General features: G+C 42.9%; 1 protein-coding gene across 2 annotated transcripts; it reads right to left on the bottom strand.

Moving 5' to 3' along the window:
- Window positions 1–20,594: 20,594 nt before the first annotated feature.
- On the bottom strand, window positions 20,595–80,614 carry MAP3K7CL (MAP3K7 C-terminal like). 2 transcript variants are annotated; one of them, XM_054974059.1, is made up of 5 exons: window positions 80,294–80,614; window positions 61,281–61,389; window positions 57,996–58,057; window positions 30,613–30,728; window positions 20,595–23,057 (listed from the first exon to the last, which is right to left on the bottom strand). In XM_054974059.1, exons 2-5 carry the CDS (start codon window positions 61,348–61,350, stop codon window positions 22,877–22,879), a joined length of 429 nt encoding a protein of 142 aa, XP_054830034.1. In that variant the 5' UTR covers window positions 61,351–61,389; window positions 80,294–80,614; the 3' UTR covers window positions 20,595–22,876. The 2 variants fall into 2 exon arrangements, with proteins under 2 accessions (XP_054830034.1, XP_054830035.1); XM_054974060.1 differs by having other exon boundaries at window positions 80,282–80,614.
- Window positions 80,615–141,533: the final 60,919 nt, after the last annotated feature.

The following is a 141,533-nucleotide window of genomic DNA, read 5'->3' on the forward strand; positions in this document are numbered from 1 at the left end:
TAAAAATCCACTTGCTCCCCACAGCTTTCTTATTTCTAGGGAGTTCAGTGAGCGTCCGTGTGTTGTTCTTGTACATGGAATTTAACTCTGTTCTTGCAGCTTGCTTCCATTCCTGCTCATGAGCGGGTGGCAAGCTTGAGATGTCTGTCCAAGATCTGGGCTCCAGTTCTTCCTCAGCCCTAATAATCAGATTTAACTTTGGGGCCAGGATACCTTTGTTGGAGCGTTCTGACCGTCTCAGCATCTGCTGTGTGGCTTTTTTGGGTTCCCTCTGCTCTTCAGGCACTGTTTGTACATTTGGTAAAATGTCTTCACTTTCCCCCTCTGGTTCAGGCACTGCTTGTTGGACAGCTTCATCTGTCAGGATTACATCCGGATTACCTGATTCCCTCTCTTCTCTTGTGTCTTGGACATTGGGAATGGCAGGATATTGGAGCTGCATCTTGGCTTTGTCTGGAGTTACCCTCTCTGAACCAGGAGGTTCTGCGTTCTCTTTGAAATGAACTGATCTACTTACTATCACTTCCTTGGTCTGAAGATTCAGGATTTTGTAACCCTTGAAGCTGGTAGTGTAACCTATGAATATGCCAGCCACTGCTCTTTCATCTAGCTTGTGCCTATTTTCTTTTGAAACATGTGCCTAAGCTCTGCATCTAAAGACTCTTAAGTGCTCAACTGATGGCTTATAGCCAAACCAAAGTTGGTATGGTGTAACACCTGTGGCCTTAGTGGGTAGCCTATTTTGTGTGTAATTAGTTGTAAGGGCAGCCTTGCCTCAAAAGGTGTGTGGTAGGTGTGAACTTTTAATCATGCATCTCACTGCATCCAGTAAATAGCGATTCTTCCTTTCAGCTATGCCATTTTGTTCTGGACATCTGGGTGAACGATGCCTTGGTCTCTCAGGAACTGTTGGAGCTCATTGGACATGTATTCACCTCCGTTGTCTGAGCCTAGGACCTCTGGCTTTCTTCCAAATCTATTGGACACCATTGCTATGTGTTCTTTGAGCCTGCAAAATACGTGAGACTTTTCCTTTAAGAGATAGCAAACGTTATACCTACTAAAATCATCTATAAAATTCAGAATGTATCTGTTTCCTCCCACTGTGGTTGGGAGTGGTCCACATAAGTCTGTGTGAACCAGCTGGATTGGGACATTTGTCTTCTCCTGGCTTCTCTTTGGGAAACACTAAAACACAAGAGGGGAAACTGCAGACAAAGCAACAGGAAAAAGATCAAAGATCTCCTGCAGGGCTATAGCAGTATCATTCTTAATGTGCACCATGCAGAGGCAATTAATTCACAAAATTCAAAAATATATCTTTATACTGATAAAGTGCAAGGTGCATACAATACATTAAGTGATAACTCAATGTACAGTTCACATCCCGCAATAATTCTGCAAAACAATTTATAAAATCCTGAAGACAGATCACATCTATGAGGAGTACTCATCTATTACTCAAAGGAAATGAGGCTGGAAGGTCCACAACAATTCCACAAATATAATTGTCCTCTCTCAAATGGTCCTTTTCACTTCTCTGTTTGTAGGTGTGATATTGCAACTCTCGGGTGGGAGGCAGCAGAAGGACCGTCCAGCCGAAAATGAGGAGGGGTCTGCAGCTCCTGAGAATCGCTCGACAGGGGGCTAGCTGCTCTCCTGTTTCGGCAACCTTTCTCAAGAGCATTCAGAACAGCAAAATTCTCTGTCTCCCGTAAATCAGTCGGCAACTTTCTACAGTACTGACCACAATGGGCTACCCAGATATAGTCAAGAAGCACATTGCTTTGAAATTCAGCAACATACAATACATGTATTTCTAGCTTTTCTTTGGAAGTGTCTTGTGGAAGAGAATGCTGATAGTTCCACATCTGATGGCAAGGATTTTGTGTGAGTCAGATAGTTTTAACTTGATGGGCTGTTCTAAGTCCTTTAATTCTTTGAAGAACTCTTTAGAGTGAAAGACTGATACAGATACTCCACTGTCTAATACTATGGTATTTGCATTTGTAACTGACTGAATTCAGACTAAACTTCTTTTGCTGATCTGTCTTGCATTTAAAATTACTTGCTTTCATGTTAGAAGAGGGAGGGGGAGCTCCCATTGCTCTGGGGGAAGAGCAGTCGATTTACTTATGGCCTATACCCCCACAATTGTAACATGTTAATTGTTTTGCCTTTGGAGCGGTTGCAAATAAGTTTTGCCCTGTCTCATACTGGGTTGCTGTAGTGAACCTTTGTTTACTTAAGATCCAGAGGAGTTAGCCGTGTTAGTCTGTAGTAGCAAAATCAAAAAGAGTCCAGTAGCACCTTTAAGTCTAACCAACTTTATTGTAGCATAAGCTTTTGAGAATCATGGTTCTCTTCGTCAGATGCATCTGACGAAGAGAACTGTGGTTCTCGAAAGCTTATGCTACAATAAAGTTGGTTAGTCTTAAAGGTGCTACTGGACTCTTTTTGATTTTGTTTACTTAAGGATTCTCTCTTTCTGGCCAATGTAGTCCCATTAGGATGCTTGCCAATTTGATCGTTTGAGAAATGTCTTTCTCCAGGGCTGGAGGTGGCAACTTATGTTTTTGCTCTTAGGGAGACTTTATGAACAAACTGGTCAGGCAATTCTTGTAAATTTGAGTTTAAAGCTTTACATCTTGCAATGTCGTTTTCAATTTATATGACTGCTTCTCGAAAATTTAATTTCCCCTCATTTCAAGTTGGGAAATTACTGGCAGAAACGTGTGGTCTAGAGATTTTAAAAAAGCTACAACCTTGGCAGGATCATCTTTTTCTTCCCCTGCTTGGGCATACTGAAAGAACAGGTCCTGTAGTTTTCTCACATGACTTTTAAAGCATTGTCTGTCTGAATATCTTAACGCTTGCAATTTATCTTGCAAAAGTGACCTGGTTGCCCAATCATATCTCACATGCTCTTTAAGTATAAGGTCATACATCTGCTTAGCTGTTTCACAGTCCTGAATCAATTCTAGATAACTGATAGAGACAGAACTTACAATGACTGCTTGTGCTACATCGTCTTTCTGGTTCCACTTCACTCTCTTGTCGCCCTCAGTTGGTGGGCCTTCTGTGAAGTGTTTCTCCAGGTGCTTTTTCTTGAGATTATTTTCCATTCAGCAAAGTTACTGTCCTCAAGAACAAAGACATGTGTGTCTTGATCCTTTATAGTAGCAGTCATTATGCGTTATACTTTCTTTTTCTCTCTCCACAATTTTGAGGTTCTACTTGGTTAGATAGTCCGATAGTATATTCTGATAATTAACTTGGTGAGTTAGAGAACCAATAACTTTATTTATCTAAAGAAATACATTCATTTAAGTTTAGTGGAGAGAAAGAAGTAGTAACTGATCTAACTAGCTAGGATGGCTTTAGATAGAAAGTAGGCCATCTGTCTCAGGAGGAGACACCATGCTGCCTCTCCTGGTGCATGCAGGGAAGAAGAGAGGGAGGAGGGGGAGAGAAGGGAAGGAAGTTCCACTGGCAGGAAGGAGACTGAAAGCAGCCTATCTAACTAACTATGGTTGTTGCCTTTCTTCTTCTCTGCTGGCAGTCCTGTTATTGACGTTTTAAATATAGGGTTTTTGTGTCTGCAGGGTTTCCAAGGATTCTAGTAGTTTACATTCATTTAATAAGGATCAACATTTTTTTTACTTCCAGGTTTTTTATGTTGATGTTCCAAATATTTTATTCTGTCCAATATCTTTCTAGTCTGCTCTTTCCTCTGTTTGTTTAACTGTGCTGTAAGAAATATAATTTGGCCTCTTAATACTGTCTTAAGGCATCCCATTTTATATGGTGATATATCCTTTGTGTCATTATTTATTAGATATTGAAGAATAAATTGCTCTGTTGCTTTACTAGTGCTATCTTTATACAAGATAGGTTTTTGTCTAAAGTCCAGTGTTTTGTTGGTAAATCTTCTAGGCCAATTAGAAATTTACAGCTTGTCCAAGTGTGGTCCGACCAGACTATATTGCCTATTTGTGGGTTTACACACAAACAGATTTTGCGATATTAGTATGAAGTCGATTCTGGTATGGACATCATGCCTAGCAGAATAATACATAAAGTCTTTTTCTTGCTCATGCAATTGTCTCCAAATGTCAATCAGTTGGTATTTGTTTAAGATCTTCCCTAAACGAGTTTTGTGTTTTTTGTGGGAGATTTGTTTGCTGTCAGAATGAGATCTATCTAAGGAATGGTTTATTATACAATTAAAGTCTCCTCCGATTATTAATTCACCTTTTTGAAATAATGTTAGATTCATTAAGTTCTCATCTATGAAATTTAATTGGTTAGAATTTGGAGCATAAACAGATGCAAGTGTAATAGGTTGTTCTTCAAGTAGATCTTTGATAAACAAGTATTTCTACCTGCAGAGTCCCGATGTATTGCCTTCAAATTAAAGTTGGTGTTTTTAGAAATAAGTATGGAGACCCCTTGTGACTCCATCTGTGTTAGGCTTGAAGTAAGGGTTGGGTCTTGCATTGATGATAATGGCCCTTTTCGCACTTACAGTTTAAACCGCCATTTATGAGCATTCGCCCCGATCGCAGTGGCTTCGGCATTGCACCTGTTCATTTCACACTGTCCACTGCAATTTCGATTTGGTGTCTGTGCTTCATTTCAAAACCTCGGTGCAATTTTGGGCTTTTGGGGCCTTGCAATTCACGTCACACTTTTTTAAAAAAAATTGAGCATGCATAGTAACGTTGCAATGTTGGAACCCTTCCCCCTTTTTGCTGATTGGGCTGTCCCCTGCCCACTGGAGAGGCAATTGGTGGCAGAGTTCTGGGGGAAAATATGTACCACTCTCATTTTTTAAAATCAAGCCAGGAAAGGGTTAAAATGCTGCCGATTCATCTCCTCCCAGGAAGCAGAGGCTTGTTTCCAAAGGGCTGTGCAAAATGCTTGGGTTTTTCCCCCCTCTTTGGCAAAGTCTGAAACATGCCTGGGAGGGAGGGGAAAGCAGCCATTTAATCCTTTCCTGGCTTTTAAAGCCAGGAAGAAAGTGCAGGAACATTACAACGTTGCAACCCATTCTTGTCTTTTAAAAAAAAAAGAATGTGTGTGCATACCCTAAGGGAGGAAGGAGAAAGCAGCTATTTAACACTTTCCTTGCTTTTAAAGCTAGCAGGGAATTAGCAGCAAGCTTAGGAATCATTCCTGGCTTTTGAAAAAAAATAAAAGAGCATGCATACCGGGAGGAAGGAAACCAACGAAGAAGCAGCCTTATGACCCTCAGCTCGCTTTACTAAAAAAAATGGTGGACAAGGAGTTCAGAGAGCTGAGGAGGGTGGGAGTGGTTAATTCTGCACAAACCAATCAGCTCCCAGGGAAAAGGAGAGGGGGGGAGAGAAGCAAAAAGGGGGCAAAAGTGTTCACATTAGCAAAATGCGGGCCAGCTGCCAGTCGGCAGCGAACTTAAAAAAACATCGGGGTATGTCCGCAGGGGGAAAAATCGGGGATACAGCGGACAAAAAGCGGGACTGCATCCCATGACTGCTTTTAAGAGTGAAAACCTTGCAAACATGGGATGTGGAACAGGTACAAACGCGCTCTAAAAACCGAGTGCGAAATGTACCAATGTTAGAGAAGTAGCTTTCACCCCATCTTCCATTTTGAGCTCCTCGTCTGCTGCGTTCTCCAACTTTGTTAGTGTGTGCAAGTGCAGGGAAAACTCCTGAAGATTTTTTGCCGCTTTTGGCTGTTGCTTCTTCTTTTCAGCAAACTGCCCATAATTTGTGAGTTCCCAAATGGTTGTGGCATTTTTATTTAAGAAGGTAGGGTGGGGAGGGATGGAGCTTTGGCACTAAGTGTCCATCTCCACCTGTGCTGACACCGCCGCCACCCCCCCCCAAGAGATTGGTTTTGAAGAATTAATATGATTAACGATCTACTGCTCTCTGCCAGATTTCACACTGATGATGCATCTCATCTGGTGTTAGGACAGAAAGTCATTGATCTTTGTAACTTACAGAAGTGGATGAAAGATGCTTTTTATCAGATTGTATTACACAGCAAGAGGAATTGTATCACAGCAGTTATGTTCCTGTACTGTCTATAGAGCAGAGACAGAAACAGATATCATGTACTGAAACATGGCCATATAACATTTATGCTTAATAAGTACTGCCCTGACCTGGATAGCCCAGGAGAGCCTGATCATATTAGATCTCAGAAGCGAAGCAGGTTCAGCCTTGCTTAGTAATGGGATGGGAGTCCTCCAATGAAGACCTGGGTTGCAGAGGCAGCCAATGGCAAAACACCTCTGTTAGTTTCTTGCCATGAAAACCTCACCAAGGGTCACCATGAGTCAACTATGACTTAAGGGCAAGTTTTTAAATAAGTACTAAGTTTTTAATAAGTAATAAGTACTATTAAGTTTTATAGTAACTTCCCCAATTATTTGAAAATATAGCATGCAAGATCCAGTCCTAGTAAAAAAAAAAAACACCCACTTTAAAATACAGGTTATTAGTTGTAATATTCCAGTGACTTAAAAAAAATAACGTAAGCAGAAGAGTAGCCAAAATAACATTCAGAATGTGTGGAGGAGTATTGTATCATCTGTCCCTAGGACTGAAAGTGAGCATTTACCATTTTTAAAACTCCAGACATTGTCATCTGTATGTTGATTGGTTGAGCCAGGACAGCTGGCTCACACTTGGCAGTAGCAGTTCACCCACCCCGAAAGAGGAAAGGACTGTGGGCTGCAAAGGGCTGCTGGCTCACCGGGGTAGCCCTGGCAGGGGAAGGTGGCCAGCAAACCATCAGTCCCCCATGATTTTCCCCAGTGGTTTTAGTGGCTAATCTGCCCCTGCTCACCAGAGAGAAAACCACTAGCTGAACATGTTATGCTGGAGTCTTCAAGACGCAAAAGAATGTAAGAACTCGCTTGACCAGAAGGAACCTTGATATGGAGGTTAGAGAAAGGAAAACTGGCAATTTGAAATAAATTGTGGGGGAGAATAGCAGAGGGGTTGCCATCTCCCTTAGTATACCTGACACTAAAGAAAGTGTGTGAAAATGTATTTGTATAACAAATGCCCATGTAAATAGTCATATTGTCCTTTTAAATATGTAACTCTTATACATATTTTTAAATATTTGGTTCTAGTTATTCCTTGATCTCAGTGTCTTTCTGTTGTTGCCCTAGTATAAACACAAGCTTTCAGGGTATAAATAAAAGTGTGTTTTGTTTTACCTTTAAGGGTAAATTGTGGCATCGGGGGAAAAATGTAATATATAGAATACAGAAGACCCCATTCTCCTCGTAGTGGTGGTATGGGCAAATGGTGGGACAAGTAAAACTATTTTTTTAAAAAAACCAAATCCTCACTTGCCAAAAGGACATACAGCAAGGCTCATTAAAGAGTTTTGAATTCATTGTCAGAGCTTTCTGATGTAAACAAGCGCATTGATTAGATGTCATTATTTTCCTTCTCAGTTGTCTTTGAGGCAACGGGAATTTATGGGAAGTTTCTTTTTCAGTAAAAGAGCAGGGAAATAGCTTATCTTTATTTCCAAAGTATAACTTTCAACTTTCTTTCAAACTTTGCTGGCTTTAGACACATATTAATGAGGCCTCTTAAAATAGGAAAGTACGTCAATAGATGAAATGTTACAAATGCTTAAGATCAAACTGAAATAGTCATTTTGTTTGTTCAGCTGCACATATCACGGCTGGTCTGAGCTCACTGCATATCTTGTGTATTTATAAGCCACTCCACTTAAAACTACTTATCTCTCCTAGCCATGTGTTTCTTAATGCCTCAGAGGAATAGCCTTTCCCAACCCAAACGAAGTCTGATTTTGATCAGTGCCCCAACAGTATAAACAAAGTTGTTGAATCCCTCATACGGCATTAAAGAGAACAAAGCAAGCTAGATATCCTTAATGGTCCCCTTTCTTTTTCCTCTTTCTTTCCCATTTCCTTCATATGAGCATCTTGGAGAATGAAATAATTGGATTCAGACTACCATGCCTTTCAACTTCCTAATAAGAAACAAGGAAAAATATTACAACTATTAAAATATTACAAGCGGGGAATCTGCAAGGACTTGTGGGTGACGTCTCATGTAATCCTTCCCCACTGTTTCTTCTTTCTCTGAAAGTCCCTGGTGACAGTTAGCACCTGGTGTTATATATTGTGACTGCACAGCTTTGGCTACCACTGATGTTATTTGTGGCATAGCCCTGATGTGATGAGAGAAGGAGAAAGAGCTGGGGGAGGGGGCTCTGATGAAAAGGTTTTCTGGATTGAATGCTGTCCTATTACTTTTACACTATGGCCTCTACTTTCATTCTGTTCAAATCCCAGCCACCACAATATCAATAAAAGGCAGACACAAGTTTTATTTACTGTCATAGTTGCCAGATAGTTTCAACTCAGTTTCCAGGCACATTCCATGTTTCTTGGCTGCACATGCGCCGAAGGCCGCAATGACATCACTTCCAGTTGAAAACTAGAAGCTGCAGGGTCTCAGTGAGGTCAAAACTGGTCCAAATTAGGGTTTCTGGTCCTCGGGTGGAGGTAGGGGATCCCCCGCTCCCAGCCTCCACCCCCCCCCTCATAGCCAGCAGGTGGAAAAGGTGAGGGAACAGGCCTCCCTGAACGAGCTCCTGGCGCAGTGTGACAACATCAGTCCCAGGAGTGACGGCATCACACAGACCCCTCCAAAGTGCTCCTATGCTTCATGGGGTTCTTTAAGAACTGGTCTGGTGCAAACTGCAGGAGTGCTTCTGGGGCCTGTGCAATTATGTTACTCCTGGAAGTGACATCACTGCGTTGCCCCAGGAGTACATGCACAAGGACGATCAGAAGGTGAGTGCCAGTTCCATCACCACCAACCCGCCCGAAGGGTAAAGGTACCTGGCAACCCTAGTCCAAATTGGTCCAAAATATAGTACTTCTGCACATATCCTAACTGAGCACAACCCTAAAACTGCATATTCACAAGTAAATTTCTTGGAGTTCAGGGGTCTTACAGCCTACTTTAGGATTGCAGACACCATCTATTTCAGTTATGTTACAGTAAGAAAGAAACATGCCTTGAATTATGTGCAGAGTGTCTCCCCTTTGCCCCCACCTCCTGTTCATACATACTCTTCTCCTTCCCCATCTAACTTTTATCCATCAGCTTCATTCAGTCCAATTTTATGCAGCAAACAATGCCTCTCTGTTTAGACATGCACCTTATCAGCCTTCTTGGGGCTCCATTTCTCACTTCCCTCGGCTGCATGATTCACTGCTTGGGGCGAAGGAGCGAGGACTGCTCTTGGGTTCTCTCAATCTCTTCTGTCCCACTTCTTCTGCATCTCTGAAGCCCAGGAATAATGTGGGGATGTAGCATAGCCATCTTGGAAGAGGGCAACAGAGTTTAAATGCTCTTTTTTGTCAAGGGAGTCTGAAACTGCCTTTGGGAAAGTTATGTGTGTGTTTGAAGATTTAATCATTATCTCATATTGGGATTTGGCAGGAGAGGGGCTTGTAATCTTAATGCTATTATACTTGACAGCAAGGTGATTTAAAACGCCTTTCCCACAGTTATTTTGACTGGACAGACAGCACACAGATAGAACAGAACAACCAGAAATTTATTTACAGAAGATGTATGTGTTATGTGCTATCAAGGCACCTCCAGCCTATGGTGACCCTATGAATGAAAGACCTCCAAAATGTCCTATCATTAACAGACTTGCTCAGATCCTGCAAACTGGAGGACATGGCTTATTTTATTGAGTCAAGCAATTTTGTTTTAGGTCTTCCTCTTTCCCTACTGCCTTCCATTTTTCCTAGCATTATTGACTTTTTCAGAGAATCTTGTCTTCTCATGATGAGACCAAAGTACAATAGCCCCAGTTTTGTTATTTTAGCTTCTAGGGAGAATTCAGGCTTGATTTGATCTAGTACCCACTTGTTTTTTGGCTGTCCATGGTATCCACAAAACTCTCCGTCAGCACCACATTTCAAATGAATCAGTTTTCTTTCTGTCAGCTTTCTTCACCATCCACATTTCACATCCATGTATAGTAATGGGGAGTACCATAGTTTGGATTATCTTCATCATGGTTCCCAGAGTGACATTTTTATCTTTAAGGATCTTTAGCTCCCTCACAGCTGCTCTTCTGAATCTCAATCTTCTGATTTCTTTATTGCAGTCTCCCTTTTGGTTGATGATTGAACCTAGGAATAGAAAATCTTGAACAATTTCAATTTCCTCATTGTCAGCTTTAAAATTGTGTAACTCCTCAGTGGTTATTACTTTTGTCTTCCTGTTGTTCAGCTGTAATCCTGCGTTGGTGTTTTCTCCATTAACCTTCTTCAGTAGTTGTTTCAAGTCTTCACTATTTTCTGTCAGTAACATGGTATCATCTGCATATCTCAAACTGTGAAAGTTTCTTCCACCAATTTTCATTGCACCTTCGAGATCTAATCCAGCTTTTCTTATGATATACTCTGCACAGAGGTTGAACAAGTAGGGAGATAATATGCATCCTTGTCTGACACCTTTGCCAATGGGAAACCATTCTGTTTCCCCATATTCTGTCTTGACAATAGCCTCTTGTCCAGAGTACAGGTTGGACATCAAAACAATCAGCTGTTGTGACACCCCCATTTATTTTAACACTCTCCATAGCTTTTCATGCTCCATATAGTCAAAAGCTTTGCTGTAATCTATAAAACACAGGCTGACTTTGTTCTGAAATTCCCTGGTATGTTCCATTAGTCGTCGTAAATTTGCAATGTGATCTCTGGTGTCTTTTCCTTTTCTGAATCCAGCTTGAACATCTGGCATTTCTTGTTCCATATATGTTAAGAGTCTTTGCTGTAGAATTTTGAGCATTACTTTGCTTGCATGGGAAATCAATGCAATAGACCGATAATAGCTGCACTCTTTGGCATCTCCCCCTTTTTTGGAATTGAAATGTAGACTGAGCGTTTCCAGTCCATGGGTCATTGTTTTGTTTTCCATATTTGTTGACAAATTCTTGTTAAGATTTTGATGAACTCCCTTTCTGTAGCTTGTAATAGCTCTTTTGGTATGCCGCCTATTCCAGGTTCTTTGTTTCTCCCAATTGCTTTGGATGCAGCTTTTACTTCACTTTCTAAGATTTCTGGTTCTTCATCAAAGGATTGTTCCATCTCTTTACTACAAGAGATCCAAACCCAAAGCGGTGTCTTCTGTGATAATCTCAGTTTGTATTTATTCCAAGTTCTCAGGATTTTTCAAATCTGCACTGCCCTTTACTTTATCATACCACAAATAAGCATGCCAGCCAAATCTCAAGTCATGACCTTCCAATGTCAAGAGCCTCTAATTTCTCAGAAGCATCCATTCCTTCACATTAGAAATGTGGTGGCGTAATATGCTTTCTGGTCCAGTAAGCCTAGGCTGCCTCTCTCCTTCGCATCCTGTAGAATTTGTGAAGGCTCTTAATTTGCATGACTCTTTTTTAATTTTTATGCCTTTAATCCTTTCTTCCTGTCTAATGTCTCTATTCAAAACCTCCAACATCAAAATGAAAAGGAGCAGTGACAACGGACATCCTTGACGTGTTCCTTTTTGAATTAGTTTTCCATTAACAATAATTTTGGCATTCTGTGAAGTGTAGATTGATTTCACCCATTTTATAAAGTTCTCTCCAAAATTTATCCTTTCTAAGACTTCAAATAGGAAAATCCAGTTCAAATTGTCAAAGGCCTTTTCAGCATCCAAGAAAACTAGAGCTGCTTGTTTTTCATTTATGTTTATTCAAATATTCCACTGTATCTAATACGGTTCTGACATTATCTGCAGAGTTGGCATCTGGGTCTGTTGCACGGTCTGGTTCCTGTGTTGAGTTGGTTCATGTTTGCTTGAGAGAAGTCTTTTAAGATTGGGGGGCTGTCTGTAGGCAAGGAGAGGTCTTCCACCCAGGGCTTGTGAGAGAGAGTCATTGTTCTCCAGGATGGGCTGTACATCACTGATGATACGTTGGATAGGTTTGAGCTGGGAACTATAGGTGACAACCAGAGGTGTTCTATTGGTTCTGTTAGGTTTGTCCTGGTGTAGGCTGTGCCCAGACCCAGATGCCAACTCTGCCCTCATATCTACCCAGAAAATATGATTACAGGACCCAATGGCATCAACTACACCATCTCTGGCTCTTACAGCTGCTCATCCTCCAATGTGAAATATATCCTCATGTGTCAACAATGCCCTCTGTTCTGTACATAGAACAAATTGGCCAACCTCTGTGCAAAAGAATAAATGGACACAAATCTGACATTAAAAATGGCAATATCCAGAAACCAGTAGGGGAACACTTTAATCTATCAGGACATTCCATCAAGGATTTAAAGATCACCATAGTTCAACAGAAACATTTCAAAAGCAAAACCCAATGGGAAGCTGCTGAATTGGAATTAATATATAAATTTCAGACTTGGACTGAATAGAGACTCTGGATGGTTATCTCATTATCAGAAGTAACTGCCTTCAGGCATTCCATTCAGATTTAGCAATAGAGGGAAAGGGTCACACCCAGCCTGGATTGTGCACTCCACCTCTTTCTTGACTTTTGCAACTGATTTGCATCTACAAGGACCTCACTCCCTGCACCCTCTCCCACCTCCCCTCACCACCTATATATCTCTGGCCAGTTTCTTCATATCCTCCGTGCATCTGATGAAGAGAGCTGTGATTGTTGAAAGCTTATGAATCAATAAAGTTGGTTAGTCTTAAAGGTGTTACTGGACTTTTTTACCATCTTGCATGTGACTCTAACAATTTTTAAAAAAATATCCTGCTGCCCAAAGGGACAGCAGGGTACAGGAACAGTGTGTGCCAGCTGGAGGACTATTATGGCCTCCCATTATGTAATCATTAAGGTTAAGATTAATGTAATCATTAGGGTTAGGGTCATTCAGGTTACCCAGTGCTGTTTTTGTTTTGTTTTTTAAGTGCCAGTATTTTTATATAAGGTTGCACTGATTTCTACCAATTCCCCCCCCCCCTCAGGTACTGGTACTCAGTATGGGTGAATACTGCCACAGAAAAGCACTGGGATTACCAGCCTTAAGCCTGGAGTTCTGGAATTATAACAAACTACAGAGATGAGTTCTTCTAGAGGAAATGGCATCTTCTGAGAGTAGACTGTAAAGGATACCATATCATCTATGAAGTCCTAGAGTAACATCACATCCCTTCTATGCTGCCTCCCCAGGAACTGCTCCCAAATATCCAAGCATTTCTCAAACCAGAGTTGGCAATCTTAGCCATTGTATGTCATGCTTGTGCAGCTGTGAGCTCAAGTTTGAATTCAGAAAATTTTAGCATTTTTCTTAAGCAGGTTTCTAGTTTCCATGTTTTTTAAAAGGTGACTCATGAGTTTTCTGTTTGACAGTTCAGTATGGCAGCATACATGTAACACAATCAGGACTTCCCTATGAAAGTGCAATGTGGTGTACACAAGTTAAATGACACTAAAATCGTCAGGTGACCTTCAGCTCTCCAATGTAGATATATTTTTCATATGGCTCAAAATGCTTAAAACTTTGTCCATCCCAGTGGAAGTCACTTATGATCACTGTCACATTATGGATTGTTTACTCCGATATTCCTTACTGTTCACACTAATGATTAAATAACAATTGCCAAAATGAAACAAGGCAAATGCAAATGCCAATAGTGCAGTGGGAAAGTGAAAATGTATTGATGGAAAACTAAAAAGTCCCTGCGTGTTTTGCCATAGCTTTGTCAGGGGATCTCTAGCAGTGCAATCCTATGGAGACTTACTCCAGTCTAATCCCACTGACTTCAGTGGGTTTAGACTGGAGTAACTTTCCATAGGATTGCACTGTTAAATGTATTTATCTACAGCACTGTTGAACAACTTCACAAGCATTAGGTACTATAGTCTTCTTAAAGCTTAGTTTCAGTAGTTACAGTCAGATCTTAGAAGTGAGAGGCTAGTAGTTTTAGACTTAAGTTACTTAAAGAAGGTTCCTTCATAGATTTCACTTCACAGCTTAGGTGTTGTGACTTCAACACAGCACTCTTTTCCTTTTACTCCAGACCTAGGGTACTCCACAGAGCCAAAAACCCCTTTCCAGACACTGGGTAGGAATTATTCTACTACTACTATTACTACTACTACTACATAACCCTGTTCTCTTGGTTGAAGGATTGTCTCCTTACTACCCTAGGTCTCTGCCAACCACACGCTTCCAGTTCTACCTTGTCTGAGTGAAATTAGTGCTGGCTTTCCTACTTTCGTTAATCAATTAAAAGCTTTTCATCAACCTTAACTTGTCTCAGATAGGGCAAGTCTTTTCCTTCTTTTTTCCTCATATAGAGGATTCTCAGTTTGACCCTCCCTGGTCAGATTTCAAGCTTCAACTCCCTCCTGATAATTATGTCAGCTCCAATTTGTTACCTTCTCACTGGCCAATTACATTGAGAGGAGAGCAGCATGTCAATCAACCTCCCTTCAAGTTGTTGTTTTAGCCCTTTACCTTCCACTCTCTGAATGCAGCATTTGATAAATCTTGCATTTAAAACCCATTCCATCACAACAAGCAAGACCACCCTGACTCTGAGCCTTGAGCCAGCACATACATACAGCTCAGGCTTCTTGCCAAGCCTTCATGATACTCAAGGGAAGTGTGTTAATTCTTGTCCCCCAGCCACAGAGTCTATGAGTCAAGGGCTTCCTGTCTCAGGTCCATGAAGGCACTAAGGCCCCTGGTCCAGTTTTAGGGTTAACCACTATCTAAATGTTTCCCTAGGATGCTCAACTAAGTTGTACTGCATACCATTCAAGCAACTTGACATGTTGCTACCACCATCATGGCATTACTGAAAACCAAAGGATTTAGTGTTATAGAGTAGCGAAAAATCCTATCCCGACTTGAGCCAATCTGCCGAAGAGGGAAAAATTCCTACTTGACCCCCAAATGGGCAACCAGCTAGGGTTGCCAGGTGGCCTCCCCAAAGAGACCAGACCGGGTCCTGGCACTCACCTTAATTTTTTTCCTCCCAAGTCCATTGCTGATGCTGGGGCTGACAGATGCAGGAGGCGAGCAGGAGTGCCATGGAGGCTGTCCAAGAGCCTGGGTTGGCTGGCTGCTCTTGCCAGGACTGTGCTGGAGCAGGAGGCCGGCAGGAGCACCATGGAAGTCTTCTGGCCTGGCTGGCCAATCCTGCTGGTGCCGAGCAGAAGGCCCTCACCTGTGCAATGGAGTGGGGGTGAGGTGTCTGATATTTGATGAACATTTTCCCCAGACAGTCCCCCCAAATACCAAACTGTCCAGGTAAATACCAGACATCTGGCAACCCTACGACCAGCTTGTATCCAGTCTGAAATGAAGGGAGGAAGGGGGAGTGTCTCCCCCATAAACAGTCAAAAAGAGAAAGAGGTAGGGTAGACCCCAGCCCTATTTGGCTTCCACCCCACCCCCACCCCCACCTTTGTTACAAAGAAGGCAGCATCATGACCTCTAGCTCTCCATTTTGCCTGCTGCAGAAAAACACACTCCTTCTGAGGGCTTCTTTAAGTCGAGGCACAAGAACAGTCTTGCATATGATCAAGTAGTTATTTGGACAGCAGTTTTTTTCCCGAGAGCTGCTCTGTGCCTTTAACATCTGCACCTCTGTAAGAACTTTAACAGGCACACTTCCATAAGTGCAAATATGCACCTGTTGAATAGCTGCCTCTGTGATGCAGAGCTTCTGTAGGGAGTGGGTACATGGTAAACTCCAGTAGTAATTATTGTAAAACATGTTGAAGGGGAGGGTGGAATAAAAGGAGAATCTTCATAAACACTCTTATGCCACTTCACCATTCACTCCTGAATAATTTTGTAACTGTAATCCTCATTCCTCATTCCTGGGAATCCAGGGGAAACAAAAGTTGCCACTATAGGAAAATTAAAATATTCTTACAATGCTAATATTGCCTAATATTTCAAACGGTATAACATTGATAGTTTCCTATGATGGATTTATCTCTATGCAATGGGGGGAGGAATATTTTAAGTTAACCTTCATAATGTTTAGTGAAACCATTATGTTTAATAAAAAATTTTGAGAGAAAGATGATCTGATCCCAGTATTGTAAAAATATCTAGTAGGCAGATTGTGGCTGATCTTTAAGTTTAAAAAAAAAATTGCTCTTTGAAAGGTTCTGTGTGTGTGTTCTAAATTTTGTTGACACTCTTTATTTGTTCATTACTCAAATAGTTCCTTCACTACAGCGAATAAAAAGTCTTCTTAGAGCAATCACTAACTTGTGAATTTTGAGAAGTTAGTTTTGACTGATTATCCTGTGTGGGTGTTACAATCCTACACAGCCAGCTGAATTTAGGTTGCCAACCTCCAGTTGGGGCCCAGAGTTCTCCTGGAATTACAAGTGATCTCCAGAGTACAGAAATCAGTTCCCTTGGAGGATATAACAGTATTGGAGGGTAAACTTTATGGCATCAGATCCTGGCTCAACTTCCTCCCCTCCCCAAACTCCACTTTTCTCATGGTCTGCTCCCAAATCTCTAGGAACTTCCCAACCCAGGCTGGCAACCCTAAGCTAAATGCGCAACTACTTTTGGGCTTGGCTAGCAACACAGTGTCATAATGTCCAAAGGGAGAGTTCTTTGGTAACTTCAGTATGCAGCCTTTTCCTTCAGATGGTACATAGCCTGGATGGGAGGTTGCATTGGCATTCACATAGTTGCTTGGCATGATGAGGATGATCTTCCTTTTGAGCCTCAGTTTAAATGAGAAAACAGCCTGAAACAGTCCAGAGGTCTATTGGGCTTTTTTGGGAAATCCATGAGTGCTACATGGAACACTTGGGTTTCCCCAAATAACATCCTCCAGGGTCTGTTTAAGGTTGGGGAAATGGTATCAAGGTGTGTGTGTGTGCATGCGTCCCCACATGCACCTGGTCCTAATGGGGAACCATGCATGTGGGAACAGAGACCCCACAACTTGTGTGATTGTGGTTGTCTGACACAGGGTAGGGACCTGGACCCAACCTGAGTACTCCATAATGTATATAGAGCTAGTATGGTGTAATTGTTAGAGTGTCAGACTAGGGTCTGGGAGAACCAAGTTTGAATCCCTTCCTCCTCCACACTGTAGTCTTCCTACCTACAGCAACCCTGAGTCAGAAAGGACTGCTGGGGGAGAGGAAAGATATACAGTCCTTGCATACATGGACCACAGGATCCAACTCTATGGCTTCCTAGCTGGTTTACTGGAATCACAGAGTTGCATTGTAAATGCAGGAACTGTAAGTACAATCCAGGCAATATTAAATATATTTAGGATTTACTGATTTCAAACTTCATTAAGGTTTAAAAATAGTTAACTTTGGATTACACCCAAATGCGTTTAAGTTTCACTACCACAGTCATTTTCATGTTGAATATAATTTCATAAGAACTGGATATTTCTGGAGCCTTTTGACTTTGGTTATTGAGGAACAAGAGCTCTTCCTATAAGATGTCTTTCGTTTTACTTATGAGAAGTTGTAAGTTTTACTTCTTCTCAAACATACTGGATCTTCCTCAACAATCATAATGTGGTAAATGAACCCATTCTCTAGGTCATAATGCACAACTATTTTATGAACAATTAGGTCTTTATTTTTAAACACTACTCTTTCATTAGAGGTGTGGAAGAGAAATTCTTCCTTAGAAAGATAAGACCATCCAAAGACACACTTTAAACCAAACTGGCTGTCTGTATGTGACAAAAATATAAATGTGGAGCAACAAGGAATTCAATATATACTCAGTGAATATGAAGCGCAATGGTCACAGATTCTATGGTGCTGCTACATTAGGCTGAAACCCTATGAACCTAGGAGTAAGCCCCAATGAATAAAGTGGAGATTGCTTCTGAATAAACAAGCACAAGACTGCACTATAAGTCTCATATTGCATAAACAGCAAAGAGCCATGGCCCTCTTGAAAGATTTATTTATTGGCTATAGCTCATTTTATCAGATTCTTGAAGTGGATTCTCTAATGTGGATAGACTTTGATGTGCCTTGCTGTTTGCCTTTGCTTGAAGCATTTTTTATCCCAGCCCAACTCTGATATTGTAACTCAACAAGGATGGGGAAATTGCTTCAAACACCAGAGGAAGATGCATGATGAGCCAGGATGAGTCTCCTTGGACTTCCGTGCTCTGGTTTGGTTTAAAAATAAATCGACTGATCAATAATGGTGTGTGTGTGTGTGGGGGGGGGGTAGTTGTGAATTTCCTGTATTATGCAGAGGGTTGGACTAGATGACCCTAGAGGTTCCCTCTAACCCTATGATTCAATGATTCTATGAATAACTTGTTGGCATAGAAATGGGAGGGGTTGCCTGTCTTTTTCCTCCTCCTTCCTTCTTTAGCCAATGCCTAACTACCCTCAATGTTCCAGTGTACTTGAAAGCAATGAATGTGTTTAATGCTCATTTATCTGTGGGTTTTTCATTTGTTTATTCTTTTTGAATATACAGACAATGGCCTTTTCTGCATGGTCAGTCCTTATTTTCTTGGCAGTCAATCCACAAGCACTGGAATCTGTTTGGATAAAGCTCTTCTGCACATCTACTGCATTTTAACAGTGGTGGAGTCAGTTTATTTCTTCCTCACATGCTATAAATAATCAGCAAGGGTGCTGCCCTTCTACTGCATTTTAACAGTGGTGGAGTCAGTTTATTTCTTCCTCACATGCTATAAATAATCAGCAAGGGTGCTGGCATCATAGCGCCCCTTCCCCTTTTTATTTTAAGTGCTTGCTTAAGCCCCTCCACAGGACTTCTATCATTTTTTTTAAATGTCAATGTCACAATGTTATAACAATCTAATGTTGCAATAATAAATGCAGCAGGTTCTCTGAATTTGCAGCTTTCATTTTTTTAAAGTAAGTCCCCTTCCGTTGCAGAGATATGCCTTTTTCCTTATATCTCCACAAGGGAAAGGGCTATCAACTTGCTTTTAAAAAAAATGAAAGCAGAAGGTTCAAAGAATCTGCTGCATCTATTATTGCAATGTTGTCATAACGTTATAATGACCCAACATTGTAATAATAGATGCAGCAGATTCTCTGAATCCCCGGCTTTCACTTTTAAAAAAGCAAGTCTATGAGTAGTCATATTTCATTGCCCTTCTGATAGGCATGGGATCACTAAGTTCATCATTAGATGGAGAGGCATATACAGAACAGTGGTGAAAATACAACATTAAAAAAGAGAAAAGGACATAACTGAGTCATGAAAAAGAGGCCAGAAAGATAAACAGCTTTTGTGTGTGTTGAGGTTGACCCACCCAAAGCTGAAAGCCTATACAAAACCAGTGGTTGATGGCACATCAGAGGCATTGTGAACTATGCTAACTACTTGCAGGAGAATCCGTAGTGAACCGTATTTTCTTGAACACAACATTAGAGGCTCCAGTCCAACAAAAATTAATTGTGCTTAAATCATGCTCCAATCAATGGGTTTTAAGTTAGTTTAAGATGCAATGTCTCAATGGACTTTAAGTGCAACTTCTGCTATAAAAGCAATTGTCATCATTCTACAGTAAAGCTGTAATCCTAATAATATTGTTTAATCCAGAGTTAGGACCCATTAACAAAGGAAATTCAGGTACAAACTTTTTAAAATTTGTGTTTTAATGAAAAAAATACTGTATGAATAGAAACGGAAGTATAACAAAGAGTTTCCAGCTGATTCAGAGGAACACAGTTATCAGTCAAGGAAGGGAGAAAAAATCTTTGCAGCTTATTTGTTCTTAAAGTCATATGTTGCCCAGCTATTTCACTTAGAACCATTAGTCAGGATATGGATATAGTCCTATATTTTTACAGCACAAATTTAAAAACATTACTGAGAATTAGTTTCTGTTACAAAGTCAATTCTAACTGGAGTGCCAAAATGGTGTGCCAATTGTTCTTCACTGACAATCATGGGATAGTAATTATTTACCATGCCCCCCCCCATTTTTTGAATGCCAGGAAGATAACAAATAATGTTAACATCCTGATTCTCACTATATTTGCTTAGAAATAAGCCTCCTTGATATCAATAGGCTTCATTGAAAACCAAGTATGCTCAAAATTGCTCTGAACAGATAAATATTGCTCTGAATAACCAAGACATAAATTCACGGTACTATTTGAGGAAAGGAGGGTGGAATAACACATACAGGTATTTCAAGATAGCTCTATTATTCCCCTGCAGCACCAATCCCTTTAGAAAGGATGTTGCTGGATTTTGTGGTTTAAGTTAAAAAGTAGTTTGTTTAAAAAATAAAAGATTCTTTTAGTAGTTCCCAGTGCTTGGTAGGAAGTTTTGATCATTCTTTTCCTCATTAAAATAATGAAATGAATAATAAAATTAAAATTGACACCCGTTTTTGCATATATAAGTGGAGTAAAAATGGAATAACATGTAGATAGCATTAAATGCTATAAAAGAAACAAACACAATGGGAAAAGTTTTTTAAAAAGAAAATAGACAAGACAAAAATTCTCCTAATGAATATATATATATATATATATATATATATGAAAACAAAAATAAATGAGAAATGGCATGTCTGTAGATTTCCAATTTCAGGTTATTATGATGAATGAAAATAACCACAACAAATGTTTGTAAGTTACACTGCTTTGGCCAATTTACAGCACAATTCTATGCAAAGTTAATGCAGTCTGACACAATTGAAATCAATGCTGCTGTAGCATACTGGTTAAGTAATTGGGATGCAAATCAGCACTCTGCCCTGAGCTCTGCAGGTGGCCAGTCCTCTCAGCCCCAGCTCCCCAGCTGTATTGTAGGGATAATAATAACACTATGTTCATCACTCTGAGTGGGCACTAATCTGACCAGAAGGGTGGTATATAATCACACTTGTTGTTATTATTAATGTGTTTAGACTGAAGTAAATATTTAGGACTGCACTGTCAATCTTGAATGTCCAGTCCCCCCTATATAGAGATACCTCACTGCCCATCCCTAATGAAATATCAAATGGTACCCACTGCATAAACCTCACAAATTTTAGCATTATGTAACATTAGAGTCCTAAACTGAGTTAAACCTTTCTAGATTCATTAAAGTAAATAGGTGTAACTCTGCTTAGAATTCAACTGTAAATTGCCAGAAAAGAATATACCTTCAGAATATGATATGGATACTGGCCAGCCTGCCAGTTAAGATCTGCCTCCCAATCCTACTCTCTGTGCATCCACCTTCAGAAGTAAGGCTGCTGGCCACTAAAGACAGGGCTTTTTCTGTGGTGGCACTTCGCCTTTGGAATGCCCTCCTCCTTGATGGATGTCCTTGCATGGACCCTACCATACTGTTTTTTAGGCAGCAGGTCAAAACATTTCTTTTTATCCAGGCTTTTAACTAGGTGGTTTTATCTTTTTAGCTGTTTTATGGTCTGCTTCTGGTCTGAGGTCTGTTTTATGAATATCTTTGTGCTCTTTTATGTCCTTGGATTGTTTTTAATTGCTTGTTTTGTCTTTGCAGATAAATAATTGAAGATGATTTTATGGTTATATGCTGTTTTTACTTGCAAGAAGCCTCCTGCAGTATTCAGAAGAGCTGGCATAAACATTTCCTAAATGAATAATAATATAATCAATGCCTTATGTGGATTTTCTTGATAGTATGAGTTGTTTCTCACAATACTTTTTGCATGTGGCACCTGTGTCTTTTACTACAGTAGAATGTGGTTATCTTTAGCCATACAGTCATGCACTGAGCTAGTCCAATAAAGCCAGTATTAGCCACCTCTGCAACTGACCATACTTGAAAGGCCACAATTAGGGTTGCCAGCCTCCAAGTAGTGGCTAGAGATCTGAAATTACAACTGATCTCCACACCACAGAGATCAGATCTCCTGGAGAAAATAACTGCTTTGGAGGGCGGTATGGCATTATACCCTGCCCAGGTCCTTCTCTTCTTCAAACCCCAGAGCAGTATATTTGAACAAAACCACTTTTTTCACCACACCACTGGTGGTGGTTGTTGTTGTTGTTGTTGTTGTTGTTTGAATTCATGAAAGCACAAGGAACAGTCGGCATACAGCAACTCAAAACCAAGGGTGTCCCAAAGCATAGAAAAATTTTAGTGGAATTCTGAGCACACTAAGTGTAGCACACAAGTCCTATTGATATCAGTAGGAGTTCCTCTTCCTTAGGACTAGTATTCCAGATACTTAACACGCTCATTTTCAACACAAGTGTCATTAAAGTAAGTGGAATTTACTTCCAAAGATAAATTTAAGATTGCTGTGGGATTAGATGGTACAGGGAAACTTTTTGCCTTTTCCCATTTTCTCACTGTATTAAAGTTGTATAAAACTTCATTGCCAATGTATGTTAGCAAGTGCATGGTCATCCCATCACATATATTGCCAGATAAGTGGTCTAGATTTTCTGCCATATCCTGTTTAGATTTAGAAAAGGACAGGCAGTGCCCCAGTATTCTATGTACAATGTTCCTGCTATATGCCTTAGTATGGTCTACACAGTTCATATCAGTTTCCAATGTACATGTATGTATCTTCCTAAACGGGAAAAACAAATTCTTTGGAAAAGAAATATGATCCATTAGAACAAATAATGGAAATAGATAAGGCCCCAATGATTTTACTTGAAATAAAATATCCATTATGTAACATATAAAATATCCATCATATTAAGCTAATGGCTGGCAAGTATTACATCAAATTTAGACATCTGCATATTCTGCAAGTGAAGTATTCCAGCACATTAATAGGAACCTTTGAGGGTGGGAGACAAACCACTTGCCCAACATTGAGGAGACCCCTCGATTTTTATTGCTCCAGACGGATCCATCCATTCAAAGTTATGATGATCCCTGCCTCTTCTGATACTGTATTCTAAGCTTTTCCAGCTGTTCGACACATTGTGTCTGGGCCAACTTCAGTGTCCGGTTCTCTTCTGTAAGGTCTGAATACTCCTTAGCTAGCTGAGCAGCATCCATGCTCTCTTCCTCAGTTTGATCCAGCCTAGCAATTAGCTCCTTTCTGGTAAAGAAAGAGAAAGTGAGTGTGAGGTTCCAAAGAAGTGCCACATGCAAACAGAAATATGTTTGAACTGATAAGAGAATTTACAAATTATCATAATTCCTCCATTTCTTTAATACAAATGCCGCTGGTAAAGCTTAAAAGAGCTTGGTAAAAGGATGTAAAGGGGACCTACACTGGGGCCACACACTGGGGCCACACAATTTGCAAATTTATATTTGTTTTATTTAAAACATTTCCAAGCTGCCTTTCTATCCAATTTAGGGTCCCCAAGGCAGTGAACAATAAAAACATTAAAGCAAAATTTAAATACACATAAATATATAAAAACAATTTTAAAAGAACACATACACAAACACATGAATGGAAAGCCAGGTCAATGAGAATCATATGGTACAGTCACTTTATCTGCTTATGATCAAATAAACTCAAAGAGAGATATCCTAATCCTGTCCTAGCCCCAAGCTTACTTTAGGCCAAGACTTACTAGGTATAGTTCTAGAATTCCTTTTTCAATGCTAGAGATTGGCCCTGCAACATGACAATTTTAAAAAATGCTTTAAAGCATACATGTGTGCACCTGCATATGTCTCAGCTGCAGTGACTATTAGTCTTTGGGCCTTCTCTAAGGTGTACGTAGCCTGGCTAATAATCAGTTCTGCCCAGCAGTCTGTTTTACTTAGGACTCAAACATTGCCTTGGAAATCTGTGTATAAAATGCAAATTGCCAGTCCTGCAGTGTCAGAGGCACACAGGGAAAGGGGTTTAAACACCACTTGGTTTTGCTATTCAAAACTGGGCCCCCACATTGTTATTAATGTTTTAGGGAGAAAAGGTGCGATTTTTTAAAAAAATAGGACACACCTTTTCTCCTTTAAAATGTTAATAGCAGAAGAGGTTTTGAATAGTGAACCCAGTAGCACACGAAAGGTTAAGCCCCCTCCCTTCCCTGCACTGCCCCACAAGGCAAATTGAGGCTACACAAGTCCACAGTTTGCTTATTATGGATGGGGTGAGAGGTGTGATCTTTGTGCTGCTTGTTTGTGACCTTAGACTCATAAAACAAGTATGATGAGAATGCATATATGACAAACAACTCTTGTTCCAGTCTGCTCAGACAGATTCTTTTTGACAGTACATCAAAAGTCCTATTAAAAGGAAAAAGAGAAGGAATTAAGAAGATCTATCTAGACTTTATTTTGTATTGATAATTAATTATATGTGGCTGCAACATACACACATAATACACACACACACATGTATGTGTGTATCTGTGCGTGCATGTGCGCGCGCACACACACACACAGTCAAATTATTACACACACACAGTCAAATTATTTTAGTAGAAAAAGCCATTCCTATTTTAAGTTTAAAACTCTCAGAAAACTCATTGCAGTTGCCAGGATCACTACCAGTAAAATCACCTGCAATTATCCTAAGAATGATACCAGTAGCTGGTGGCCTCTTTGCTGTTAGCTCAGGTCCTTCCTGGGAAAAGGCAAAGCTGGTATCTATGCTATGGCTTCTGGTCTTTTTGCTGATTGTATAGTAATTTCAAAATGGGCAGGAAGTAAACTCTACCCAGAATCTTCTCTAGGCTGTGATAAAACTAGAGATGAGCACAGATTTTTTTAAGTCCTAAAAATATGTTTCATCATTGCAGTTATTTTATCTATTCGTTTTCCTTATTCTGTTCTTTTTGGTTAAATTAATTTTAATTAGAAACACATTTTTCTGTGTAACTTTTCTCCCACCAAATTTGGAAGATATTTTTAGTGATGTTGCCCTCCTCTCCTAAGAAACTCTCCTGTCTGTCAGATTTCAAACAGATAAAAAGTATCCTTATTTTATAGACAATTAACCATCTCAGGGCAAAGCTACAAGTGACGAATGACACTTGAACGGCAAGTGTATTTCTCCCTGTTCACTTGCGCTCCACTCAATCCATTTGCCATTCTAGTGTCATTCATCACTTGTAGCTTGGCCCTCACTTGCAGAGTAGGTGCCAACAAATGTTACATGGATTTTTCTCTTTACCACAGATCCTCAAGTGATGTTTTAATTTAAAAATATGGGCCAAGGGAAGTGGTCTTCCTGCCATCTTATTATGTTCGGTTGGTTAATTTCAATATTTTACTCTTGGCTTGGTTCTGATACTAGAAGTCAACCAAATTGGAAGAAAAATGGTGAAATCTAGGCAACATCAGTGATGTAAGATATGAGAAGGGCAAGTTCTTTGTGTGCATGTTCCATTTTTGTTTTTAAATAGACACATACATCCAACTTTCTTCATACATGAACTGACAGACATATATAAATGAGGATCATCCCATTTTGATACAACCTTTAAAAACTGTCAGTCTCTTCTCACCCCATCACAGCATTATGGCCCTGACCCACATTTGGGTGGGACCATGACTCAATGGGAAACATCTGCTTGGCATGCAGAAAGTTCCAGTTTCAATCTCAGTTTTTTAAATAAAAGATGATATAATATGTGATGTGGAAGACCAGCTTGAGACCCCTGGAGAACCACTGCCACTCAGATTAGACAATATTGACCTTGATTGACCACTGGTCTGAGAGTAAGTCAGCTTCATGTATTCATATCCCCATATGGCTGGTTTTAAATAAAATTAAAAACATCAATGGATCTCAGCATTATTCTGATCTCCCATTTCAAGTCTCCATTCATCTCAGATCATTCTTCCTTGTGAAGAATGATCATACAGAAACACTTCCTCCATTGTGTAGTATTTAAAGTGTCGAACTAGGATTAGCGATGGGCACAAATCGAATTATGACCCAAAAAACACATGAACCAGGCTGGTTAGTGGTTTGCGAACCAGTGGTTTGTGGAAGCTCATTTCCACAAACTTCCACGAACTGGTCTACTGGTTCATTTGGGTCATAAAGGGGCAGTTTAAATGGCCATTTTCCCAGGGAAATGGCCAAATAAACTTTTCCTGTGGCTTGCAAGCAGCAGGATCCCCCCGTTGCCACCTGTCAGCTGATAGTTTAAAGGGATCTGTCACTTGCAAGCTGCAGGGCCCTTTAAACTGCCCAAACCTTGGCCCCCAACCTCCAGCCCCAGCCCCAGCTCCACACTTATCTTGCCCTGCAGCCTGCGCCGTCCTCCCCCTCCTCCCACGAGGGGCAGGAAGGCCATTTTCAGCCTCTTCCACCACCACAGCCATTTGAGGGGCAGGGAGGCTGTTTTTGGCAGCAGAGGAAGCCAAAAATGGCCTTCCCACCCCTCAAATGGCTACGGGCCCATGCAGCAGCAGAAGAGGCCAAAAACGGCCTTCCTGCCCCTCGCGAGAGGAGGGGGAGGATGCAGCGGGCCCACAGGGCAAGGTAAGTGTGGGGCAGGGGCTGGGGGTGGGGGGTGGGGGTGAGGGCTGAGGTTTGGGCAGTTTAAAGGGCCCTGCCACTTACAAGGCAGGAAAGGGACCTTTAAACTGTCAAATGCCCCTTTCTCTGCCACTGCTAAGCGGCCAGAAAGGGACATTTAAACCCCATAAACCACAAACTGGTTCATAAACTGGCCCCAGTTCGTGCCAGTTTGTTGTTCGTGGTTTGTGAAAATCCACAAACCACCTCATGGTTCAGTTTTTTTTGTGGTTCATGCCCATCTCTAACTAGGATCTGGGAGCTCCAGTTTCAAATCCCGCTTCTGTCATGGAAACTTGCAGGGTGACCTTGGGCCATCGTATGCTCTCAGCCTATCCTGCTTCACAGATTGGTTGTGAGTGAAAAATGGAGAACAGGAGAAGGATGTAAGCCACTTTGGGTCCCCAATGGTGAGAAAAGGCCAAGTATAAATGAAGTAACAATAAAAAATATTATAAAAATACTTTCCAGAAAGTTCAAGCAAAAAGCGGGGCAAGCAAGGACTGGTTTCGGAATATTCTCTATTTTTATCAATAATGTACAAGATGCAAGCTAAGTGCTCATACATTTTATGGTGATAGATTAATAGTGTGATGAACACTGATAGGTCTAGAAAAACTACAAAGATGAAGTTGCATTTCTTAATGAATTTAGTAGAAAATGTCTTTTCTACTACTACGGACACTAACACTGCTACTCATCTTAATCAACTTAGACAGGTGCCAGCATCATATACAAGAAAACAAATCAAAACCTCTTGAGCTGTGCTTATGTGAACTCTGATTAAAGTACAGAATGCTATGATACAGCGATTTCTAAAGTGGTTGCAGAGTTTTTAGTGGGTGTGCTTAAGATTCATACAAGTTTTGTATAAATATATTGACTTCTGATATTTTATGTAATTTTATAGTGACCTGTTTGCTGTCTTAGATCTTTGTATGCCATTAAAGGTATTTGAATTGAATTGAATTGAATTGAATTGAATTGAATGCTATGATTTAAGCCAGCTGTACATAAGCAACTGCTACCAAGATACTTGAAATAACAGGAGTTACTGCAGTATGACAATCCAGGGCCACACATTATAGCTCTCAGTAACAGTGGCTGTTTAATGCGCAGTTTGGCAGTGGTGCAGTTTTAGGCCTGTTGTGGTTTATTTCATGTTTTTCCTACCAAGTGTCCATAGTTCTTTCTCCCCTTTTATTATCACACCAGGCATGTGCGGTAAGTTAAACTCTGTTTTTTGACTGGTCTAGTTCAGCTGATGAATCCATTGAAAGCTAGCACTGCTTCTTTTTAAGGTACAGATAGTCATCTATATGGTTGCACTGATTCCACCAATTTCCCCCCTCAGGACTTGAGAGAGCTCACACACACACACACACACACAAGGTGCTGGTATTCAGTACCAGTGACTACCACCACCAAAAAAGCCCTGAACACTAGATTCAGGGTCCCAGGGATGAACTGGGAAGCAAAAACAGCCCTGGAAAGGGCCCTGTCCTCCAACAGGGTAGCCAGATAACTTGCTGTAGTTACTAGGGCCACTGGCTCACCACAGCAGTGACTACAAGGGCAACCATGAATGGGGCAAGGGCTGCTCCCCACCTGGCATTGGGGTGACCCTGGTGGGGGGAGTGTCCCTTTAGCCCATCAGCCCACTAGTATTCTCTCCAGTGACCTTAAATGTCAATCTATCCCTGCCAGGTCGTAATCTGACATGCTAACAACTACATACTACAATTAAGAACACATTCCTAAAGAAATTAACAGAGATATAATGCGCAAAACAATGAAAATACATCCTGAAAAGCAGAGTGAAAAATTCTGGATAGTTTCAAATAGAAATGTATATGGATGAGCGGTGTGAGCAGCAGGGTGGACGTGGAGAGTAGTTGGCATGGGGCAAGGGATCCAGGTCCTCTGGGGATGAGGGAGGTATGGTGGTGGGACCCAGGGAAGGATGAGAAGGACATGGAGATATGGTGAGGCTCGATGTCCTTCTAACCTACGTCCCATCCCGAGGCATGTTGGGTGTGGAGCTAGGAAATAGTGGCCTGCTTGATCAAGCATGTGGCCTGCTTGATGTGTAGGGGCCGAAACAATCTGGGACGTCCAAGTCCAGCCATGGAGGACACCAGGTTCACAGCCTGACTACAGGCGTCATCGTCAGCATGGACGTTGAAGTCACCCAACACCAATAGTTTTGAGTGTTCCAAGGCCCATCCAGCCGCCACCACTAGCAGATGTGGCAGGGAATCTGCTGGTGTGCTGGGCGACCGGTACACCACACAGATGGCCAAACTCTCCTCGGCACCCCACACTAGACCTACACAGTCAATGCCGGAGATCTCCGAAATGGAGAGGGGCCTGAAGGAGAAAGAGCACCCTAACCCAGATGTGGCATGAGGCATCATTGGTGGGGTAGCTCTTAGGGTCAGCCAATCAGAGGGGAGGCAGCAGGAGCTACTTACCATGCAGCACCATCCTCTTGGCAGGCCTTTTGGTGCTGCAGTTGACCCAACCTCCCACCTGAGGGGCAACACGGGAATAGCTGTTCACCAGTTGTGGCCAAGCAGGAATTTGGGGGGTGGGGAGAGTGTGTTTGTGCCTAATTGGCTGTGGTGTGACTCTTTTTTTTTTTTTTTGCCTACTCTGTGCTGTTTTGGTTAGTGGAACTTATCTAAACAGGCTTGGTAAAAGAAAAAAATCCTTTTACTGGTTAGGCCACAACTAGTTGGCAGGAATAGAGTGGGCTGCTCAGGAGAGGTACTGTTAATCAGCAAACACCTGGAGCCATGATGATGATGGGGCAGCATGTCCAGAACAGGCCATCACAGGCCATGTGGCTGGGTGGTGCTGTGAAGAAACACCTTTGGTACTGAGCATCATCTCTCAAACCTGGTAGGTGCCTTGCATCCTGTCAGGGGAGGCAGATGATGCTGGGCATCTCTTGGTACAGATCAGCTGTGCAGGCTGAGATAAACAAGGCTGGTGAAAATGCCACCTGAGTTTAGAGCGAGGGTAGACTTGCCCAGTGGGGCACCCAAGGAGGTTGCCTAGCACAGCTTACCCTTAAAATAGCCAGCTTATGTTCAAATGAGCAATGACATAGATCAGCAATTTAAATAATTAAATATATGAATATAAATAAACAACTAGCTGACCCCACAGAATCATTTGCACCATTCTTCCTCTGCCCCCCCCCCATTGTAGTGAGATTTGATTACCACTAGTTTTTCATAGATATTTTATGGATTCTTTGCTATTTGATAGCTATATCCATGACTGCTTGCTGATCTCATACTGCAGTTTCACACAGCCAAATTATCATATGATAATTTCTATTATCACATTAAAATGGGTGGTTTGACTCTATAATCTTCTGAAGATAGTTTCAGGTGGGTAGCTGTGTTGGTCTGTAGTAGAAGAGTAAGATTTGGGGCCAGTAGCACTTTAGAGACCAATTAGATTTCCAAGGTGTGAGCTTTCAAGGGAACTTTGACTCTGTATAATCTTCTGGAATACACTTACATAATTTACCAGGACAGTTTTATTAAATAAATCCCATCAGCAACCAGTTTTTAAGTATCTTTACAACTATTACCACTGTATTTTGTGGTTTGGGGATTTTAAATGTATTTATATGTTTTAATGTGTACTGAGCATTTTATTGTACCCCTCCCTGAGCTTGTTCTTGGGGAGGGTGGGCTAAAAATCAAATAAATAAATACATAAATTAGCAATTCTACTCCAGAAATTACTATCTTGATTGTCCTGTTCAGCATTTCAAATATACATTCATAAATTTGCAATGCAGATTCTTGGTTAATTGCTTGCCACTGTACAACAAAACAAAAGTTATTTAATACATGAAGTAAAAATATATGAATATAGACAAGATAACAACCTGCTATGAGTTTAATATATTTGTCCAAAAAGTCTCCTTAAACCCATAAAGCAATTCTCCCTAAATGTAGCAACTTACCTCTCCCCCTTGAAATTAAAACAGTTCCTACCCATAGTTTCCCAAGAGAAATGGGAAACTGGAAAGAACAAACTTGGAAGTAAAGTAACAAAGCTATCTCTTTTTAAAAGCCAATATTGAATTATAACAACTCCTGACAAACTGTTGGTTTTTTAGAGGAAACCGCATACTCACTTTCTTTCTTCAAGAAGAGCAATTTCCTTTTTGACTTCATAGTATTCTTCTGCTATTTGGCAGTGCTGTTTGAACACCTGCATAGATTCCTTTGAGTCATGACAAGGAGGCAGGGGCTTCACAAACAAAGGAAAAACCAGTTAACGCTATTTGAGTTCAAAGTGAATCTTGAGAAACTGAATTTTAACAGAGACACTATTTTAATAAAAATTATTTTGTTAGAAGGCTGGAATACCATTTGTATGAAAATACAAGGAGTACTTTTTTATCTGCCTGAAAAAAGTATCATGCATTTGTCATCTTTCCAGAAACTGTCATAATAATCTATGACAACTTTCAGAAATATTTATTGCAAAAAACAAATATAATATACTTTTAAAAAGTAATTCATATTACACTTTTTTATTTCATAGGACAATCAACAGGGAAATAAACTGAACAAAAATACAATGATAAAAAATATGTTGTTCCGAGATTTCACTTCATACAGTAAATGGACAGCCCCATTCTAAGATCACCAGACCAGCAGAGCGCTGATGCTGGGGTGGACATTGGTGCTAGTAGTCAACATCTGATGGCTATTATGCTGTGATAGAAATACTCTAAGAAAATATTCCAGTCTTGCAACTAATCTTTATCGTGGGCAACAAAACACGATAAAGTAGCTGTTCTGGTTTTATAGAGCAAGAATTTATTAAAATACCCTGATATGCTTATTTATGGCTAGAGAAGCATGAAAGGAAGAAATTATATAAATTTAATAATCTTGTTATTCATGACATGTTATATGTATGAGGCAAATAAAGTAATCAGTTAGCCCTTGCCACCTCTCCATTTATATCAGCCATAAGAGACAAGGGGTTTGCCCAAAACACAGGTATAAGCAGTTTCAAAAAATGGGGGAGAGAGTGTTGTGGTCATTATATAGATTTAATTGTCTCATCCTATTTGATTGCATTGACTTACACTGTGTAATCTGCCTTGAATCTCAGTGAAAAAGGAGGACTATAAATAATGTAAATAAAATAAATAATTAGTGGTATTGGAGTCATGCCTTGCGATACTATTTGCTTGACTGAAAATCTTAAAATAAAAGTCATCACCAAACATGGGGCCATCCTAACTAAGGAGCAAATAGAAGGGGATACAGAGGTTGTGGTCCCTTGGTATCAATACTTACAATTATCTCACCTTATAGGCAGCCAATTATTTGTCGACTGCTGGAAACGGGAGTTTACAGATTTTGAACGTTTATTAAAAAAAATAGAACCTCATCGTAAAGGCCTCATAGCTAGCATCTATTCTAATTTAAACTCACAGAATGATCAATCCTCATTAAGGTACCAATTGAAATGGAATACGGACTGCAGTACCCCCTTAACAGAGGAGCAATGGTCCACAATATGGTCTGGCAAGCCCCTAAATTTGAACGCAATCAACATCAAAATGTCTTCTTTTAAATTGTTGTCGAGATGGTACATGACTCCTCAATTACTACACCAAATTAATCCCAATTTAACACCGCTCTGTTGGAAAAAGTGCGGTCAAATTGGTGACTATATCCATTTGTGGTGGTCTTGCCCCAAGATCCAATCATTCTGGGACTTAATTTCAAGGAAAATTAAGGAGATTACAGATTATGAACTGCTCATGACTCCAGAATCAATTTTGCTGGGTCTTTGGGAAGACCCTGCCATACCAAAGGTGCGGAAAAATTTAATATTTATGTTACTTGCTGCTGCAAAAATGCTTCTAGCAGCACACTGGAAATCAGACAAGCTTCCGAAGCTACAACAGTGGGTTCAGAAAGTATGGGATATTTTTATTATGGAAAAAATAGCAGACCACCTTCATTCTATTGATAAACCACAGTATCAGTCATCATTCTTTACGCAATGGTTGCCCTTTTTGAATTACTTATACAATACTAATCAACTGCCTAATGCTGACATCAATACTTTTAGCTTCTTAGCTATATTATGAGAATATCTCCTCACTGTTCCCCCTTGCACTGTTTTTGTAGTCTATTACATTGGCTTTGTTATTGTTATTGACCGTTCCAAGGTTTGTTTCTTGTATTATTGTTATATGTATTTATGAATATTGTAAATTGTAAAATGAAAAATAAATAGTTAAAAAAAATAAATAAAAGTCATCAGCTGCACATTAAAAGTTGCACAAGCGAGTGAAAAATAATAGAACATAGAGCGATACTGTGAAGTTTGAACAAACGTTATTCGACGATCAGAAAGTCTTCCCTGAAGTATATTGCCTAAATGAGAGTATAGACAATGCAATGGTCATAATAAAAATAACAGAAAGTACTAGATCATGAGATAAATATAGAAAAGTGGAATGTTATATATACATTCTCTGTGAATGTATAGTTAAGAAAAAATTGTTTTTAAACGATCCATCAGTGGCACATATATCCACACAGGCTTTCTAAATTAAGTTTTAAGAGGAGTGATGACTAGAGGTGAGCACAGTCCGGAAAACAGACCAAAATTTTGCACGGTCCGGCGTGGTTCATGGTTTGCGAACACACAGTTCGTGGGACTCACCTTTTTCACGAATTTTGGTCCATTTGGGCCGGTCTGTTGGTCTGTGGTCCGTGAGTCCAGACATCCTGGCGCCGATCTATCAGTTCCCCAGGCAATGGAGATGATGTCTGCAGACCTTTTGCAGACCTTAAAAACTTAATAGGCAGCTCTGCCTGCCGAGCAGAGTGCTCCCATTCTGCTCTGTGGAGCAAGGAGCAAGAATGAATTCCCTAGGCAATGGAGGGGTGGATGTTCTGCAGCCATGGCAACACCAATCTTAGCCCTCAAAGTGTAGATAGGCAGCTCTCCCTGCCAACCAGACAGTTCTCATTCTGCTCTATGCATGCAAGAAGAAAGAATGCATTCCCTAGGCAATGGAGGGGTGGATGTTCTGCAGCCATGACAACACCAATCTTAGCCCTCAAAACCTTGATAGACAGCTCTGCCTGCCAACCAGAGAGCTCCCATTCTTCTCTATGTGAGCAAGGAGCAAGAACGAATTCCCTAGGCAATGGCTGGGAAGGTGTCTGTGTGGTGAGTGAGAGGGCTCTTCCCCCACCCTTTTCTGTTTTATTTTGCCTCATTGCAACTTTTTGGTGCTGCTAGCCAATGCAAGTCAATTGGCATTTGCGACTCCAGTATCTACTGGAAGTTTCCTGGGGGCAGCCGCTTTGGGGGTCTGCAACTCAGATGTCTGAAATGCAATCTTGACCAAACTTGGAGGGTGGCTGGAGGAGAGACTGCTAAAGATTCTCTACAAGTTTGGGCTCTCTGGGTATGAAGGGGGCAGAGCCAGGGCTGCCGGAAAGGATGGGCCATGGACTGATGAACCAGTCCGTGAACAGGGGTGGTCTGTGGAAAGTTTGTGATCCATGGTCCATGAAAATTGACAGACCACGGGCCGGTGGTCCATGGGGTTTTCCTGGTCTGTGCCCACCTCTAGTGATGACCATTAGTTTTGTTCCAAAAAAATGCAAATTTTCAATATATGTGGTGGAGATACTATAGGTCAAAAATCTACTGAACATGGTTCAAGGGGTAGAGTTTGATGTATGGGATACTGAGCTCCCAATGAACATTGCAGATTTTTAAAAATTATGATTATTGTTGAACTGCATAGACCCTGTACAAATGCCACACAGAGATATGATGTTGTTAACTATGCAGAATGTTGCAAGGATAGTTTATAGACTGTATTGGAAGAGCCAACTGTTCCCTAACCAATAAGAATAGCTATTGAAAGTATGAGACATAACAAGAATAATTAAGCTGACCTTGTTGTAACTTCTATAACAAGAATATGGAGGAAGACTGGTTACTATTAGTTTGATATTTGGAGAAAAAACCATTATAGTTTGTGCATGTTGTTGGAAAGCATGTTGTTGGAAAGAAGTTTGTTTTTAAAAGTAGATATGAATTTGTAGTAATATTTGAGAAATATTGGAATCTCTGGGTATTTTTTCTTATAGTGTATTGAGTTTATGATGTAAATAACAACAACAATAATAAAATAAAAAGAAACACTCTAAGGCAAGTTACACATAGCATAACTATCATGCTAGAGTCCACCAATCACAGAGTGGTATGCATCGGATGGCCTTGTGATTGGAACACAGGGACATTTGGACCTTGCTGGATTGTATTTTTCAAATGAGATGAGTCTTCATTGTTTGCTTCTTTCCACAATGCAAATGCTTAAATCTAACACCCACAGTAATTAAACTAGACTCTGTGAGCCTGTCAGCATCTTACACCAAAGGCTGATAAGACAAAAGGGTCTTATGATCCTGATCTGGAAGATATCCTCTCTTTTTAAGAAATTTTTGTAACATCTAGTCTGATGAAGAGTTCTGGTGAACTTGAACACTTGCCCAATGTTTGTGTCATTTTGCTTGCTTCTAATAAAAGGTATTTTATGGATTTTATTTTTTACACAGGGACACAGCCAGCTGTTGCTCACTGATAGGGCCACGATCCCTTGACATCACACCCTGGCTTCCCGCATATGTAGCACCAGAAGGCAAGAAGGAAACAGCATTTACAAAGAGCCTGGTGCCATGAATTGAAGGAGCCTTCAAGTTAATATATTTCAGAGTCATGGTTTCAAGTCCACATCTGCAGCTGAGTTCCCTTTGACCAGACAGACACACAGGGAAGGAAACATGGCTACTCCATCCACAGCATTCTCACATTCCCATAACTCACTCAACCTAGATAATTACTACAGACCACGCCAAGACTGCTCCTGCAAAGAATTTGGATCCCAGCCAGGATCAGAATTGGAAGGACCAGGTTTTTGCAATGTGGATGTAAACACCGGAGTAGCAAAAATGAACATACAACTGTTGCCTCCTCAATAACTCATTGAGAAAAGGCACTCATTTGGTAAATGGGATGCATGGGTTTAATTCCCATAAGGGGACACAACTCAGAAGGCAAAGCTCACCATTCATCCAGCAAAAGGCTAAGCAGAAGAAAAACAGAAAGCAAGGCTGGGCTGAAACTTAAGTCTCCCACACTCAGCACCAATTTTCCACTCATCCAACTGGGCAAAAAGAAACAAGACACCATCATAGCATATGAACACAGCAGCCCAGTCATCAACATATATCAGCAATATGGAGCATACCCAAGGACCCCAGTTCAACATGCACATGGGGAGAGCCCTGAGGAAGTGTATCTGGACTTTCAAAAACAGCTGTGTTTTCTCCATCAAACATCAGCATGAGAGATTGCCCATTCATAAAGATTAAACATTGGCTGCCCCACAGACTCCACATTTTGGCTGTTAAGCCACCACAAACTATTTCCCTCTTGCACTGTCTGGATTGTTTATTTAAAATGTTTAAATCTTGTCTTGTTGAGATTAAGTTTCAGTTTCTTAGCCCTCATCCAGAACTGCCTCCAGGCATTGGTTCAAGGTTTCTACAGCTTCCCTGGGATCTGCTGGAAACATGAGGTAGAGCTAAGTATCATCTGCAAAGCAGCTCCATGGGGTGGTTTATGGATGCAAAATGGTGGCACAGAGGGAGGCTACAGCTGCTTCTCCCAATATGCTGTGTCTGCAAACTGAAAGACCCAGAGTTTATTTATATTTCAATTTATAAACCGCCCATCCTCAGGGGCTCTGGGCGGTGAACAAGTTAAAATCAATAAAAACAAGAAAACAACAATACTAAAATCAACATACAATAAACAATAATGAAATAAATTAACCAGGTGCAATGGTGGGGAGAACCCCCCCACCCCAAAGGAGGGAGGCCGACATGGCACCGCCCCCTTCAACCACCGAACGCCTGGTGGAACAGCTCTGTCTTACAGGCCTGGCGGAATGATAATATGTCCCGCTGTGCCCGGGTCTCCATTGACAGAGCGTTCCACCAGGCTGGGGCCAGGACTGAAAAGGCCCTGGCCCTGGTTGAAGTGAGGCAGGCTTCCTTAGGACTGGGGACCACCAGTAAACATTTATCCGCTGATCAAAGTGGTCTCTGGGGAACATACAGGGAGAGGCGGTCCCAAAGATATGCCGGTACCAACCCGCTCAGGGCTTTAAAGGTAAGAACCAATACCTTGAACCTGATTCGGAATTCAACCGGAAGCCAGTGCAGTTGGCACAGGACAGGTGTGATATGTGACTTGTAGGATATACCAGTCAGGACCCGCGCCGCCGCATTCTGGACCAGTTGTAGTTTCTGGATCAGGCTCAGGGGTAGCCCAGCGTACAGTGAGTTACAGTAATCTAGCCTGGAGGTGACCGTTGCATGGGCCACTGTAGCCAGGTCCTGGGGCGTCAGGTTGCCAGTGGTGTCCCATCCAGGACAGGAAGCTGGATCCCAACATCTGGCAGGATCCCAACATCTAGCAGCCCCCATCCCAGCTGCAGAGTATGGCAAGGAGGCACAACACTCCCATTGCACATGTGATACAAAATTCTCATGATGTTCGATACCAAACTCAAGGGCTTTGCAATGTGTTGATAGAGTCTTAGTGTCCAAAATATTTATTCAAATCGGTCTTTCAGAAACTGATTAGGATTAGGATGAAATAAATTTAAGTGCTTTTTAAAAGTTGAATATCAATGCAATCCTAAATAGAGTTCTACCATTCTAATGCTATCGACTTCAATGAACTTGAAGGGTCTAACACTGCTTAGAATTGCACCAGTAATCACCTTTTTTTACTCTTAGGAAGACTGAATTTATATTATAGTTGCTAAAGGGAACAGTAATAAATACTGAGTGTTTAATAGATGTTAGAATGCTTTTGTCCTCCCATTGGATGTAACAGTGTTATTGGTTACTATTTAATTCAGTTTGAGTTATATCAAATAAACTTCATTCTTGTTCACTTGTAAAAAAGAAAAATGGTCTCTCTGATAAATTAACCTTAGACCTCAGTTATCAGTCACAGGTTTTTGATGGAGGTAATCTTTAACTAGAACTTTATTCCAGTACATTACTGCTGTTGGGATCCTGGTGGCCTCAAGCAGGGGAAGTTTTTATAAAGGATTTGCCCTAGGATGATGTCACAAGTCACCATAAAGTATGCCTCAGCGTCCTTTGTAATAAAGAAGTTCTAGGATGGGCAAAGAGGTGGCCTTAGTAGACATTGTGAGGTAGAAAGTGTTCATTCAAGATAGAAAGTCTGATGTTGGGAAAAAAGACACCAAAATAAATTTGCAAATCTTGTTAGATAGGTTTTGTACATTTTATATTCCATCTTGAGAGGGAAAGCCCAACTAGATGTCTTTTAAAAATCAACTTATAAGTCAAGCAAACAAAAATAACCTGGAGCTTGTGGCATGACATGGAACCTTCATCATTTAATTAGGTTGTTTTAGTAATATTTTCTGTTCCATTTATTGAACAGCAACTTAATTTAGACAATCAGTGATCTTATTTTGTCTATAACTATGTATAACACTTCTACATAGGTGTGTCTTAACTTTCTCCCAATAAAGCAACTAGCTGCTTAAAATGAAAATAAAAGACATAATTAATCTGCTGGTCAGCTGAGCACTTAGCATTCTTTATATAAAAGTAAATCTATTTCTATTCCTGTTACGTCCTTTTGGACTCCTCTATTTGTGGATAAACATGCTTGGAGTCACTGTGTGGGGAGTGGCGCAGCATATCATACTTGTGTCTCCCTCTTAAAATGGTACAATATGTTTGCCTGAATAGGATGGATAATAAAGGACAAAAGTAATTTCACCAGATGGGTGGCATGCGATATTTTAAATGTCCCCTAAAGAACAAAAAAGCTGATAATACCACTCATTATTCTGAGTTAATTTTAAGTTTGATTTCTGTTTATGTAGAATGTTAAGGAACAAACTGTTTCTTTCATTCTCACAACTACATGGAAGACTAGGCTAAGATTCAGAAAGATTAGGCTAAGATTGAGTACACTCCTATACATGTTTTGACAATAATTCAGATACTATTCTAAAATAGCATTTCTCAGACAGGGGTTCTTGGACTCCTGGGCATCTCCACGGGGCCTTCAAGGATAGATAGTGTGACTCTTTGGATCCCATCTGGAGCCCTCTCAATTTTTTATGGAATAGGAACAGGAAGTTTGTTCCTGGGGATAAAGGGACAGAATTGGCTACCATCTCTTTGGAAGGTTAGAAGCTCATAGAACAGGAGCTTCTTGTATGCTCCTAGCTTCCAGGTCACCTTACAGTACAGGCCAGAAAATATGCTGACTGGTTGCCAGGATCCAATAACTTGCGCTAATGGACTGAAAGCTTATTAACCAGTCAGGAAGTTTCTTGCTGTCTCTGGTCCGAAGTATCTTCTGATCTATAGGTGTCATTGATTAGAACTTGGATCAGAGCCTGAGTTGCAGCCTTCTAGCTACTCCCCAAAACCTGACATTATGGGCCAGCTATAAACAATATATATGTTTTAGTTCTGTTTGCTGTTAAAGAAGCAGGTGTGGTTTCCACTGTATTGTTTTGATGATGTGAGAGAATGGAGGCCTCTCCAGGACACATGCAGTTTTCATACACTTTGAAAAGGGGCTCTATAGTACATGTGGACACTGGTGAAGTAGGAAGGAAAGTCTTGGACATCCTCGAACAATTTGAAATCAACTGCTAGAATATTTCTCTTTGTAATCAGGAGGTTTTATAGTCAACTATGTATTCTTAGAATTCGTAGCTTAGACCCAAACTGGATAATCACCACAGGAACTTGTAGCTAGACAACAGCTGTGAGTATTTTTGTGGCTTCTTGCCCCCTACAGCTTCAATGTGTGCAAAACCTTCAGTTTTGCACACATGGTCAAAATATCTAGGTTCAGTCATCTAATTGCTTTCAATACTCCTTTGCATTCTGCATGGTGAAAGACTGCATTTGCTACAGAATTGATTCCCCCCTGGGTTTTCCATGTGTTTTCTCCCTGCGCATATAACTCGATTGTTTTTTTAAAACAAAATTAAAAAAAACTTCTTTTGCAGTACAGAATTTTTTCTTTGGTGTAAGTCCTGGCCCTGCCTTTTGCTCTCTCCTTTGTCCTCTGCATCCTAATTAGTTGAATAAGAATGTGTAACCACACCCTTGCCCCCCCTTTCTTCCTCCACCTCTCTTGGCTCTTAAAAAAAGTTGTCATTGAATGGAAATACACATTGCAAAGTACCCGGGGATGCTCAAGTGCAGGATTTTATGTGTGGTCCTCAATTCACATGCAGGCTGTCTTTTGCTTGGCACACATACATACCAGAGCTCCCTCTGTGTGATCGCATTTGCAAATGAGTCGGGAGGGCAAAGTGCCAATTCAGCTCTGTTTTTGCAGCGAGAACTTTCAGGGATGGACACTGTATCACAAGTATTGTAGGCTCCTGATTCGTCAATCTGCATTTCTTTAACATGTGAGAAAGTGTCAAGATCTGCACTTCAATGAATTGATGTGGGTGGTGGGAAAAACTGGGAATTTGGCAGTTGTAAACAGAAAATTTCCTAGTCAAAGATTAACTTCGGGGTAGCAAAGAAAGGCATATCCAGGGCTATTTCTTTATAGAAATGTAATGCAATAGTTTGCATCCATTTGAAATCACATTATCAGAAGAGAAAATGGAAAACACTGGCGCCTCACTATAAATTAGAAAAAAAAATAGCAAGGGAGCCTGGGATACTTTTAGCAGTTCAGGAGGAACTGATATCAAATGTGTGAATGTACTAATGCAGAGCAAACTGAAGTGTGACTGTGTGAGCGAGTGCATGGGAGAACATTTAATGGGGGACACATTAAATGAGGTTCACATTACTTCATAATGTGTATGTACTGTGTGTTCACACAAACCTCAGAAATAATTGTCTTCTCACCAACACAAACTTGTGCAGGAACCTCCGTGTGTTTCCTTTTAAGTCCAGATTCTTTTTCTTGTTTTTAATTTTTTTTAAAAAAACTGCTTAAAAAGGTAAAAAAAAAAAAACCTCGCCTAATCTTTTAAACTTTCCCTCCAGCACACTTCAATCAACACATAGAAATGTTGTTACATTTGGGACTTCTGGTTGGGGTAATGGCGAGACCGATGTGATTCGGAACTCCAGATCAACCGAGGTGCTGTTTTTTGGGCTGGTGGGGCACCCAGATCGCCCACAGCCTCCGGATTTCAGTCAGAAATCTGGCAGGAACGCTTGTAGCCCTGAGAGTGAGGGGTCTCGGTGGGTGGGAGGCTCTGAATTAAGGGCTTTCCTCCCAAGCCTTGAGATCCTCCTCAGAGAAGGGTGGCCAAACTCTCTGCAGCAGCTTTGGGAGTCATTAAATTGACATAGGCTCGTTGTTTCCCAAGCCTCGGGAACAGAATTGAACAGAATTGGATGTTTGAAGCAGTGAGTACATCCCAAGAAGTTTATGCTAAGTTAAGATTACTATCTCCCCCAACGGACTGTTTTACTGAATAAAGACTGAACTTTTAAAAGAACAAAAGATTGAGTTACCAAGCTGAAAAAGTATACTAAAAGACTGAGCAGTTTAATTTGAGTTGTGACAGTGAGAAAAAGTTAAAAAGAGCTAAGAAGAATATTGTTTAGCATACCTGTGGTTGGGGAGATAGCGACGCGGAGGGTGGATCATGGGAATAGGAAGGCGGGATGCAAGACAGGAAGTAGAGGAGAGGAGATAGAGAGAGCGCAGTGAGGGAGGTCAGGAAGACCAGGAAGAAAAATAAAGTTGGAAGAGGAAGTGAAGTACCCACCATTGGAAGTAAGGGAAAGGAAACGGAAGCAAAGGATCCACCATTGAAAGTAAGGGAAGACCATCGATGTGACAGTATTACCATAGAGAAAGATCGCCCGACATTTTATATCATAGAGAAACATCGCCCGACATTTTAAGGGTAAGGGAAGCCTCAATCGCCATTTTAACTGAGGGCAACGTTTAAAAATTTTGATATATAAAAATAGAGACTTGAATTAAAAAGAAGACGGAGTTAAGAGAGCTGATTTGTGGGGACCCAAGGCAAGTCCGATGGCCTCCAAAAAAGAAAAGGACTGGCAGGTTGCCACTGAGAATTTGGATAAGAAAATAACAGAGGGAAATAAAGAGATTCGGGAGATGATACAACAATTACAGCAAAACTTAATGACGGAAATGAAAGAAGTGATTAAGTCGGAGATTACGGAAGTTAAAAAAGAGATGGAGGCAATAAAAACAGATTTACAGAATACCCAACAAAAGGTGCAAGAAACGCAACAGATGGTGCAGGATGGGGAGAAAAAAACGGAGGCTATACAGACAGATACTGTGGCTATGGGCGAAAGAATGGTGATGATGGAATGCAAAGCAATGGACAGACAAATTTGTATGAGGGCGGTCCCGGAAAGAATGGATGGATCTGCTCTTAAACAAGTAGCTGAAATATTGGCAAAAATTTTGGGACAAACAGAGGAGGAAATGATGACCCATTTGGATATCGTGTATAGAGTCAATTCAAAATATGCAGAACAAAAGAATCTACCAAGAGATATTATTGTCCAGTTGACCACAAGGAGAATGAAGGAGGAAATTATTAGAAGACACTTTGAAACTCCGCTGGAAATAGCCGGGACTCGGATTCGAATCATGAAAGAAGTACCACGTAAAGTGCTCCAGGATCGGAAAAAGTATAGAGATTTGACACAGAAGTTGAGGGCACCTGAAATTAGATATAGATGGGAGTTGCCAGAAGGAGTGACTTTTGAATTCCAATCAGGGAGACAAGTGATTAAATCGAAATATGCAATGGATGTATTTCTGATGGAGAATGGAAAAGACTTTCCTAGCTCATCTAGGTTATAATTATGGAGTACAACTTAATTTCATGGAATGTTAATGGACTTAATTCACCCTCTAAACGAAAAGCTGTGTTACATTGGTTATCTAAACAAAGAAGTAATTTGATTTGTCTACAAGAGACTCATATTAGGGATCAAGATGTTAAATGTGTAATTAACAAAAAGTTAGGAAAACAATTTGTTTCGGCAACAAAGCAAAAAAAGAGGGGAATTGTTATATATATAAAAGAAGAATTGCAACCTAAATTAATAGTGTCCGATAAAAATGGAAGATACCTGGCTGTGGAATTGTTATGTAATGCAAAAAAAACTTTGGTACTTGGACTATATGTGCCAAATGGCTCCAAGGATATATTCTTTAAAGATTTACGAGAACAAATGGAGCAATGGACTTATGATCAGGTAATTATAGCTGGAGATTTTAATGGAGTGCTAGATTTGCAATTGGATAAAAGTTCATCGACAAGTAAAGCAAGGACGGGGAAATTACCAAAGTCTTTTTTTGAAATTCAGGAACAAGAAAACTTAGAAGATGTTTGGAGAAAATATAATCCTAAAGTGAAGCAGTATACGTTTTTTTCAACTAGTCACCAATCTTTTTCCAGAATAGATATGATCTGGGCGTCTAAAGAACTGGTATTGTTTACAAAAGAGACTGATATATTACCGAAAGTTAGCTCGGATCATAATCCCGTGATGTGGAGATTTGGAATGAGACAAAAGAAACGGAGATGGAGAATTAATGAGGATCTTTTGAATGACCCAGAATGCGTTGAGGTGCTTAGAAAAGAAACAAAGTTTTTTATTCAGTGTAATGTGGATAAAGGGGTGTCAACGCACATGGTCTGGGACACTTATAAAGCTGTAATTAGATGTGTGTTGATGGACTTAAATGGTAGAGAGAAGAGGAAAAAAGAAGTGAAATTAAAAGAGACTCAGGAAAAATTATTCAAGTAGAACAACAACTGAAAAAGAGGCAAGGTAAAAAGAAATTGTTGTATGAAATAAAGTTATTGCAAGAACAAATTAGGGCTATGGAAAATAAAGAAGTGGAGTGGGAGTTGAAGAAAATGAAGCAAAAACCATTTGAAGGAGCTAATAAACCAGGGAGATATTTGGCGTGGCAATTAAAGAAAAAGAGAGAGAAAAGGACAATAAGCAGAATTATAGAAGAGGGGAAGGAATTATATGATCAAGGGTTGATTGAGAGAGCATTTTATAAATACTATGCCAAGCTATATCAGAAAAAAATAGTGGATTATGAAAAGATAAGAGACTACTTTGATATGATTGATTTACCAAAGGTGCCGGAGAAGCTGAAAGAGAAGCTTAGTGCTGAGATAACAATAATGGAAGTGCTACAAGCAATACAAGCTACTACAGTTGGCAAAGCTCCGGGACCAGACGGAATTACAGCAAAATTTTAAAAAGTGATGGCGGAGGATTTGAAACAATTGATGCAAAAAGTAATGAATGAGATATTGGAAGGGGTTGAGACGCCAGATACATGGAATGAGGCTAATATTACATTGATACCGAAGGAGACATTAGACTTAAGTAACGTTAAGAATTACAGACCAATATCTCTAACTAATAATGACTATAAAATATTTGCAAAGATATTAGCGGAAAGACTTAAGGCTTGGTTAGTGGAATTCATAGATGAAGACCAAGCTGGCTTTTTACCGGAAAGGCAAATAAAAAATAACTTACGAGTGTTGTTGAATGCTATTGAGTATTACGATAAAAATCCAGGGAAGCAGGTTGGGTTTTTTTTTTTGTGGGTGCAGAGAAAGCGTTTGACAATTTGAACTGGGATTTTATGTTTGCAACTATGGAGAAGATGCAGATGGGAGAGAAGTTTATACAAGCAATATATAAGGCAATATATAAAAACCAATCAGCAAATATAGTTGTCAACTCAGATGTGACAAAAAAGTTGGAAATAAGGAAAGGAACAAGACAAGGGTGTCCGCTTTCCCCACTTCTGTTTGTAATGGTATTGGAGATCTTACTTAGGCAAATAAGAGAAGATAATTTAATAAGAGGACTGAAGACAAAAGGATTTGAACATAAAGTGAGAGCTTTTGCTGATGATATAATGGTGATAGTGGAGGATCCAATAGAGTGCATCCCAAAATTGATGAAGAAAATGAAAGACTTTGGAGATTTAGCAGGATTTGTAATAAATAAGGTGAAGTCCAAAATACTGTGTAAAAATATGACTAAGCAACAACAAAAGGATGTATTGTCGAAGGCTTTCACAGCCGGAGAACGATGGTTGTTGTGGGTTTTCCGGGCTGTATTGCCGTGGTCTTGGCATTGTAGTTCCTGACATTTCGCCAGCAGCTGTGGCTGGCATCTTCAGAGGTGTAGCACCAAAAGACAGAGATCTCTCAGTGTCACAGTGTGGAAAAGATGTTGGCAGGTCAATGACCTGCCAACATCTTTTCCACACTGTAACACTGAGAGATCTCTGTCTTTTGGTGCTACACCTCTGAAGATGCCAGCCACAGCTGCTGGTGAAACGTCAGGAACTACAATGCCAAGACCACGGCAATACAGCCCGGAAAACCCACAACAACCAACAACAAAAGGAGTTGATGGATAAGGTGGAATGTGAAGTAGTGAACAAAGTCAAATACTTGGGAGTGGCAGTTACTGCGAAAAATATTGATTTATATAAGAATAATTATGACAAGTTATGGCAACAAATAGACAAAGATATGATCAGATGGAACAAAATGAACTTGTCATGGTTGGGTCGCATTGCAGTAATTAAGATGAATGTTCTTCCAAGAATGATGTTTTTATTACAGACAATACCTGTTGTTAAGGATAGTAAACAATTTGAAAAGTGGCAGAGAATGATTTTAAATTTTGTTTGGGCTGGAAAAAAACCCAGAGTTAAAATGAAAGTACTTTATGATGCAAAAGAAAGAGGAGGTCTACAATTACCAAATTTTAAATTATATCATGAAGCAGTATGTTTGGACTGGTTAAGGGAATGGTTGTCATTGAAGCATTTGAAGTTATTAGCACTGGAAGGATACAATAAACTATTTGGATGGCATGCATATCTATGGTATGACAAAGTAAAAGCAGACTCTATGTTTTTACATCATTACGTAAGAAGAAGTTTGTTTGCTGTATGGAACAAATACAAAAAATATATGGAAGAGTCTATACCAATGTGGATTATCCCTGTGGAAGTAGTAAATCCAAGAACAGAATATGCAGGGGAAGACTGGTTGACATATAAAGAGATTCTTGAGATAAAGCAGAACAATTATTTGCTTAAAGGCAATGATGTATTGCCATTCCAATATGGATGGTTTCAATATATGCAGATAAAAGACTTATATGAGAAAGACAAAAGGAAAAATGGTTTTAGATTACAAAATTCTGAGACTGAGAACTGTTTGCTTCAGGGGGGGAAGAAAATAATTTCTAAAATATATAAGATATTACTGAAATGGTTTACGGAGGAGGAGGTTGTTAAAGTTCAGATGGTCAAATGGGCAATAAATTGTAATAGGGAAATTTCAATGGAAGCTTGGGAAAAGGTGTGGAAAAATGTAGTTAAAATTTCAGCATGTACCACTGTGCGTGAAAATGTATATAAAATGTTGTATAGATGGTATTTAATACCGAAGAAGTTGGCCAATGGTAATAGCCAGATGTCTGATAAATGTTGGAAATGTAAGCAGCATGAAGGTTCATTCTATCATATGTGGTGGACTTGTGATAAGGCTAAGCAGTTCTGGGGGGATATAGCAAAAGTTATGTCAGATATTTTACAAAGGAATATAAATAAAATCCCGGAATTGCTGTTATTATGTATGAACCTAGAAGATTTTGATAAAATGGACAGAGTTATGGTGTTTCATATGATTACGGCAGCCAGAATGTGTTATGCACAGTTGTGGAAGACTCAGGAGATACCATCTATGGAAGATTGGATTTTGAAAGTTTTGAATATGGCAGAAATGGACAAATTAACAAGGAAATTGAAAGAACAAGAAGAATTGGATTATACATTAAGCTGGGAAAAATTTAAGAAATATGTGGAGAAAAAGTGGGACATGAAGGGGAAACTGTGGTCTTTGGAGAATTAAAGGGGAAATAGAAACTTACTTAAGGTCAAAAAGGGGTATATTTTATTGTATTTTATTTGATTAGTATGGAGTTATAGTGTTATAGTAATAGGTATTTAAGGAATAGTATGTTATATATATATATGTATCTTTTTTTAGTTAGTGTATCTAGTAGTACTTATTATATACTTATATAATCTTTATATTTTTCATTAAGATATGTAATATAGTAAGTGTAGATAGTTAAGATGAGTAAAGAGATTTGATTAGTATGTATAATATAGATATACAGTATAGACTTTAAGAATTTATATGATATACTTTTTAGATTAAGTTGGGTATGGAAAACTGCTGGGAGTCACTAGAAAAGGGGGGGGGAAGGATGGGGAAATTGTTATGGGGTAGATAATGTTAATGATTTCTGTGTATGTTTGTGAACCCATCCAATAATTTTTTTTTTAAAAAAAAAGAAATGTTGTTACATTTGGAGCTCAAGCACAGTGGTTAATCACAGCCTCCCCTAATGTCCAAATGATACAATGTTATAACACATGCACAAAAAACAAATTTAAAAAGCCTACACTGACAAAATTGCTGATCTCATCTTCCCCTGGAAAACCCTCAGCAGAAAAGGGGCATTTTTCAAGTACAGAAATAAAAGCCAGACACCAGTTTGTTTAGACTCCCTCAAGTGTGGAATCATAGAAGTCCAAAGTGGATCCTATCCTCACAGGCAGAATGCCCAGAAAACTCACTGTAAGTGAAAATGCAGAAAATACTTTAGTTTTGAAGCACTGCAGGGCCAAATTCAGACTGAGCTCACGACTAGAGATGGGCATGAACAGGAAACCCCCCCGAATATGATGTTCGTTGTTTGTTGCCATCCACGAACAGGGACTCATGAACAACCACGAACATGGCCCTGTTCACGAACATGTTTGTGGTTGGCTGTTCGTGGGGGCCAGCAGGCTCTCCTCCAGCCATAATCCAAGTCAAGATCCCTACTGCACCACTCCCAGAAACCTTACCTGAGCAGACGGCAGGAAAGGTACCAATAATAAATAATAGCTTGGCCCAGAGCCTGGCAGCAGCCCTGGAACATGAAGGGCTAGATCCCTATCCCACCACACACAAAGAAAATTCAAGCTCCAATGCACTCTCTCTATCAAAATGCCGACAGCAGCTGTCTCTCCCTTTCCAAAGCCAGAACTGTGACCCCCCCTCCCCCCTTGTCCTTGAAGCTCCACACTTGAAAGGAAGACCTGCCTATCAAGCTAAATTGGGCTTAGATTGGGGTTTCTAGGGCAACAGCAGGAGTTCAGACAGACTTCAGACAATCCCTGCCTGAGGGCCAAGCTACACATGACGAATGACACTTGAACGGCAAGTGGATTGAGTGGAGGGCAAGTGAAGAGGGAGAAATACACTTGCTGTTCAAGTGTCATTCGTCATGTGTAGCTTGGCCCTAAGTTGCCAAGGGAATTGATTGCAGGTGCCAGACTGACTGGCTTGATAAACAGCAACGAACGAGACTTGCAACGACTGGCTGTTCATTTAGAATGGAGCCTCACTAACAGCTTGTTTGTGAACAGCAGATTGAGTTGTTCGTGGCTTTTTTTGGTTCGTATCGCTGTTCATACCCATCTCTACCCATGACTCTTATGAACTGAGTTCCCATGGGGAACTCAGTTTGAAACAGACCCCTTTAGGTGCTCCAGAACTGAGTTCCACAGGGAATTTAAAGCTGCTGTCTGGCTTCAAGTCCCCATGACAATCATATGTTACACGCAGCATCTAAAATTGGCCTCAAAAGGTAAGATACCAAAGAAAGTTATGAAATTGTATCAATATCTGTTGTTAGTTATAAAGAAATGGGCTAATTAGTGTTGTTCATGATTGTGTAAAGAAAGAAGACTTCATGCACCCATCAATGTGTTAGCTGAGCTCAGCAAGAAAGGAATTGACTGGGCAGCCACCTCAGTAGGATAGAAAGAAAGTCCCAGATGCGCAGAAGCAAATTGTCATAGGCCTATCTTGATTATATTTAAGAATTTGTATATCTAGTAACATTGTTGTGCAAAAGGAAGAACCTTGAAAAGATAAGACGCTCATTATTTGTAAGCACTGTTATGCAGTAATTTTTTTACTTTATGAAAAGTGTTTTGTTTGGACACCTCATATTTAATTTGGTTTAGATTTTTTTATAATAATAATAATAAGAATCAATTTTTATTTTGCAGGGCTTATAAGAGCTGTGTAAAATGATTAAATTTACGAGCAATCCACTAATTCCTCTGAGTTATTCAATCTATATACAATGTTTTCATCTGAAGTTAAAATGATCAAGCGTCCTTTTGTTGTTAATTTGTAGCAACTCAGGGTGAATTCTGTTATCCCGGCCAAACAGGATCCTTTATGTCTGATGATCTCCTCTGGACTAGGGTTGCCAGGCAACTGGCAGGAGCTTGGGGGATGGGGACATGAGGGGGTGCTAGTATTGCATGTGCTGTGATGTCACATCTGGTTTTTCTCCAGAAGTGACATCATGCAGTATGCACAATTTGGTGTTTTTCCCACTGCCACTTGGAGCAAGTGACCTGGCAACCCAGTTCTGGGCTCTGGTGGGACTCATGAGCCTGCTCACTTTTACACAAAAAATAATTCTACAGTCAGTACATGTATGTGATCTATGTTTAGTGGGTTATATATGCAGTTAACTCCAGTTTTGAAACAAAACTAAGAACAAATAACAGGAGATGGCATTTTTATTGTTTCTCCAAACTGCAAAAAGTTTCATTTTCTTCATTGATATCAATGAACTTTTTCTGGTTATCATATTGGGCTTCTTAATACATTTAGGGGAAAAAACACCTTTGAGGGTACATGGTTTTGCTACAGAACCAGAGTTGTCAGGTCTCCCACTATGGCCAGTGATGCCCCCCAGCAACCTGACTCTATGGCATTGTCAGCGGGAGACAAAAAAATGCTGTTCAGGCAATGGTGTGATGTCATTTGTGGGGGGAAACTCAGAAGTGACCTCACACCTCTCAAGGTATCACCAAAAAGTCTATAGTTTTACCATAAACCAAAGAGTTTCTGGAGCTTCTTAGAGAGGCATGAGGTCACTTCTGGGATTTTCCTAGAAGTGACATCACACTGTCACTGAAAGCAGCTCCGCTCCCCAAATTCTTTACCCATCCCCAGACTCCAGCTGGACTCCAGCCAGGTTATCCAAGTACTGTCCTCCAGTTTCATTTGTAAAGTGAATGCACATAGGCATTCACTGTAAAATGTGAACAGCATTTCTGTAACTGGATGGGGGGAGAAAGATAGGTAAGGGTATATTGGGAATGTTTATTATCATTAGTTTAATAAAAATGTAATTCATAGTACTCAAATACAATCATAATATTCAATTAAAATTATATGAGGCTGGTCTGGCCTTAAAATAATTAGTTGTGTGTGATGGGGAAGTATTCTCTATTCTTGATTTTCATCAGTGGGCACCCGATTTAAGGTGAGATTCAGAGATCTGCGTATACTCTGCATATTGGTCTCCTGTATTCAGGAGCTTTTCCATTCAAGTAAATGGAAGGTTCGTGCAGATCAGCCCCCCTGTAAGTAAAACGTATGTATAAAATGTGTGTGTCTTCATACTCCTGAACTTATGAAAACATTGGATTGGATTAATAGTGTGACCTAAATTTTCAGAATACTTATTTAATCACAGACAACTTCATTTCCGTTGAAAAGGGAAGGTTCCTGCTTTCTGTTTAGCTTCTAATTTTGTACTCTATTTTAGCTCAATTTTGCTGTGAGCAAATCACATCACCATGCCCTCTAGGCATTAAATAATCAGAACAAATTTAACAAGGCAAAATATAGAATGTGAATCACTCGGTTCCAGGAACTTAAGGCTGAACCAAAGTAGCATTTCTGGTACAAAGCCCAATACTTCCCACACAATAATAAACTAATCTAAAAAATTATCCATGAGTAAATACCCTGAACAATTAAAAGGAAATGCTGCTTATTTTAATCAGTGATAGGTAGCTTTCTTAAATCTATCTAGTTTAATTAAAAGATTAATTGTGCAGTCCTATGAAGAATCCTATGAGAGCCAGTTTGGTGTAGTGGTGAAGAGTACGGGACTCTGATCTGGAGAACCAGGTTTGATTCCCTGCTCCTTCACTTGAAGCCAGCTGGTTGACCTTGGGTCAGTCACAGCTTCTAGCTCTCTCAGCCCCACCCACCTCACAGGGATAATAATGACATACTTTGTAAACTGCTCTGAGTGAGTGTTAAGTCATCCTGAAGGGCGGTATATAAATCGAATGTTATTGTTGTTGGTTGTTGGGGGTTTTCCGGGCTGTATTGCCGTGGTCTTGGCATTGTAGTTCCTGACGTTTCGCCAGCAGCTGTGGCTGGCATCTTCAGAGGTGTAGCACCAAAAGACAGAGATCTCTCAGTGTCACAGTGTGGAAAAGATGTAGGTCATTTGTATCTACTCAGGAGGGGTGGGGTTGAGCTGAGTCATTCTGTAAGAGTTTCCCAGGGTGTGGAATGCTAATGGCGGGAGGCTTCACTGAGTCATTCTGTAAGAGTTTCCCAGGGTGTGGAATGCTAATGGCGGGAGGCTTCACTGTATCCTGAGGAGGTTCTTTTGCATATGGATTGGTGCTTGATGTGCTAATCTTCTCTGCAGGGCTATTGTCGGGTGTGGAGTGTTTTGTTGGCCTGGTGTTTTTCAGAACTGGAGCCCATGCTCTGTTCATTCTTAAAGTTTCTTCTTTCCTGTTGAAGTTTTGCTTATGCTTGTGAATTTCAATGGCTTCCCTGTGCAGTCTGACAAAGTAGTTGGAAGTGTTGTCCAGTATTTCGGTGTCCTGGAATAAGATACTGTGCCCTGTTTGAGTTAGGCTATGTTCAGCCACTGCTGATTTTTCAGGCTGTCCAAGTCTGCAGTGTCTTTCATGTTCTTTTATTCTTGTCTGGATGCTACGCTTTGTGGTCCCGATGTAAACTTGTCCACAGCTGCAGGGTATACGGTATACTCCTGCAGAGGTGAGGGGGTCTCTGCTGTCTTTTGCTGATCGTAGCATCTGTTGTATTTTTCGGGTGGGTCTGAATACTGCTTGAAGGTTATGCTTTTTCATAAGCTTTCCCATCTGATCAGTAATTCCTTTGATATATGGCAAAAACACTTTTCCTGTAGGTGACTGTTTTTCCTTGGTTGTTTGATTCATCCTGGGTTTGATTGCTCTTCGGATTTCATTTCTGGAGTAGCCATTTGCCTGAAGTGCGTGGTTTAGATGATTAATTTCCTCATTGAGAAAGCGCGGCTCACATATCCGTCTTGCACGATCCACTAATGTTTTCATTATGCCTCTTTTCTGTCGGGGGTGGTGATTGGAGTTTTTGTGTAAGTACCGATCAGTGTGAGTTGGTGTGAGTTGGTTTCCTGTAGACCTTGTGACCTAACTGAGAGTTTGCTTTGCGGATGACCAAGGTATCCAGGAATGAGAGTTTTCCCTCACTTTCTTTCTCCATTGTGAATTGTATGTTCAGGTGGATGTTGTTGAGATGATTCAAAAACTCCATCAATTCTTCCTCCCCATGGCTCCAAATGATGAATGTATCATCCACAAACCGGAACCATACACTGGGTTTGTGGGGTGCTGATTCTAGAGCTGTTTTTTCAAAATGTTCCATGTAGAAGTTTGCTATAACTGGGCTGAGTGGGCTCCCCATGGCCACCCCATCCATCTGTTCATAGAATTCGTTGTCCCATTGGAAGTAACTGGTTGTCAGACAATGATGGAATAAGGCTGTTACATCCTCTGGGAAAATCTGATTAATCTGGGAAAATCTGATTAATCAGTTGTTGTTGTTGTTGTTGTTGTTGTTGTTATTACTACTACTACTACTACTACTACTACTACTACTACTACTACTACTCTAGTCTAAGCCCATTGACTTCAGTGAGCTTAGACTGGAGTAACTCTGCATAGGATTGCCTTGTAAAACAATTAAGTTCCTATCTATCAGGCACCCACTCAGAAGATACATTTAGAGATCAAAAAATTATTTAATCTCTTTGAGATCTTGTATACCTTTTTGACTTTGAAACACATTTGAAAAACATCAGACCAAAGGACACACCATCTTATTTCCCACGGTGACCAACTAGAGGCCCCAGGAATCCCAGAAGGACATGAAAGCAGCAGTAGCCTCCCTCTGCTCGTGAAAACATTTCTGAACTGCTAAATAGTTTTTCTAAAATAAGGTACATTCATACATCAGAAGCCCAAGTGAAGTTTTAAAAAACACACAACTGGATATCTATTAATATTCTTTCTGGTCCTTAAACTTCCCTAAGTTGAATACCATTAAAAAAACCCTGCAGTATTTAGGAGAGAATGGCTGGATGTAGCTCTGAAACTAGTAATTTGGGACTATTGCTGTCTTACTTTCTGCTTGCCAGCTCGTTGTCATGAGAATATGAGCCCTGTTGGATCTGACCAGTGGTCCATCTAGTCCATAGTATCCTATTTTATACAGTGGTCAAACAGTTGCCTTGGAGGATCAACGAAAAGGGCACAGATTTGCTTGCGATGATGAGACCTGTTTTAAGCATAGCTGCATAAATCCATATGCCTCAGATGTTTTCTGATTTAACAGATTCTTCTACTTATTCATGTAAGCAGGAAGAAATTGATGTGAAAGGAATTTCGAACTCCAGATAACATTCATGTGCTCCTATGCAGCATACAGTCACCAGCTACTTATCAACCCTCCCATACATGCTCTCTTGCCAGCTTCCTTCATTTGCAAGACATGAGCCAACTGGGGCACCTCCAAAAGACAAAGCTGCAACTACAAAAAACTCCACCTGATTGATGATCATCTTTATGAAAATAACATCTATCCAAGAAAATGAAGAATTATTAGTATAGTATTTCTCACCAGTTGGACTATTTTCATGATATTATGGTCTTTAATGATTGATGGGACTATGTTATTGATTGTGCTATTTATTGTCTCTGCTGGGTATACTGATATTTAAAGTGACTTACTATTGTTGTATATTTTTGTAAATATTTATATTGCTTAGGAATTGCACATACTTAGCACTTTGCACTTTGATAAAAAAACCTTTCTAAAAACAGTATAGTGTGGGTATTATAGTTCTCCTCCAGAGTTTTTTGTAGTTGCAGCTTTCTTCATTTGCCACAAATTCAGGAAGTGAGAGGGATATGAAACAGAAACTGGGCCCACTGAAGAAAGAGAGCTTTGCTTCAGGCAGGAGGAATGCCCTGCCCTATGTGTTCTTGAACTCTTCTAAAAGTGGATCCAGCAAATTCATTCATTCATAGAATGTTACCAGTGTGTATAGCTGCACTTCAGAGTTTCATAAAAACAAAAACAAAGCAGGTCTCTACCCTCAAGGAGTTTACTGACTTGATACTTGCCCAGAGCTATGGCAGCCTGTGTACTACACAGCAAATATAAATATGAAGAAAAGAACGAAAAAGTAGCAAAGAGATTTTTAATAAGTAGAAGCCCCTGAAAATGTTCGTCTCTGTTATGTTGAAAACTTCAAAATGAAGTGTGTTTGGCTGCGTATCCACATAGTATTCTGGATAGGGAACTGCATAGCAAAAGAGAGAATTGTGGTGTAGGGGGCAGAGAGCTCGTGAGGCTCATAATTACACCGTGACTAGCATGGAGCAGAGAGAGCAAGGAGTACCAAGAGAGAGGGGAAAGGGCCAGGATTGTGCTTGATGTTATATTTAATTAGTGGCTATGTATCTGATTTCCATTTTTGGTTAATGCCGTATTATTTTTTCTTGACTATTTGAAATGAAACCAAATCCATACTTCGGATCTCTTTTCAGTGCTCAGTTTGCCTTCTAATATATTCAGGCTTTCATGAATGTTACTATTGTTATCCTCTTAGCAAATCCTCTTTCCAAAACTAGAAAACTTTTTATTCTCAGCTTAAGCAGCCCTTGTCTCTTCCCCCCATCCTCTCCTATAAAGAGAAAGTCAACCATCTGTCTAGCAAATCTGTCATTTCCTTCTTTCCATGCCTTTCATTCCCCTAATGTCATTTTTAGTCAACCACTCACAGGGACTGCTTACTGCAGTTTTAATAGTTCAAGTGGTCTCCGATTGGTATTCCATTTTGCATCTTTGGTGTTGTCTGTTGAGCTTAGCTTGCCCCTGTCATGATCAGATCTTGGAAGCAATGTGATTATTCCACTTGGATAATGTCTTCAACTACTTTCATATGCATTTCCTTTTGCCAGTACCCTTTTCAGATGTTATGTCCATGCATACCAGGGGCTCAGCAACTGCATGTATCAGGAGTGCCTGCTACCTAAGATGCTCCCAATGTGCACAGTCACTATATTATCAGAACAGGAGTGACACATGTATTTTGCATACAAATACTGATTTAGTAAATATTGATTTAGTAGAACGCTGGAAAACCCAGAGGTTGCTTGTATTTGTTGAAGCTATATGCGCATGTAAAATATGCATGTCTTTCCTGTTCAGGCAACATGACAATTACATATATAGGGAGGATCTACACATGGTTGTCAAGCTCTCAGCATGCAGAGATATAATACATAGACACATCTGTTCTCTTCTGTTGCACTTTGGCCAGCAAGTGAAGATTTTGTTTGTTTGTTTCCCTCCTTCCTGCCCAATGTTTTAATTGTTGTTTTTATGTTTTTGTATGTACTTTAGCACTAGTTTTAGTTGTTTTAACAATGTATTTTTGTTGGTTTTAATGGTTTTCAGATGTGATTTCCTTAACTATGTTTTAATTGTTAGGTGCCTTGGTGGCTTTTATGAGGGCAGAATGGTGGGGTATAAAAATTTTGTAAAATAAAATAAATAAAAATGTCTGCCAAATGCTAATGATGGTTCAAAAGTTTCAAAAGAAACTTTGTGGCACAAGAAAACACTGATTTATTTTGTCATAAGCTATGGAATGGCATGATGAGTGGTGAATGCCCACAAATACTAGTGCATATGTCATGATGAGGGCATATATCGGCTGGCCAATATCAAGCTGGCTTGTGATTCACCTTTTCAAAGCCAGTCTGGGAAAACAGCTTGTTTCAACAGGGCAGAAAACCATTTGCTCTGACACCTCCTTGGGATAGTTTTAGGTGGGTAGCCCATGTTGGTCTATAGTAAAAGAACACGATTTGGGTCCAGTGGCACCTTAAAGACCAACTAGATTTCCAAGGTATGAACTTTTGAGAGTCAGAGCTCTGCCTTGAAAGCTCATACCCTGGAAATTTAGTTGGTCTTTAAGGTGCTGCTGGACCTGAGTCTTGCTCACCTCTTTGGGATGTTTGTTATAAACTAACATTCTGAGATGGATAAATGTACACTGTTCTAGCCTTCTGGTACCATCATAAAACCAGAGGCATGAAAGACATGGCTAATGTAACAAGGGGCTAGCTAGCCATGGAGTTTGGGAGAGACTGGTTTTAAAGGAGGAAACTCCTCTCCTCCCCCTTGGGAAAAGAGAGTACAAAAGGCTCTGCAGCCTATTGTGTGTATGGTTTAGCAGGATGGAGAACGGAGGACCCTAGAGGCGTGTGCCTTCACGTCCCCAACCACCAAACACTCATCCCAGTATGGGATGCCACAGGTACTGTTTGGTAACTCTCAAGGGGCAGTTAGGTATTAGACTGATCTTCTTTTCTTTCTCTTATTAGCTGTTAAACCTTGTGAACTGTTCCTTCTATATATTGTCTTTTGCTCTATGTATTTTATAGTCTACAGTAGTACAATAAAGATCTCTCTTTGATTAAGTCAAACTGTATCCAAGCTTCACCTGCAAGCCTTCTGCTCAATCATTTGCTAGAATGCTGCACATGCACAGAGGATCACTCACATCTAAACAGCTGGTGAAGGGTCAAGACTGTTTCAGTTTGGGTGGTGGCAGTCTACCAGATGAACCAAATGTCTTGGAGTAAGTGAGATACCTCCTCCCCAATCATAATATAAGATAGCATTCTTAGGTCCACTTCTTTTACCGTTCCATTCTCTTGTTACCTGTGCACACTCTGTCCTTCCTTCTTTTCTCCTCCCCTAAGCATATCTAGAAAATTTCCATATTAATCACCTTCTTCCTCCCTTTTTCTGTTTAGTCTGATGTCCCATGATTCTCCAACTTCATCATGTGAATTATGTAACCAAAGTTTTTTTAAACTCTCTGCCTCATCCCCCTCTTTTCTTTAGAAACTCAGTTGTATCAACAAATCACAACCATCACCAGTTTCCTTATTGCATCAGGAGCTTAACGATTCCTTTGTTCCTGCAACATGAAGGACTTGATTGTACATGGATTTAGAGTGTCAGTAAAAGATGCTAGTTAACACAAAATGACTACAGCCCAATATATATATATATATATATATATATATATATATATATATATATATATATATATATATATATATATATATATATATTCAAATAAAAATCCTTGATTGCGCCAGACCTTACTCAGGGCCAGCGCCAGGGTTTCCGGCGCCTGAGGCAGGGAGCAGCTTCAGGTCTGCTCCTGCCCTCTTGTGCGCAAAGTGCACACACGTACCCAGACTGCGGGGCAGTGGGCGGCTGGGTGGGAGGGCTGCTCACTCAGACTGGCCCACGCTGCTGCCGCTGGCGTGCACTCCCAGCCAGGCACGGCTGGGGAGGCGCACATGCAGCCTCCCAGCCCTCCTGCTCCATTGCTCTGCACGCCACCCCGGATGCTTTCTGCACCTGTCCCGTGGCTGCTGCTCCCAGCCGGGGGTGTGTGCTGGTGGCAGTGGCAGCACAGGAGGGCTGGAAGGCTGCAGTAGCTGCGGGCCAGGCATGGCAAGCAGCCAGGGCAGTTCACGGGTGGCTTCCCATCCCTCCTGCTCAGCTGCCCGTGTGCTGCTGCCACCAGCTCTGCAACATGCACCTTCACCCCTGGGGCCCCCTTAGCATCTTAGCCCTGGAGGTGGTTGCTGGACCTGCCTCAATGGCCCTGACCTTACTTTCTGTGAGGTTTAAAAGAAAAATTAAAATTAGAATAAAGTATAATGCTTCATAAATTTAATATAAACCCCAAAATTTATCAGGCACTCTCATTATAATTTACCTTAATTGTTGTTTTTATTTTTTTGTATGTGTATTCTAACTTGGTTTTAATGTTTTAGTGCTGTGTTTTTGTTATTTTTACTATGAATGTTTTTAACCTGTTAGCTGTCTTGGTGGCACTGATAGATAGATAGATAGATAGATAGATAGATAGATAGATAGATAGATAGATAGATAGATAGATAGATAGATAGATAGATAGATAGATAGATAGATAACTGCCACTCAGACTCTTATCATTACAACAGTTCAAATATATTCTTGATTGATATCAGTGTATTAAATAATATCACATTCACCTGGAGCTGCTGTTCTAGATCTGGAAAAGCCAAAGGAAAGGCATTCTCAGATGAGGTATCATCTAAAAAGGAAACAGTTTTAAAGTTCACTATAAAGGCACTCCATGTCATCAGCTGATCTGAAGAATACAACACATGTATATGTTTATATTTGTTTATCACATATGTTCAACTATTTGCAGTCATAGGTTATCATCCAAAAAATGCACCTCCACCACTAAAGTGACTTGTGCACTGGGCAACCACCCAACTAGGAAGAGACCCTTTTTCACAGAGGAATAATTCCCTGGAATCAGGCATTTGTCCAGAGAGCCTGGTTCATAAGTATGGTTGCCAATAGAGCTGGGGAGAAATGTCCTGTCCTTTTAATAGAAATGAGCAGTTGAAGCTTTTCATGGCATGGAGGTAAATCTCATCAACTGTAAATAACATCCTGCTACGTGTCTATTAATGGGACAGGATATTTTTCCTAGCCTGTTAGCAACCTTAGTTCTCAGCACAGAACTCCAGGTATACATCTGATCCAAAGTGCTTGTGATGGCCATGTGGACTTTGTAATGTGTGGATCTGCTCTACATAGTTTAAAGAAGCCCTAAGGCTGCACTCCTAAGTATACGTAACAGACAATGAGTACTAGTGAAGACAGACTTATCAGCTTGTATCCTACCAGCTAATTGCAGAGCCTTCTTGGGAGGAAGAACATCTTCCACTATAGGAAGGCTCTACACTTAGATGTTCAGCAAAGCTGTAGGATACAACCCAATATTTAGAAAGAAGTGAAAGCAGATTCTTCATCTGCATTGTGCCAACCCACTCACCCATTTCTCTTGATGGTGCAAACGGGAAGAGTAACATATCAAATGGAAAGTCAGCCATCATTTTTGCAGTTCCTGTCAAAGTTTCTACTGGGCTGTCTGGTATCTTGATTTTTCAAAAGTACCATATGTATGTTATCCATTTCTTTCACTTATCCCACCTTTCTTCCATCATGGAATTCCAGGTGGCATACATTGGCTTCCTAAGAAGACTCCCATCCAAAACCCTATGTAATTTTTTAGAAGTCAACTACTATAATTCAAATATATATTTGTAATATTATATTAATTTCTAACAAATATTTGCAAAACTTTAAACAATCAAGTTGTACAGCGAGCCCTTCTGTGGAAGTATTCTTCATTTCTTAATAAACACAAAGCAACTGAGTCAGTAGTAGCACAAATCATAGAACTTGTTAGTGCTTTGTAGCAGACTAGAGGACATTTTATAACAGGCCTGCCTCAGCATCTTCTGAACAGCTGCACTTTGTTGTTTTTCAGTTTTCATTTTAAAAAAATAAAAGATTTAGTTTATTTCATTATTTATTAAAGCTTTTGTTTTTAGGTACACAGTTTGTTTGTCCCTTTCAAATGCTTTCAGTGAGAAACATAATGGGTAACTTTCTCCATTCACCTGAGTGAAATTTTCAGGGACTGTACTCCTTTCCCAAGAAATCCTCCATGCCAAGTTTCAAATAGGGAGGAAAAACTGTTCTTGCATTATCAGCAGAGCAGGAAACGGAAGGCATATGGCAAGGGAAGCCAAGGAAGCAGATAGTGAGGCAGGGCTGGCAGCAATAATATAGAAATAATGAACTAAATGCCACAGGGGAGGAACCATGTTTAAGCACTTGAGCGCATTGTTCATATTATCATCTCAGGGGGAACATTACTGATTTAAGGGAAGTACACAGGTAAAGTAGGTAAATGTTCCTAACCTTAAATGTAACTGCTCTTATTCAGTTTGTATGTTTCATATGCTAACCTTCATAACATAAAATACATAATATTTGAGCTCAACAACAGAATTATAGAAATTCTTGTTAGTTATGAGGAAATCACCGATTTTCCATCAATTTCTTTGAAGGTCCACCTGCAAATATGGGTGCTCCACCTTACAAGGAAGGCTGTCTAGGTCTGTACTTATATGGAATAAAAAGATGCTTGTCCAAGGCCTGAAGTTAGCATCCCTAACTTTTTATTCATCAATTAAACAAATACCTTAAAATATTCAGATATTGGAACGGTACAGAACTTTGTCACTCAATTGAGAGCGGAACTACAAGTGACAAAAGGCACAGACTGGACACTTGTCAGCTTCCCTCAAGTTTTGATGGGAAATGTAGGCGTCCTAGTCTTGCAGCTTGGCTCTCCGACTGCTGTCCAATGGACTTGTCAACTGTCACTTGTCCAACATTCCGCCAAGCTGCCTACATTTCCCATCAAAACTTGAGGGAAGCTGACAAGTGTCCAATCTGTGCCTTTTGTCACTGGTAGTTCTGCTCTAAGATACATTATGCTGAGCAGAAAAGCTTGGAACATATCTGTAAGATGCTGCTCAGCTTCCCCATTCCTTCCCAACCTGTCTGTAGGTTGCATAATGGAACAATTGCTCAGTCAGCAAGAGTATAAAAATGAATATCAGCTAGCACTGTTTTTGTTTGTTAGGGAACTTACAACATTGACCAGCTGTTTCCTGAGTGCTTCCCTTAAGCTGCTAGGGAAGATATTTTACAACCTCTCTTTTTGTACTTTTAATTCCTGCTATGAATGTCACTCTACCCCACACAAAGTGATGACTGGAATAATGTAGGTTTGCCTTTTCTTTGTGCATTGCTAAGATTATGGATTTTGTGCCCAGCAAGAGAAACCATGAGCAGTATTTAACAAAATATTTTTGCGAATAACTCTCTGATTACCACAGAGAAATACAGATCACATAACATCAAGAGCATAAAATAATCAGTCCATGTCATTACACTTTATGTATATTAGGTTGGATGTATATCATTATATAGGGTTGGATCCTATGAATGTATGATTGGTAGATGCTTGCAGAGGTGGATATTTCTATCCCTGCCCCTTTCCACACAATTCTGTTATCCTGAAAAGGTATTGTATGGGGTAATGAGATAAAGCTGCCAGGTACCTGTGAATTGCAACAAGAAAGAGGAGAAATCAGGCAGAATTGTCCATATTGCTCTTGTGCTAACAGAAAGCTTATTCAGATGCATTCCCTCTGCCTGTACAAGGAAGGAGTTGGAGATGATTTCCCCTTCTCACTGCAAGACTCCTTCATGCCTGTCAGCTTTTTGTCCTTTTCAGATGTCACAGAGTTTGCTGTGGGAAAATAAGATCTGCTTCTGTAAGCCCTTTAGTTTGCACAATCACAGGATCCAAGCCATTTATAAATACTGGCAAGAGATTTTTAAAAGGCCAAATAAATTCCTTTGATAAAACTGAACTTTACCTGGAGAGTCATTTAGACTGAAGGCAATTCGTATAGGTTTATCAGCAGGTATCCTTGCTGTGGTGATCATGTGGGCACTTGAACCTATGCGTTTGCTTATATGTTCCAGCTGCAAATGATAAATATAGCAGATGTTACAGATTATTGTGCCATTACAATTGGACAATAAAAAATTCAATTACATTTCTAAAACTTAAAATACTCTCTCTTAAGTATTCTTAGAGCCTTTTGCACACTTGACTTGTTCTTGATTTTCTTAGTAGTCACTCCCCAAGCATTAGATTCAGTTTTGAGTATGGTTCATCTGCACATCTGCCCTCCCTTTGTATTTTTACAGTTGTGGAGTTAGGTTATTTTGTTCTGCGTTTGCCTTAAATCATCAGGATTTTCAAGTGAGGGTGCTGTCATCGTTGGGTGGTATCATCAGTGACTTCACAGCTAGAGATGGCACGATCTGCATTACGATAAAAAAAAAACCATGATAACGGCAATCGCGCGATCATGAACAGGCGGATCATGATCGTCCACAGCCAACGATCCAGCGATCGGGAGGGGCTTGGATCGGGGCGATCGGGCTCAGGTTGGGGATCCAGACACTCAGGCACCAGCAATCTATTCCCCTGGCAACGGAGCCAGGGGAATGCCTGAGCTCTGTTTGCCCTCCTTCTGTTGCTCTGGAAACCCAAACAGAAGCCCAGCTTTCCTTGATCAGCAGGGCTTCCTTCCAACCACGGAGCAGCAAAGCAGTCACAAGTTGGGAGAAGACACCCAGGGGAGGGAGGGGGAAGGGGGTGTTCTGTAGCCATGGGCACTCCAATCTCATCCCTGCAAACCCGGATAGGAAGCTCTGACGGCCAAACACAGACCTCCTGTGTTGCTGAATAGGACCCATGCCATGGGCTCCCAGGCTGGGTTTCACTTTCTGTGAGCAGTGGAGTGCGACAGAGCTCTTGCTTGCTACTTGCTAGCCTTTGGGGAGAGAGAGAGAGAGAGAGAGACTGAGAGAGTCAGCTGCTGCCACAACCCACCTTCCCACATAGCTGGGAATACCAGCGTGCCCCGCTTTGGCATCCACGATCCACGGTTCGGGAACGGGAGATGATTGGTGTGGATCGTTAATTCGGGATCATCGCCAGCGCCGATCCACGATCAACTGGATCGTTAATTTTTTTTATCGTACCCATCTCTATTCACAGCACCTCCCTTTATATTTTTTGTTCATGCTATAATGTTTTAGTGATACAAGGGCTGAATTTTTAAAAAAAATAAAAAATGAACACATGAGGAAGTCTTTGCATGAGAAACCCTAAAAGGGGAGCAGCTTGGTCACCAATACATACACTCCCCTCCCATGGTCCAAACCAGAAAGCCGCACCTGGGTTGACCCAAAGCTAGGAGGTGGAGGCCAGCACTGGCGGGGCAAACCAACGTTTGTTGAGACAGACCCTGGAGCAGCACTGGCTATCTGCATTTCAAACCATGCTGCTTTTTCTGGTGCCAGAAGTGGCCACCCCTGCCTCCCCTGGGTCACCAGGGTTTTGCAATTTTTCAAAATCATAATTTTCATAGCATTATATTGACCTACCATTGTAACAACTCATGTAGTAGATTCTCTGAATTCCCAGAATTCATTAAAAATAGAATACGTCTCTAGCCCTTTCCATTGTGCATATATAAGAAAAAAAGCCTATCTCTGCAATCAAAAGGGTTAGAGACTTACTTTTTAAATGAAAGCTGGGAAATCTGCTGCATGTGTTATTACAACAGTAGGTTGATATAAAGCTATGAAAATGATTATTTAAAAAAAGAAAAGAAAAGGCCAGGATGGGAGAAGGAAGGTAGGGGAAGGAGCAGTTGATAACAATAGTTGAAAAGTGTGTTGGAGGTGGGTGGGAGTAAGCAGGACAAACAAAACTGAAAGAAATATTATACACAAGGGAAAAAAATCTTCTCAAAATCAGATTCCAGAATAAGATTAGGGTAAAAGTGGTCTCAAAAGAACTGAGGAAAAAGCTGAAAAAAAAGGGGGGGGGAACTGAAGTGAAAAATGCATGTGAAAAAAATGTGTGCAGAAATCCGGGGATAAATTGAAGCAGTATGGGGCCAGATCCTCTTGGGGATACACGTCTTGATGTGGTGAAGGGATCTGAGTGTGTCACGGAAGCTGAGAGCAACACCATCAGGAGCACAGACTTGATCCAGTTCCAATTCCAATAACTTTTATTGGCATAGTATACACATCAAAAAGAAAATGGTAGTACAACGCAATTTGCCAGTTTGTCAGCATGAGAGCAGAGTGAATTTCAGGTAATTGTGACTCAGACAGCTAATAATCAGAAACAATCCCCCCCAATGAACCCAATAATAATAATCATAATAATTTTTAAAAACCCTCAGGTGTCACAATTAGCCTTCTCCCTTCAGTTTCTCCCCTTCCTTTTTTCTTTTCCAGTTTTTCTCTTTCTTTCATCCTCGAAATGATTGCCAAAAACTCTGCCACCTGCTTGGTAATTTCAGGAAGTCGGTCCGCTAACAGAAATTCCACACCTCTAGTAATTGCTATCTCAAAGGTTTGGAGAAGGGAACTGATCAATTGTGAGTGCAGTGGAGTAAACAGCGGGAAGTGTAGAAGAATATGCTGAATAGAGTCAGGTTCCCGGCAGTAGCACCTACACAGTCTTGCCTCATAGCGAATGCCCTTGTATCTGCTAGAAACCATGACTGAGGGGAGTATGTTAAATCTAGCCAGCATAAAAGCTCTATGATGAGAAGGGATACGTAGAGTTGTAAAATACTTGGCCATAGCATTTTGTGAGAAAAAAAGGCCTAAAGCCCGAGGGGAGCAAGTCCCCACTGCACCGGAATTTGTCTGCAAGACAATATCCCAAATTCTCCTCCGGATTGTTCTAAATATATATTTTTCACTTGAGTTAGCCGAAGAGTCTAGGTCAACACCCAGAGTATTAATTTTTTCAGATATTAATTTGGAACACTTAGAAACAAATGGATCAGCCTTTAAGGAGACAATAAGACGGTTTGGAGGGGGTCAGAAATAAAGGTGTAACCAGTATTTAATGGTAGCAATTCAAGCTCTAGCTTCTATGGAATGCAAACCCAACTCAGCACATAGAACAAAATATCCAACTGAATTGGGGATACCAAGCATACGACGCAAAAAGATTGTGATAACTTGTTCAACCTTTATGTTGAAATCCTGGATCCACACGGGTGTCCCATATAACAATTGGGGAATCACTGTAGCTTGGAAAATTCTTAGAGCAGCTGGAGCTAATTGGTTACCTTTTTGGTAGTGAAAACAGATTATGGCTGACATCTTGTTCTTTGCTAAAGTAATAGAGTGCTCTCAGTTTAAAGCCCACTTTGCATTATAATGGAAAAGAACCCCCAAGTATCTAAAGGACTTGACCTGTTCAATTTCTCTTCCTTCAATTTTCCAAGCAGATCGCTTCCATGATTTAGAAAAAAACATAATTTTAGTTTTATCAAAATTGATGGCCAAAGAGTTCTGGCTACAAAACTAGATAAATGCAAGCAGGGAACACTTTAGTCCTACTTTGGTCATGGAGAGAACTGCTGCATCATCCGCATAAAATAAAATAGGGACTGAATCAGAATTTAGTTTGGAACCATGGCTGTCTGTTTTGGCCAACTGGGTGGGAAGGTATGAGAGGAATAAATTAAAAAAGAGGCCAGAACACAGCCTTGTTTTACACCCTTCGTCACAGGGATTTTTTGAGTTAACGTGCCCCTGCTGTTAAGTCTGACCTGGCAAGTTTTAGCAAGGTGAAGTTGGCATAACAGGAACAGAAGGCATTGGTCCAGGCCCAAGTTGCATAGTTTACCCCACAGAATCTGCCTGTCAATTGAGTCAAAGGCTCTACATAAATCAATAAAAGCTACATATAACCTGCCTTTGGGATTTTGAAGGTATTTTTTGGCTAATAAGGATAATGTAAGGCAATGATCTAAAGTAGGGTGATTAGTAACAAATCATATTTGCTCTTTCCCTGGCAGGTTGTGTAGAGCCATCCATTCAGATAATTTCCTGAGGAGGTGCTTAGCATACAATTTCCCTAGGATAGACAGGAGACTAATGGGCCTGTAATTCTCTAAAATTTTGGGGTTGCCTTTTTTAAAAATCGGGATTACTATTGAGTTTAGCCATGATTCTGGTAAAACACCAAATCTGTCGATTAATGTAAAGAAGTGTGCAAGAGAATGGGACCACCAGTCGATATTATTCTTCATGAGTTCAGCTGGGAGGCCATCATATCCCAGAGCTTTGCCCACTTTAAGGCTAGTAATATGATCACGTATCTCCTCATGAGAAACAGGGGACCACTCTGGCATGTCTAAAGGTGCTAATATATTGCTAAACTAAGAGAGGTTTATTAAACAGATTGGTGTAGTAAGAAACCCAATCTTGGGGAGGGATTAAACTGGCATTGTGATTGCCAAACTGGCTTTTGAACCTGGAAACCAAGGACCAGAAAGCATCATTATTATTGCTTTTAATTGCATGGAGAAGTTGAGACCAGTTCTCTATAGAGTGGGCATGTTTCTTTTGGATCAGCATCTGTTGGCATTCCCTTTTCATATCATAATATGCTGGGGAAATCCATGGTAAAGTGCCAGTGCTCATTTGCCAAAATAATTGACGCAGTCTTTATTTTTGCCAAAAGACAATCAGTATTGAACCATGAGTTAGTCGAGCTATTTGTGCGTTTGTAACTAGGTGGTTGAGCAAAATCGCTAAACTTATCCACAATGCAGTTAAGGGCAGAAAGCACCTCAGTCAAAGAGTTTGCACAGGATTGTTATGGTTTATTTGTGTCCCTATATCGCTGTACATCCATTGCTGAATCTGAGCTGAGGAAGTTGGCAACCATTTTATCCTTTTATATACAGGGAGATCAATATTTTCTGAGCTAGGCGAAAAGACCCTATCTAAGGCGCAGCCTAATGTGAAGGACAGCAGCAAAGTGGAGTGGTCACTTTCTGTACGGTTGCCAATCTCAAACTTAGTAATAAATTCTCTCGGATCAGTTGAAGTGATCACATAGTCTACAACACTACAGCCGCGTGGTGAAACATAGGTGTATTGTCTGTGCGGGTTGTATGACAAGGACCCATTCATTATGTATAAATTAAATTTCACACAAAGATCCACCAGATGGTGTCCTGTCTGGTTTATAACTGAATCTTTGGAGTATCTCGCAGCTAAAAAAGGAAAAGGTGTGTGATCCTTGTCATCACCCCAGCACATAAAACTACCCAGCTGTTTGTTGTTAGGCCCCAGTCTGGCATTAAAGTCTCCCGTCAAGAGAAGGGCCGCCTCAGGCAATTTCCCCAAAAGCATATCCAGATAAGCCCTTAGAGATTTCCAGGCCAGTGCGGAGGTACTATTATCTACGTAGGGGGTAATATAAACATTGACCAGTAGGATTGACGCAAATGAAATGCTTGGGCCCATGGAGGGAAGGGGTCTAATTGGCTGACCTTATGATTGGTAGAATTGTTGAACAAACAACATAAACCAGCTTTGTAACAACCCTTTACATTTGTTTTTGATGCAGGAAGTGAATAAGAAGTAAAACCACTAATTATAATGTCTCTAAAAGATCAAGTCTCCCGTAATAAAATAATATCAAAACTGCTCAAGAAGTTAAATAAATCCAAATCTCCACTTTTGCCTCCCCATCCCGCAATGTTCCAGGATATAAAATGAAGTGTTCGGCTCTGGAATTGTCCCTGTTTCTGTTTAATAACCTTTAGTCAGTCCTGTTCAGATATGAGATTCAATGATTTATCATGCTCTGAACAGATGGAACCATTTCTTCCATCTTTGGGCAGGGGCCCAGGCTTCTGCTTAAATAAACCATTCACATCATGTAAAAAGTGGGCTGTTAAAAGATCTTCAAAAGAGTCATTCTTGGGATTATGGGGGTAGTTAAAATTTTGAGGTGATGTATCTTGGGTGCTCCTCTTATGAGAATGTCACACTAGATCTGTGGGCAGGCTCGACTCTAGAGGATCTACTATAACAGATGGGCTTTGGTGGACTTTAAATCCATCAGCTGTCTGTGTCTCCATGTCTTTAATTTTACTTTCTTGCTGCTCCGTGCAAGGAAGATTCCTAGAAGAGCTGATAAGGTCATCTTCCTGAGGAGTTGCCGAATGCTTGTGAGATAGTTGTCTATTAAAATCCGGGAAGATCAAGTTTACAACCTGGTCTGCACCAGTAAGGTGAATTCCTGGAGAGATTTGTGTATTCGCCTTCGGCTCACTTAGTTCGTCCCAGGAAATCAAATCAATTTGAGGAATTTGAGGTGCCTCTGTTTTCATTGGTGGGTCCTCTTGTGATGGTGTGCTCTTGGCAGCACCTGTCATTTTCCTGTTACGCAAAGATAGTGTAGTAGCATTATGGAACACCCGTGTTGGAAAGACGCCATTAGCAACAAGCTCTGACTTCTTTTTATGGCTCAACGAAGGAATTCTGACAGAGGCAAAGGTAAGTAGAACTTTCTGAGCTTGATTTGAAGGATTAGGCAGTTCAGCCTCGACCAGATCAACTTCTGAGTATTTGATTTTAAGTAGGTCAGCCAGGTGGCGTTTGGGGCGCTGTTCACCCTTCCAGTTTGGAGTTTGACCCCTGTGCCTACATATTATTAGACAGAGCTTTTGTGGTTGGTATATTAATTGAAGGGGGTTGTCTTTTGGGACACTTTTGTAATTCAGAGCATATTCACATGGCGCCTTAGGGGAACACCCCTGCACCTGGCTTCCCCCCCTTTATGCTCTGGGGGATTGACTATGTCTGAGTTAGCTGTTGACCATTGTTGACCATTAGCAGACAGTTTAGCAGCCTCTGCAGTTAGTTATTGCAATTGGGTTTCAATATTTTGGATGCTACTGACAAGGCATTCCACCATTCTGACAATTAAAGTTAATAGGCTGCTCTCTGGAGGGATTTCAGTTGCCTCAGGGGATAGTACTGAGTCAAGATGCCCACTCTTGGTTCCAAGGAGGTGTCTTCAGTCCAGAGAATCTCTTCTTCCTAACAGCCAGGTTTGAGTGGTGAGAAGTGGTTTGAGGTCTCAATAGCATAGGTTGAAATAAAATTCTCAGTCCCACCTCTAATTTTATTTGTATTTAAAAAAGTCTCTAATCTCAGATTGTTTAGGAGCTGGTAATAAAACAGTCTCCTCTGTGTCTCTTAAACCCTTCTTTGATCATTTCAGTCCACTCTGTGGGGATGAGATTGATAGGACTCTACGAGCTGTGAGGCCTACCACGTGCCTCCTAGGCCCGTACCCATCGTGGCTCGTAAAGGCCGGTGTTGACGGGCTACAGAGTTCTTTGGAGGCCATTGTTAACTTGTCCTTGGGCTCCAGGTTTTCCCTGGAGCACTAAAGAAGGCCCTGGTGCCTCTCCTAAAGAAGCCATCTTTGGACTCCACTGACCCGACCAGTTACCACCCAATCTCAAACTTCCCATTTCCAGGTAAAGCGATTGAGTGGGCGGTAGTGGAACAGCTGCAGGGGTTCCTGAAGGATACCTCAGCCCTAGATCCCTTCCAGTCTGGTTTCTGCCTGGGGCATGGGATGGAGATGTTGCTGGTCGCTCTCACGGACGACTTTGGTAAGCATCTGGATCAAGGTGGATTGGCGCTGCTGATATTACTGGATCTCTCAGCAGCATTCGATACAGTCGATTATGATCTTTTGACCCACTGCCTCACTGATGTGAAGATACGAGGGACTGCTTTCCAGTGGCTTGTCTCTTTTCTCCATGGTCGGGGACAGAGGGTGGCGCTGGGGGAGAAAGTGTCATCGTGCCACCCTGTGGTGTGTGGTGACCCTCAGGGGGCAATACTCTCCCCATTACTGTTTAACATCTACATGCGCCCCCTTGCCCAGCTGGTGTGAAGTTTCAGACTTGAGTATCATCAATATGTGGATAACTCCCAGTTATATCTGTTGATGGATGGATAGCCCAACTCGGCCCTGGATGTCCTGGAGCATGCTTTTGAAGCTGTGACTGGCTGGTTGAAGCAGAGTTGACTGAAATTAAACTCTACAAAGACGGAGGTCCTGTATTTGAGTCGCAGGGGTTTAGGTTAAGGACTCCAGCTCCCTACCCTCAATGGGGCACCACTTGCGCCAGTTCCAAAGGTTAGGAGCTTGGGGGTGATCCTGGATGCCTCCCTGAAAATAGCGGAGCAGGTCACAGCGGTTGCCAGATCCTCTTTTTTTCCACCTGCAATGGACCAGGCAGCTTGTCCCTTACCTTTTTACCCACGACTTAACTACAGTGATCCAGGCAACAATCACTTCTAGGTTGGTTTACTGCAACTCACTCTACATCGGGCTTCCCTTGACTCTGATATAGAGATTACAGCTGGTTCAAAATGCAGCAGTGCATGTTATTATGGGAGTGCCAGGTGGAGCACATCTAACACCTATATTTCACCAGCTACATTGGCTGCCAGTGGAGTACTGAATCAAATCCCTATGTGGACTGGGACCAGCATATCTGTGGGACTGCCTTTCCCCATATGTGCCCCAGAGGACGCTTTAATCAGGAGATAAACAACTATTGGTAGTCCCTGGCCCCAGGGAGGCCTGCCTGGCCTCAACCAGACCCAGGTCTTTTTCAGTTCTGGTTCCAACCTGGTGGAAATCTCTGCCTATTTAAGACCAGAGCCCAGCAGGTTTTGCTATCGTTTCACTGGGCCTGCAAGACAGAGATGTTCTACCAGGCATATGGTTGAGGTTGGGCTAGGTCTCTGCCGGTCGAAAAAAGGAGAAGTGAAAGATCTGAACCCTCCCTATTAGGGCTGTCCACCATCTGGCTTTTTAAATTAGCGCATATAGATTGCTGCCATCTAGCTATTATATTGTCTTGTATGATGTGCTGTTGGATATTTTAAAATGTTTTTACTGTTTTAGGGTATATAAATTATATGATGCATTTTTCAAAACTGTTGTAATCCTCCCTGAGCCTGCCTGTAAGGAGGGCAGAATAAAAGTCTAAAGCAAACAAACAAACAAACAAACAAACAAATAAAGTCATTTACATTTTCCAAGAAATTTGACTTTAAATTGGACATGCACGGGTTCAGTTTGGTTCATTTTATTTACGGACCATGACCAGATTCAAGCTTATAAAACAAAACATTTCATTATCAGGTATACAATATACAGGTTAAAAGCATCTTCGGTTAAAAATATACAAATATCAGGATATCTGGTTAAAAGTACATCATAGACTTAAAATAGAGTATAAAATACCAAATAGCATCCTAGATACCCATTTTAAAATTTGGATATAGAGACCTAAAAACAACAATAATATGGTAGCCTCCTAATATGATCTGAGTCAGAGCTCAAGTGCATAGGACTGAAATTTATTGTGCAATTTAATCGCCTGACCACAGAATTTAGCTGTTACCTTAGTAATAGCTGAAATTTCATCTGTTAGTGGTTTATCTAGGCATACACTGTCCGTCTCTATAACAGATCTATCCATAAGAGGAATAATTGTCAACTCAGATTTCTTTATAGAAGGGACAGCATAAAAGAACATGTCCCATAGTTTCCACCTTGCCTAGTGGGCAGGGGCAAATCCTCTCAGAGTATGCAATATTTTTGTATCTCCCTTCCAAAATCATTGACGGTATGGCATTGCATCTGGCCAGTGTGAAAGCCCACTTGTGAGGAGGAAAATCTGTGACATGCACAGGTCACAATGTTTTTTCACAGGAACTCACTAACAACATATATTCAGCTGCGAATTATAGCCCTACTTTATTCTCATTCTTTTCTAAGAAATCAATTACAACAGCCAGGCTTCTTTTTAAAACTTTGTTTTATTCCAGTGTCTGGTACAATAATCATTGCCGCAACGATTACCCAGCTCTTTCTTTTCTCTGATATTTCTTTCAAGTTTAAAGGACAAAATTCACAACTGTTACAATTCATAAAATTGTACAATTCATAAAAAGTGGAATTCTCAAATGGCTAGTGACTGCCAGAAAATACTGGGGTCTGAAGAAGCTAAAGCACTACGAACCTCAATAATTCAATCCAATAATATTGAAAACTGTTGAAAAGTTAAATTAATTAGCTGGCCTTCTTTCTTCTGTTTTAGCAAAGCCAATTAAGATATTATGATATATAGAACATTGGCAAAAATACTTGGTTTGATTGTGATTGCTGACAATATGTTAGAGCTAAAAAAGTCCTACGCTGCATAGAAGAAGGCGGTTATTCCTTCTTTTGAAATGTTGTTATAAGAACCAAATCAAGTGAAAAAAGAAGGAGCATGCAGAAGCAGGTTACACCAGACTTAGCAAATTACTTAAAGATCGAGAGAGCCATTTGGCAAGAACTTAGATCTTTTCACCAAAGTGACAACTTAGCATCCTGTTATCTACCTGGGAATGCTACTTTGAAGAAATGTTTAAAGATACTGTAAGAGACCCCACCTCTACTTTCAGCACTGATATTGCACAGTTACCTGATTGGCCTCTGGTGTTCCAAAGAGGAGTTCTAGCTGTAATTAAACTGGAACGGTTCCTGAGTATTACTTTCTCCTGGTTGAACTCTTTAAGCTAGACCCAGTATGGTGGGCAGAACTATTAGCCTCCTTGTTTACAAAAATTAACCAAACTGGAGTAATTCCTGCAAGCTTGAAATTGGCATTAATTACCCCTATTTATAAGAAGGGGATAAGAACAGATCCCTCTAATTATAGGCCAATTAGCTCAATTTAATATATATTAAAACTAACGGAGAATCTATTTTTGCTGCCTTTGTTGATATTTGAGCAGCTTTTGACTCAGTACCCTGCACTTATGTTGGGAAAAGTTGAATTCCATCTCTATTCCTAAGTGGCTACTGGCTCTGATTAAGAATTTATATACTGAGAATAAGGTTACTAGTCCCATGGTGGTAGCAGGGGATCCCTGCTTTCACTCTCCACTCCCTGCCACCACTCACCTGGCCAGTGCGGGGAAAGGAGTGGGAATGGATCTCCTGGGTGCACTCCTGGGCCTGAGCAATGACATCACTTCCCAGGAGTGACATCATTGTGCTGCCCTGAGAGCACTCCCATGCTTCACAGCCGGCTGATTTGGGCCCCGCATGGGCCATATTGGCCTGCTGTGAAGGGCGGATGCTCCTGTGCTTATGTAATGACATTGCTGAAAGTGCGTGTGAGATATACAGATAAGGTGAGTGCCACGTATTTGCCCTCCCACCCAGAGGGAAAGGGGACTCAGTAACCCTAACTGGGAATGTTCTACAATTAAAAATCTCCAATATGAATTAATCTCTGAGATCACTAAGAATCTAAAAAGGCGCACAGCAAGGATACGTCTCAGCTCCACACTTACTTAATTTATACATAAATAACTTTTCCCCAAATTTGCAAAATAATAGTCATGTACCATATTTAGCAAACCAACCACTACCAATGCTTTTATATGCTGATGACTTAGTTCTCCTCATCCAAACTTCAATTGGCTTGAAGAAACTTATGAACGATTTCTGTGTCTTTTGTGCTTGACAGTTGTTGACAATTAATTTTGCCAATACAAAGATCCTGAGATTCTCTAAGTCAAGATTTCTGAAGGAACATCCCCAGCAAATTTACGGAGAAACTACTGAAAAAGTTGGACAGTTTAAATATCATGGTATGATGTTTAATTATGACATCCTGGAGCTCCCATATAAAATCTGTCATGAGAAAGACCCAAATGACATTAACCATTCTCAAGAAATTATTTTATACCAAAAGTGGTCAAACTTATCCCACTTTTGCTAAAGGTTATATAAAGCCATCATTCTTCCCAAATTTCTCTACACCATCCCAATCTGATTAATGGGTTACTGGATCCTCTTGATAAGCTCCAGCAAACATTCTTTCATAAGATACTTTTGTTCTTGTGGTATGGCTGTGGTGCAGCTAGAACTCAGACTCCCTCAAATTTCAACAATAGTTAGGTACCATGCTATCAAGTTCAGACTATCACTCTGTGAATCTAACGTTCTACCATGTTTACTGCAATTAGTAACAGCTGACTCCTGGCTGGAAATTTGGCTTAGCTCAACTGATTCACAGCTTGATATATTAAACTTAAGCTTAAACTCTAGGGATTCACTGAAAAACTATTTGTTAAATGTATGAAACCAATTATTTAAAAAAGATTGGGCTATGCGAAAATCCAAAGCTAATCAGAAATGCTCCCCTGTTTACTTTCCTTTATCCTATTGTTACCAGAACTGCTCTTTTTAAATGGGGAAATTAGCTCAGCAGTCTGGAACTAAAATTAGCACGGATCTAACCAACGTTTACGGAGGTCCCGATTCCAGAAACTCTCGTGACAAAGAGGCAGACTACAAATAGATTCAATAAACACGTGTATTTACTAATAGTGTGGCATAAGCCTGAACTTGCACATACATACAAGAAAGCATACAAAAACTAGGAAATGCAGAGTAAGAAATACAGAGACAGTCGCATGAGCAGGTACCCACGATGATAAGGGCGATACTTACAATCCTGAAGCGGAGCAGAGACACGGCAGCGAGGTGGTCCAATGCCAGCACTGGATCCACAGAGAGACAGCAAGGGGTCTGGATAGGGATGGCACAAGCACCATGCGGTCTGAGGGACCAGCTTAAATACCCCAAAACGTACCCTGGGGCTGGTGCTGTACTCGGTGGTTCTCACGGATTAAAACAAAGGCTTTAATGGGTTACTGAATGTCTTGGATGGGCCACTTTAGGAATCTGATTGTGTTATAGTGACACCTCAGGAAGAGGGGACAAAGGAGGGAGGGGGAGATCCGAGCATGCTGTATGGATGTTCCAGCGGACAGGGCTTGTCCTGATGTCATCAGCTTTGGAATGCGGAGGTTTCTTTGAGATGCATTCTCTAAGTGCTTGGGATGGTCGGCACTTAGCTTCTTCTCTGGGGCGGCTCCTAAGATATGCAGAGCGGGGAAAGGTTCTCTCACTGCAGACGTGGTGTGTCCGCTTCTCCGAAATGGCTTTCCAAAGCAGGCTTCTTCTCTAGGTCTTCTGGCTGCCTAAGAACATGGCTGCCGGCTGGGCATGGCTGGGGCTGGCTAGCAGGCTGCCCGGTAGCGAGGGCAAGCTCGGTGACTGGCCCGCAGGAGGCTCCAGGCGGGAACTGGCCAGGGAGCGCCTGGCCAGGCTCGCTGGTTTCCCCAGCAGGCGCCCGGCTGCTAACAGCGGCTTGGGCCCAGATGAGGCAGGCTTCCATGGAGGCAGGGAAACAGCACGTAGAGCACAGTCCGTAGCAGGGAACAGGCGCGGTCCATGGCGAATGGCAATGCAGGCACGGGGCACACGTGTAATAAAGTCCAAACACACACTGGGAGGTCCAGATATAGGGCTGGGCAGGGCTGCCCAGGAAGAAAGTCCTTTGTGGAGTCATCCAGACATGGAGTCAGGAAACTAACACAGTCTATTGCAGCAGCAAGGTAATTAACAAGCAGGCAGGAAACTGACATGTGTATTAGAGCGCACACGTGCAGGGCAATCTTGGTGTAGCAGTAAAACAGCAATGCAGGAAACTCTGGCACAGTCCATGGCAGGCCTTAAAGCAGGAGAGGGGGCCTACTTGGCAACACTATCAGAAAATGTTCAAACTGGATTAATTTTTTTAACAGTTCCAAAATATCGATGCTCTTTCATGTTACTTAGACACAATGGCCGTTTCTTCACGGTCTAAAATTAGCAAGATACTCACGGAAGGCTACTGGCTTCCTTGAGCAATTTTTGACGCCATCTGTTTACAAAATGTCACAAATTATGTTTGTGGCATTTTGTAAATGGATGGCATCAAGAATCACATGAAGAAGCCGGCAGCCTTCTGTGAGTATCACACTATTTTATAGACTGTGGGGAAATGGCCAATGTGTTACCTTTTGCAGAGATGAAGAGCTGTTTTAGTAGAATTCCTGGAGAAACCTTATTGTACTTATTGTAAGGATCAAGTTGACTCAACTTCCTATATCCTTTTTAGCTGCGCCTGTTATAATTCACTTCACAACCAATATATTATTCCCTGTACTGAACGTCTACAGAACATTTCTGAACAACAGAAACTAAACATGTTACTTTCAGGCAAGATAAAAAAGGGTACATGTGATCTAGCCATATTTATCTATGCAGTTATAAATTACTTATAAAATACTTCAAAGTATGGCCTGTAGGCTGTTGAGTTACAGAGAAAGGAAATAATTGCCACATATTTTCTATATTTCCCTGCTTTCCTCACTGTTCAGCCACTTCACTTTGTACAAAAAACACTGTTTTTTTAAAGATGTGGTTTACTTTGGGCATGTGGTTTGCTTTGAACACATGGTTTAGTGTTGCCAGTTCTAGGTTGGAAAATTCCTAGAGATTTGCTGCTAGTGTGTGGGAAAGTGGAATTTGGGGAGAGAAAGGAGTTCAGCGGGGATTTGAGGCCATAGAATCCACCCTCCAAAGGTGCCATCTGATTACTTAAGAACACTTGACAACCAGAAACAAATGTCTGAACTGACGCTGGTGAAAAAGTATTCTGTTTGAGGAGACGTGTGTGAAAAGATGAAAATCTATGGCAATTAATCTCTGATAGTCCATTTTCACATGGATGGACTGTATCTTTAGGATGGTCTCTGCCTGTGAACATACTAGGACTTTTAAAACATTAGAAATCCTTCTCTCTCTTCTGTCTATCTTCACTATGGTTGGTGGGCACACAAGACAGGCCTTTTTATTTTTATTTTATTTTATTTGTTTCGATTTCTACTCTGCCCTCCCTGCACTGGCAGGCTCAGGGTGGATTACATTCCATAAAAGCATTTCAATAAAACTTACATATTAACAATTTAAAACAACTGTAATGCAATATAAATATTTTTAAGATACAAAAGAGCAGCACAGAAATAATCAGTTCAATTCTGTCAACCAACCGTTCACTTAAAAATTGCTTAGAAAATTAGACAGTGGATGTTTTCTAGTAGGGAGGGCCTGCTCCCCTCTATTCAGCCGGTGGGGGCCCAGCTCAGCCCCAACCATACGACTGGTGGAACAGCTCTGTCGTGCAGGCCTGGAGGAAAGATAATAAATCCTGCCAGGCCCTGGTCTCATTGGACAGAGCGTTCCACCAGGTTGGAGCCAGGACCGAAAAGGCCCTGGCTCTGGTCGAGGCTAGGTGGGCCTCTCTGGTGCCAGGGACCACTAGTAGTTGTTTATCACCTGAACAGAGTGTCCTCTGGGGCACATATAGGGAGAGGTGGTCCTGCAGATACGCTGGTCCCAGTCCACATGGGGCTTTATAGGTTAGTACCAAAACCTTGACTCAGATTCGGTACTCCATTGGCAGCCAATGCAGCTGGAGCAATACCAGTGTTATATGTGCATTACTAGGCACTTTGGTGATGACACTCACTGCTGTATTTTGGACCAGTTGCAACAACTGGATCAGACCCAAGAGAAGCAATACAGAACAATAGAGTGCAATACAGTTTTTAGCAGTGGAGTCCAGCCTTGCTCCAGGGGGTTTGGTTGTCATCATCCTTACATGCCTCCAGATCTTTTAGCCAACAATTTCCGATTTTAGCACACTGTTGACCTTAGTACCAATTAACATTTTCTGGCATTATTTCAATGATGTGATGAATTGTGGTTAGAGATGGGCACGATCAGCATTACGATAGAAAAATACTCATGATAATGGTGTTCGCGCGATCGGGACCCAGCAGATCGGTGCCATCCATGGCGACCGATCCAGCGTTTGGGGGGGGGGGCTTCATCGGGGCTTGATTCGGGCCATCGGGATCTGATTGGGGATGCAGACAATCAGGCGACAGTAATCTATTCCCGGGGCAACGGAGCCAGGGGAATGCCTGAGCTGTGTTTGCCCTCCTTCTGTCGCCCTGGAAACCTGAATGGAAGCCCAGCTTTCCTTGATCAGCAGGGCTTCCTTCCAACCACGGAGCAGCAACACACTCACCACCAGTTGGGAGAAGAGACCCAGGGGAGGGAGGGGGGAGGGGGTGTTCCAAACGTTTTTTGCTTTTTAAAAAAACGGGGCTTTGTAGGAGGAATGGCTGTTTTTCTGTCTGTCACTCTCTGTTTTTAACCTGCTTTTAAAACATTGTATTTTGTGGGAAAACCTCATTCACAGCTCTGTGTGTATGTTTAAAATATGCTTTTGGAAGACTGGCTGCTTGCTTTTAAAATTGGGTGGGGAGGAATGGAGGATTCTGTCCCTGCTTTTTTTTAAAAGCTGGCTGAAACATGTTGACGGGTTAAAAACTCCCCCCCTGCTCTAAGAGTGTGTGTGTGTGTGTGTGTGTGTGTGTGTGTGTGTGTGTGTGTGTGTGAATGTCCCCTCCCTGAGGGGAGGTGGCTCGTCACCGGGTTAAAAACTCCCCCCCCTGCTCTAAGTGTGTGTGTGTATGTGTGAGTGTGAACATCCCCTCCCTGAGGGGAGGCGGCTCATCGCTGCCTCCCCGTGCCTGCCGGGCCCAGCGGTCGCCACCACCACTCACCTTCCCACTCCCCGATCCGATCCACAGATCGGAAACGGGAGATGATCGGTGTGGATCAGTGATTTGGGGTCGTCGCCGGCGCGGATCCATGATCAGCTTGATCGGTAATTTTTTTTGGATCGTGCCCACCTCTAATTGTGGTACAATACCAAAATTCTGGCTGATAAATAGGGCTGTCAGGTCCCTTTCCTCTCCTGATGGGAGTGGAGGGAGACTTGGCACTTACCGGGGGCGATCTTCTCTCTTGCACGCACCAGTTGTGTGTGTGCAACTCTCCCACCAGTTGTGATGATGTCACTTCTGGAAGTGACATCATTGTGCCCAGCGGCAGGCATGCTTCCAAACTTCACAGGAGTTAATTGCAGGAGCATGCCCACCACCAGGAACAATGACATCACTTGAGGAAGTGATGTCATTGTGCCAAGCGGAAATGTGCCTACCGTGTGCTGGCCCAGGAGGTTTTTTGTCCCATTCCCACTAGGGGACTGGCAACCCTACTGATAAGGCTAATGTACCTTTAAACGTTTTACTGAATCTCATCAGGTGAGGTATTTCCTACTTTGTACCTGGAAATATTATTTTCATGCAGCTCTTAAAAGAACAACAGCCTTCCAATCCTGTGAACATTACACTAAAAACCAACTTTTAAAAAGAGAGTGTTGGTGAGCTAGGGTGGCCAAGTCCTGTTCAGAAAATTCCTGAAGATTTGAGGAAAGTGCCTGGAAAGGGCAGAGTTTGGGAGGGGGGGCGGGCTCAGCAGGGATATAATGCTATAGTCAATGTGCTGAAGCTGCCATTTCCTTCACAGAAACTGTTCTCTGCAGACAGGGTGATCAGTTGCAATTTCAGAACTCCAGGCCCTTTCTAGAAGTTGGCAACCCTAGCTAGAATACATAAACTGTTTCAGCTTATGCTCTAGTATCAGATGTGAATTTGGCCAACTCGCATCTTTTTGCAATGTGCCTAGCGCATCTGTCTAACAACTATATCTTGTGAAATGCTGCCCTGGCAGTGAAAAACATTTAAACATGTACTGAAGCCAGGGTCTGTTGTGTTTCATTTTAGAATGACACACTAATGCAGTTTACAGGCTCAAGAGGACTAATACTTCGAATATTTTGTGTGATCAGCCTCAAAGTGACTTATTTAAACTATTAAAGTATAACACCCAACTCATGTTTTCTATTAAAGCTCAAGTAATACATGTGCTTATTTTGAAAAGAATTGTAATGGGAAGGCAGCTGAGATTTCTTTCAGATGTTATAATACTATCGTGGTAATAGCTAAACCTGTTAACAGTAGCTGGACAAATATGGGTTTGAACAGTGTTAATTCAGATGTGAGATTGTTAAAATCTTTTCCAGCAAGACTGACACATTTGTTAGCATTTTATAGAAAAACTGGCTCAAACTGTAATCAAGTCAATGCAAATAAGCCAGTTTCAAAGAAAATTATTTTGCTAAACTAGGCTGTTAGATAATATAACAAATCTTCTTGTGTCATTTTAAAATTAAACAGCACTTGAAAAATCTTCCTTTGATAATATAGTACTGTTGAGTAAAAGACACAGGTTTATTTTTTGAGCTATGCATATTTTACAGTGAATCTTATGCACAGTTAAACCCATTAACTTAAATATCCACATAGACACAACTCTGATCAGAATTGCACTTTTCATGTCTAACTGTAATTTATTCCCTCAATGCCGTAGTCAAACTTACAGCAAAAAGAGAAAGAGAGAAGATAAAGGAAAACAAACTATTATGAATTAAAAATCTCAGCATCAATATCACTTTAATTGCTAGGATCTATACTGTTCATCCTTTAAACTGTTCGTTACACATAGTATAAAATGCATTTGATAGCTAAACAAACTACTAAATGAAACACAGTTTTTAAACATGTGAGGGGGCTGGTGGGATAGTTAAAGTACATTTTTAAAAGCTGCCTTTTAAAATAATATATCATGTTCTGATCCAGTAAGGATTGCTTCAAAGAAGACAACTGCCTTTATATGTTCTCTATACTACCTAGCATTCTTTGTTTCTTCTCTGTTTCCACAGAATTCCAAAAGGTCATTCTCAGAAAAAGGCAAGCCAAAAGAAGCCACAGAAAACAGAATAGAAATTTCATTCATTTCATTTTATATGGAAATAGCATCAAATGAGGAAAATTTAATAGATTGGATTTAAAACTTCCCCTTTGACCACCCTCATATTAAAGATGAAGCACTTCAACAGCTTTTGTATTTCATAAGATCTCTAAAAAGATTCCACGGAAAACAGCTCCTCAGTTATAGGTTGCCTGTGAAACTGAGTGTTGTTTCCTTATTTAAAAAAAAATTCTGCAGCAGAACTCAGCTTAAGTGTGGTTACAGCTCAATCAGTTAGTTCAGTTTTCACACCTGTTGCCTTACCTCACTTAGTAGTGTCTACACTTGTATAATCCAGGGCCAGCCACTGTCTTGGCTTGTCGTTGCCTTTATGGAGTAAAGATTCAATAAAAGAAAAGGCTGCACCTGCTACATAGCAGCAAACTGACAAGGTCTGAGAAGCTGAAACAGCTGTCAGAGCAACATGCTGCTACCTGCACTTCCCATAGGCTTTTCAGTCCCTCAGGACCACCCTTTTCCGTTTTCCTTCACAATTCCACTGTCCCTTCCTTTCTTTTCCAACAGTGAGGGATTACAGTGTTGTCATATTTCGTGGGGCAAAAAATCCTTCCATCAGAGGCATTATTAAAGCAGCAAACTGTTGAGAGTCCAAGCTTTTTAATTCATTAGTCCTGGCAAACCTAAAATACAAACAGACTTGCTTCATAGGGCTGGAATGTTTTCAGCATGACCCAATCAGTGTCTGTGTCTATTCCAGCAAACTGGAAAAGATAGCCTGACTCCAGTCAGCAAAAATGTCTGCAGCTCCAATCAGCTTGGGGTGACATTGCCAGCTTGCACCGGCTGCAAGCAAACTATCGGATGATAGCAGCAGCTATCAAAGCTAATAACAAGGTTGGACGGTTGCCGCTTTAGCCCAGGTTTGGTAAAATGATACTATCCAACAAATGAGATTACAGATTTGCAGCTTTAAAAGAAACAATGGGTAGTTCTTAGATGTACTGTCTATTGACACCAATATACAAATACGTTTCTCAAGGTATATTTACAGACACCTTGGGATTACACATCCTGATATGGAAGAGAAACAATATATTTTCTTAAAATCACACAAATTACCATTAATATGTGAATGCCACCATAATTAACTGACAAATGTACTTTGACTTACCTTTCTGAACAGAAATACTCAAATTCAGATAGCAACATGTCTGCGCTAAAGTAACACTTTTTCTTGATAGATTAGTCGTTATAATCTGAAAAAAATACAAAAATTATATATCCATTAATGCCTCGTTGTATCTGCTCCTTGATTTGACTATAGGTTTAGTTTTGCTTTTTGGCATATAGATGTAGTATGCCTTATTGATAATCTGTATTATTTAATTAATCAAAAGCTAGAGGGTTTTTTACAGCTGTGTTTTTGTAGTTCTTAACATAAGAATATATGAAGCATCCTACCAGATCAGACTGATAGTCAGGGCTCATTTTGAGGGGGAACACGCAGGAACGCGGTTCCGGCAGTCCCCCAAAGAGGTCAGGTGGCCCAGCCCACCTGACTCTCAGCCATTTTGGGCCTGTTTTGGCCTGGATTGGGGCCAAAACGGCCCAAATTGGGCCTCTGATGGGTGGTGGATCACTCTCCCGCTCAGCAGCGGGCTGATCCTGACCATTTTGGGCCCCTTTTCAGCCATTTTCAGCCCCTTTTTGTCATTTTGGGCCCGATTTCAGCCCTGAATGGCCAGGATTGGGGTCCAAAACAGCCAGGATAGGTGATGTCAGGGGGTGTGGCATATGCAAATCAGTTATGCTAATAACACACTTCTGGTGCTGCCAAGGGGCATGGCATATGCTAATGAGTTATGCTAATGAGTTCCTCCAGCTCTTTTTCTACGAAATGACCCCTGCTGATAGTCCATCTGTTCTTTCAGTGGCCAACTACATGCCCAAGAAAACCCACATCAGGGCACAGAGGCCGAAGCATCTCCCCTGCTGCTGTTCCCAGAGGATGAATTTATCACCACAAAACTCTTTAGCCTCAAACTTATAAGACTTTCAATGAGCTTAGACTGGACTCGAGTAACTCTGCATAGGATTTCACTGTGAGTATTCCAATGTTCTGATAAATTTGGTAGTCCTTTTCTGTACCTTGTCCAACTATAGGTTAGATGGGGTGACCAAAACTGTAAACAGTACAATTCCAAATGTACCTACACTATAGATCTATACAATGGCATTACAATATTGGATTGGCCGTTTTAATTCCAATCACTTTTGTAACAATTCCTAGCGTAGAATTTGCTTTTTTCACTGTTGCAGCACACTGAATTGACATTTTCTCTAAGATGTCCCCAATGATTAGGATTGCCAAGCCCCCCTAGCAACCATGTGGGTAGGGGGACTTAGCAGGTTATGGGGCACTATTGGTGATGTTAATAAATCACCAGCGATGCTGTCACTCCCTGTGCACCTGGAAGTGACATCATCATCTTGCTGGGGGATGCTGGAGATGCTTTGGTATTCGGACAATGCTCAAATAACAGAGCATTCCTAGTTTCCCCCCATGACACACTGACATTGCTTCTGGGCTCATGGGGAGTGATGTCAATGTGTCAGAATGCTTCTGATGCAACCGCCCCCATTTCTTGCCCCTTTCCCCCACTGGTCAGCTGAGTAGTGATAGGGAGCACCAGGTGGCGGTGGGGAATCAGCCACTACCAGCTCAGAAATGGTAAGCCTGCCTATGAACTCAAGATTCTTTCCTAGTCAGTCATTGCCATTTAAGACTAGGCATGCTGAGAACTTCACCATGATCATACTTGCCTAGACTTCCCCAGTTACACATGAGGCAAGTTTCTGAATGGATCATCTCAATGTTGTTTTAGTAAAGTTAATCTCAAATACAATACTATAGTGATCAGTAAATGGTCATTGCAGCTTGTATCTGGTTTTGCATAGTTCAAGATCTCAGTCATATCACTTACTAGAGAACAGGCAGTATCCTATAATCTCACAGACCTTCAGGTAATTAAATTGACTGACTTGTGTCACTTGCCATTTTATTTTTTTACAAAATTTATACCCAGCCTTTCTGCTATCATCAGGGTCACCAAGGCATCTTACAAATGGAAAACATATATATGTCTTTAAAACCTTCTGGTGCTAGATGGTAACAGAAGGGGACAGGCTCTGGGGAAAGAGTTCCCAAGTTTTGCTGCCATGTCCAAGAAGGCCCTCTCCCAGTTTGCCACCCACCCAGGGGCACCTGAAGCAGAGCCTTGGAATATGGCCAGGTAGGTTCACAAGGGAGTAGATGGTCCTTCAGCTATGTTGGTCCCAAGCCATGTAGGACTTTAAAGGTCAGCACTAGCATCTTGTATTGTGCCAGAAACAGATTGAGAGCCAGTGTAGATGTGTCATATATGCCTGCCTGCATATCTGCCATGAATGTATTCTGTCTGCATATCTTCCATGAATGTATTCTGTGTTTTGTACTGGTCCTCTGAGGGCATGAGAAGATTCTTATTGATATTAAGGCAATAGGTTATCTCTCAAGTATTTACTTTCTCTTTCCCCGCTGCTTCCAGAAGTGTCCTTGAAGGCTGCTTGTGGCCAGCTCAACATGTATCTTTCTTGGGAACTGAGATGATTTCATTTTTTGTTCTGTCTAGTCTAAACCTAGCTCTTCCCTGGCAACCCCCCTGGCTCTTTCGTGCCCAAAAACTTTAACGGCCCTTATCCTGATGGCAGGAACGTTCCCTATAACTAACATCGCCAACCCCAGTTACGTCATTTCTGCCAATGCACTTGTCTGAGCACCTTGAACTTGCTGAATCTCTAATAAAGTTTCTTCAACCAATACACCTGTGTGTTTGCTGTGGGAAACTCGGGGATTCTACCTGCCAAGATGGGCCAAGACTGGAGTGATAGAGCTCTACAACCCACTCCAGTTGACATCCTGGCTACCGCTCTTAACCACTTCACCAAACTAGCTCTTTTTGTAGTAGTTGAGCTGAACTTCAATTGCTGCATTGCTGTCAGCATGCCAGTTTAGAAAGATATGTTGAAGTTCTTCACAGTTGGCTTTGATTTTCACCATCCATTGGTATAATCCAAAACTTGGACACTTCACTGTGGTCACCCCCCTCGCACAGTTTCAGATCATTTATGAACAAATTAAACAGCACTTCAGACAGATCCCTGAAGGATCCCCACTGCTTACTTCTGCCCATTGTGATAACTGTCCATTTACTCCTATCCAATTTTTCTTGTTTAATCACAAGAGAAGCCATCTCCTTATTCCATTCACTCAGGAACCCTTGTTTACGGACTTCAATCAAGGAAGTTCCATAAAGTAGATTTTTCCCTTAAAATTTTTTCAATTATTTTGCTTATATTAAGGAGTATTGTGAAGCTAGGTTGTATTGGATTATGGCCAACTTTATATATAGTTTCCTCGTGAGTAAAGATTACTGGAGATGAGAGCCAGTTTGGTGTAGTGGTTAAGAGTGGTGGGACTCTAATCTGGAGAGCTGGGTTTGATTCCCCACTCTTCCACTTTTAGCCAGCTGGGTGACCTTTGGTCAGTCACAGCTCTCCAAAGCTTTCTCAGCCTCACCCACCTCACAGGGTGATTGTTAGGGGGATGATAATAACATACGCCGTAAACTGCTCTGAGTGGGCATTAAGTTGTCCTGAAGGGCAGTATATAAATTGAATGTTGTTTTTGTTATATCTGTTTACAAAAATACAATACAAGAGCAGGCTGGCTCTCAAATATACAACACGAAGCCATTAGTAAAAGCACTAATGCATTCTTGCAGCTATCTACAGAAGAATCTTGAGAAAACATTTTTAACGGCGGCATCTTTGTGTGTGTGTGTGTGTGTGTGTGTGTGTGTGTGTGTGTTTCCCTTGAGGATTTCTCCCCCTGAAAAAAAATGGAAATTTGGAGAAAGCAGGGAAGAATCTCAAATGAATTATTTCTCTATTGGATTATTGTCTAAGGACGATGCTTTACTCACTTAAAATGTGTAATATAAAGATTTTTATGTAAGGCAGTATTAGATAATGAGGTATTATATATATCTGGTAGTCCGATCCAACATATTTTTAAGGATATGTTTGTTTAAATGCAACTAATTCCCCTCCAAAATAGGTTATAATGTGTAAAACAATAATACACTATTGAAGAGTATCTTCCTTTCAAAGTTGTAAAGTTTAACTTTATATCCAGATATGCTGCTAACTCTATTGTGATTGTATGAGACTGTTTCTGTTCAAATAATACACTTTTGTTTACTAGAATGTGGCAGGAGATTTCCAAGAATTACAACTGATCATCAGGCTATGGAGATCAGTTCCCCTGGAGAAAATGGCTGCTTTGGAGGGTGGACTCTGTGACATTATACATTGCTGAGGTCCCTCCCCTCCTCAAACACCTCCCTCTACAGCCACCATCTCCAAGATCTCCAGGAATTTCCCTACCTGGATCTGGCCCATTTCTAGCCCATTTTAAAGGCCCAGTTAGTTACGGGGCCTCCTTCCAGCAGGGGCAGAGTTGATTATGATGGTGGTTCTTCTGACATTCTGGAATGTGGTCCCGGGGAAGGTGTGGAGGATCCCCATGCTGTCCACTTTCCATAAGATATGTAAGACAATTCTTTCCCGGCAGTCATTTAACAGCTGATCTAAAAGGTGGGTGGTATTTTGAGGACAAGTTGTGTCATTTTTTAATTTACTTTTTTATCAAGTTTTTCTTATAAGCTGCTTTGAGCAACCATGGTGTAGCTAGCTAGACAGACAGACAAGTAAGCAACTCAGTCCCAGGAGAAATAGCAGTAAATAACAAAATACTCTGTTGTCAAGTGCAAATCCCATAGCAGAAATGGCAGAGGGTGAAGTCACCATGAGTTGACTTCCCTTTCAATTCTGGCACAGCAAACTGATTCTAAATGCTGATACATGAGATCACAACTGGCCACACCAAGGAGAAGCCCTGAAAATGACTTGAGCCAAAACATAATGAGAGGAGAATGATGTAAACTTCTTTGGGTCCCTATTGGGCAGAAAGGCATAAATGACGAAATAAATAAATGAATGAAAAAATAAATTATATAATCCCACAATGTATCAAAGTATTCAGAAAAAAATTCAGCATCAATATGGAAAAAAGAGCATGAGAAATTGCCCATCCAAACCCCAACTATACCACCCCCCTACCGCTCAGAATTTATTAATTTTTCAAACATTTGGTAGATAGTACACAGCCACCAAGTTACTATGTGAATAAATAATATACATTCTCATGCTGAAAATATAGCTGTGTTCTTTTCCTTTCCTTATAATGATGTATATACAACACTGCAAAGACTTAATGGCACTTATGTTAGGAAAGGATGGCTGTTTCTGTTGATTCTCCCATTCTCACTTCACAACCCTATTTTCCCCCTTATATTTCAACTAATATTGGAGGGGAGCCTCAGTGGACTGTAGTAGGGGAGGAATTAGCAGAAATTGGTACCCCCTCTTAAGAAAACGGAAGTGTCCTTAAGTCTTCAAAACTGTGTGGTTGAATGCTGACCATTATGTTTATTAGCCAAAGAATTACATAATGTTTTCACAAATTCCAAAAAATAATTTTAATAGTGTCTCCCCCACCTTACTCCACTGACAACTTTAATCTATTTTCAGAAATTATTAACTGCTAAAAGCTGCAAGTCACCCACCTGGGCGCAGAGACAACACATACCAAAAGGACTTGAAACAGATTTAAATGTTAAGTTCCAGGACTTTACACAATGAATAGTCATCCGGAAATACAGCTGCATTTATGACATGGGCGACAGTTAACAAAGGGGCAGAATGAGTAGGTCAGTCCACTGATCTGACTATGGAGAGTGGAAGGGTGCAAAGTACAGGGCAATGCTGAGTATGCCATTCTCTATTGGTCACTCTGCATTTATCACTATGAGCAGTTCAGGAAAATCCAGAGTATGAGGATGTGCCACTTGGCTCTCTAAAGCAACCTTTATTTTTCTGTCCTGCTTATACTATTGGTCTATAACACCTTGCTTGGTAGTTCATTCCAGTGGTCAGTTGAGGAGTGCAGCCTAGTAATGAATAATGGCCCAGAAACCTAAAGATATCTGTATGTAAACTTTCTGGTTTCAAGGGTATGATCACCAAAAATGGCTTGGTGAAAACATGAGAAAAGCCATGTTGAATCAGACCAAAGGTCCATGTAGTTCAGCATCCTTTTCCCCAGAGGTCAACTCTATTCTCTTGAAAGCCTATAACAAGGTATAAAGGACAGTCCTGCATCTGATGCTGCTCCCCACCCACCCCCAAAACAACTGCTCCAGACAGGGAGATCCTATTTAGCTATCATACCAATAGCCCTTCACAGACCTATTCCTCGAGCATCCAAAACTTTAAGAATGACTTCTTCCATGGTCTGTCATCCTGTTCATGTTAATGAAGCTGGATTTTATGTGTTATGGATGTTTTTGACTATAGTGTTTCAATGTGGTTGTTTGTCCTTGTGTCACCTGCTGGCTGGTGATGTGTTTGGGGTAGCAGAATAGAACAGGGGATGGTGTCGTGATCAATAAGGTTTGGGGTAGGGGGAGATACAGTAGTAGGAGAAGAAGTGGCCTGGTAAAGGGAAGGGACAACTGACATTTGCAGGCTGTTGCCCTTCTGGTTCTTCTAGCCAGAGTGATGATGTTGACTGTATCAATATCTCCCTGGATGAAAAAAAAAGAGTTCTGCACCAATGCAAAGTCAAAGCAGAGAAGAAAAAATAATGGTACAGTGGGGAAAATATTTTTATTTTGTTTCTTTAAAGTATCCCTATGCATTTAACATGCTGCTTTGTCAGGGGATCTAAAACAATATATAAAAATAGTTTTAATTTTGTTTCCATTAACAAGCATACAAAAAATTAAAAACTGAAGACGGACAATTCAGTACAAAGCCAGTTTGGTGTAGTGGTTAAGAGTGTAGGACTCTAATCTGGAGAACCGGGTTTGATTCCTCAGTCCTCCACTTGAAGCCAGCAGGATGACCTTGGGTCAGTCACAGCTTCTAGCTCTCTCAGCCCCACCCATGTCACAGAGTGATTGTTGTGTGGATAATAATGACACTCTTTGTAAACTGCTCTGAGTGGGTGTTAAGTTGTCCTGAGGGGCAGTATATAAGTGGAATGTGATTATTATTGTTATAATAAATTGAGGATGGCAAAACTATTTTACAGAAGCCATACAGCGTTCTGACCCATACAGAGATTAGATAGTTAAGGCTGTTCTACATAATAGGCCTACACAGTGCTTTTTCTCTTTTCTTTTTTTTTAAAGAGGTTCCTGCACAAGATGTTTGCTGCCTTGCAGGCTCAAGCCCACCCACAGGTACCAGTACTGCAGAAAGAGGTGCTGGTACTGTGAACTGACAAGTACAACCAGAAAAAGGCCCCAAGCCTACATATATATACAGACTGAACTATTTCCACATATTTACAAAATCACAGGCCCTACAATATTATCATAATTTCTATATTAAAATAAATTTCCCTAAATTATAAAAATATTAAGAACACAACCAATCTGAAAGCAGGCATCTCTCAGAATGTTCACACCAGAATAAACTGTAGAACACATGTTCATTGCACAGTGAGATTTATAGTTTTAAAATCCCAGTGGAGATAAGGTTTGAAGTTTGAGGATCCATTCCATTTACTTTCTCATAGGATTGTCAGGTGTCCAGTATTCACCTAGACTAGGGTTGCCAGCTCCAAGTTGGGAAATTCCTGGATATCTGAGGGTTGAAACCCGGAGAAACCTAGAGAAAGTGCAGTTTGGGGAGGGAAAGGACCTTGGCATGGCATAATTCCATAGAGTCAACCCCCCAAAGTAGCCATTTTCTCCAGGTGAACTGATCTCTGTGGCCTGGAGACCAGTTGTAATTCCAGGAGATCTCCGGCCACTATCTGGAGGCTGGCAACCCTAACCTAGACAGTCTGGCATTCTTATGGATTGTCTGGGGAAAATGAAATTAAAATACTGAATACCTTGTCCACAGGAAGGCTGGCAGACAAGAGATGGAGGTGCTGCCATGACCTGGGTCAGCCTTACTCTGGCACTCCACCTCTCACCCTGTGGAGCCGTCCAGGTGGTGGGGGTGGCAGATGAGTTCTAAAACAGTCTTTTTAAAATTACTGTGCCATCTGGCAACCTCACTTTCTCAGCAATACCTTGTCATGATGACTCAGCACTTTTTGTATGGCCAAGATGATATCAGTGGGAACTGATTATGTTCAAGAAAGTGTTGAACCAAAAGAGCACCTGTTTTTTTAAGGAAAATATTGCTTTTGTGTTCAGCAATATCTGTTTTAAGATTTCTAGATCTTCCCCCACACATGCATATTATGACAAGGACGCTTGTTAGTATATTCAACCTGTTTGGAAGAACATGTGGTGAAATCTTTGTACACATATTGTTTTCCATCTGATGAAGTTTTGAATTCCTTAATACTACATGTAAACTTACATATGTAGTTCATGCAGGGAAAATATCTTTTTGCTAAACTAGTTCCTGGTAAGACTGGCTGGGTAGGGGGTAAATATGGATCATTATGTACTAGTATAGATGGGCACGATCTGAATTATGATTTCAAAAAAACCCCGATTTTGGCGTTTTCGCCATCGTGACTCAGCTAATCGGTTCTGTCCATGGCAACCAATCCAGCGGTTAGGAGTTTGCTTGTTCGGGACTTGATCGGATGAGTCAGTTTCTGTTCAGAATTGCAGACACTCTGGCACTAGTAATTTATTCCCGGGACAATGGAGTCAGGGAAATGAGCTGTGTTTGCCCTCCTTCTGTCGCTCTCGAAACACGAATGGAAGCCCAGCTTTCCTTGATTAGCAGGCTTCCTACAAAGCAGCAACCCAGGGGAGGGAGGGGGAAGGGGGTGGGCACAAAGGAAAGGCAAAAGGCAGCGCGGGAGGCTGGGAGGCCGCCTGCGCCGTTTGCCTTTCCCCAGGACAAGGGGCGTGTGGGCAAGCCGGCCACCCCTTGTCCTGGGGAAAAGCAAAAGGCAAAAGGCAGTGCGGGTGGCTGGGAGGCCGCCTGTGCCGTTCGCCTTTTCCCAGGACAAGGGGCGTGTGGGCAAGCCGGCCGCCCCTTGTCCTGGGGAAAAGCAAAAGGCAAAAGGCAGTGCGGGTGGCTGGGAGGCCGCCTGCGCCATTTGCCTTTCCCCAGGACAAGGGGCGTGTGGGCAAGCCGGCCGCCCCTTGTCCTGGGGCAAAGCAAAAGGCAAAAGGCAAAAGGCAAAAGGCAGTGCGGGTGGCTGGGAGGCCACCTGCGCCGTTCACCTTTCCCCAGGACAAGGGGCGCGTGGGCAAGCTGGCCGCCCCTTGTCCTGGAGAAAGGTAAAAGGCAAAAGGCAGTGCGGGTGGCTGGGAGGCCGCCTGTGCCATTCGCCTTTCCTCAGGACAAGGGGCGCGTGGGCAAGCCAGCCGCACCTTGTCTTGCAGGGCAGGTGAATGGCGTGGGCAGCCTCCGAGCCACTCGTGCTGCCACCAGCTCCGCAGCACACCGGGACAGCCGGCTTGCTGCGTGGGTGGGGGCGACTCAGGAGCGCATGCACACGTGCGCAAGAGCCTGACTACGGTTGCCCTGGGCGCTGGCCTCCCTGATTCCCGATTGTGGGCTGAAAATGAGAGTTGATCTTTTAGAATCGGTGGCCTGCGTTCAGCAGCAGCCCAGATCCACGAATGGCTGAATCGGAATTTTTTTTTGGATCGGGCCCATGTCTACTAGTAGATCTCTCAGATTAGATTTCTTAAAAAACAAACAATATATTTCTTATCACATTTAGGGATTCCATCCAGTATATTTGAATATTTGGATACGCTCTTACAGATTCCGTCCCTTATATGGTTAAAAAGCAAGCTCAGGTTTTTTTTCTTACTTTGGAATAGCACTTTTCTTTCCTGAGCTAAGGCCTTAGAATGGATTAGCTGTAATTTTTGTTTAGAGTATCCTCTAGAGGTCATATTACATTTAAAAACTAAGGGCTTTTTTGCAAGTCTTGTATTTGAGTACAATTCCTTATTGTAAGAAATTGAGCTCTTCTTGAGAATTCTTTATCAGTCGGTGCAGTGGAGAGACTGCCATGTCTGATCCATGGCACTGCTACTGCCGTAGGTGCTATTAAGACGCTGAACAAAACAAGTTTCCAATGTCAGTCAGATGATTATTTCTCAAAAGACCTTCATAAATGTAAAGCTTAGGGTATTCACACACAAAGTAATATGACTTTGGTATTTATACCCCTGTATTCCATAAGTCCAAGGCAAGGCCTGACCCAGAGCAGATGCCAGAGGTGCTGGAGACTGAAAAGTTACCAGAACATGAGTCAGGGGTTGGTGACTGACTGACTATCCTTCCATGACCTGGAGAGATACAGAGATAATGAGGCTTCGAGGGGTGTGCACACCCAAAATATTCACATTTCCTGCTTGGAGTTTACCTGAAGAAGGAAAACAATTTGGAATGGCCTGAATCCCAAAGTGGCAAGTTGCTTCAGGATTTGGGTGTTTGAATCGCTTCGGTATGCTCAGTAAAGATTTGGAGCACAACGAAGCTCAAAGCCATCCTTCTCATGCTGCTCACCAGTGACAAGAGAAGGATGGCTTTCAAACATCCTGCACTGGCTTCACCCAATGCATTGAATAAAGCTAGCATCGGGTAATTTGAAACAGACAGCACCCCTTCTTCTGCTGCTCATCATGCCGGTTTCTCCGGATGCATTGGGTAAAGCCGGCGGAGGGACATTTGAAAGTGAAAGCGCCCCTTCTCCTACCACTCGCCAGCAGCCGGAGCAGGAGAATGGGGGCTTTCAAACACCCCACTGCTGGCTTCAAATGATGCATCGGATGAAGCTGGCAGCGGGGCATTTGAAACTGAAAGCACCCCTTCTCCTGCCAAGTTCAAACTTCTTGCCCCATGGCTTTTTCCCCCATAGGAGGGAGAGGAAGGAATCCTCCTCCCCCTCCCATCGAGGGGAAAAAGTAGAGGGGCAGGAAGTTTGAAAACAAATAGCAATTTTCTTGCTGTTTGCAATACAAACAGCTAGAAAAGTACTATGGGAGTAGCTGCTGCCACTTTGCCCAAAGTTTCCTGAAGCAATACGAATCACTTTGGAAAGCTTTGATTCGATATTTCCAAATCAGGCCAGCAATGCTGGGCCCAATTCGGGAATATTTTCACCTATAGTTCATCCCAGATAGTCACATCAAACCTTTCCCAACATTGTTTTATCTCCAGACAAACCATTAAGTTATTGTTTTGGGGAGCAAGACATCGACTTTCCCCAGGGAATGTTTTACCCTAGAATTGGGCTTACCCCAGACATATGCTGTGGTGTCTGCTTGTTCACATGCCCCCTTCTCCTTGCTGTGAAACTCTGGTCATTTTCGCTGCTACCTCCATGGATCCCCTCCTATCTCCGAGACAGGTAATTATTGCCCTCCCTGACTGATCTCTCCCACTTTCCTCCCTGATTTTCCTAGTTAGTCTCATATGTGTGCTGTATGTGATTTCCGGTACATTTGTCTTTTATTTTTCTTTAATAAAAAACTATTTCCTGTTGTGCATCTGCCTGATTTATTTGAGAGGAAATAATCCCCATAGACATAGGTGGAGAATCCCAGTTATCCTGTCTTGCTGCCTCCTTAATGCTAATTCCCCCAACTAATTGAGGAGACCTATTTGGTTAACACTTGTGTCTTCCATCTTGTTTGCAATCTCTGCAGCTGAATTTTAAAAAAAAAAACTCTTGGATGGACATCACTTTGTGAATTACAACTATTTGTACAGAACAATACTGAAAAAGTTCCTGCAATGGAGTCTATATTTCTTTACAGAAAACCCTATAACAGTATGGAGATATTCTGAAACGTTTTCTTGTTTTTCCTGTAGGAACAAGCAGTGGTGCTATACTCCCTTTGCCAAAGTGCTCTAGTTTGGTACCTAAGCAAAATTCTTTCAATCGTGTATCATATTATGAAACGTAAGCTCATCTGTAGGGATGACATACACCATATCATGTTTTAGTCATCAAGCATTCCAAAGTTATCATCTCCTAAATTAGAAACATTACAACCTATTGACACTAACAGTTAGACATATTATTTATTTATTTAGCCTGAAGGGTTCAATGCCTTGCTTATGTAAATACTAGCCAGGATCTTCGGCCTTAACAAAACACCTGTCCACTTCTATTTTTTAACTGCATTACTTTCACTTCATTAGAGTCCCTGAGTATGAGTAGCATTTGGTTGGTGTATGACTTCACTGAAACGGTGTCTGCTAGGGATATTAGTCAGCCTACAAAAATAAACTTTAAAAAATATTCTGACATACAGATGAGGGCATTAAAATGAAATGGAGGCAAATACTGCACCTCCTAGCAATTTTTAGTATCTTGTTTAAACTGTGCTGCAATTCATCCCTATGGAGGAAATTATTTCACATGGTATCAGATCTGTTTTCCTAGTGACTGCGCAAAAAGGAAGTGTGTTATCTTTGGGTACAATTATTGGTGATCCATTAGACCATTAGGAGGACATCAAGATCGTGTTCCTTGTACTGAATATCCTGAATGTTTGGCTAGTGGAATATTAAGAACACTTTTTGCGATTAAACATGTTGTTTAAGCCTCATGAATCATTTTAAGAAATGGATGAACACAAGATTAACAGTTTCTGGTTCCTGCCTCAAGAACCACATTCTTATTTGAAAGAGCCTCCTCATGTGAGATTTTTAAACTGTGCTGCAGCCTGAGCACACCAGTTTGTATGCTAGAGGTCAATAGTCCTTATTGATATTGTGCTGGTGTAACTTCTCTTTACATGGGTTCTATGGGGCTTAGAAAGCAACTTTCACAAAATTGTAAGAAACAGCTTTTTTTTCTTTTAAACTTTTTAACAATTAATAAAATACAACTTTAACAAAAAATTAACTTTTAAGTACAACCATACAAAAAAAAACTCCAAATCAACAATGTCCTTGAAAAGGCATCCAAGAAGTGATGATGTGTCCTCTCTCATCCATTTGAAGCAGCTGTACCCCATGCTTCAGGCTTCTGGTTGGGAATTATAGCCCTGCAAAAATAATACAACCCCAGTAACACCAGCTACACACAATACACAAACACCACTTGAATCCTATTTTACATACAACATTTGATTACCTTATTCAAGGTGATAAGAGCTTATAATTTATTAAGCTCCCCTACAAACAGCCTCCTCCTCAGCAGCCTGCCTCTAGCTTCTGACTCCACCCCACTGGGCTAAACCAATTAACCTCACAGGGGTTACACTGGCACACAAACTTAAGGATGTAGAGCTGTTCAGCATGACTTGCCGCAAAGTTTAAATGAGGCTCAAGCTCATGCAAAGTCACAGGAAGAAGATCTATTTAATTGGGCATACACTGAAGTTTGGGGAGGGAAGAGAACAGAGGTAACAGCAGGTTCTTTATTGTCTCATTGTGGTATGTTTGAGAGAGACAGACTGGCCAGTTCCTCCTTTGATACCTTACAGCTGCAGAGATGGGAGTTTTATATTTCTCAGGAAGTTGTCTTCTATAAATAATCAAAGCATACAGAACTGGCTTTGCCACTAGGCACACCAAAATTTCAAGATGCACAGCTTTTTACAACATAGAGATATAACCATGAGAGAAGATGCAACGGTTCAATTAAAGTCTGTTTTGAAGCTGCTAAAAATATAGAGCCTTTGTCAGAAAAAAGATAGCGTTATTCTGTTATGTCCTATCAATGTGGGAGTCAGCAAGATCTTTTGCAAGAATATACATTTTTGTGAGCTACATCTAATTGGAAGCAGATCATCCTCAAAAACTACAAAAAGCGCTACTCCAAGATATTAGATGTAACTCTTGGCCCAGAAGTAACTATGAGTTTTGTGGTTCCTTAAAGACTAACAGACACACTACAAGAAACTCTCATGGACTAGAGCCCATTTCATGATTGTATACGTGGAGGTTCTAGTCACGGAATCTTATGCCACAGTAACTCTGCTTGTCTCTCTGTTGGTTTTGGAACATGGTTATCTGTCTAGATTGTGTCTCAATTCAGAGTGGGTCTATTGAAGATGGACAACTATTTCATGAAGAACTCTTCCAAACAACAGAGAGTGAGCTATTATTGAAGTCTGTTCTGCGTTGATGTTCCATAGCACAAGCTTAGAAGAGCTAGCAGTGTGCATTGTTCATAGTACCATCTCCAAGTCTTTGCCTACCAAAGAAGAGTAACATTCACTCTGTATTATACTGCCTGGCAGCACAGTAATATTTTTCCGGATGACCTACTCTACTGACTGGTGATTTAGAATGGCATTTATATACTTTTAAATGCATTTTAAATAACAGTATAGTCAGTATTTCTGACTTTAGAAGAACTCTGATAAGCAATGGTGGACGACACAATGTATGTAATAATGTGATTATTTTCCACCAGTTTTTTCTTCATATTTCAGCAGTGAGGCTGCCATTTAAAGGGGAACACCAGTGCAGGAGGAAAGAGAAGACTTTTTTCCTTGCACATTTTTCCTGTTGAAAATCACCACTCCCCCGCTCAAGCCACTTTCACCCCATTAAGGAAACTTTATATTCATACACATTTTCAACAGTGGGCAAAAGCACCTTGATGACAACAGTTTTGGTGGGAAAGTTAACCAGCCTGCCTAACTCTTCCTCTGCCTCTCTGCCCCTTTAAATCACAAATCCTGTGGCTGCATTCTGTTTTTAAAAAATTAGGAGAAATACTCATGGAATGATGTGTAATGTAGTCCTGCCTTTCCAAAGGTTTTCAGGTTTGAAAGTAGCAATGTATGAGAAAGACTGGACAATATGGAAGACCAGTACAAAAGATGGCATTGATGGGAGTGATGGTGAAAGAACTGAGATGCCAATTTGTTCTTTCTTGCCTTCTTGTGGAACATTTTAAAAGACCGTCCACTACAATCAAAGATGAGGACCTTGCCAGGACAATAGCTTGTATAAACTGGCAGGGGATAAATAATGTCCCTGCTCGGGATCAGCTAAATGAAAAGGAAATCCTGTAGAAGATTCAAGATTTAAAGCTATCTGCCTTCATAAAGATTTATTTATTTATTTATTTATTTATTTATTTATTTATTTATTTATTTATTTATTTATTTATTTATTTATTTATTTATTTATTTATTTATTTATAGGCCGTTTCCACACGACTTACCTTCCTCCGGAATGTCGCAAAAAATATGCAGAAGATAGCATCTTCTCATGTGAAATCGCGACAGGAAGATGTGATGTCACACAAAACTCCCGGATGATCGCGTCTTCCTGGTGCGATTTCGCGCAAGTGAATACAATATAATCAATACCTAGGACATGAACTGAGCAAAGTACAATATTATCAACAATTAGGACATTCAACGAAAACAGATGCAACAGGGTATGGTAGCAGAAATTGAAAACTAACATAAAGCCTAACGGAGATGAAACCTTTCTGAAATAAGGCATAATTAATTAACATGACATCTTTAGCAATGTAGGAACATATCTATATCAGCAGCCAGTACCCAATAGCATAGTGTATAGTCTATAAGGTATCTCTATAATCTATATCTCTTTATAGATACCTCTATATAGATATCTTTAGATATCTCTATATAGATAGATATCTCTGTAGTTTATATCTATAGTCAATAAGATATCTCTTTGAGCCCTAAAATCTGAGTAGAAAGTCCTCCTGAATAATTTAGTTTTGTATAGTTTGCAGAAGGCCAGGAGAGTGGGAGCTTTCCTGACCTTCTCAGGCAGGCTATTCCATAAGATGTGGGCTACCACAGAGAAAGCATGGGTATGATCAACTATAGGGTGGTGTCTGTAGAAGGCATTGTTCAGATGAGGGAATCTGTTGTGATGAACAGAGGGAGAGAGGGGGTTGCACAGATATGAGTGACCAAGTCCATGAAGACTTTTGAATGTGATAGTCATGACCTTGAATTGAGCCTGGTAACTGATGGATAGCCAAAGGAGTGACTGAAGAATGGGAGTGATATGCATGCTCTATCTAGCTCCTGAAAATAAATGAGCTGCAGCATTTTGCACCAGCTGGAGTGTCTGGGCTGACTTTGAAGGGAGACCTATTAGAGTGAATTATAGCTGCCTAGTCTCCATGTTATCATGGCATGAATCCAGGGGGCCAGATCAACTCTGCTGAGGTAGAGGGCTATCATCCAGGCTAGTCTGAGTTGGGAGAAGGCCTTATTTGCAGCTGAATTTACTTGCTTCTTTAGCAGTGCTGGATCCAATATAACCCCTAAGTTCTTCACTCAGCCAGCCAGGGATAACTAAACTTCATCAATGTCTTTCAAGATCTCTGCTTGAGGGAAAGGCAAAGGAACCTTTAAAAAAAAAACCAATGTAGACATTTCCTAACCTATAGCACAGCTGGAATGAACCAGTAAAATCAATTGTTCTAGAATTCATCTGGAGCTCATACCAAACAGAGGAGTGAAGCCAGTTCAGTGGCATACTGTCTTTCGAAAATCTGGGTATTTTTTCTGTTGTACAAGGTCCCAGAAATGGAAATTTTAAAAGCTGTGTGAAAATCAGGGTCATTTCAGCACCAGTTACTTGGTATAGTCAAAGTTACCCCAAGATACAACTTCAGAAGTCTGAGAATACCTTTATATGTCTCTATTTATGATGTTCGGTCAACAAAAGACCATCCATCCTGTGCCACCAAAAGAACAGATCTGAGAAGTTTTTTATAGAACCCAGGTTTCTTACAGCTAAACAGGGACTGACCTCTTGAAGACAATGCTGAGTATATGGATCAATAACATCTAGTATCTGGAACACTCAGCAGTATTTCTGAACTACCTACATGCCTATCCAAGGTGTAGAATGTGTATGGAATGCTGAGTGGGTGGGTGAATGAGTGACAGGCTGCAATTCCCTTCCCAAGGGACTTTGCATCTTGCTTCCTCTTGGTCCTTATTTCCTCCCTATCTCAGTTTTTTGTCACCCTCTGTTCGTTCTTCCCCAAGCCCCACAGTTGTATTCCTGTTGCTTGCTCCATTGTTGTTCCTTGTAGATTCTATCTTTAATAAGCCTTTGTAAAAGAAATGGTGGTCCACAAATCCATAAATCCCATCTCTTGCTGTCATTATCTCTTAACATTTGATACAAAGTTGCCAATATTGTATTGTTAAAAATGCTTCCCACTCTCATGAGTACAACAGGAGCATTAGGATAGGACTCCCCCCATATAATTTATTAGCTATCTATGCCATCTAGCCCTGTGCTCTAATAATTAAGAGTGGATTCACTCTAACGACAATCTTGAGTGCATTTGCCTTGTTTCAACTGACATTGTTGGAGAACAGCTGAACAAATCATATCAATTATAGTGTGAATCATTTCCGTCTCCAAACCATATGTTGTACATTTAAGGCATATGGTCCATATTTCATGGTTCCAGAGTTGGCTGAAAGTCCAGTGTATGCCTGTCATGGTTTTATATTCTCACCGGTAAGCATGCCTGTCATATGCAGAAATGTCTCAGTTCTGTATATTTATTTATTTTAATTATTATATACTTTGAGGGTGCTATTCTCCTTGGAAGGACCCAAAATGGCTTACAAAAACATACCAAATTACAAAATAATTTGAACAACAGACAAAGAAAATACAATTGTCTGGGCTGGTCCAGTTCTGCAAAGCTGACTACTGCCCAAGAGCTGGGCCCCACCCAGGATAAATACCTGGAGGAAGAGGAGGAAAAATGGACTTAAGCTGCTGTTTGCTTGCGCTTGTAAGTCAGGATCTTCCTTACTTCTCCACTCTTTGTACAGAGAAAGGTGCTTATTTGATACTTTCTAAATGAACAGCACTTCTATCATAGACAGCCAGTTTGGCATAGTGGTTAAGAGCGTGGGACTCTAATCTGGAGAACCAGGTTTGATTCCCCACTACTCCACTTGAAGCCAGCTGGTGACCTTCGGTCAGTCACAGCTTCTAGGAGCTCTCTCAGCCCCACCCATCTCACAGGGTGATTGTTGGGAGGATAGTAATAACATACTTTGTAAACTACTCCAAGTGGGCATTAAGTTGTCCTGAAGGGCAGTCTATAAATCACATTTTATTATTACATTTTTCAAAAAATATGAATTTCTGATATCAGCATTAATGAAGATAAGTTTTCAGTATTTATGTATAGATGATATCCAAACAATGCTGCCCAGTTGGTAAAGGTTCTCTCTAAATAGTGTCTAAATTTTTCCAGACTAGTTCTCAACCTGATTTGGGGATGATGCTCCTGTGGACTAGGCCGCAAACTGAACAAAATAAGTCTGTTGTTGTTGGTTTTTCTGAACTTCTCACAGGCTTTTGACACCATCAACTCTGGCATCTTTCTGGAGCAGTTGACAGAGAAAAACTAAAAAATGTGATCATGGTTCTTGTACTTTCAGGAAACCAGATGCCAGAAGGTGATGTTGGGGGACTGGTCTCAGCAACATGGCCTTTGACCTTTGAGGTCTTCAAGGTGCCTTATTGTCTTCCTTTCCTTTTTATACATAAAATCACTAGAGAAGATTTTCCATAGATTTGGGCTGTATTGTGATCAGTATGTAAGTAATCGCTGTAATTGTGAGTCTCCTCAAGTAGGTCTCTGAAGGTGATGTATGTATATAACAAATAAACAAATAAATACACACCTCTGTCTCTTTTCCACCCAACCCTAGGGAGGTTGTTGGGCTGAGCACAATAAGGGATAGGATGAGGGTATACAAAATGAAAATTAATCCAGCTAGCACAGAATTGAATCTACCTGCTGTGATGTTCCTCTAAAAAACTTCATCCCACTAGACTCTACCTCAGTCATCTTCTCACCTTATCCACTACATCAAGAATCCTGGTAGGAATAAAATTCTGACCAAAATATAAAACTCATCAAAGCCTGTGGCCAATAGCTGTAGTGTAAGATAACTTGAAAGAAACACTGTTTTCTTCTTAAAAAGAGAGGGAAAAATAAGGAACAAAAAGTAAGCTTATTTGAAATAACACAGAGAGAAATATTAACAATTAAACCCTAGCTTTGCAGTAATCTAATCTACACTAGCCAGGGCATGTACCACAGTGGCCAGATCTTTCCTTTGCAGGAAAGGCCACAATTAGATAACCAGTTGAAGCTGGTAAAATGCGCTCCTGGCCACAGCTGCCGCCTCTTTATACATTAATAGGCATGGGTCCAAGAGTGCCAACTGAGCAGTCTACTGCTACATGGTGGGATCCCAATAGGCCTCAGACCACTCAGAACAGCTCCACTGGCCTATGCTCTGGAGATGCCATGGTGCTGGGAAAGTGTTGTTTCTTTGCTGCCATCGCTGCCTGCAGCTGGGCTTCCTCTGGGGTTTTGCCTCTCATGGTAACCATTTTATGGTTGGGTCTGCCTTCCATAATGTCCATTTTATGGTTGCATCTACCACCCTCTGCCAGAATTCCAAAGATGCCCACAGGCTCAGAAAGTTTGAGGCCCCTTCTCAAAGTGTTTTGGTTGTGTAGTTGCATGAGGTTGAACATATCCCTACAGTTCATGTTGGCAGTCGTGTCTTGGACATGACATTGCTCTTGGATATGGCTTTATTTGTGCCATTCTTTAGTCAGATGAGAACAAGCTGGCAGTAAGCAGTTACATCATTTCTGACTGGCTTCTTTTATGTATCCAAACATTTATATATGAGGCCCAAATGAATTGTGGCTAAGGTCCAAAGATTCTTTTCTGGTCAAATTCTTTTCTGTTAGAAAGCTGTCACTTTCCATTCCAATCAATTAAACGTTCAAAAGTTTTGTATACAACCAATTTATTTGGATTACATTTGCTAGTTTTCATTTAATCCATTCCCTATGCTTTATATTCAAGGACAATTATTTTCTGGCCGTAATCACAGCATGAATTACAGAGTATTTATGTTTAGTATCCCAGCAACACTTATTCACATTTGATGTTCTAGCATAGCTTTAGGTCAGTGCTTATTAGGGTTGCCAACTCTGGTTTATGAAATTCCTGGACATTTGTGGGGGTGGATGAGGAAGGCAGTCAGCAGGAATATAAATCCATAGCTCAAAAGCTGCCATTTCCTTCAGGGCAACTGATTTCTGTAGTCTTCTTGAGTTCAGTTATTATTCCAGGAAAACTTCAGATCCCACCTGGAGGCTGGCAACCTGTTATCAAACTGTGAGCTTGGGAAACTTGGTGTATATAAGCTTTTCAAGAAGCTTTTTAAGAAGATCAGAAAAGGCAAACAGTGTTGTCTGAAAGCAATATGCATTTGTAGCAGATTGTTAGGTGTATTCTAACAGGCCTGGTTGGCACCAGAAATGAGCTGAGTATATGACTTAGAATCTGCACAGAATTGACTGTAAAGCACTGAGATTCTGTGGGACAGCCAGTATAGTTGTTAGAATGTCAAAGTACAATTGGGGAGACCAGGGTTGATATGCACAATTTGCCTTTTAAACTCAATGGGTTACCTTAAGCCCATGTCAGTTTAATCTATTGTACAGGGTTACTACAAGGATTGGGCTCCCAGTTGCCTGCTGGTGGTAGGCAATCTCCCAGGGGTTTGCCCTGTTGCCTGCTGATCACTGGTGATTGGCGAGAGGTGGCAACCCCCTGGCAATCTCCAGCCACTGGCAGGCAACCCAGGCAAGCAAGCAGCAGGTGCACAGCCAGCAAGGTGCAATGACATCACTTACTCAAATGATGTCATTGCACTGCCAGTGGGCATGCTCTTGCACTTCCCAGGGGCCAATTTGGTCTTCAAATGGGCTGAATTGGCCCCACATGAAGTGTGATAGCATACCTGCTATTGGTACGATGACATCACTTCTCAGAAGTGATGTCATTGTGCCAGTGCCAGGAGCGTATTGAGCTTTGTGCATGTACGAAGAAAGACCGGCAGATAAATGCCGGTCCCACTCCTTCTGCTAGGAAGGTATAGGGACCTGGCAACCTTACGTGAGGATAAAGTAGAGGATTAAAGAACAAGATAAGCTGCTCTGAACTTTTTTGGGGGAAAAGTAGGATAAAAATATAAATAATAGGCAAACATGCAGGGATTCCTCAGCAAACAAGGTTATTTGAAATCTATTCAGAAAAGGTATAAAGTTAGAAAATAACTGGTTAAAGATTTTACAACAGGAGTCTCCAGTCTTGTTCAGCCTGTGTACACTTCTGGCATTTTTACAACAGAGAATGGGTGCCCACTACAAAATGGCTGCCATGGAAGCCAGGGCCAGTCACAAAATGTTGGGAAGTTGCAAGCCAAGCATGCCGCTACAATGGTGACAGCTGTTTCTGAAAGAATGCTTCCTGCCTTCTGGATTCTTCTGAAAGCACCCACTTCAATGAGATAGAGGAAAGGCAGAAGTGGTTATTTGGTTTGAAGAAGAGACCTGTGAGAAGAGATGCTCTGAGAAAGAAGCAAAGGGTTAGGTAATCCTCTGGTAGGTGATGTGGTGCTCATGGGTGCATGATGGGGATTACTGATCTACAATATAGTCATGTGATGTGCTTCTGCTATCAGGTTGTGTTTTGTACACCAAAAACAAAAATTCTACTATCTTTGGTTTTCACCTTTTAAACTTGTCTTGTCCTTCACTATACTCATCTTGTGTATTTATTTTGTATGCATATATACATGTTTGTGTGCATGTGTGTTAGAGGGTTCCTTTGGTTCAGCTTTCAAGACATATGCTCATTCATTCATTTCATATGATTTCTTTTAATGTTGAAAGTGTTAGGTAGTTTCAGGTGGGTACCCATGTTGGTCTGTAGTCGAAGAGCAAGATTCAGGTCCAATGGCACCTTAAAGACCAATTAGATTTTAAAAATTAAAAGATTTTTGTGAAAACATGATTAGTGATTACCCAGATCTATTACATACTCTTTTTTTTAAAGAATCCTAACCTTTCAGTTGTTGAAATATTAGTTTGAAAGGATTTAGATTGACTGGAATCACAGACATGCATAAATCAATAATAGCTATAATAGATTAAAATCTTGCAGATTTCATATATTGTTTTTGTTTAATAAATAATTAATTAAAATACCTTCAATATGTCTGTGATTTGCACACATATAACAAATAAATTACACTGTCATGTTATGGCATTTGTCATATTGCCAGTCTTCATAACACAGTTTAAATAAAGTGGAACCTCCTGATAATTGTTGTATTTCTCGCAAGTTAGCACTGCCATTAGATAACATTAGGCCTTAACAAAGCTTACATTTTACACACATAATTTCTTGGAAAAGTTGTTAAAATTATCTTTGGCCATCTGCAAGTAATCTGAATACTGTACAGCAAGCCAATACATTATATATGCAAAACAAGGTACTGCCAGTATTCTACCATGCTCAAACATTGCAAACTTGTTGAAAAAGTAATGAACATTCATGACATTTGCCAAAATATCTGTATTGATAAGTTAGGGGTTTCAATTTGTACAGTAATAGATTTTGCCTGGTAAAAAAAAGGACACAGCCAACAGCCAAGCTGGTGACCTTTGGATGGTCCTCTGTCAAGGCCAACCACCCTGCAGAATATAAACTCTGTAGCTAAATAAAGATCAAGGCCAGTTCAAAGTCAGATGCAGAGCCCCAAATAATTATTTTAGGTGCATTCCAAGTTGGTGGATACACACACTTTTCTCTGCTATGTTAGCCAGATATTTTAATAAGACATTGCAAGAAGATACCACCCTGAAAATGAGCTAGGAGTGAATTAGCCCCATCTGGTTGCTCTTTGTTGGCAGACTGCAAAGAGGAGTAACAACATTGTCACCTGTATAGTAGTATACAATGTCCCCAAACTACAGCCACTTACCACTTAAAGCAAACTTTCTATAATTTTGGGCTAGAAAACAATTTGGGGTAAACAAATACCTCATGCATTTCCCCCTAAAATGCTACTCCGGGAGAACTTTTCAATGTGCTCTGGAGAGATGCAGCCCATCATCACAATAACTTTCACAGATGACTCTTTTCTTCCACTGAGAGATATGTCTTTGGGGGGAAAATATACCCCGAGTCACAAAAAAGTTAGAAATTATGTATATTAAAAACATAAGAGCCTGCTAGAACAGACCAGTTGCCCATTGAGTCCAGCATTTGGGGCATGTGTCCCAAAATTCACAAGCCAAAAATGGACATGAAAACCATTATTTTGAGTCATTACATTGATTTTCTGAAATGGAAACACAACTCTAATATTTTCAGGCATTACAAAAAACACCTCCCGAAAAAATCTGTGTTGTTTTCTGTGTACTGGTGCCGTCGTCAGCAACAGCAGCAGTCTTGTTTTTATTTGATTCTCCTGATTTCCCAGACAATGGCATTTCTTCCTTCCAACTGGGTCCTTGCAAGGAAATATCAGGACAGTAGGGTTGCCAGGTCCCCTTACCCTCCCAGTGGGGAAAGGGGGGGACTGGCACGTACCAGGGATGATCTTGCACATGTGCAAAGTGCATGCACACTCCCTCCAGGGGAGATGATATCACTTCCGGAAATGGTGTTGTAACGCCCACTGGTGAGCATGCTCCCGCTTCTGTACTTCACAGGGCTGCTGTGAAGTACAGAAGCATGCCAGCCACTGGGAGCAATGATGTCACTTGAGGAAGTGATGTTGTCATGCCCAGATGGAGAATGCCTGCTGCGCGCTAGCCCAGGTTTTTTGCTCCCCAGGCCCACTCCTTGGGCCTTTTCCCTGTGCCAGACAGGTGAGTGGAGGTGGGGGGGGGGCAGAGGCTGGGAGTGGGGGATCCCCAGCCCCCACCAGGGGACTGGCAGCCCTACAGAACAGTACTCCCCCCTCACCACTCACACCCTTCTACATTTATTAATACCAAATTCACAGTCCTCTTAAGAAAGTGATGGGAATTTGTATCTAGTTACTGTGTTTATTTGGACACACTCCTGAATTCATTCATCTTTTACCAGCGAGCACATCAGTCTGAATCCAGATCTCTTTGTCCTAGATCCTGCAAAGAGTGCAGAGGGCAACCCTGGGTTGGGGATCACACAGGAGCCAGATATAACAACACAAACAATGTTATTAATATGGTAAACGTGACTTGAATTCTTTCCTGTTGCAGCCAGCTAGATGATGCACTGCTGGAGCTGAACGGCACGTTAGGGTTTAGAGTTGCAAGGTTTATTTAATCAGCAGCTTTTAAAGTAACAACTGTAACTAGACTGCTTGACATTTTCCACTGTTTTTAATTGGGAACAGCATCCAAACTCCTGCCTGTCAGAATCAATAACTATAGTCCCTAGTGGGCTCTCCTGCCTAGACCAGGATACCTCTTAACCCTTTTCCCTTCAAAACCCAACTGTCTCTCCTGTCTTTTGGCTGCTGAAGGTCAAATTCCTCCCCTTTAGAATTCCATTTGCCTTTTGAATTTAGGTCCTTTCCACATAGAACAGTCTAAACCAGTGCTTCTGAGTATTTATGCCGATCGGTGCCAAATTGGTTTGGGGTCCTTGCATTCTGCACTGCATGATGCTGAAGTGATTTGGCATCTGCTTTTTTATTCCAGACGTGTTGAAATGTGTCTGTTTGGGAGCTGCAGTTGGTGTCACTTTTTTAAAAATTCCAGCACAAGCGTTGTAACATTGCAATGTTGGAACCCCAGTGTGCCCACCATCCCCCTCCCTCTCTCAGGATTCACTGACTGGACTGTCCCACCACTTTTTAAAAGACTTCTAGAGAGGCAATTGGCAGTGTTTGTTCCACTAGCAGATTACAGCCACTGCAGTTATTTATGAATATTCTGCTTTGTGCAAAATTGCACCCCTCTGCCAGAGCAAAATGTTTAAATGCTGCTGCCCAAATGCTGTGTTCTGGGATGCAGAGGGCAGATTCTTGAGACAAACCCCTCTCCTCCGGTTCCAAATCTCCGTGATCATGAGCTCCAGTTATAAAGAAAGGAAATAAAAAAGGAAACCCAAGAAATGATCAGTGAGGAATGTGGATTGCCATCAGGGAATGGGGTGGACATTGCTTAAAGAGGCAGAATGCACAAATGTCACAGAATTGCAATTCTTCCCTAATTTAAAAAAAGGAGGGAGGGTTGGATGCTCGGATGTTTGGGGTTTGTTATCAGGCTTCTCCTAATTGTCAAAGAGTCAATCAGATGAGAAAAATGTAATTTGCGGACACAGTTTGCAAGGTATGAATTTGCAGTCTTGATTTCACAATATAGCCATATGAGAAATGATGTTGCAATGTTATGACTCTTTCCTCGTTTAAAAAAATAATAAAGAGGAAGGGTGTGGAGAGCTAGGGAGGGAGGGAGGGAGGGGTTTCCACAAGGTGGCCAACCCATCAGCAACCAGGGAAAGGAAATGGGGGGTGGAGGGAGAAGCAATGCATGACTAAGAATTCTGCAACCATATTTAATTTAAAATAGTATGAATATATTAGACTTTCAGGTTTTGTTAGTCTGTTATTTGTCCTGGTATGATAAAATGGTTGATAAAATGGTCTCTTAGAATCGCCTTCAGCATATCACATATAATTGCTTGGGAGACTTAATAATCGCCATGGTATTTCAAGAACTTCTTAGGGCTATTTTGTCTTGCATTACTTTCTTATATAGGAATGTGGAGTTTAATTTTGCATTGCTGATTAAGTGAAAGAAAATCAAAAGGAAGTAACAGTTAGACCACGGTCAGAGGCAGTGAATTGAGTATTCCTCTACTGTCTGAGATCAAAACTTTTGTTGTTTAAATATAGTCCAACCTGGAGTAGGAAGAAAAGTCTTCGGAAGTGGTATTTGTTTGTCTCCAAATAGCAGTTCGGCTTCACCTATCAAAGGTTTCATTCGTCGGAAAGCTACTCTGAGGATCTAGGTTTAGGTGTTAAACTCTTCCCAGGTTTTTATCCTCCCTTTATGAAAACAAGAGAGGGTTTCTAGACCTTGTTATTCTGGCAAAAATGAAACCCAAACTAGTCAGCAGCACACACAAAAACGCTTGACAAAAATAAATCTCTCTTTGGGACCTTTAACTGTCTTGTTGAGTTCTAGGCCTCTATATTTGGAGATTGCTGGCATAAACAGAAACCTCTAAAACATTAGTTTCTTTTTCTTTTAAGTGGAGTGGCTAATTCCCCTAACATTGTATGAAAGAACTATGAGGGTATTAATTTTAGAATAGAAAGTCCAGTCATAATAATTCTGCCCAGAAGATGGCACTCTTTATCTAATGGTACATGAAATTTAAAGCTGTATGATTTTAAAACCCCATCCACTGTACATTGAATGTTGTCACTTGCAATTCTCCATTTCAGGAACTCAGTGCTTGAGTCCTGATATAGAATTGACCTTAAAAATCCAATGGCTGGATTTCCTTAAGCTTTTCCCATCCGGTACTCATCAAGCAATATTTTCACCTATAGTCTATTCCAGATAATCATTTCAAACCTCTTCCAACTTACTGTTCTACCTCCGGACAAACCATTAACTGCGCAATCCTATGGCCGGCCCCAACGCTGGTGCAGCTGCACACGCGGTGTGGCGGCGGCGCTGGGCCGGATCCTGTGCCAGCAAAGTGTGGCCACAGCGGCGCCAGCAGCAGCGCAGAGATGCAAATTGGTAGAACCAGAAAGTGTTGTGGGCGGGTCTGATGCACGGCTGCCGCTGGGCGCAGCCAAAGGGCGCTGTTCCTGACAAGCGGCAGGAGGAGGGGCCAGGATAGGCGCAGCCAATGGGCAGCACGCGATCCCGGCCAGGCCTTAGAGCAGCAGGCAAATTGCGCCCATGCCGGCAGACCACCCTGGCTCGTGCGTTGGGCGGGGCTTGCAGTCGGGAAGGAGAGGGGTGGGCGTGGTCTGAGGAGCCTCTCCCTCGTTTGCCCAATGCAGCGCCAAGTCCGTGGCAGCCGCGTCCAGAGAGGTTGGCATGGGGCTGCCAGGCGCCCTGCCATGAGGAATCCAGGGCAGCAGCCAGTCCCGGGAGTAGGGAACAGCCACCAAGTCGCGCCAAAGGGGAGGGTTGGCCTGAGGCCGCCACCAAGAGGCAGACACAGCGGGCCCGCCCCCGTCCCCGTCCCAAGGCAAAGACCACAGACACCCGTTGCACAGAAATCAGTCTTTATTATTATACCATCCCACCTCCCCCAGCAGACTTGAGGAAGGGGAGGTGTGTAGGAGAGGCAGGGTGTCGAGGGCTGGGCAGAGCCCATTTGGAAGGACAGGCAGCCAGGGGCCCGTCGACAGCCCGGGCGCTGCCTCGCCAGCCCCGTCCCCGCTCGCCCCCTGTGCCATCCAGCGCCTGTGCGAGTGCATGGTCAGAAGCAGCTGCCTCTCCACCCAGCCTTCCCGGCTGCGGCAACCAGGTCACGCAGCCAAGCCCCGCTTCGCTGCCCCCACCCCCCCAGGACCCTTCCCCCTTGTCTCCAGCAGCTGTATAACACCCTTGTCTGCGGCCTCGCCTGTCCAGCAGAACACCCCACCCCCCGGAACGTGGCAGCAGGGCTCACCAGCGAGGCCGGCGGCCAGACCCTCTTGGCCGTCCACGGGCCCGGCCTCTTGCATGCAACTGGGCCCGAGGGAGGGGCGCCTCTGGGGCAGGTGGAGCTGCTGCAGCAGGCGGGGCTGGTGGGTCCAGGATGGTGATGAGCCGCCCGAGCAGGACTTCGGCACGGGCTTGAGAGGCGCGGAGCCCCTCTCCCACCTCCAGTACCGCCATGAACTCCCGCCCGCGGTTGTTCGCCTCCTCCCATGCGGCATGCACCTCTAGCCGCTCCCTCCTCCGGCGCGTGGAACCTCCTGCCCGGAATATGGCATCCGCCTGCCTCTACCCTAGTTTCTTTGCTGATGGGGCTAGGGTTTGGGAGAGCGGACCGTTTCCCATGCCATCTCCCGCCCCCCTGCAGCAGCACCCCTGGCAACCCTCTCCCTGGCTTATTATCAGGTGCCAGCTGCTTGCCCTACCAGGGATTGATCGCCCTCGATGGCTCCCCCCTCCTCGCTGACATGCCCTGCCCCAACCCTCTACCTGACATTACTGTGAGGGGAGGGGGGCGGGGAGGCAGAACGGGGTCTGTCAGATACATTTGTGGTGATGTGGAGGTGGAGATATGTGACAGGAGTGTTGGGGGAGGAGCAGAGGACGAAGTCAGACTCGCAGAAACAGAAGGCAGTTGTTTGACAACTCGTTTTATTGCACTGGAACAAGTGGGCTTGTTTTTAGGCTAGCAAGGGAGCCGGGGAATTCTTCACAACCCTCCTTCCAGCTCGGCGGGGCGGGGCTGGGATGCAGGCCGCGGCGCAAAAGTGCTTCCTGGGCTGCAGCCAACCCTCCATCAGAGATGTTTGGCAGAGGGCGGGACGCGGGGGAGCAGCCCTGCCCTGGACGTGCCTGTGGGGGAAAAAGACACATGTGGGCTTTGCCTCGTTCCACTGGCGAGGCAAGCCCCACACTCCGCCATCCAGGAGGATGCATGTAGTCGAGGCCAGCAGCGACCAGCTGATGCATGACGGTCTGGCAAGGATGCGCTTGGCCTTGGCAAGCCTTTACCTTTAAGGGAGGGAATGAGCTGGTCATAACAAACACCTGGTCGCATGTGGTTTTCGGGGCGCCTGCCTCTGAGGCGGCCGGGGCGGCCATGGTTGCCCCCCACCCCTGCTAGGCCTCACCCAAAGCAGCAAGTGAGCGGGTGGGTTCAGGTGAATGGGCGGTTTGCACTAATCTGCGGAACAGCTCCCCCCTCCCCTACCTCCTCCTCACCTGTCAGCGCTCTGTCGGTTATCACCAGGCGGGAGCGCCAGAGTCAGGGCACCTGCAAGGAAACAGGAGAGGCTGCAGTTAATTTGCCAAGTGTCATTCCCTTCTGTCTCGGAAGGGTTAATTTGTTTGTGCTTAGTTAGAAGCAACGAGCTTGCATGAGTCCAGTTAGATGTTGAGTCCTTCTTTCTGTCAGGGTAGAAAGGGAGTTAGGCAGACATTTGCACTTCTTCCCTTTTACGGGAAGTTCCTCCACTTTTTCGCAAAGTCCCCCAAGTGCATTCTGTGCCTGCCACCGTGAATGCCCTCACCCCCCTTCGGTGTTGAAAGGGGCAATGCCACGCAGCACACGGACAGAGGGGCAGAGCCTCCGGCCAAGTGCACACTTACCTGGGGTTTGGGCGGCGCTGGCCGGATGTTTTGTAGGGCGCGTTCGCAGATGATTGAGTGCAGAGAGGGGGGCTCGTCCATGCCGGGCGCGCATGCTGATTGGTCCCCGGGATGGTTCTCATCCTATGCTCCTTCGGGCCATGGGGGCGGGGCGGGGCGCTCAGAGAGAGGGTCGGTTTTTTGCCGTTCCATGGGCGCCTATGGGCTACGCCTTCTTTTTCCGTGGCGTAGCTTTTTTGCGCCGCTGTGGGCGTTCCCGCTTCTGGAGGGGCTTAGGGAGCGGACTAACTCCGGCCCCACCCTCCCCCCACCCCCCCCATGCCGGCGCAGGGCTCTACGCCACTCCTCCACCGCCGCCCGGGCGCCTGAGGCTTGCGCCAGTGCCAGCCCGCCGGCGGGCCAGCGCCGCGTCCCAGCGCGGGCAGAGGGCGACTTACGCGGGCGTAAAGCCCAAATACGCCGTCGCAAGCCTTAGTTCAGTTCCTATTCACTTTCCCCGCCCCTCTTAGGATTGGGCTGCCCGTTATTGTTTTGGGAGCAAGACGTTGGCTTGCACCGGGGGATGTTTTGCCGTATAACTGGGCTTTCCACAGCCATATGCTGTGTGTGTTCCATTCACACACACCCAAAATCGTCTGGGCCTTCTTCTCTCCTCTTCTGTGAAACACTGGTCATTTTGCTGCCTCCACGAACTCCTCTTCAAAATTAGTCATTATTACCCTTCTTGAACTGCTCTCTCCCCCTCTCCCCACTTATTTTCTTTTAGTTAGCCTTGTATGTGTGCTGTGTGTTATTTTGTTGTTTGCCCTTTTACTTCTCTTTAATAAAAAAATCTTTCCTGTTGAACATCTGCCTGATTTATTTGAGAGTTCTCTAAAGGAATAATCCCCATAAACGTTGGTGGAGATTCCTAGTTACCTCCTCTCATCTCCTTTAATGCTAATTTCCCCAACTAATTAAAGAGACATCCTATTTGGGTAACAACCTGCATATCGTTCCTTGGAGCTATGGGCAGCACGTTCAGCCAGAAGTACAAGTGGCATTGGTGGAGTACTTGTGAGCAGAGGAGGGAAGGACACATGGGCAGGGGAGGAATATGGGCAGTGTGTGTGTATCAATGGTTGTGGATCCAGCCTTATTCTTGAATAGGGTTGCCAGGTACCCCTCACCTCCTGTCGGGAGGGTGGAGTACCTGGGACTTCCCTTTTGCCTTGTACGAGGTCTTCTTTCGTGGGCACGCTTTGCACATGCGCGCCCTAGAGCCAGTGTGATGATGTCACTTCTGGTAGTGACGTCACCATGCCGGCCATTTGAGCACTCCTGTGCTCCGTGCAGGGCCAATTCGGTCTGTTTGGGGCCCAAATCAGCCCCAAACAAAGCGTGGAAATGCTCCCATGGGCGGCGTGACAATGTCAGTACTGGACATGATGTGGCCATGCCAGTTGGGAGTGCACGTGCATGGCACGCGCTCCTGAGGTGCCCATTGGTGGGCACCCTCTGGGAGTGTGTCCCATCCTGCTGATCGCTGAGCGATTGGCGGATGAGGGGACAAATCCCCGGGAGTTTGTCCACCATTGGCGGGTACCTGAGAACCCTATTCTTGCACCCCAGCAGCTGCCTCAGGATATGATGATGCATTGGCCCAAGAGTAAACTGAACTACTGGATTACTACAGCTAGTACACAATCACCACCTACTGGCTTGAAGAATGAATTGACTTTCCTTTTCTTTCTAACTAATCTGTTTTAAGGATGGACCTTCTGAGGTATTCAGGTGAAGAAGGGGATAAGTTAATCTGAAGAAAATGATTGCAGGTATGAGAAAGGTTAAAGTTAAACTAAGTTCAGAAGGTGTAATAGATACAATATCTTAAAAAATAATCTTTATTTCAACATATCTTAAAACTTTGTTCACAGAATTATTGCAAGAGTATAAGAACGCTTTAACTCAGAAGCAGCAAACTGATAAGGAGATTCCAGAATCAGTGCTGGAAAACAAAAGAATTATTAACCCAACTACAACAAATGGAACAGATTACTCAAAGATTTTTTTATAGGAATAAGGGAAGATTCAATTACAAGAAATAAATAAAAAAAATCAAGAAAATAATCAAGACATTCAAGAAACCAAGACACAGCAGAAAGAATTCTGAGAGACAAGAAAAAATTGAACCAGGACAAGCATTACAAGCAAGCTCACTGATAAGAGTACGCCAGAGAATGGAAATTTGGGAAATGGAATTCAGAAGTAATAATCTGCGGTCTCTCAGAATCTGAAAAACTTTGGTCGATTTGGATTTAGAGACTGTATTCCGAGGGCCAGTACAAGACTGTCTGATGGTGCAAGGCGACTTTGACCCAGTATGATCCAAGGATTCTACTGTTTTTTGGACACTGAGCAAAGTACTAGAATTAATTCAAGGCAAGCAAATTGGAAGAAGGCACAAAGGAAAGAAATACAAATGGAGACGGAGGGGAGATCTATTTTGAAGTTTAAACATTCTGTTGTTTATAATTATTGCTGATTTATAGAATCTTCCCCCCACCCTCCTCTTTAATAACTTATTGCTATATTTTTCATGATTAGATGAGTTTTTTAATATACACAACAGGTCAATTTATTAAATTTAGAATGTATAATTAATATTAAAATAGATTAATTGTTGAGTTAAATCATCAAACTAATGTTAATATATGAACAGCCCAATCCTAAGTGTGGGGGGGTGAAAAGTGTATGGGAGGACTAAAGCTTATGCGGGCGCAGCTTGCACTTACACGGGTGTAACCCTCCCTTCTACCATCCTGGCCCTCATCAGAAATGGGGGGTTGGACAGGCAAGACGGTGAGTGCTCAATCTGCACCTTCAGTGTTACCTCTGACCTCCCCGCCTCCCTGGCAGGGATGCCTGCTCCCTGACAGTGGGGTGTTGGTGGGCAACGGGGAACGCAGCCTCCCCATTGACTGTGCCCCTTGCCCACCTGTCTGGGGAGCAATGTGCCTATTGGCTCGTGTAGGTGGAGTTGATGGGAACGGAGGATGGATGCTCTTGGCAGTGGCTGCGTCTTGCCTCACTGAGCTCAGCCACCAGCAGGACTCTCCTGCAAACGTCCATAGGGAGTGGCGGAGCGGCGCCACATTTACATCAACGTGCAAGTGGCAGCACTGCCTCATGGTTTAGGATTGAGCTGCCAATAGTATGAGGCTGATGTCAGGGCTTACTGCAGCCACCGCTGGGCGGGGCGCTGGGTGGTCTGCTCCTGACATCAAAGGGGGGCCAGGGATTCTGCGGGATCCTGCTCTGTGGATGGAGGGGCGGAATGCATCACTCAGACTCCCTCTCACTCCACTCGCTGGCCCGCTCAACCTGTCCCGCTCACTCCTTTGGTCTCTGCCATCTCCTCCTCCTTCATCCACTCTCCACCTTGCCTTCGCGCTCGCGCTCGCGCTCACGCTCGCACGCTTAAACCCACCACCCCAGAGCTCTTCCCAGCCATCCTTTGTAGGGTTTCCTTTCCCCGCCCTGCCCTTCTTCCAGCCTGGATCTGTGCTGCCCCAAGTAGTTGCATCTGGGGTAGCTGATCTGGATCCACTGACTGGCACCAGCTGTGTTGTGTTGCCTGGCTGCCAAGCCTCCCTGACTCTACTGATTGCTGAAGGCAGGTCCAGCTGTGGCCCCTTGGCTGCCTGCCCAGCTCCTCCCGCAGAATGCCTGTGGCAGCTCCACCTGAGGTTGCTTGGCTTCTGGCACTCCCTGGGCCTGGCTACTGCCTTCTAGCTGGTGTATGGGCTGGGGTGTGGTTCTGGGATGTTGGGACTGCTTCTCCTCATCAGGTAAGGGCTCTGCTCGGGCAGCTGCTGGGTCACTGGCCCTTGCCTTCTCCCTCCACTTTGCCCAGCCCCCTGCCTTCTCTCTGGATGGTGGGGCTAGCTGGCCTTGCCCTGCCCCTTTCAGCCCCCTGGGGCCTTGGACCCTTGCCCCTTTTTCCTGGCATAGGCACGTTCTGGCTCTGATGGCTGGCTGGGGCAGCAGGGCCGCTGCCTCCCGGCTGTCTCTCGCTGTTTCCTCCCAGCGAGGCCGGGGGCTGTGCCTCAGACCCCGGACAGCTGAACATAAAGTTGAACATAAAATGTTTACAGTTTCACCCAGTGCTGAATTTTAAAAATGTTATTAGATACTTTACCTATTAGAGTATGAATATGTGTTTATGGCAAAATTAATTTTTTTTTGTATAATAGACCAATCTTAGAATTTTAGAGAAAAAATTAAAAGATTTGCTTTTTTGAATACATAGTAAAAATCTAAGAAAAACTAGGAATGACTAATGTTGACGTGTCATTGTAGTCAAAATTTTAGAATGTTGAATAGAAAATGCTGCATAGCAGAAATGTAAGAAAAATGAAGAATAGCTACTGTCAAAGTGGATCAATTGTAAAGATCATGTAACTGATCTATTTTTTTTTTTGCATTACTCTGTACACTGGTTGTTGTGGGTTTTCCAGGCTGTATTGCCGTGGTCTTGGCATTGTAGTTCCTGACGTTTCGCCAGCAGCTGTGGCTGGCATCTTCAGAGGCGTAGCACCAAAAGACAGAGATCTCTCAGTGTCACAGTGTGGAAAAGATGTAGGTCATTTGTATCTGCTCAGGAGGGGTGGGGTTGAGCTGAGTCATCCTGTGAGAGTTTCCCAGGGTGTGGAATGCTAATGGCGGGAGGCTTCACTGTATCCTGAGGAGGTTCTTTTGCATATGGATTGGTACTTGATGTGCTAATCTTCTCTGCAGGGCTATTGTCGGGGATAGAATGTTTTGTTGGCCTGGTGTTTTTCAGAACTGGAAACCATGCTCTGTTCATTCTTAAGGTTTCTTCTTTCCTGTTGAAGTTTTGCTTATGCTTGTGAATTTCAATGGCTTCCCTGTGCAGTCTGACAAAGTAGTTGGAAGTGTTGTCCAGTATTTTGGTGTCCTGGAATAAGATACTGTGCCCTGTTTGAGTTAGGCTATGTTCAGCCACTGCTGATTTTTCAGGTTGTCCAAGTCTGCAGTGTCTTTCATGTTCTTTTATTCTTGTCTGGATGCTACGCTTTGTGGTTCCGATGTAAACTTGTCCACAGCTGCAGGGTATACGGTATACTCCTGCAGAGGTGAGGGGGTCTCTACTGTCTTTTGCTGATCGTAGCATCTGTTGTATTTTTCGGGTGGGTCTGAATACTGCTTGAAGGTTATGCTTTTTCATAAGCTTTCCCATCTGATCAGTAATTCCTTTGATATCTGGCAGAAACACTTTTCCTGTAGGAGACTGTTTTTCCTTGGTTGTTTGATTCATCCTGGGTTTGATTGCTCTTCGGATTTCATTTCTGGAGTAGCCATTTGCCTGAAGTGCGTGGTTTAGATGGTTAATTTCCTCATTGAGAAAGTGCGGCTCACATATCCGTCTTGCACGATCCACTAATGTTTTCATTATGCCTCTTTTCTGTCGGGGGTGGTGATTGGAGTTTTTGTGTAAGTACCGATCAGTGTGAGTTGGTTTCCTGTAGACCTTGTGACCTAACAGAAAGTTTGCTTTGCGGATGACCAAGGTATCCAGGAATGGGAGTTTTCCCTCGATTTCTTTCTCCATTGTGAATTGTATGTTCAGGTGGATGTTGTTGAGATGATTCAAAAACCCCATCAATTCTTCCTCCCCATGGCTCCAAATGATAAATGTATCATCCACAAACCGGAACCATACACTAGGTTTGTGGGGTGCTGATTCTAGAGCTGTTTTTTCAAAATGTTCCATGTAGAAGTTTGCTATAACTGGGCTGAGTGGGCTCCCCATGGCCACCCCATCCATCTGTTCATAGAATTCGTTGTCCCATTGGAAGTAACTGGTTGTCAGACAATGGTGGAATAAGGCTGTTACATCCTCTGGGAAAATCTGATTAATAAGTGCAATAGTGTCTTTTACTGGAACCTTGGTAAACAGGGATACAACATCAAAATTGACAAGTATGTCTTGTGGATTGAGTTTCAGAGAACTGATTTTGTTAATGAAATCTGCTGATTCTTTGATGTAAGACGAGGTTTTCCCGATGTGGTCCTGCAGGAGATCTGCCAGATGTCTAGCTAATTCATATGTCGGTGAACCAATGGCACTCACAATGGGTCGGAGTGGGACTGAATCCTTATGTATTTTGGGGAGTCCATATAGTCTAGGTGGCTGTGCTTCAGTCTTGCATAGTTTTCTGTGCGTGTCGGGATGTAGTGAGGAATTCTTGATCAGCGCATTTGTTAGCCTGGGCCCACTCAGCCCAGTTAAAGCAAACTTCTACATGGAATATTTTGAAAAAACAGCTCTAGAATCAGCACCCCACAAACCTAGTGTATGGTTCCGGTTTGTGGATGATACATTTATCATTTGGAGCCATGGGGAGAAAGAATTGATGGGGTTTTTGAATCATCTCAACAACATCCACCTGAACATACAATTCACAATGGAGAAAGAAATCGAGGGAAAACTCCCATTCCTGGATACCTTGGTCATCCGCAAAGCAAACTTTCAGTTAGGTCACAAGGTCTACAGGAAACCAACTCACACTGATCGGTACTTACACAAAAACTCCAATCACCACCCCCGACAGAAAAGAGGCATAATGAAAACATTAGTGATCGTGCAAGACGGATATGTGAGCCGCACTTTCTCAATGAGGAAATTAACCATCTAAACCACGCACTTCAGGCAAATGGCTACTCCAGAAATGAAATCCGAAGAGCAATCAAACCCAGGATGAATCAAACAACCAAGGAAAAACAGTCTCCTACAGGAAAAGTGTTTCTGCCAGATATCAAAGGAATTACTGATCAGATGGGAAAGCTTATGAAAAAGCATAACCTTCAAGCAGTATTCAGACCCACCCGAAAAATACAACAGATGCTACGATCAGCAAAAGACAGTAGAGACCCCCTCACCTCTGCAGGAGTATACCGTATACCCTGCAGCTGTGGACAAGTTTACATCGGGACCACGAAGCGTAGCATCCAGACAAGAATAAAAGAACATGAAAGACACTGCAGACTTGGACAACCTGAAAAATCAGCAGTGGCTGAACATAGCCTAACTCAAACAGGGCACAGTATCTTATTCCAGGACACCAAAATACTGGACAACACTTCCAACTACTTTGTCAGACTGCACAGGGAAGCCATTGAAATTCACAAGCATAAGCAAAACTTCAACAGGAAAGAAGAAACCTTAAGAATGAACAGAGCATGGTTTCCAGTTCTGAAAAACACCATGCCAACAAAACATTCTATCCCCGACAATAGCCCTGCAGAGAAGATTAGCACATCAAGTACCAATCCATATGCAAAAGAACCTCCTCAGGATACAGTGAAGCCTCCCGCCATTAGCATTCCACACCCTGGGAAACTCTCACAGGATGACTCAGCTCAACCCCACCCCTCCTGAGCAGATACAAATGACCTACATCTTTTCCACACTGTGACACTGAGAGATCTCTGTCTTTTGGTGCTACACCTCTGAAGATGCCAGCCACAGCTGCTGGCGAAACGTCAGGAACTACAATGCCAAGACCACGGCAATACAGCCCGGAAAACCCACAACAACCATCGTTCTCCGGCCGTGAAAGCCTTCGACAATACACTCTGTACACTGTTTATCACTCTTTTGTTGCCTACTATTCATAACAATGCCATACTGTGCTTGGTTTACTATTCTTATTGTTACTATAATACTATCTACTCTCGTTCTCCTTTTAAAGAAAATCATTGTTTAAAAAATAAGGATATGCTGATGCTGCCCCTGAGCAGAAGTATGTTTGAGTTTCACAGAAATGATTCTCCCTTCCATCGTGGTTTCTGAAGTCTTCCTCTTTCAGTTGGAGCTCTCTCATTGTTCAGTTTAGCTCTGTATTTTTTGAAGAGAGTTTAATAGGCATTTCAAATGCTGAACTGGCCATTTTAGCTATTTTGTTATTTGCAGTCTCTGTGATGTGTTGTTCAAGTGTCTTGATGGTAGCAAACCAGCATTTTTTAGCAACTTCAGTCTTTGGCCCGAGAAAGTCATGCACATATCCATTAAGATCCATTTTTTCTAGGGGCTTTGATGTTATGTTTGCAACTATCTTGTCACTGGCCAATTCCAAATCTTTCAATGAAGTACAAGTTTTAAAATATGTATTTAAATTACCTTTTCACTTCTGAAGATGTCCCCAGGACATTCTTGGTCATATTTGCAGCTTTTCCTAGAATTTTTAAACATCTAGCAGTCACTCTTATTTTTTTCCTCTACAGTCTGAAGGGCTACACTGCCACCTTCAGTTGCTGCTTGGCCCTGTTCTACTCACCAACGTTTTTATACATGAGAGCTGAACAAGTGAGTTAATATTTAGAAAACAAAAACAAACAAGCAGAGGACCCACAATGACTTGCAGGAGAAGGGAGATCTCATTCATTAGTTTCCACTTTTGTCACCCTTTCCATCCAAGCCACCACTTTGCACATGCTTTTCAAAGTGTTTCTAAGCACTTCTGCAAATTCTACAGAAAAGTCTACCTGAGGCAGTAGTCTCAGTGGTGATGTTTGGGATTTCCAAGGCAACCCAAAAGGGTAGCCAAGAATTCCTGAAGTAGTTTCATGAGATCTTGGTCTCTTTTTTTACAATCTGTATTTTGTTTTATCCCTCCCTTTCTAACTTCAGGATTCTTCTGCAAGCCTGGGGGATTAGCAGAAACAACCACCCTAGCCCTGAACTGTTCCCCTTTGCAGTTTTTTCCTTACGTGTGGGGATAGGGCATACTTGGCTTTTTAATATATGATGAATGTAGAAACAAGCCTTCTGTTGATCTTATCATTTGAACCATTTAATTTACTGCACTGCACACTGTATAACTGAAATACTAAATACACATGCAAAAAAAGACAAGTGCTTACATTCAAAAGCGATTGGTTACAAAATACTACTATAAACAAGACATCTCCATTTGTCCCAAATTAAAATAGTGCATTTTCAGTATCCTAATAGAAATCTCTGTTCTTCTGCAAAGTTGGTTCCAAACTGTTGTCTGCAAACCAATTGATATTGCTCTGGCATGAGCAGCATACCAAATTACAAACAAGAATCCATGTTTCGAAGATATTGTGCTGTAGAAATTATATATCATCACCTAGATTTTCCCACACTATAGTATGTATTCATGATTCTGTCCTGCCTGCTGTTCACCAACTTCACCTGAGGTATGCCACCATAATCTATTATTTTCCAAAAGTGAGTTCATTTGCATTATTAGTTCATGGCACTATATTACCACCATCCCATCCCTACATTATTATCAAACTGCAAATTGGTTAAGCCTACATTCAGTTCCTAGGCAGCATCTTGCTCAATAAGGTTGCCTCCACAGTTTCACCTAACTCAGACTAGAATCTGCAAGTTATTTCTTTCAGATTTAAATTTTATCTTTGAAAGCCACACATTAAAATAACTCTTAATAATGTTATAGTGCCAACAGGAGGAAAAATTAAAATCGTGGCTGGCAGCTATTGCTGCAATTCCCACAGGCATGGGAAACAGTAATATTATCATATTCTGGTATTATAGGGCCAATGAACTCTTTAAAAAGCTGACTATGGCAGCTGTTGCTGCACTGCTCAGAAGCAAGAGGAAAGGAAGTTACAGTGAACAGAAAGGATTTTCTGAAACATGGGAGAAGTTGTTTATGGCATGCCCTTGAAGGAGCACATCTCTAAGTTGCATCAAAATGCATATCTTTCCAAAGATATGGAGGAATGAAAGTGCAAAGCCAATCCATAATGGAAGAACTGAATTTCTATTCTAGAACAATATAAATATGTGCAACCTGCCCCCACCCCAAATAAAAGGACAGGAAAATGGTAGATGGCTACTAATGTTGTCTAGTTCACCACTGTAACTGCTAGTACAAATGATGGCAACTATGCCACAACTGGCATGCCCAGACTCATGCAATTCAAAGAGAATAGTACTATATTTAACTCACATAATGCAACAGGAAAGACAAGACATTCTGGGAAAATTAAATTGCTGCAAATATGACAGGGCAAACATGCTACTACATTAACAATATTCTTAACATATACAGTTAGCATGAGTCAGAAATTCTAAGGCACTCACAAGCATGCTGTGCTCTGCTCACTTACTTGGGAGTAAGCTTTTGTTATTTCAGTGGGATTTACTTCCAAGTAAACATGTACAGGATTGTGCTTGGAATATCAAATATGCAAACTGTCAGAGCAAATCTGTAAGTGCATCAACACCACATCTGGACCATTAATTTGCCCTACCTAAGAATTTATTGAAAATTTCCCTTTTTAATTTTCCCCACGACAGCTTTTTTTTAGAATAAGATTTTGGGGGTTCACAAAAGAATCAGTGATTAATGGGAGTCTGCAAAAGAGACTCAAACTCCATCCACCTGACCTACCCAAATTTGCAAGTCAAGATTCTCCTAGCATCAGGGTGAGAGTAGATTCTGCAACAGCACCATCACTAGGGATGTACTAAAAGGAATGACAGAATTGCCCATTGAAAATTATGGGCGAGGCTTGAAGGCCCATTAGAAATAATGGGAAACAGGAATGCTCATTTACTTGCATGGGCTCCATCGAAACACATTATAGCAAAAAAAAAGTTGCAAAGAAAATGTGGAATGGATTTTGAAAAAAGGTCTCTGGGCTAGACATAGGCATGAACAGGAAAAAATGAACAAGCTGTTCGTTGTTCATTGCCGTCGACGAACACGAACAGACGAACAATAACAAACGTCCTCTTAACAAACATGTTCGTTGTTCGTGGGGGCCAGAACAGCCCTCTTCGGACTTAGAGAGCCCATTTTCACAGGGAGTGTTCAGCGGCTCTCCTCCAGTGATCACCCAAGTTTGATCAAGATTGGAATACAGATCTTGGAGTTATACATTCCCAAATCCAACACCCCCAGGAAACTCCCATTCAATACAATTGGAGCCACCAGTTGACTTTGGCCCCATGTACAAGTGGTGGACTTGAAGGTGGGCCGCCTCCCCTAGGGCAGGGGGTTTGGCCGCTTGCCGGCGGCTTGCCCCCATGTGCCTGCCCGCAAGGCTTCCCAGAGGCTACTTTCTGCCAAGGCATTAATGTCAGTCATGTTGGTGGCTGCTGGGCCTGGTAGCCTCGGGGAGGTGGTGGCAGGCTGCCTCCTCTCTGGGGGGTGGGGAGTCTGGCCGCTCACTGGTGGCACCCCCATGTGCCCACCTGCCAGGCCTCCCAGACGTTACTTTCCGCTGCAAGGCTGAAAGGTGGGTGATGTTGGTGGCCGCTGGGCCTGGTGGGCTTGGGGAGGCGGTAGTGGGCTGCCTCCCTGTAGAGGGTGGGGGGTTGGCCACTCACCAGCAGCACCACCTATGTGCCCCCGCCAGGCCTCAGAGGCTACTTTCCGCCAAAGTAATAAAGTGGGTTATGTTGGCAGCGCCGGGCCTGGTGGGTTCGGGGAGGCGATGGTGGGCTGCCTCCCCTCTAGGGGGCAGGGGGTTTGGCCACTCACTGGCAGCATCCCCCACATGCCTGCCTGACAGGCCTCCCAGAGGCTACTTTCTGCCAAGGCATTAATGTGGTTTATGTCAGCAGCTGCTAGGCCTGGCAGTCTTGGGGAGGCAGTGGTGGGCCACCTCCCTTCTGCAGAGTGGGGGACTGCTTTCTCACCAGCAGCACCTCCCATATGTCCCCCACCAAGCCTCAGAGAGGCTACTTTTTGTATGGATGGAAGGTGGGTCAGGTCAGTGGACGCCGGGCCTGGTGGGCTCGGGGAGGTAGAGGTAGGCCGTCTCCCCTCTAGGGGGTGGGGGTTTGGCTGCTCACCGGCAGCAGCCCCCATGTGCCCGCCCACCAGGCCGCAGAGAGGCTACTTTCCTCAAGGCCGAAAGGTGGGTGATGTTGGCGGCTACCGGGCCTGGCGGACTCAGGGAGGCAGTGGTGGGCTGCCCCCCTGTAGAGGGCAGGGGGGTTGGCTGCTCACCGGTGGCACCACCCATGTGCCTGCCTGCCAGGCCTCCCAGAGGCTACTTTCCACCGAGGCATTAATGTTGGTCACGTCGGTGGCCGTTGGGTGTAGCAGGCTGGGGAGGTGGTGGCAAGCTGCCTCCCCTCTAAGGGGTGGGGGGGTTGGCCACTTGCCGGTGGCACCCCCGATGTGCCCTCCTGCCAGGCCTCAGAGAAGCTACTTTCTGCATGGCCGGAAGGTGGGTCAGGTCGGTGGATGCCAGGCCTGGTGGGCTTGGGGAGGTGGTGGCAGGCGGCCTCCTTTCTAGGGTGTGGGGTGGTTGGCCGCAGGCTGGTGGCACCCCCCATGTGCCTGCCCACCAGGCCTCTCAGAGACTACTTTCCACCAAGGCATTAATGTGGGTTACGTGGGTGGCCGCTGGGCCTGGTGGGCTCGGGGAGGTGGTGGCAGGCCACCTCTTCTCTAGGGGGGTGGGGGGTTTGGCCACTCACTGGTGGCACCCCTCATGTGCCTGCCCACCAGGCCTCCCAGACACTACTTTCTGCACAGCCGGAAGGTGGGTTAGGTTGGTGTCCGCCGGGCCTGTCAGGCTCGGGGAGGTGGTAACAGGCCGCCTCCCCTCTAGGGGGCAGGGGTTTGGCCACTTGCTGGTTGCATCCCCCATGTGCCTGCCTGCCAGGCCTCCCAGAGGCTACTTTCCACACAGCCGGAAGGTGGGTCATGTCAGCAGCCGCTGCATAAACAAATGACCCAGCAACAGTCTGCAAAGAAAACCCTCCAGCAAGACATGATGGCGTACATGGATGCCATGCACACACACACACCCTGGTGGGTCCACCAGATGGGGACATCATGGCATCAGGGCCAGTGCTGTTGTCCACACCTCACATAGTGCAGAGGCTGTTGCCGCCCAAACACACCGGCTGCACATGGAGCATTGGACTGTTAGGTACATGGGATAGATAGGTTTCTTGATAGACAGGTGCATAGCTGGATGGGATAGGTGTACAGAATAGAGGGTTGCATGGATACATTGAATACCTGTATTGGATTGACAGGAGAGACAGATAACATGTACAGGGATATTGGGGAGACAGGAAGATTGCATAATTATCTGGGTTATCCTGTCATTAGAAAGTTGGAAGGAAAGAACCAAGGGTTGGAAGTGGGGCCCGCCCCTAACATGTAGAAGTGGATGCTCACGTGCTGGCAATCGAGGCAGTGGAGAATGCCACCACCACCCCCATCGTGGGGGAGACATCAGTTCCCCTAGGAAAAGGGATTGTGGGTAGACAGGTAGGTGCCCACATGAGGAGCTGTGGGCTGCTCCCCGGAACCCACCAGCCTGCCCTCACAGATGTGGCAGTCTATTCAGCACCCTACAGAAGATGCCCGTTCCACTCAGAGAAACCGCACCTGAGCAGGCAGTACAGGCACTACTAATAAGTAGTGTAGACTGCCACCAGCATCACTCACCTTCCTGCCTTCACTCAGAAAAACCACACCTGAGCAGGCAGTACAGGCACTACTAATAAGTAGTGTAGACTGCCACCAGCATCACTCACCTTCCTGCCTTCACAGAAAGGACGGGAGTCATGGCCGGGACCCATTTCCTCCTGCTTAGAGGGGACAGCAGGTGCCATGGATAGGGGGCACCATGCTGTGCAACCATATGTGCAACAGTTCCTAAGCTGCCCCTTGTGCACAAAAGCAGCAGCAGCAGACAGCACCCACCTTCCTCCCTTCATGGAAAGGGTGGGAATCGTGAGACCCATTCCCCCTGCTCAGAGGGGACAGCAGGTGCCATGGATAGGGGGCACCGTGTGGCACAACCGTATAAGCAACAGCTTTTGAGCTGCCCCTTGTGCCAAACAGCGGCAGCTGCAGACATGACCCACCTTCTTGCCTTCGTGGAAAGGGCAAGATGGGCAGGAGAAATTGTCGGGAAGGGTCGTAGTGGTTCTGTCCAGAGAGGGCAAGGTTGAAAGAGGGACTGGGAACTTGTCAGGGAGAGGATATGATGGGCAGGACAATTCATGGGGAAGGGTTATTTTGCCACCATCCAGAGATGGAGAGGTTGAAAGAGGGACCAGGAACTTGTCAGGGAGAGGAAAACAAAGGGTTACCAGCTGCATCGAGGAGCAGGACCAGGAAGACCCCTTCATTTGCGAGCCATGAGCCGAGAAACCCACAGAGCTTGGCTCGGGACCTTGGAAGCAGCCTCGAGAGCTGAGGGGGGCAAGAGCAGTATCCCACTACTCACAAAAACCTGACCTGAACTGCCACGGGACAGGTGATATCAGTAAGTACCTTTGGTGCCGGAGCCAGGCAGCGGGCCAGAGACCTTGGGCACGCTGCAGAGGAGCTTGACCTAGAACCACAGTAGACTGAGGTGGCTCAGAGCACAGCTAGGTCAAGGTCCATGGAGGGATATCCCAGGAGGTTGAGGTTGACCTTAATGAAGGTCAATATGTCCACCAGGTCTGGGTGCAGACGAGTGTGGTGGAGATGGAGGAGGTCTCCCAGAGGGGAGAACACCCACTCACTCTGCACGCTGGTGGGAGGGCAGGACAAGATGTTGGTTGCCACGATGGACAGGTTTGGACATGCAGCAGATTTACTCACCCAATAGTTCAAGGGGTTGGAATGGGGGGCCTCGGTGGGCTCCACAAAGTACTCTCGCACTATGGTGCTCACCGAGTCCTCCACTGCAAGAGACGCACGCTCTGTGCTGTGGCCAACCACACAACCCACCGATGAGGCCCAGAGATCGAGTGGGCCCGTTTGGGTGGGTCTCTCCTGCTGTGGCTCTCTTCCCACCCCTCCCCCTCCCCTGCCTGCCCCTTACCCCTGCCTGGTTCCCTTCATCCTGCCTTCTCTGCCTGGAAACGGAGCACTGCTCTGCGGAGCTCCTTTTTCCAGCACAGCATCTCACCCGCCCACATGGCGATGTTGCCCTTGATATGGGGGTCACAGAGGGAGGCCATTTGGTACAGCACCTCAGGGCACAGAGGATGCAAGTGCTCGGCCATGCATGCTTGCATCCTCCTCACAATGTCCCTGACCCTGAGGAGCAGCTCTTGCTCATGCTCCCTGGCCAGGAAGTGGTTGAGCCCATGGATCAGTGGGATGACCTGACCCAGGCTGGCCTCGTACGAGCACAAAAACTCGGTGGCCTCCTTAAAGGGTTTCAATAACCGGGATATCTTTTCAAGGACTCTCTATTCCATGGAGCTGAGGCTGAGCTCCTCTCCCTTTCTCAGAATGTCCGGTGATGACAGAATGTCCTTCAACGGGCCCTTCTGCTCCACCAGACGACTTATCATGTCATAGGTGGAGTTCCAGCAGGTGGGCAGGTCTTGATAGAGGTGGTTCTCAGGGTCCCCCTCCCCATGCCTCTGGAGCAGTTTGTGGGAAGAGTTGATGCTGCAGGAAAAGTGGGAAGCGATGCACTGGCAGCTGTCCATCAGGTTGCGTGTCCACAACGTTCCCTCCTCCCAGCTATCCCTTGGCTTCCTCCCCAGCCCGAGAACATCCCTCATAACCAGGCGCAGCTTGTGCACCATGCACACCAGGCCCAGGAGGGATGCCTCTTTCAGGGCTGACAACATGTTTCTTCCCGTGTCCATCACCATGAAGCCACGGACAACCCCTTAACCCCCTGGCCGTCCACTCCCTCAGAGCCGCCTTTATGGTGGTGGCGATGTTTTTTCCAGTATGAACATCATCCATCCCATGGGCCTAGAGAAGAACTACCCTGTATCCTGGTGTAAAGCATGGCACCTGTTTTGGGGTGCCAGTTCTTGGCCGGGGGCGGCGGAGGTCTTCTGGTTGCCACTAGTGGGCGGTGATGCCAAGGTGGCCGTGATGGCAGCTGCTCCAGAGGTCTGCTGTGAAGCTGATAGCTCCCTGAGCACCATGTCTCACACCAAATGGGAGAGGGCAGGCAGGACTCGACACCCAATGATGTGCCGTGATGGCATGGAGAACCATGGGGCAAAATGCTGAAGCAGCCTGCGGAAGCCCATGCCCTCCACGACGGATGGGGGAATCCTTGTAGGGCAATCGTCTCTGCCACGACCTGAATTCCCACCTTCTGACCCCTTGACCTCACCCTTTTCAGCGGCACTGTTCCCAACCCCACGGGAACAACCTCTGCAAGGGCGGCCTGCCTGACCGTTCTGCTCCCACCACCAGCAGCCTCGGGGCAAGGCTTCTTGCTTGGGGTGGATTCCATTGACCCTCCCACTGATCCCTGGTTAGAAGAGCTGGTAGTCTTCTCCCCACACCAAATATTTCGCTGGCCAAGGATGGAGACCACAGGCCTACGACAGGTGCCTTGCGTCATTGCCCCTGTGCACCAGGCCATTGCAGGCACAGCACTGCACCACGTGGGGTCATTCAGAAGGGCTTGAAAGTTCCTCCATATGGAGAGCTTGAAACGTGGCCCACTAACTGTTCCAGGTGAAGGAGGACGAAGGGTTACAGGCTGCACTGCAGAGCTGGCACTAGAAGACGGAGTGAGCAGTGGACTGTAGGCAGGGACAGCACCAAGATTTTGGGATGGGGACGGGATAGATGGTTCATCGAACCCCAACGATTCCTCCATGGACCCCTGGCCCTCCTCCTCCTCCTCAAAACGTTTAAGGAGATCCTCTTTCCCCAGCGGCAAGAGCTCTTTGACCTCCTCCACAGATGCCACAGCTGAATCTTGGGGAGCAGGAGATTCTGCTGCCCCAGAGCCCCATCCAGTTCTGCTTTCCGCATGGCAACCGGGACAAGCTTTGCACTCCCCCCCCACAACCACCGTTGCCCCCCGGCAGAAGCCTCATTGTGCCAGCAAACAAGAATTAAGGAGGAATGAAGAGAGAACAGTGTGAGCCCTCAGTCAAGTTGCCCACTGAGTTTGGCCACAGGGCCTGGCAGCAGCCCTGGAACTAGAGGGAGGGGGTAGAGCCCTAGCCCAGCACTCTGAGAAACCTGACCAGATCAGGCACTGATAGTAAACAGTGTGTGCCCTCAGCCAAGGTGCCCACTGAGCTTGGCCCCAGTGCCTGGCAGCAGCCCTGGAACAAGAGGAGATAGATCCCTATCCCACCACACACACAAAAAAATTCAAGCTCCAATGCACTCTCCCTGTCTCTCTCCCAAAAGGCTAGCAACATCTCTCTCCCACTCCTCTGCTTGCTGAAACTGAAAGCCAGGGCTTGGAGCACGCCTCCTTTTATAACCAGAGGTCCCATAGAGAAAAGCAGGAGGTCTGTGGTTGGCAGTCAGAACTGCCTAACAGGGTTTGCAGATATGAGATTGGAGTGCCCATGGCTATAGAACACCCCTCCCCCCTCCTTCCCCCCTGGTCTCTGCTCCCATGTAACCAATTGTAACCAATTTGGAGCTCCACACTTGGAAGGAAGACTTGCTTATCAAGCTAAGTTGGGCTTTGATTGGGGTTTCCAGGGCAACAGAAGGAGTATAGACAGAGTTCAGGCAGTCCCCGACTCTGTTGCCAAGGGAATTGATTGAGGGTGCCTGACTGTCTGGTTTCATGAACAGCAGACGAATGCAACGAACGAGGCTTGCGACGACCATTTGTTAGTTTACAATGGTGCCTCACGAACGACTTGTTCGTGAACAGCCGATCAGGCTATTCATGGTTTTTTTTAGTTCGTATTGCTGTTCGTGCCCACCTCTACTCTGGGCCCAGATAGCCTATTCAGGGACTGAAATGACAGGCCTCACAGTGGAATGACGGCCCCTGAGTGTATCAGAAGGAGTCTGAGACTGGAATGACAGGCCTTCAGTGGAATGACGGACCCTGGCTGTATCAGAAGGGCTCTGGGACTGGAATGACAGGCCCCTAAATAGAATTACGACCCCTGTGTGAGACAAAAAGGCTCTGGAACTGGTATGACTGGCCGCTAACTGGAATGACAGACCCTGACTGTATCCGAAGGACTCTGGGACTACAATAACTGGCCCCTAACTGGAATGATGGACCCTGGGTGTGACAGAAGGGCTCTGGGACTGGAAAGACAGGCCCCTGAGTAGAATGGCGGCCCTTGGAGGTGACAGAAGGGCTCTGGGACTCGAATGACAGTCTCATGAGTGGAATGACAGCCCCTGGGTATATCAGAAGGGCTCTAGGATTGGAATGACAGGCTACTAACTGGAATGACTACCCCTGGGTGTATCAGATGGGATCTAGGACTTGAATGACAGGCACCTCAGTGAAGTGATGGCCCCTGGGTGTGACAGAAGGGCTCTGGGACTGGAATGACAGGCCCGTGAGTGGAATGACGGCCCCTGAGTGTGACATAAGGGCTCTGGGACCGGAATGACAGGCCCCTGAATGGAATGACGGCCCCTGGGTGTATCAGAAGGGTTCTGGGACTGGAATGACAGGCGCTTGAGTGGAATGACGCTCCTTGAGTGTGAAAGAAGTACTCTCAGGCTATGGATGACAGGCTATGGCAGACAGACCCCTGTACCATTACAGCAAGAATCCAGGCTTGGTTAAAATGTTTTATTCAGGAATCAGATCATTTCCACAGATACATCCATAGGATTACTCAGAAGCAAGGTAAGCAACTAAGCAGTAAAAACAGGTTGTCAGGAATGGCAACATGTGGGGAAACCATTCTTCTTAAAGAACACAATTACTCCTGTCCCCCCTCCTATTAGTAAAACATAACAGTAGGGGGGGCACAACAGGGCATGATAGCAGTGTACTACACACAATAATACAACCCACTTCACCGTTTTTGACAGCAATTGTGTTTGGGTGATTCTCTGATGTGAAGTGAGTTGTGTTATTTTTGTGAGGTGGAATGCTGGAATGCCCTTTGGTGTGCCCCCCTGCTGTGTAACCTAAAGCTGTTCAAGAAATAAAGTGTTTTTGACAGGAATTGTGCTTTTGTGATTCTCTGATGTTAAGTGAGTTGTGTTATTTTTCTGTGTGGGGGACTGCTGGTGTAATGTGTCATAATGCTTTGCCTACTTGTACTTTGAAAGGGAGAAAATAATTTTTAAAAAACTTTATTTTGTGTTGTTCGTGTTTTATTCTTTGTTGTGCAGTTGGTTCCCATCATAGGGAACGATGGGGCTGGCTGGCCAGCCATCTCTGTAGGTGGTGGGGGAATTTGAGGGAGGGTGTCTGTGGTTCAGGTGCTCTTTCACAGGGACCAGCTGGCACTCAGAAGTGTGCCCACCATTGTGGCACCCCTGGGCTGTGCAGAATTGCCCAGGGAAAGAGAGTTTAGAAGTTCCCAGCATAGGGAACAAAGGGAGAGGGCTGGCCTTTGCCAGCCTGTTCCTGGGGTTATGGGTGTGGGGCAGGTGGGGTGGATTTGGGTCTGTGAGGGGCTAATGTGGGGATTTGGGTCTGTGTGTGGCAGCTGGGGGGGAATTGGGTTTGTGTGGGGCTGTAAGGGGTGGACTTTGGGGGCTGAGAGCACCTACTTGGGGAGGCCATGAAATGCCCCCCCCCAAGTGGGAGCAGGCTGAGCCTTGGTGGGGGGTGGGAGGAAAGGTGGGAGAAGGGCCCCTGAGGGTTGTGGGGCATTTTGCATGCAAAATGCCACCCCTGGCAAGACAAGCCTCCCCCAGCTGTAGTAGAGAAAAGAGCACCTACTTGGGGAGGCCATGAAATGCCCCCCCCAAGTGGGAGCAGGCTGAGCCTTGGTGGGGGGTGGGAGGAAAGGTGGGAGAAGGGCCCCTGAGGGTTGGGGGGCATTTTGCATGCGAAATGCCACCCCTGGCAAAGGAAGCCTGCCTCTTCATTTTTTCCCCATAGGAAAAAATGAATGAAGATGAGCAGCAGCAACCTAAAGCTATGGCTTTTTTTTTAGGCGAGGATAGGGGGACCTGGTTTGGGGGGCCATAACATGGCCCCCCAAAGTCCAATCGTTCTGAAACTTGGGGGGTTGTTAGAGGGGAGATAGAGGAAGGCCCCCACCAATTTTGGTTTGATTCGGTGGGAAAATGCCTCCCCCAGGCTTCAGAGAAGCCTGGGGGAGGCTTTTTCCCATTGAAAAAGCTAACCCGAATCAATTCGGGTTATGGCGATACAGAAAATCCGAATCGATTCGGGTTTTCCCGAATCGATTCGGGTTTCTCCGAATCAACCCGAATCGGGGTGATTTGGGTTTTTTCGGGTTTTCCAAAACCCGAACTGCACACCCCTAATAGCAACTAATTGGAAATCACCAAAATGTCCATCAATTGATAACTGGGTGGCTAAAATTTGGTAACACTACACTAGTGGCCAAAATTGTGGAAACTTTTTGGAAAAAGTGCATTTTTGAGGTTTGATGGCTCATAACACCACTTTTTATTTTGGAGTAATACCATAAAATTATCTATCAATGGAAAGATAATTTAATCATGAATGTAATGCAACAAAGTTTGTTCAATTATCTGTATTCTATCAAATGTTATAGCCAAATAACCAGGAAAAGGAAGCACAACTTGCTTAGGTTGATACGAAGTAGCTTTCCTTCATTTGAATATAGCCAATGAGCACGAATCTTTAGAGAGCCAATCAGGTGTCATCTTGTTTTGGCAATGAGCCAATCAGGTCACCCAGAAAGTGATGTAAAATAGTACTATTAAGTGAACAAGGCTACAGTTATGAAGAAATTAGAAGAAAAATTGGTGGAAACTTAACCAAAGGTGACATTTCTAAATTTTTGAAGAGGTATAAGGCAACTCAGTCACTACAAAACCAGACTGGTAAAGGCAGGAAAAGGTGCACACAAGCAAGGGATGATAGAAGAATTGAGAGACTGAGACTAGGTGACAGAAGAAAATCATTGGGGTGTATACAGAACGAAATGGCACAATTCAATGTGAAGTTGAGTGCAAGGACTGTTCGGCGCAGACTGGAGGAATTTGGTCTTAATGATAGAATTCCATGAAAAAAACCATTGTTGTCTCTCAAACAAAGGTTGAAAACATTAAACTGGGCTAAAACCCATGTTAACTGCACAGCAGAACAATGGGACAGTGTTATTTGGAGTGATGAGACCCAAATCTCCCTGTTTGGTAGTGATGGCATAAAATACATGAGAAGAAGAATCGGAGAAGATTTGCATCCTGATTGCATTACACCTACCGTGAAACATCCAGTTAGTGTTATGATATGGGGTTGTATGACATCAAAAGGTGTGGGCAGAATTTACATGATAAATGGCAATATAAATGCCCCAAAATACATAAATGAAATACTTGAGCCCGAACTGAAGCCTTCCACACGTGATCTTTTCCAAGATAATGAAGCATTTATATTTCAACAAGATTCAGTTCCATGTCATGTTGCTGCTGTGTGCAAAAAGTGGTTTCAAGATAATCATATTCCACTGTTGGAATGGCCTGGGAATAGCCCAGACCTTAACCCCATCAAAAATCTATGGAGCCGACTAAAGAAACTGGTTAGTGAGAAGCAACCCAGCAATAAAATGCAATTAATAGAAGCAATAACTCAATTGTGGTTTCACATTATAACAGCTGCAGAACTAAAAAACTTGGTTCACTCCATGCGAAGGCATTGTAAGGCCGTAATTAAAGCAAAAGTTTACCTAACTAAGTATTATCTGATATGGTAAGAATTGTTGTATAACTCATTTTTTCTGTGTGTTTCAATTTTCTTCTTTATAACTACTGTTCTAAAAAAATTTCCTTCAAAGAAGTTATTGCATTACATTCTTGATTAAATTATCTTTCCATTGATATATAATTTTATGGTATTACTCCAAAAAAAAGTGGTGTTATGAGCCATCAAACCTCAAAAATATACTTTTCCCAAAAGATTTCCACAATTTTGGCTACTAGTGTATATACAAGAAAAAAATCATGATAAAATTTATTAAGCAATGCACTTTCCAAAAGAAATCGATTTTATGGCTAAATGGTACCCATTTTTTTAATATATATCTGAAAAAGACCTACACCCCCCCCCCGAAAAGAATTCTTTATGCAGCCTTAGCTCACTGAGCGACCCATTCATTATATGCATTACAGCTATGTCAGCAGTAACCCAGTTTCGTATTGAAGCCCTACACAAGAATAAAACATGGACACTCGCACCGCTATCTCGGAAGAGGAAGGCAGTGGTGTGCAAAGGGGTTTTCAAGGTCAAGCATGATGAACATGGCTCAATCCAAAGATACAAAGCAAGACTAGTTGCTAAAGGTTACTCTCAGAAATATGAAGAAGATTTTGATGAAAACTTTGCACCTGTTGTGGGACACACCACTGCAAGAACACTACTAAGTGTTGCTGCAAGCAAAAGCATGCATGTGGAACATCTTGATGTCAAGACAGCATTTCTGCATGGGGAACTAGAAGAACATATCTACGTGCTCCAGCCTCCTGGATTTGAGAAAGCGGGACAAGAACACCTTGTATGCAAACTACAGAAGAGTATCTATGGACTCAAACAAACTGCTCGAGTTTGGAACTTAAAACTGCATGATGTACTCATCCAAGGAGGATTCAAGAGAAGTGAAAATGACCTTTGCCTATACACCAAGCAGAACAATGCCAAATGGATTTATCTACTGATTTTTGTTGATGACTTGATTCTGGCACATAAAAATCCAGATGACAAAAAAGAAGTTGTACAACACCTAAGCAAACATGTTACTCACTACCTAGGCATGCAACTTTATAGAGAAGATGGACATTTCCTTATCAACGAAGCGCAAAAGATCAGTCTTTATATCCTTCCAGAACATGGAAGATGCATATGCAGTTGCTACTCCCATGGAACCAAGCTATGTAAAGGACCTTGATGACACCAAAAACCTCCCAACAGACAAGTATTGTGCTGCCATAGGCAAGCTACTCTACATCAGTACACTAACAAGACCTGACGTAAGTGCTGCAGTGGGTCTACTATGCAGAAAACCTTCAGCACCAACTCACAAAGACTGGAATGCAGACAAGAGACTTGTCACATACCTGAAAGGTACAGTGCATTCAAGCTCAAGCTACCAGCTACCAGCAAACCTGAACTACTTGTGTACAAAGACGCTAACTATGGAGAAGACTTGAATACCAGATTAACTACCAGTGGATATACTTTCTTCTATGGAAATGCAATGATAAGTTGGTCAAGCGGGAAAGAGTCGCTCAATCTTCAAAAGAAGCTGAATACTTATCAGCTGGACTATGTTGCCAAGAGATAACATGGCTAAAGCGACTAGTAGAATATCTTGGAATACAGACCTCACTACCTGTAACAATCGATGAAGACAATCAAAGTTGTATCAAGTTCTCAGGACTTCCTCCTCGTGACATCTTCCTTCTCAGGCTTTTCTTCCTGGCTTTGTTCCAGGCACCCTCTCTCTCCTTCTCCTCCCTCCATCTTGGAACCATGGATGCAGGACTTGTCCTAGCATCTATTCCCATCTTTAAACTAGATAGGTAGAAAGGCTTTATCTCTCCTCTTTTCCTATCAGGGTATGGAGTTCCTATAATAATGAACACTTATTTCCTTTCTATGTATAAACAAGTGTACACTTTGTTATTTTCTCTCCTGCATACATGCCAGCCAGCAGAATCAACTCATACCATCTGTGATCGCACTTTCACTGCAAATGATAGGCCAATGAATAGAAATCTTAGAAACAAATCTCAGGAGCAATAGCCTAATGAAATTCTAAAACATACAATGTTCATTAGAATACATGTGTATCACTAAGTGTAATGTGCTCTAAACCATATTTTCAGGACAAACCAGCAGAAACAGCAGCAACATAATCTAAGAGTATAACAGAGAACAACAAATAGAAACAGAAGGATGAAAAGTGTCCTGCTTACCAGGTTGGAGGCAAGTTCTGACGACAACAGGGCCAACAACAAAGATTCTCAGGTCAAACTCCATGGTCAAGTGGTCAACAGATTCCAAAATCAAAGACTGTGACCAAGGCTCAGGCAGCCAGAACCTACGAGCTCAGCAACAGCCACATCCAGAATACCATGATTGTGAATAGCTAACCCCACACTGGCTGCAGCCTTATAAAGGGAGTTTCCCCTATAGGTGAGGCTGGGTTCATTAAGCTACTTTCTTCAAGCTGGCGCATCTCTGCTACTCATGAGAAGATCAGATCCTGTACTGGCTCAAGGCTCTCCTGACATTTCCTCAGCAGGGGGAAGGCCGTTGGCTGCCAGGCATGCACTCCTGTGCTTGGTCCACGCCTCTGCCCTTACCCTCAGCCTTCGCTGCCCCTGGGGTTCTTTGGGAGACAGTGGCAGGTCTGGCAGCAGGCAGGTTCATGCTAAGGCCTCCTGGCTGGATGACACTGGTTGCCAACCCTCCTGGAGATCCCCACAAATTACAGCTGATCTCCAAATGCAGATTTTAACATTCTCAGAGAAATGGAGGCTTCTTAGGCTGGCCTATGTGGAATTATACCCCACATAGGTACTACCTGACAATTGATGCCAACCCACCTAGAGAACTCCCAGAATTACAAATGACTTTCAAATGACAGGTTTTAATTATCTCAAACAGAACGGTGGCTTTGGAGTGTGGTTTCTGTGGAATTATACCCCACTGAGGACCCTCCATATTATGGTTGCCATACCTGGAGATCTCCTTCCATTTCAGCTGAACTCCATATGTCCTATTTTACCTAAATTGGAGACAATGGTGGTATTTGCTATTGGCAACTGGGGTGTCTGAAACACCTTCTTACAGTAGTTGCCAACCCACCTGGAGATCTCCAAGAACTACCAATGGCCGCCAAAGGAGAAATTTTAAAACTCTCTCTGACAGCAGATGTTTTGGAGATTAGCCTCTTTGTCAACTGGCCCATAATTTAAACCCATTATTGCTAGTCTTATCCTCATGATCTTCTGATGGGTAAACTAGAGGACTATAGACTGGACTCTAGGATAGTTAGGTGGATAGGGAACTGGTTGGAGAACCGCACTTAAAGAGTAGATGTCAATGCATTTAATCTGAATGGAGGGAGATGCCCAGTGGGCTGTCACAGGGCTCAGCTATTAGGAAGCACAGCTGGATATTAGGATATCCAGCTGGATATTAGGAAGCACAGTAAGATGGGCTTCGGAGGAGTATAATGCCACAGGCACGGACTTCCAATGACACCATTGTCTCCAAGAGATAACGTCGGTTGTTGTGGGTTTTCCGGGCTGTATTGCCGTGGTCTTGGCATTGTAGTTCCTGATGTTTCGCCAGCAGCTGTGGCTGGCATCTTCAGAGGTGTAGCACCAAAAGACAGAGATCTCTCAGTGTCACAGTGTGGAAAAGATGTTGGCAGGTCATTTATATCTACTCAGGAGTGGTGGGGTTGAGCTGAATCATCCTGTAAGTTTCCCAGGGTGTGGAATGCTAATGGCGGGAGGCTTCACTGTATCCTGAGGAGGTTCTTTTGCATATGGATTGGTGCTTGATGTGCTAATCTTCTCTGCAGGGCTATTGTCGGGTATAGAGTGTTTTGTTAGCCTGGTGTTTTTCAGAACTGGAAACCATGCTCTGTTCATTCTTAAGGTTTCTTCTTTCCTGTTGAAGTTTTGCTTATGCATGTGAATTTCAATGGCTTCCCTGTGCAGTCTGACAAAGTAACATCGCAATATGGAGTTCAGTTGTAATGGAAACAGATCTCCAGATGTGGAGATGTTGGCAACCCTACTAGAGAGGGGCCTCTGTGGAGTATAGTGACAAAGAGGGTAATCTCCAAAACATCTGCTGTCAGAAAGAGTTTTAAAATTTCTCCTTTGGCGGTCATTGGTAGTTCTTGGAGATCTCCAGGTGGGTTGGCAACTACTGTAAGAGCAATGTCCCCTCTAAGCGGTGCAGTGTTGTGAGCCAGAAATCTACTTTTGTGAGCAGCAACTTGCAAGTTTTGAGCACACCTTTTCTAAAACCAGAATCCATTTGATTAAAAGACTTTTGAATTGTTTGAGGCATTGTTATTGGGTGCTATCAGTAGGCACTCTTTATTAGTGATCACTTTCACTTATTTGGTCTATTTGGGAAGCCTCTAATTCCTAATGCCTATTCTATTTGTCCTCAACTGTCCAACTCCTCTCTGATAACAGAGTCAAAAATGAAGAATTCTCTTTTAACAACAATTTTGATTTTTGTTTGCTGGCTGTACATTCTATTTATCTCCAATACCTTATGCCTTCATATAAAATTAAGCTTCTGTTGTCTTTTCAGTCTTTCTGAAGTTTAATGCACTGGAGTTTCTGCTGCAATTAACTAAGTCCAGCACTCTTGTTGTACAGCTGTCAGATGAAAGGTGTTTTTCACAGTCTTATGTGTTTTTCAGTGTCTCCATTGCAACTTCATGATAAACCAGTCCTCTGAATATATGCATACAAATTAATAAATCTTGGTATCCTACAAGCATTATGAGAGACCATAGATAATGCTTGCGTGTTAAACATGCTAGTAATTGTGGTGCATATTGCTTAACATAGTCCACATGTACAGCTTTAACCTATTGATCGGGGCCTTGTTAAATGGATCATGTTAATTGTTTGTATCACCTGTTCCTGTCAGACTGTGTGTCACAGAATAAAAATAAAAGTGATCAGCTTTTCTTTTAAATTGAAAGGGTGAATCCGTTCTCCCAAACTGAGACCTTGTGTGCCCAATTGCAGCCTAGAGCACATTTTTATGCGCATTTTTATGGCTGAGTTATAAACTTCTGGAAAAATGGGGGTTTGTAATGGAAATGGGAGATGCAATGAATGGGTCACTCTATTGACTTAGTGTTCTTTTATCCTTCTCCCATTCCCCTACTCCTTGGCTACAAGAAATACTCTGCCAGTTCTTCTCTTCTCTGAGCCATCTCTTATCTGCCTCTTATGATCCTCTGTATATACAGAGGTACAGAAAAAGGACATTTTTATTGGTAGTAATGAGTAAAGAGACACGGGGAAAGAAAATATGAAGAGAACATCCTCAACCTCAAACTCCACCCTCTCTAGCCCCCAAATCTTCAGGAATTTCCCTACCTGGAGCTGGCAACCATCGTATCCATGAGAGCCAGATAAGGCCAGGGTGCAACTGCTCGCTCGTACTTGGCCATCTGCCCAACTTTGCTGCCCCCTCTGGCTCCCGTAGCCACTGGAGAAAGGACACTTGGCTGCCCATGAGGGGAAGGAGGGGTGGCTCGGCGGGCCAGCTGAGAGGCAGTGCAGATGCCCACTCACTGATGCCACTAGCCTCATGACGATGCCGCTGGTGGCTCTTGGAGCAGTGGGGCTGTGAGGCCCCCACCCCAGGGGCGGGGCCAGGGCAGCGCAAGGCACACCAGGCTGGGTCATACCAAGGTGAGGCCAGGGTCAGGATCTCACCAGGCAGGCCCTCGTGGCAGGAAACAGGGAGAGCGAGGCCCAGGGCACTCCTCTGTGTGCTGGGCTTCTCAGCTGTGCGCTGGGGGGTGTTAAAATTCATGCACAATTGTACACAAGTGCACGTTAGTGGGAACCCTGGTGGGCACCATGAAAACCATGGCCTCGTCTGCATGGCACACTTTAAGCTGGCTACGCTGAGCATTTACATCGAATGGTGCTGAAATGGCTTGGGCTCCCATCATTCTGCACTACACAACCTCAAGGGTATTTGTGTCTGCTGATGCATTGAGATGTGTCTGTTTGGAGCAGCATTTTGTGGAGGCTGGAGCTGGCATCAGTTTTTTTTAAAAAAACTTCTCAGGTGTGGTAACGTTGCAGTGTTGGAGCCCTTCCCCCCACAGCATTTGCTGATTTGGCTGTCCCGTGGCCACTGGAGAGGCAATTGGTAGCGGCATTCTGGGGGAAAACATGTACTTTTTAAGCTTGTTCAACATTCATTAATTTTGTTAGAGCCAAAGTTGGAAAGGATTAAAATGCTGTGCTTCATTCCCTACCAGCAGCTCCCCAACACTTTGTTTTGCAAACCCAATGTTTTTTATCCATTTCTAGATCGCATTTGAGATATGATTGGCTGTTCAGATTTTTAAAATCATTACTTTGGCAGAAGCAGCCAACACATTACAAGAATCTTCACTGTGTGAATGAAGTTACACTGGGGCTGTTCTTTCCTGGGTGGCTCACCTGCTGCAGCAGTCATTTGGGGTCTGAACTAACCATGGTGTGTCAGAATTCTAAAGCGACCTGAAGGCTCAAAAGATTGAGGACCTTTGAAATATTTACTTATTTTGTTGGATTTATACTCCACTCTCCCTGCAAGCAAGCTCAGAACAGGTAATAACAAACCAAGTACATAAAGGGATAAAACAGTAACAGCATAAAACAAGATAAAACCCTCAAAACAATGTGTTAACTGTGGTTGTTGTGGATTTTCCGGGCTGTATAGCCGTGGTCTTGGCAATGTAGTTCCTGACGTTTCGCCAGCAGCTGTGACTGGCATCTTCAGAGGTGTAGCACCAAAAGACAGAGATCTCTCAGTGTCACAGTGTGGAAAAGATGTTGGCAGGTAATTTATATCTACTCAGGGAGGTGGATTTGGGCTGAGTCATCCTGTAAGAGTTTCCCAGGGTGTGGAATGCTAATGGAGGGAGGCTTCACTGTTTCCTGAGGAGGTTCTTTTGCATATGGATTGGTGCTTGATATGCTAATCTTCTCTGCAGGGCTATTGTAGGGTGTAGAGTATTTTGTTAGCCTAGTGTTTTTCAGGACTGGAAACCATGCTCTATTCATTCTTAACGTTTCTTCTTTCCTGTTGAAATTGTGCTTATGCTTATGAATTTCAATGGCTTCCCTGTGCAATCTGACGAAGTAGTTGGAAGCATTGTCCAGTATTTTAGTGTCCTAGAATAGGATACTGTATCCTGTTTGAGTTAGGCTATGTTCAGCCACTGCTGATTTTTCCGGATGGCCAAGTCTGCAGTGTCTTTCATGTTCTTTTATTCTTGTCTGGATGCTACGCTGTGTGGTCCCGATGTAAACTTGTCCACAGCTGCAGGGTATGTGGTATACTCCTGATGAGGTGAGGGGGTCTCTACTGTCTTTTGCTGATCGTAGCATCTGTTGTATTTTTCTGGTGGGTCTGAATACTGTTTGTAAGTTGTGCTTATTCATAAGCTTTCCCATCTGATCAGTGATTCCTTTGATATATGGCAAAAACACTTTTCCTGTGGGGGACTTTTTTCCCGTAGTTGTTTGATTTATCCTTGGTTTAATCACTCATCTGATTTCATTTCTGGAGTAGCCATTTGCTTGAAGTGCGTGGTTTAGATGATTAGTTTCCTTGTTGAGAAAGTGCAGTTCACATATCCATCTTGCATAGTCTACTAATGTTTTTATTATGCCTCTTTTCTATCGAGGGTGGTGATTGGAGTTTTTGTGTAAGTACCAATCCGTGTGAGTTGGTTTCCTGTAGACCTTGTGACCTAACTGAAAGTTTGCTTTGCAGATGACCAAGGTATCTAGAAATGGAAGTTTACCCTTGATTTCTTTCTCCATGGTGAATTGTATGTTCAGGTGGATATTGTTGAGGTGGTTTAAAAACTCCATCAATTCTTCCTCATCGTGGCTCCAAATGATAAAGGTGTCATCCACGAACCGGAACCAGACTGTAGGTTTGTGGGGTGCTGAATCTACAGCTGTCTTTTCAAAATGTTCCATGTAGAAGTTTGCTATAACATCAGGAACTACAATGTCAAGACCACGGCTATACAGCCTGGAAAATTCACAACAACCATCGTTCTCTGCCCGTGAAAGCCTTCGACAATTTGTTAACTGTTTGTAAGTAGAGTATGAGATGGGATTTTTCAAAGAGAGACTATGGAGGGGTGCTCTGGGTCAGTGGTCATCAGAGTGTGCAAAAGTGAGCAAGGAACTCAGGCAGGGTATGACACGTTAGGGGAACATGAAAGCCTGGAAGGCTGCTGAATGGGAGAGGGGAACAAAAAGGGGGACAAAGGGAGGATTATGCTTGAAAGTAGAAGAGATGGCTGATATTAACCGCATGAAAGTAAAAGTAAACTGAGGAGATGACAGGAAGGATAAATACACAGATGGAACTGGTGATACCTACACATCGTCCAGAAACATCAGCTAAAATGTAAAGTATATTCCCTTGTCTATCGTTTGAGACTCTGGTTGCAAATGAATATTTCTACTCCTAGGGGTTGTTGTTCCACTCAGGGGGCTGTCATTCAGGTAACAGAGTCCTTCTTTTACACCCAGACGGTTTCATTCCTATCGCAGAAGGTTTCTGCTACAACCAGAGGCTGTCATTCCAGTCGGAGGGAAGCCAGTTCAGTCACAGAATGCTTCTGCTAGATCCAGGGGTGTTATTCCACTCTGAAGCCTGCCAGTCCCAGAGCACATCAGATACATACAGGAGCTGTCATTCCAGTTAGAGGCCTATTCCAGTCTGAGAGCCCGTCTGATCCAGGGGAAGTCATTCCACTCAGGGGCTTGTCATTCCAGTCCCAGAACCCTTCTGATATACCCAACAGCTGTCATTCTACTCAGGAGCCTGTCATTCCAGTCCCAGAGTCCTTCTGATACAGCCAGGGTCTGTCATTCCAGTTAGCGCCTTTCATTCCAGTCCCAGAGCCCTTCTGTCACATCCAGGATCCGTCATTCCAGTTGGGAGCCTGTCATTCCAGTCCCAGAGCCCTTCTGTCGTACCCAGGGGTTGTCATTCCACTGAGAGGCCCATCATTCCAGTCCCAGAGCACTTCTGATACACCCAGGGGCTGTCATTCCACTTAGGGGCCTGTCATTCCAGTCCTAGAACCCTTTTGATACAACCAGCGGCTATCAGTCTACTCAGGGGCCTTTCATTCCAGTCCCCTTCTGGTACACCCAGGGGCCATCATTCCACTCAGTGGCCTGTCATTCCAGTCCCAGAGGCCTTCTATCACACCCAGGGCCTGTCATTCCAGTATCCAGAGGCCTTTTTGTCACACCCAGGGGCCGTCATTCCTCTCCAGGGCCTGTCATTCCAGTTACATAGCCCTTCTGTCGCACCTAGGGGCCGTCATGCCACTGAGGGCCCTGTCATTAAAGTCCCAGAGCCCTTCTGTGAAACCCAGTGGCTGTCATTTAACTCAGGAGCCTGTCATTCCAGTCCCAGAGCCTTTCTATCACACCCAGGGGCCATAATTCCACTCAGGGGTCTCTCATTCCATTCCAAGAGCCCTTCTGTCACACCCATGGGCTCTTATTCCACTCAGGAGCCTGTCATTTCAGTTCCAGAGCCTTTCTTTCACACCCAGTGGCTGTCATTCCTCTCCAGGGCCTGTCATCCCAGTCCCTGAGCCCTTTAGTCACACAGGTGC

Source organism: Eublepharis macularius, chromosome 3 (genome assembly GCF_028583425.1).
Source record: "Eublepharis macularius isolate TG4126 chromosome 3, MPM_Emac_v1.0, whole genome shotgun sequence".
NCBI lineage: Eukaryota > Metazoa > Chordata > Lepidosauria > Squamata > Eublepharidae > Eublepharis > Eublepharis macularius.

Excerpts from the sequence above, each read along its gene's own strand:
- MAP3K7CL (XM_054974059.1), bottom strand. The coding sequence starts at position 61,350 with ATGATCACCACAGCAAGGATACCTGCTGATAAACCTATACGAATTGCC. Across the intron at positions 58,058-61,280 it reads CAGTCTAAATGACTCTCCAG|ATGATACCTCATCTGAGAAT; the intron begins GTAAAGTTCAGT and ends TTTCCTTTTTAG. Across the intron at positions 30,729-57,995 it reads ATCTAGAACAGCAGCTCCAG|CCCCTGCCTCCTTGTCATGA; the intron begins GTGAATGTGATA and ends TTGTTTGTGAAG.